The 144,179-nt window shown below is 37.6% G+C and overlaps 8 protein-coding genes, 6 non-coding genes and 1 pseudogene across 14 annotated transcripts; 5 read left to right on the plus strand and 10 right to left on the minus strand.

Annotated features, from left to right (window-relative positions):
- The first annotated feature begins 432 nt into the window (after nucleotides 1–432).
- On the plus strand, nucleotides 433–1,457 carry LOC149010798 (protein SRC2 homolog). The gene has a single exon (XM_089163109.1). It carries the CDS (start codon nucleotides 577–579, stop codon nucleotides 1,255–1,257), a length of 681 nt encoding a protein of 226 aa, XP_089019235.1. The 5' UTR covers nucleotides 433–576; the 3' UTR covers nucleotides 1,258–1,457.
- A 2,527-nt stretch (nucleotides 1,458–3,984) lies between these two features.
- Nucleotides 3,985–4,066, plus strand: TRNAS-UGA (transfer RNA serine (anticodon UGA)). The gene has a single exon. It is a non-coding gene; the product is annotated as a tRNA-Ser (tRNA).
- Nucleotides 4,067–5,753: 1,687 nt separating this feature from the next.
- LOC149010800 (autophagy-related protein 18a-like) lies at nucleotides 5,754–13,350 on the minus strand. The gene is made up of 4 exons (XM_089162931.1): nucleotides 11,911–13,350; nucleotides 7,083–7,290; nucleotides 6,692–6,818; nucleotides 5,754–6,046 (listed from the first exon to the last, which is right to left on the minus strand). Exons 1-4 carry the CDS (start codon nucleotides 13,159–13,161, stop codon nucleotides 5,956–5,958), a joined length of 1,677 nt encoding a protein of 558 aa, XP_089019057.1. The 5' UTR covers nucleotides 13,162–13,350; the 3' UTR covers nucleotides 5,754–5,955.
- Nucleotides 13,351–24,706: 11,356 nt separating this feature from the next.
- On the minus strand, nucleotides 24,707–26,068 carry LOC149010801 (protein SRC2 homolog; annotated as a pseudogene).
- A 6,432-nt stretch (nucleotides 26,069–32,500) lies between these two features.
- LOC149010802 (uncharacterized) lies at nucleotides 32,501–37,594 on the minus strand. Its single transcript, XM_089162479.1, has 2 exons — nucleotides 36,666–37,594; nucleotides 32,501–33,465 (listed from the first exon to the last, which is right to left on the minus strand). Exons 1-2 carry the CDS (start codon nucleotides 37,525–37,527, stop codon nucleotides 32,501–32,503), a joined length of 1,827 nt encoding a protein of 608 aa, XP_089018605.1. The 5' UTR covers nucleotides 37,528–37,594.
- Nucleotides 37,595–43,103: 5,509 nt separating this feature from the next.
- Nucleotides 43,104–55,902, minus strand: LOC149010803 (PWWP domain-containing protein 1-like). The gene is made up of 2 exons (XM_089161210.1): nucleotides 54,308–55,902; nucleotides 43,104–46,097 (listed from the first exon to the last, which is right to left on the minus strand). Exons 1-2 carry the CDS (start codon nucleotides 55,602–55,604, stop codon nucleotides 43,510–43,512), a joined length of 3,885 nt encoding a protein of 1,294 aa, XP_089017336.1. The 5' UTR covers nucleotides 55,605–55,902; the 3' UTR covers nucleotides 43,104–43,509.
- Nucleotides 55,903–63,424: 7,522 nt separating this feature from the next.
- On the minus strand, nucleotides 63,425–90,247 carry LOC149010804 (acyl-CoA-binding domain-containing protein 4-like). The gene is made up of 18 exons (XM_089160355.1): nucleotides 89,883–90,247; nucleotides 89,334–89,404; nucleotides 87,149–87,212; nucleotides 86,980–87,051; nucleotides 85,113–85,301; nucleotides 84,942–85,019; nucleotides 75,688–75,798; nucleotides 75,484–75,550; nucleotides 75,335–75,396; nucleotides 74,908–75,047; nucleotides 73,640–73,766; nucleotides 73,445–73,559; nucleotides 67,212–67,300; nucleotides 66,561–66,644; nucleotides 66,227–66,415; nucleotides 65,831–65,986; nucleotides 65,541–65,600; nucleotides 63,425–64,078 (listed from the first exon to the last, which is right to left on the minus strand). Exons 1-18 carry the CDS (start codon nucleotides 90,033–90,035, stop codon nucleotides 63,884–63,886), a joined length of 2,022 nt encoding a protein of 673 aa, XP_089016481.1. The 5' UTR covers nucleotides 90,036–90,247; the 3' UTR covers nucleotides 63,425–63,883.
- A 7,346-nt stretch (nucleotides 90,248–97,593) lies between these two features.
- On the plus strand, nucleotides 97,594–116,735 carry LOC149010805 (homeobox protein LUMINIDEPENDENS-like). The gene is made up of 13 exons (XM_089160667.1): nucleotides 97,594–97,865; nucleotides 105,595–105,622; nucleotides 106,045–106,175; nucleotides 106,648–106,997; nucleotides 107,086–107,179; nucleotides 107,269–107,362; nucleotides 108,544–108,673; nucleotides 108,749–108,800; nucleotides 108,882–108,925; nucleotides 109,046–109,134; nucleotides 111,699–112,136; nucleotides 114,373–115,004; nucleotides 115,611–116,735. Exons 1-13 carry the CDS (start codon nucleotides 97,683–97,685, stop codon nucleotides 116,463–116,465), a joined length of 3,120 nt encoding a protein of 1,039 aa, XP_089016793.1. The 5' UTR covers nucleotides 97,594–97,682; the 3' UTR covers nucleotides 116,466–116,735.
- A 126-nt stretch (nucleotides 116,736–116,861) lies between these two features.
- TRNAA-UGC (transfer RNA alanine (anticodon UGC)) lies at nucleotides 116,862–116,934 on the minus strand. Its single transcript has one exon. It is a non-coding gene; the product is annotated as a tRNA-Ala (tRNA).
- A 1,059-nt stretch (nucleotides 116,935–117,993) lies between these two features.
- LOC149010807 (Photosystem II reaction center PsbP family protein) lies at nucleotides 117,994–120,029 on the minus strand. The gene is made up of 3 exons (XM_089161450.1): nucleotides 119,389–120,029; nucleotides 119,040–119,274; nucleotides 117,994–118,952 (listed from the first exon to the last, which is right to left on the minus strand). Exons 1-3 carry the CDS (start codon nucleotides 119,741–119,743, stop codon nucleotides 118,643–118,645), a joined length of 900 nt encoding a protein of 299 aa, XP_089017576.1. The 5' UTR covers nucleotides 119,744–120,029; the 3' UTR covers nucleotides 117,994–118,642.
- A 105-nt stretch (nucleotides 120,030–120,134) lies between these two features.
- On the minus strand, nucleotides 120,135–132,177 carry LOC149010808 (dynein beta chain, ciliary protein). Its single transcript, XM_089161451.1, has 3 exons — nucleotides 131,750–132,177; nucleotides 124,416–124,537; nucleotides 120,135–120,690 (listed from the first exon to the last, which is right to left on the minus strand). Exons 1-3 carry the CDS (start codon nucleotides 131,919–131,921, stop codon nucleotides 120,406–120,408), a joined length of 579 nt encoding a protein of 192 aa, XP_089017577.1. The 5' UTR covers nucleotides 131,922–132,177; the 3' UTR covers nucleotides 120,135–120,405.
- A 5,151-nt stretch (nucleotides 132,178–137,328) lies between these two features.
- Nucleotides 137,329–137,546, plus strand: LOC149010809 (small nucleolar RNA U3). The gene has a single exon (XR_016174937.1). It is a non-coding gene; the product is annotated as a small nucleolar RNA U3 (small nucleolar RNA).
- Nucleotides 137,547–139,006: 1,460 nt separating this feature from the next.
- Nucleotides 139,007–139,079, minus strand: TRNAK-UUU (transfer RNA lysine (anticodon UUU)). Its single transcript has one exon. It is a non-coding gene; the product is annotated as a tRNA-Lys (tRNA).
- Nucleotides 139,080–139,099: 20 nt separating this feature from the next.
- On the minus strand, nucleotides 139,100–139,171 carry TRNAC-GCA (transfer RNA cysteine (anticodon GCA)). The gene has a single exon. It is a non-coding gene; the product is annotated as a tRNA-Cys (tRNA).
- Nucleotides 139,172–143,766: 4,595 nt separating this feature from the next.
- On the plus strand, nucleotides 143,767–143,985 carry LOC149010812 (small nucleolar RNA U3). The gene has a single exon (XR_016174930.1). It is a non-coding gene; the product is annotated as a small nucleolar RNA U3 (small nucleolar RNA).
- Nucleotides 143,986–144,179: the final 194 nt, after the last annotated feature.

Here is a 144,179-nt window from a genome sequence, read left to right on the forward strand (position 1 = left end):
CACTCACACCTTGGCGTCCTAGCCATAGCCATCGAGGTGAAGATGCCGTCGCCGCCTTCATCACCAGAGGTCGCGCTCATCGCAATACCTTCGTCTTCTTCAATAAAACCCTGGCTTATTGGAATCCTCCTCCCAAATAGCCTCGGCGTCGGTGTGAAAAGGAAAATGAGAAAGAGAGTTTTGGGTGTCAGGGTAACTGAGGGATTTGAAGTTGTAAATTGATAAAATTAAGTACTAAAATGTAAACATAAGAAATCAATATTTACAGGTAAACCCTCCTCATCTGAATCTCAACCGTTGGATCAAATTTTGTTGATGTGGCACAATCGAGACCGTCGGCAAATAAAAATCCGATTAGTCTAGTCGAATCTCAGATGGGTTGTCTCGACTCTTGTAGGAATGTAAATTTTAAATCTTGACTGTTCACTGCTTGGAGCAAGCAGTGCCACAAGCAAAATCCCTTATCTCCTCTTATTTTCTCTTCTTTTCTTTTCTTTTCTTTTTCTCTTATATAATTCCAGGTCTTTAGATGTTCTTTGTCTCTTCTCTCTGCTAGATTTTTTCTTTCTCTGAAACATGGAGTATCGTCCGTTAGAACTCACTGTAATCTCTGCTACAGATATCAAAGATTTTAAGTTGATAGGAAAGATGGATGCGTTCGTCGTTGTTACTCTTGGTGGTGATTTGAAGACAAAGCAGAAGACAACCATCGATAGAGATGGTGGGACGAACCCTAATTGGAATTACCAGATGAAATTCAACATCGATGAAGTTGCGGCTCAGAAGGGTGGTCTTGCTCTTGTTTTCAAACTCTTCAGGGAGCATACCCTTGGTGGCGAGAAAGAAATCGGCTACGTACATGTTCCGGTGAAGGAGCTTCTTGAAAGCGCCGGAAAAGAGAATGCCGCCCAATTCGTCTATTATCAGGTGAGGAAACCTAGTGGAAAAGCGAAAGGACAATTGAATTTCTTGTATAAATTCGGCGAGAAAATTTCTGCTCCGATGCCGGCAGCACATCCACCGCCGGTAGCAGGTTATGGAGGCTATGCACCAGCAGCCCCACCAGGGGGCTACCCATATCCTCCACCACAACCAGCTTATGGGTATCCACCGCAGCAGGGTTACCCAAAACAGCCTGTGCAGCAACCGCAGAAGAAGAAGAATAACTTTGGATTGGGATTGGGAGTTGGGTTGCGTTTTGTGGGAGATTTGATTGGTGATGCGATTGGTTTTGGTGGTAGTGGTGCTGAGGAATGAATAATCCAACGATCTTTCTTCTTCTTCTTCTTCTTCTTTTTTTTTCATTTTCTCTACACATTTTCTAGTAGTAGATCCACATTTTCTACTCTTTTGAATCTTTAGAAGCTTCTTCTTCTCTTTCTTTCTTTTTAATATTATTTTATTTTTGTGTGTATAAATAAATACATGATCTTGCGGTAGATCCACATTTTCTACTCTTTTGAATCTTTAGAAGCTTTTCACTATTTGAAATTCTTCAAACTCAAATATTGTGTGTGGAAACAAATTCAAACCTAATTGCTTATGTGGCTACGCGACCCAATAAATTATTTATAATATCATTTCTGCACGTGCAGTGCACCTCACCTGGCCCAGCAAGTCTAACTTATCAACCTCAGGTAGTAGAGAAGTTCCAGGTTCGTTCCTCCTTGGATGAGGTCGATGTGTTTTTTTTTTGTCAACCCAAAAGCACAAAACAGAAATAGGGTTTCATGCAATAATGTCCAATGGGGGTTTCAATCAATTCAATCAGATTGGAATGAGTATCAGATCGGATCAAGAATTCAAGCTCCCATACAAGAAACTTAATTTATTCTAGATATACATATTGTATATTATGACTTGTTTGGTAACAGAGATAATGTCAAAAACACCGAAGACTGGCGAGGGCATCTCACGGTTCTTAGCATCACAGAGCATCTCTCATGGAGGGGGTCAGTCAGCAGCACTTCGTGTTCGGTAAGGTTATCACTCGCTGAGCAAGATGTTGCTCTAGCATTTCCATGACTTTTGGGGCTGCATTATATCGTTTTCACATCCCAGTTTCCACCTATACTTGACTCTCCATCTAGACTTTTCTTCATGCATGGGTATGCTTTGACTGTTCAGTATATAACTATCCTGCAGTATTTCCATGACTTTTGGGTCATTTCATCGTTTTTACATCCCAGATTCACAGTTTCCAACTTTACTTTTCTTCATGTTCTGCTTAAGTTATTAGGTTTAGCTGGCCCCAGTTACAATTAATTGATTTTAACAATTTCTAGAGCCAGATAGATCAGATCTGTATCAGTTCACTAGTAGATAATCTTAACTGTGATTTATGATTTCTTACCAGGGCAATAACAATGGGACCCAAAAGAGAGAGACCTCTAGAATCATAGAGTTTATCTTCTGAAGAGCTTCTGTGGAGGATAATACTCCATCCAAGCATGATAAGCATGTTTGAAGACTTCTCAGCTTAACAGGACAAAATTCTCACTACTAAAACTGAAGCATGTCGTTATCCGAGATCTTCGAGCCGATGGCTTGTTTTCTATCAAAGGCTTGTAAAAGTAATATTGAGATCAAGTTTGTATTGGGATATAAAAAATCAATATTTTTTACCGAATATAAAATACAACAAGAGTGAGATATTATTATCTGTTGGGGTAATTGTATTACAAATTCTTCAAACATACAAAGATGAAATCGCAATATAATTGAGAGATGAAGATCGTCTTTAGCAAATTTGAAGAGCTTGAAGTAGCAACCGAACGAACCACTAATTGATGAGGTTGAGTTACACCTTGATGCTGTCTTTAAGGTAATTGATGCACCCTACTACCAAGGGTTCTTCGCACCACCACCTCCAAGATAAAGCAACCTCCAACTAGAAGATGAGGTAGTTCTTCTAGTCCCTTAAAGGAGCCAAAAGCTAGAGCACAACACTTAGACAACTCAAGAAAGAAATGAACTTTGTAAAACAAATAATGTGAGTGAGGAGAGTCACAATAGCACACAATATGCAAGGAAGGGTTGGGTTTATATAGGCCCAAACCACACCTCCCCACAAGGGGAGAATCAATTCTCCACTAATGGAGAATCAATGGTTTGTCCCTCCTCCACTAATGTGAATAAACCCCCTTGACCTAACCTCCCCACTACTTGGGGAAGTAACTCTCATATTCACTTCTTTGGAATGAATAGGCTTTAACCCATTCAAAGACCTTAACCCCCACTCATGGTAATGGCCATGAATGGTCATGAAGTTGATTATAAATGAATTTTAATCATTTGATTTACTGTTGAAACATATGTCACACATCTACAAGAAAATGGATGGTTCATTTCTTTGTCAGAAATGGACATGATATTTCTCATGTATAAATTGACCTTGTATGGACTGATCCTTGGGTCCATGGTTAATTACAAGGCTACCTGATCCTCTCCCCTAAGCCTCCACACTGTGCCTTCGAGTGGGTATTTGACCTGCTTGATATTGATTGGAAATGGAAAAAAGATATCATGCATGGCCTATTCTCCCCTTAGGAAGTGGTGGAAATCCTAAAATTCTGACCGTCATTTTGTGCCCAACAAGACATAAATGGCAAATATTTATGGAATTCTGCTGTGGCTAAATTAAATTAAAATTTTTTTTATATGACTCGTAAATAAACCTAAACCTTTTAATGTAACGTTAGAACACATGTGACACATCTACAAAGAAATAAACGGTCTATTTCTGTTAGAAATTAAAAACACCGTTTACCATTTATCCGACCTCAAGCACCAAGACACTTGGAACCGCAGTGACCCATTAGGCCATAAGCAACCTCCCATGAATATCCCGCAAGCAAAACATGCGATTTACGAGACTTCCTATTAGCTATCATTTAATGTCCCAAAAAAAATTAGTTATCATTGAAAGAGTAACTTTTGTCTTTTTTATCTATAAATTTAGAGACCTACTCAGTTTGCAACACAGTCGATATGTCCGAGTGGTTAAGGAGACAGACTTGAAATCTGTTGGGCTTCGCCCGCGCAGGTTCGAACCCTGCTGTCGACGATTTTTTATCACATGTAATCTGCTCTTATTCTTACATTTTAATACTTCTGGAAAAACACAAACCTAATCACTTACGTAGCAAAATCCTGAAATGTAGTTGACATTTCGGCTGCATTTTCCGGGTTAGTTTCAATGATTCGGTTGTTCAGTCATCTCTTCCGATCTTCCCTGCTAATTTCATTATCTTTCAAGTTTTCGGTTTTGGTCTTCCTTGCTAATTTTGTGTTTCTGGTGTTTCCTACTAATTTAACGGTCTATCTCTTCTGGTCTTCAGTATTTCGGTCATCTCTTCCTCTCATTTTGTCATTTTGATTGTCATTGATTGGGCTAATGCTAATGCCGCTTTGATTGTCATTTATTGGGCTAGATCACATCAGGTTAGCCCTATCTTTGTCCCTGTTGCTATCCCTTTCCATGATTGCTGATGACCTTGCTATTATCCCTATTCCTGATCGGCCATGTCTTTATTACTATCCTAGTCCTTGATTAGTCATGTCCTTGTTACAATCAATATAATAGATTGATAATATCCCTGTTCCTAATTTGCCCTGATTAAATTTGAATCATCAAGACCAGTAAGGCTAAACTTGAACCCCTATACAAAAAGCAAGAAGACTAATTTACTAATGTCTTACCTAGTTTCCCCTTGACTTCTCTTGCTTTTATTCGGATGTGTGTTGACTGTTACTCTAAGATTCTTTTAAGTTAGAGTGATGTGCAAGCCCTGACTATTCTAGTTTTGAAATTTAAGTTTTAAAGCTCTATAGGGACTAGGTTTAGCAGACTCCATTACACTAAAGTTGACTAACAGTTGCTTGTTCACCATTCAAAGTTCAAACCATGGTGAATGTGTTTGAAGACCTGTCAAGTTACACAACTCAATCTTGCAAGAACTAGCGTACTGACAATTGACCATCAGAAAATTGCACAGGATTCTTTCCAACCACCTGGGTAGAGGACAAGATCTTTTTTGTTACCGGAAAAAATGGAAACCTTACTTCACCATCTCAGACAACAGTTATGCAACCACCAATAATCCCCCTTTCGAAAACAATACGGAAACTCACTCAGAATCCATCCAACACACTAAAAATTTTCCAACGTGAACAATGGACTTATAACTAGAGCCAAAAATCCCCAGCATCGCATTGCCCCCTATGCAGATCCACGACCATTGAGACTAATTACCACATTCTGCTGTGATGTCCTTTACCCAAACTATTGGGGGAAAAAATTGAAAGTCTGTCCACCTTTCCCACCAGTGTAAAAGATGAAGTAGAGCATCAATATTTAAAGTTATCCGTTTTGAGGTGCCGGAGGGAGGAAACCAGAAGTCACTGTGTAAGAACTGAACGTACCTGCCTGTTTCAACAGACACTAACCAAGGCCTTCAACAGCTTCATTCCTCTTCTGCAGCAGGCCCAATGCAATATATTTGAGTTCTGCTGATCACAAAAGCTGGACTAAACTTGAAATTTACCAGCACAAATTTCTTAAATGAGTCCAACGAATCAAGAGGCCGAACAGAATGGCATTTGAAAGCTAAGGTAATTAATCACAGGAAACACTGTTTCTTTTGAATGGTTACCAGGGTATAAACCAACCAGTCATGCCAAATACAATCATGTCCTCTATAAACTGAAAATGCTAATCCACATACCTTCCTCTCTTTTTCTTTTTTTTCCTCCCTCTTTTTTTCTTTTTTTTCTCCTCTCTTTTTTCTCTGATGATGTTGAAAATATTCGTGGTGCTATCTACAGCCTACAGGCACCAATCTCTACTAAATATTTACAATTTATTCAGTACCAAAAAAGAGATTTCGAAAGACAAGTCTCAGTTAACACTAAAGAAGCCAAAATTAAAGATGAAAAAATGACTTCAGCTCCAGTCTAAGAAGCCCCATCTGGTTTCAGGAAGTTGTAATATTCCAGTTGGGTCATCTCACCACCATTCACGGGATCAAACTGACACCGATAGAAGCTGCACGTGCAACACATGTCAAAAATTATTTTCTTTCTCACTGCCAGGTTAAATATACAACTTCAAAGCACAACAGTAACATTCAATGTCTTAACTTTCTTTTCCCATTATTTGCCCCATAATTATTTTCTATTCTGATGTTTGTGGCTTTAATATCCTTGAACACAATTCAACCTGTTTACCTGGAAAAACAAAGTGTGTGCGTGTGTGTTGGGGGGGGGGGGGGGGGGGGGGCTAAAACTTTGGACACTCTGTATTAGGGATTGGGTTGGTTCTCGCTGCTACAAATCAGGTCTGGTCCTGATCAGATTGACCATTCAGAACATGACAACAGAGGGCTGCTAACAACCTGTTCGGAAAAATATGCTACTCATTGATGGCAATATATGGATAGACAGGACAATAACCTCTGAAGCCTGTCTCAATATATACTAAGTTTAGAGTGCCATCTCTCAAAAGGATCACCACATTTTGGATTTCCCCAAGCATTTTGAAACATCCAATTAATTCTCAAAATAATTAATCCAACAATTCCCACGTGCGCCAAGACTTGACAGAATTAGTTTCAGGGGCCCATAAAGGTTAAATCTGAAATGGCCATTTGACAATATTTTGCTATAGAATATTGAAAATTTGAAGCCTCACCTTCCATCCATGCCAAGAATCAAAATCGTATTCTTCTGATGGCCAAATGCAACAATATACTGAGAATCTTCATGGAGACGAAATTGCGCAACTGACCATTCTGAGCTAAAGTACTTTGGCAACACCCCTGCACACAAAACCAAAACTGGTTTTAGTAAAACTTTCAGCATCTTGTTTCATTTTCTCACCAAGATTCTTGGGTTTGATGTGTGTGCAATTTTTTTGGGAGGTGGATTTTGGGGTTGCCAGACTTCATTCTTCTGTGCTCACTCAAGTAACAATCGATTCAAAAAAATTATACATTACAGATTATATGCAAATCCCCCCCCCTTCGAATAAAAAAAAAAAAAGGTTCATTAAAATGGATCGAGTAAAACTAAAGGGATGATACCTTTAATGAAAGAGAGCGAAGACGCAGATGATGGGGCAGTACTATTGGGACCAGATACATTTGTCACATTATCATTTCTTGGAGAGCCTGAATTAACCTTGAGGCTGAAGACATGAACTGTGCCCTTGTCACTTGACACAGCTAACCACTGTGCAGTAGATGAGAAAGCCAGGCTGTAGATCTCTGCTCTATCAGCACCCCTACGTACCTGCATCATATATCCCTGATTATGAACTTTCGGGATTATCTAATATTTGGGGTTGCATTCTATGAATTTTTGAGATTATAAAAATTAACCCATTTGGAATCATGTTCTGAAAACACTTAGATAAGGCTGTCAACAACTGAGGATTAACCAACGGTATCGTACTGGCCAATACGACAACAACAACAATAACAACAACAAGAAGAAGCCTTCTCCCAACTAAATGGGGTCAACCACATGGATTCTTGCCTTCCAATCAGCACAGTTTGAGGCCATACTAGATACAGTACTAAGCAATACAATCTAAAATTTAATGTTTACAGCAGTACAAGGCTTATGATTTCAGTAGTTTATGCAGAAAAAAACCAGAAGTAAGCTTACTTTTAAGACAAACGTTTGATTGGGTTATGCATATGTTGGGCCTTTGCTTCATTGAGTTTTCTTTATAATAAGCCATTTCAATGGACCTAAAATAAGTAAAGGAAGTAGGAATACGAGATTTACATTATGAATACAAGATACAGTTGATTAGTAAGACTAGGTACACAATCTATTTATTAATCTAAAATGGCAATAAAGCATTTAGTTACAGAAGAAAAGCTTATCATGAGCATCTAATAGAGTCGGCCACTTCCAAGCTAATTCAGGTCCTTTCTTATGTAGTAGAAACACCTCACAATCTGCAATTTTACACTCAGGGAAGAAATGTTCTTGGTCAATGCAGGACCCAGGAAACCCCCAAATAGGGCATTCACACCTTAGAAGATTGACATGCTACAAAATCAGATTGCTTGCCAAGGTATTCCCATTGCCAAGCTGCAGAAACAGATTGCTTTCCAAATAATCTCAAGCAGATGAACCAGCAACGGTGATGCATTTCAAAGAAAATTCAAGGAATGACAGTTCGCATCATTGTGGTGTGGAGCCATTAGAGTTGTTCGAGGTAGGAACCAAACCCAGTTCAGCTGTCTTTATATGCTATTCCTCATCAAAAACCAAAATCACCAAGACAGATACCATAAGACAAATCAAAAAAGGCTGTCCACAATCCCATTTGACCTCATGGGACCCTGTTCTAAGGGGATTGTTTACACTGTTATTTGGGGGATGTACTCCTAGATTGATAGGAGATCAACTAGGATACAATTATGAACAGGCAATTCAAATGGGAAAATAAAGGTTTTTGGTTAATTCTAGGGTTTTAGGTCAAAATCAAGGCTAGGGTTTGCATGAACTAGGGTTTGGAGGTATGGTTAGTCAAGCAAGTGTAGGGGAGTTTATCAGTAAAGGTTTGGGGCTTCAGTAGATACTCAAATACCGTTAAAAACTGGCTTTGTTCCTAGGTTTATGAAAAACGAATCTGAAGGGAATCTATGGTTTCTAATGGTCAAATGAAGCTCCAAGCAAAATCAACTTTCCAAAAGGATGGAAAAGATTCGATCCAAATACGGAAGCAAACTTATGGTTGGTATGAACTTTGAACTGGGTGAAAGTAAAGAGTTTCCCTAAGAAACTGAAATAGAGTTTTTAGTACTTTGATGCATGGAAGGGGCTGAACATGCGATCAAGTTAACCTCTAAGGGAGAGGATGATGTGGTCAAAGTTTCAGGTTGTATGGCTTACTGGATGTGAAGTTATGAAAAGTTTCATACAAATAGAAAGTAATAGATGGAATTAGAACTTCAGGATTTTTGCTCAACAGAGTTGGACCAGCTTTGAATTGAATTTCAAGGGGATGGAAAGGGATCTTTGAATTTGTTTGGGGCTGTTTTAATGGTATAAATGGTCAGGAGGGATTTTGGGATCGGGAACAGTGAGGAAGATGAGTGAAGAAGCCTTGGAATGACTATAACAGGATCTCAAATAGAGCCAGCTCAGGGTTGGGAAAATACAGTTAGGGCAAGTTTTGATTTTGAACAGCGATGATAAAAAGTTTGCTTGTGGAATAGGATGGTTAAGATGTTCAGTACTTCTGGTGGGACCTTTATAAATTTTGCTGAGATGAGATGGCTAGTCTTTTGAGAAGGGGTATCTTATAGGATCTTGGGATATCAGATCAACTCAGGATTGCAGTGTGTACGGAAAAAGTAGACTACCAGATCTGCATTCAATTAGTTTCAGAAGGATTCAGATTCTACTAAAGGGATGCAAATGTGGATTCTAAAACAGATTTCAACCATCCATTTACATCCCTACGGTATGTGATTTGACAAACTGTTAATGACTGACAAAACAGGCAGCAGACTGACAAACTGTTAGTGACCGACAGATGGGAGAGTGATCAACAAAAGGTCAAAAAAGGGTTATAACCAACCTTTGAAGTGGGTAGTCACAAAAACACTTTGTAACTACCAGAAATTCCAGAAATGCTTACAAGAGAAATTCAGCAACACAGAGAGGGGGCCTGAATTAATGAAACAAGCTTATCTTTTAACTTTGTGTTTTTATTTTAGGAGTAGGAGAGAATATCGACTTTCAGATCTTTCTTGATGAAAAACTCCAACAATTTCTTTCTAAAAGAAATCTATCAACATCAAGCTGTAAGCTTCAACAGATACATTTCTGCAAGTAAGCAATTAAATTTTAAAGCTGTTCTCCTTGGCATTGCATTTTATATTTAAAGTCCTTAGAACAACTAAGGCACTTGAAGGACCATCGTTTCCAGGTTAAGCCACTTTATCTTGTGGCAAGCTTGCACATCTTCATCTCAATCCATCAATGAGTGAACATTTTTCATCAAGAACGTGAATTGACGATGCATATGCTTGCCATAGAATGAATTTGAATCTAGCTTCTAGTCAAGAAGAGTGAGACTTTCCAATGCCTTGGTTGCTCCAAGGACATTTAAATGTAAAGATTTGCAACAAAAAGAAAAAAGAACCAAGTAATTGACATAAAAGGAAAAATAGCATTCCATTTCTGGCCTGCTGATGTTACTAATACAATGCCTAAATTTCCAGCTTACTGATGTCAATAACACGCTGCCGATGGCTTGCTGGTGCTAATAACATGATCCCTTATTTACAACCAGCTCAACATGATGTCAAATGGCCAGCTGATGCTGATAACATGATGCCCCTCCAGGCTTCAGAATTTTAAGGTGGTATACCTCTAAAATGACTACAGCCTAACCAATAAAAAGTAAAACACAAAGGATAGTCCCTAGATTTGTTGTCTTGATCCAGATTTCTTTCCTTTGTTGCTGAATTTCTCTTTTACAAGCACTCTTGATAGTTCTGGAAGTTTCCATTTACCAAGTAATTACTGAAATACCAAATTCCTAAAAGATTGGTTGTAACTCCCCTACAAACCATTCATCGGTCATTCATCAGTCAATGACCATTTTTATCACTAACAATTTTGCCAGTCATTGGAAATAGGACAATCTTGATTGACAAAAAGTTTGGTCTATTGACCTATTTGCTGAAATAGGGTTTGAGCAAGATGGTTCAGGCTAGACTCTACAGCCCAATATATTTTAGCTCAAGTTTCAGACTTTCATTTACTAAAGTAAAAATGGGTCAAGAGTCATTAATACAAGTCTGCTGGGAAAAGAAAAAAAGACCAATCAATTCCAAGATTTGATCAAGGTGAAGTTTTATGGCCGCCATATTGCCAAATCTCTTAGGAAGAGCCTTAAACACCATGGTTGCCATGACACCTTGAAGACATTACAGTAAATATGTATCACCCAAATGTATTATCCCTTTACATGAATTCACCATAACATTTATAGCCTCAAAACTCAGAAAGAGAGCATACACAAACAAAGAGGGAAATGGAAATTACACGACCAAAATATATGAAAACGGGCAAACAAAATTTAAGGTTTAAAATGGAACTATAATTAACCCACAGACTTATTACCCAAGGCAACGGATTGTTGATTCTCCTCAAGGCCAAGAAAGTTGCAGCAAATAAAGCGAAAAGCCAGGCATGTATGCAACAGCAGTCACAGTTGATTACACAGATATTTGAAGTAGTACCTAAATGTAAGTCTAGAGAAACACAATGACCTTAGGTACAGGATCCACCTGCCAGTAAGAATGCTACTGATAGGTATTTTATAGATGCTTAGCATTCAAACAGCAGTTCAAAAAATAATTAAAAGAAAATAAGGGATTTGCTCAAGCCAGCAAATGTCAATTCCGTTTCATCATGTCAATCAGCTGGAGACTGCCCATTCATTTCGTTCTCCTGTTGAGCCTGGTTAAGTTGTCGTCTTCTCTCCCTACACCTCTCATTAAAATCCTTTCCCCAACTCAAACCCCTCTCCCCTCGCCCCCTCCCAAAAAAAAAAAAGTTAAATATAAAATAGCAAAATTAAGTAAATAACGAAGGACTGCCGTTGGCATCCAAAATTTTCTTCAAATTCATACACAGCAAATCGTTTCCCAGTATTGCAACTAGATTTAAAGCTTGTATAAGAAATTGGGCTCTCTTTATGAAAATAGCGCATGTAAACTCAACATGATTCATGGCAGAACCCTAAATAAATAGTGGAAACAAAACGACTTCTGGGAAAAGAAAGAAGTAACACCACATTTGAATGATTCTCTACAGCAATCAGAATATAAATTGGGTAAACCAATGATTGAAAGAAACAGCAGAAGTTCCAAATACCTCTTGAATAAGAGTCCCATCGAAAGTATCGTATATCCGAACTAACGTGCCCTTGGTGCTTGCAGTAGCGAGCAATCTGCCATCCTGGGTAAGTGCGAAACACGCAATCCTCGAGTCATGAGCCATTATAAACTTTGTTCGCTTTGACTCATAATGCTCAACCCTAATCTGACCCTTCAGCAACCCTGGACAAACCAAAACAAGCGAACCCGGCACCTGTGACACGGCACAAAGCCCCTTGGGATTGGCAATCGTCTCAATTTGGTGCAACAGCTTCAAGTTCGCAAAATTATACACAGATATCTTCTGCTCCAACACCACAACGATACGATCACGCCGAAGACGGACAGCGCGGACCTCGGATCTATATGACAACTCACCGATGAAGCGGCTCTGATGATCGTCCCAAATCATGACCTTGTTGATCGGATACTGTGGATCAGGTCCGCCACCAACAAGTGCAAGAATATTGCACCTAAACAGCATTTCCACAACACCGAAGCCACCGATACCACCTCCATGATCAAAGTCCCTCCGGAAAATTTCACGAAAGGGATCGCAGTTATAGACGCGGAAACCATCATGTGTTCCAGCTGCAAAGCAGCCATGGTCCTGATTGAAGGAGAGTTGAAGAAGCGTAGGGACGGAAGGTAGCGAACGAGACGGATTTGGGTTCGCGTCAGGAAATTGAACGATAGAATAAGTGGGAGAAGGAGTATTGACATTGGAAGCAGCTTCTGAATCTCCATCTCCGCTGGAGCTTCCAGGAAGAGAATAGATAGGGTTGGTGCCTGGGTCTTGAAGAAAAGAATAAGAGTGTGAAGGGATATCCAAATTGGATGGAGCTTCTGAGTTACCAGTTCCGCTAGGGTCGTCAAGGAAAGCATAGTTGGGATTGGCACTTTGATTCTGAACGAAATGATAGGTGGGAGAAGCGGCATTGAAAATGAAAGGAGCTTCAGAGTCTCCATCTCCACTAAGCTCGTCAAGTAAAGCACTGGTGAGAGAAGAAACATTAAAGGAACTTTCTTGATCTTGATGTTTGATGTTGTTGATGTTCTTGTCAGCTTCAGTTCCTGGTTGTTGCAGAACTGGAAAAGGCTCTACTCCTGCAATCTGAGATTGGTCAGAGACAGTTGCAGGTTCATCTGTAGAAACAGTTGGGAAATTGGAATTAGGGTTCGAAGAAACAGGATTTGTCTCGGGAAGCGGCGGCCATGGAGGAGAAGAAAAGGCGGAGAGAGCCTCCATGGAGTAAGCGCTTATGAAATGTGAGATTTAACTCCAAATCATGGAACAAAAATGCAGGGTTAGGGAGGAACAATGGCTTCAGAGATCAGATTTCTTGAACATGACAAAACCGTTGCATCGTCTTTGCTTTGCTGACGAAGAAGAATGTGCCAGCGTTCATTCGTTTCACAGCTTAGTCTTATTAAGGCTCTTTTTGGGATCAATTATCCTTGTCAATTTTGAGAAATGCCCTTTCATCGGCTATTTGGGTAGAAATATAATATGCGTTTGGTAACGTTTCTAGTGTACGACCCGTTCTTACGTAAAATCATTTTTACATGTTTTTATGCTTAAAGAACATTTTCTGTTTGACAAACCTGTTCTAAAAGTATTTCTAGAATAATTTGATGTTTGATTAACTCGTTCCAGGAATGGAAAAAAAACGTTTATTATGAGAATTGTTTTTCCACCGTCCAGCTGCACCAGGGTGAGATCAGAACCGTGAAAATAAGAAGCAACCTTGGCTCGGATGGTCCAAGTTCGTCATGATCTGCTCTACCCAAACAGGTCTTGGAAATCTTAGCTGTGCAGATTAGATTTTCTAACTCCGAGTTCAACCAGACTCAGGGTTGAAGCTTTAGGCTAAACTCAACTCGTTCGGTCTTCTCATCTTTCCTTCTTGTTAGATTAAAGCGATGAATCAATCATACACAATCAAATAAAAAACAATAGAGAATGAGAAATATGAGGCTACGTACCATATTAGGTTTTTTACTATATTTTTCTCAAAAACAAAAACTTACAATGTTCTGTTACAAGAATATATATATATAAACCCTAACCCATTGCTATTCATGGGCCCAAGCCCAAATTATAAAGAAATATTGAGGCCCACATAAACATGGACCTTCGTATCCGTCGACAACACAATGATAAGCATGAGCCATACTCAACACTTCTTCTTCATTTTTTCTCATAATTTTTTCCCATCACTTCTTTTTTCCTTTTTCGGTATCAATATCAATAGAGATAGATTTTTTTTTCTTCTAAAGGAATAAAACTGTTATTTCATAATAGGTATAATTTTGTATAAATAACTAGCACATAAGTTTTTGATTTTTTTCTTCACTAATTAACACATAAACAATCCCTCGCTCCACCCACTCTCATGCATTGAACATTTCACATCTAAGGCTCTTTTTAAGTATCAATTCTCATTCTCTATTATATCTATTTAAAAAAAAATACAATAATTCATTACAATGAAAAATAGTTTGGTGAATTTTGTTGAAAATAAAAAAAATGTTAGAAAATAATTGTGAACAAGTGAGAAAAGAAGGAAAAAGTTTGATTTTTATAAAATAATGTGTATTGACTATTTTATTCTTATTTTAATTGTCAAATTTTAAGTAAACTTGCATATAAATGAAGAGAATGAAATTCTTACCATTTTGGAGGTTTTTCTATTATTTTAAATAAAAATAAAACTGATAATAGATGTCAAACAATTTAAAATAGTGAAAAATTATCATAATTGAGGATGATAACTATACCAAAAAGATATAAGTCATAAGCTTATTTATGAGAGAATTTTCTATAAATCTCATTTTCTTTCTTTTGTGAAAAAATAATTTATTTAAACTTAAAATTCAGAGGAAATATACAACCTTGGAATATGCTCGTTGAGCATGAGTGAATGTGAATGAAAATTATTCATATGGAGAGTTTGTGAAAATAAATGAATTTGTGGAAATACGTACATGAAATACCAATGGATTATTTGATGATTCATTGCACTAAGAGAATTCATGAATGGAGGTTATGGGATCTTTTATTTCCTAACAACAAACTTCTCATTTCCCTAAGATAATTATGGAGGGTTTTGGGGACTCTTGATTTTCAAGAAACTTCTCGTTTCTAGCTTGGTTATTAATAAAGCTTTTCATTTCCATAACTTAATTCATTAAGTTTGGGGAATAATGACTATGGCTTTTCATCTTTTAAGCTAGTTAAAGAGACATAGAATTCCTCCATAAATAAGGATCCCCCTTGGTGAAGATAGGTAGTTGTGGTGTGTTTTCAAAGAAGAATGTTAAGTGTGATTTAAGAGTCTTCTTAAAACGTTTGTGAGTTTTGTTTTGAGTTTGGCTTTGAGTTTAGTGTCATGTTTGAATCGTGTGGTGATAGAAGGAACGGCATATAATGAAGAGAATGCAATACTTATCATTTTGCGAGGTTGTTCTATCGTGGTAGATCCACGTCAAACTCATCGTCGATCGTCAAACAATCCTTAGCATCGGGGCGAATCATCATAATTGAGGATGATAACGCCACCGCCACGCTACCAGTTTTCCTTTACTCTTCTTTTTCGGTTCAAGTTTTGTCTTTCCAGATCTTCTCTTAATTCTTTGATTCCCCTTATTATATTATCAATTTTGGCTAACACAACCTACACTATTTAAAAGAATATGATAACAATGGAGGGGAAGAGTCAAAGAAAACATTACAAGATTACCCTGAGGCATAATTCCATGGTTTTAGTATTTTCTTCTCTTTTTCGTTTTTTCTAGAAAGTCCATAGTCTTAGTTACTAATAACTATTGTTGGCCATCTAAATAATGATATATCACGGCACCCAAACAAGATGAAAGAAATAAAAACTCGGGAAAAGATGATCAAACCATAGAAGTTGGCTTATTTGATAAAGATAAACAATTTATAATTATGAGGTCAAGAGTTCAAATCTCTTTAAGATTACGACAATCCTCATATATATAAAATAATTAACTCTCACCACTTTCCCCCACTTGTGGTTGTGTATCCCCTCCCACATTTTCCCTCTCCTTCTTGAAGTCTCAGTAATTACTGCTATGAAACCTAAAAATCTATTGCTTCTTAGAGGTCTTAACACACTATTTTTTTTTTTACAGTAAGAAGGATCGATATTTCGCTCAGTTTGCTGGGTAGTGCCCCCACCCCAGTTCCCTATGCAATTGGGACCTACTTGAAATAAATAATGTGTATTAAATGCATGTAGGACCTACTTGAAATAAACTTGAAATAAATAATGTGTATTAAATGCATGTGAGATAGGCTGGAGTTGTGGAACGTGGGAACTCGGCCACGAAAAAATGTGTATTAAATGCATGTGGGAGCTACTTGAAATAAATAATGCATTTATTTTATTTTTTAAATTAAAGTTTAAGTTGTAAAACACTTTTTTTTTTTTTGAAGTTGTAATATATATAGCTAGTTTGGTGAGAAACTCCTGCAAATCTTGTTTCGGGGGCGATTTCAGTTCTCTGGGGCAGATATCACACCGAAATTGGGTGATAAGTTGTACCTTGAGAAAGAGAATCACATGTCTAACCAATATAACTAAAACTCCGAATGAGTGGACTTGGCGACCGGGCTGAGCCCACAAACAAGAATCCTCACCTGCATAATTGTTATGGATTGTAAGCTTCATAATATAATATATAACGATATCGATTCTTCATAAAATTGAGAAAAAATTTGTTAATCAAATAATCATACAAAGAAAAATCAGTAACAACCATAGGATTCACAAACTTATACTGGATTTTAGTCTGTTTTCCGAAATATCCTCCTAATTATATGTATGTGAAGCTCTACAAATGATAGATTCTCATTTACAAAAACTCATTAATTTCAAGTAAGTTGCAAGAGAAAGGGTCTAAAAATCAGATGGAACTAAGATTCCTACTGCGGACTTGAATTGACTGGTTGATTCACTACTTCCAATTCCGATTCCCCCCTTTCTTTTCTTTTCTTTTTTTTTTTTTTTTTCTTCGGATATGTGCCTCCGCGTTGTAACAAAGGCTAGTTTGTTTCAACAATATTGAAATTTGATTTTTATTTATATGCCTAATTCTTTATTCTTTGAAATTACTTATATGATTTTTTTATTTATTTTTATTTTTTAATTTTGAGAACTAAGTTAGCCCGAAATAGTTTATGTGCACCTTGATTAATTTTACTAAATTTAGATCCATGGAGATATCATATGCACCTGCTTAAGAGATGGTAGAAGTAAGGAACCACATTTCGCGAAATTCACCCAGTTCGCCAGTGGGCGAAATAAATATCTCATCGAAATCGAGATTTCATTTTTTCGCCGGAAAATCGAATGAAACTACGATTTTCTAGCGAAACTTTAAAATTTTTCCGGAAATCGACGATTTTCCGGTTCAAAACTGTTTTTTGGGTTGATGATCGTGAAATTGATAGCAGCGGCGACATCTCCGGAGGAGAAGAAGAAGAAAGAAAAAGAGAAAAATAAATAAACGGGGAGAGGAGGAATGGCTCGTATAGACTCTGCAACAATGCCGGAGGAGGAGAAGAAGAAAGAAAGAGAGAAAGAAAGAAAACGGAAGAGAGAGGTGGATTGGTTGGGGCGACATCGCCAGAGAAGAAGAAGAAGAAAGAAAGAGAGAAAGAGAAAGGAATAGCAGCAGCCAGCAGCGATATCACTGGCTACGGCGTCAGCGAAATCTCGTTGGTTTGCCTGGTTCGCCGGGTGGCGAACCAACGAATCCCAGCGAGATATCGTTCCTTGGGTAGAAGGACCATCATGTTCCTTGTGAATGGCGTAAACTTGGCGTAAAAGCCCACCTATGACCCGTCTATGGTGCATGGTATTAAAGATCACAATAAGTATTTATCTCTTGCCGTGGAGAAGGAAACTTACAATGAAGTCCATAACCATCAGCCTCTAAAATTCACCTTCTTAATGTCAGTGTTGGGATCTGCTTTACTTTACATCACTGACGTGCTCAATTAACCCAAGAGGGAATGAGTCTCGATCAACTCCCCTTACGAGGATTTCGACGGCTATTGACCACAAATTACAGAGGGTCCTCCAGGATTAGGGTGATGGGTTTTTTTTTTTTTTTTTAAATATTTTATTATTTTTTACTTATAGGCTCCACATAACTTGTGGTTGTAAAACTGTCGAGAGAGCACTCTGTGCTTTCCATCAAAGGAAATGATCCACACTCGAAAAACTAATACGAGCCTTTGAAAACAGATTTTCATCAACAAAAGAGAAATTATTCTTGACTGCCTATTTAAGTGGCAAAATGTTAAGTTACCTACAGTTTTTTTCCTTTTTTATGTTATCTTTGAAATCGGAATTGAAATGATCATTTTGTCATAAGTTGAAGAAAAATCTAAACTTTTTTATAACCATTAGATAAATGACAAGTGTATAATTCTAATCTAACGGTACATAATTTCTCTCATCCAACTCATTTTTTCCTTTGAAAACCGGTGACCACTGCTCCTCCCATGCCGTTGTCATTCCCGTCTTCACGGGTAGTGCCGCTTCTCCAATCCCTAGATTCTTTATTCATTTCTTCTTTTGCAAATTCTTCAAATTTTCTCTTCTATTTTCTTCTGTGATCCAATTGGATCACCGAGCTTTGCAAGTCTTACCACTTTTGATTTTAGAAGATCTCAAAGAGGAAAAACTTGAGAATTTCTTGAAATTTTTTCTCCTTATCTGCTGTTGTTGCTGTTTATCAATCTTAATGGTTGGTTCAGAAGTTTCCATCCCAAACAAATATGAGTTAACAAGTGGTTTGGTTTGCTTAGATACCATTGAAGATCGTTTTCAAGCCGTTAGAATTTGAATTTGAATCTGAAACAGGGATTCTTAATTTCTTCCATTTTGGGTTAATAGTTGCCTATAACACAAGGAAGAGAAAGATGAAGTTTTAAGGAAGTAAATGATAACAAAAGTTTCTACCCAAAAAAAAATGATAACAAAAGTACTAGTATGTACTTGGTTGAGGTCAAAAAATCTCTCAAACCTGTTGCTTCAAAATCCAGAAGCCGTAGCTATGCAGCTTGAACCAGCACCAGAGCTTCCTCCTCACAAACCAGTCGCTAGAGCTAGGGTTCATTTCACCAACCCTGGTGGTGGGTATTTTCAAGTTAGGGAGGTTTTTCGTAAATTTAAAAAGTTAAAGTGGATCAAAGTGTGTAACTTTCTTTGGTCCCCAGCTCCTGCAAGGCTGCAAGCCTACAACTAGGGCTGCAACTGGGCCGGGCTTTTGCAATCTCAATGATTATTGTCCCTGGCCTTAAGCCCTCTGGGGCCAAGCTGCCCATTCCACGCCCTAATTGGCCCTAAGTGGGTTGGGTCGGGATGGGTTTGCCCCGATTGCCCGATTAGCCACGATTGGCCTTTGGCATCCTGGCCCCTAATTGGCCATGTCCTGACCGATTGCCTGATTAGGGCCCTAATTGGCATTATCCCTAGCTTTAATTGGCCATATCTTTGGTCGTAAATATCAAATGTAAGATAGGTAGTAATTAAAATACATATTAAAGTAATTAAATTCTTAAATTCCAAACTCAATTCTAGAAAATAAAATAGTAAAGATGTCAACAACTAATAAAAAACTTATATTCAATATGTATTTAATTATTTATATACATTTAGATTTTAGAGAAATAGAGAAATCCAAATTTTTAGAGTTTTTTAATTTGCTATTCGATGAAAATTATGGTTATTATATGTAAGCTTGAAGGGAAAAAGAAAAAGATTTATCTCAATTCTCAATTAATTTCTAACTTCTAAGACAATTGTCAAACTTCATTCCAAATTTCCAATTTGTCTTTCCCCCAAGTTTCTCTCTCTCTCTCTCTCTCTCTTTTATTCTGTGTTTTCCTTTGGTTTTTCTCCAATAGTAAAGAGTTAAAATTATTCATGAAATAGAATAAGTATAGAGAAAAATTGTAATTAAATTTAGGCATATTTGAAAGTCAAGTCAATTACAGAAAATGTCACACAAACCCTTTTTGTAAACTTAGAAACATCAGAGATTCAAAATTCAAAAGAAATCTTATGAATGAAAATTTTATCTTCAAAGTCAATAACTTACGCCGTAGGTAGGTATGTTTTCATTCACAACTATTCAATAGATTGATATCTTTATTCAATACAAAAAAATTCATATTCAAAACCTTGTTAACAAGTAAATCGACGATAATTTAGTATTCAACAAAAAAAAATGTATTTTTTTCATAGTTAAAGAAAATGATGTTTTAGTTACAAACATAACTATATGTTTTAAATAAATTTTTTTGAAATATCACAGTAGATTTGTTAGATATTCATGATGAAAAGTTGGGGTATAGGTTTGTTAGATAGTAATTCTTTATGTAATAGTTTTTATTATTTATAATATATTATCTCGCCTTAGTCAAAAATCAAAATCAATATTTTATTGAACTAAAAATGACCGTTGGAAAAATAAAAATTACCTTAAAAATAATATAAAAAATGAATTTATAGTCTAATATGATCAAAGTGACTAAATGTCAAAATCAATAATCATATCAATGTTAGTATGAAGATCAGGGTAAAAATCTAGTACTGTAGTACATGATCATTGTCAAATTAATATTAAGATTAGAGCCAAAATTAGGGTCAGGATCAGAGCCAAAATCAAATAGATGCTTATTACATTGGTAATGAGGTTATAATTTATTTTTATTAAATTTCTACAAAACATGATCATGTTTCTAAAATTGGACACGTGTCAAGTATCCACCCATATGTATTACAATTAATTCATCTCCATGTGGGTGGAGGGTCCAGAGTCTTTAGACTCAAATCAGGGTCAGGATCAGGACTAATATCAGGGCCAAGATCAGGGCCAAAATCAGGGCTAGGATCAGGGCCAAAATCAAGGCCAAGATCGGGGCCAAAATCGGGGCCCGAGTCGGGACCAAGATCGGGAGCCAAAATCGGGGTGCAGGTCGGGGCCAAGATCGGGGCCAAAATCGGGGGGCTTGGGTCGGGGCCAAAAATCAAGGCGGGTGACGGCGGGGGCGAGAGTAATCCCAGGCCTGCCCTTGGCCCTAGTTCAGGGCCAGAATATTTTGGCCCTAATCCGCCCTTAGGGCCAAAATCTTTAGCCCAAGCCCTATTCGGGCTCAGGGCGGGCTCAGGGCCGCCAAGGCCAAACTTGCCCCCTACCTGCAACCCCACTCTTAGTTCCGCGATTGATGATGCCCGGCCCTCACCTTTCTTCTATCAACCTTGTCTTCTTCAGTTCACACTGTCTAGTGGCCAAATGGGAAGCCATGAAGAATCCATCAACCAAACTAGTTTTGACTCCTAAAAAGTGAGGGGTGTGGGGTGGTGGGGATGATGGTAAGAGTTTTTTTTTTTTTTTTTTCATCAAAAAATAAAGAAGATGGGAATAAGATTGTTGGGATTAGAGCGATCAACCACACACAATCCAATAGTGTTAAGTTTTTTTTTATTAAAATCTATATTAAGTTTCAAAATTAGTTTTTGCATTTTTTTTTTATTCTAATTGTATTATTATTGTGTGGGACCTATGAAGTAAGGGTGGTACTGAGGCACCCATGAGTAAAGGAGGACCTTCATAACATTGATTATGGGGTGTAGGGTGATTATGATATCAATTGCAATTGATATGAGAATCTTAAATGTCTTGATCATGGTGATGAGGTGGGCATACTTGTAGGGTATAATTTATTCTAATCTAACTATTGACTCAATTCTTATTGCAACTTCATGACCATTTATGAATAAGTGGAGTTACAGTTATTGAATGGATTAAATCCAATTCATACAAAAGAGGTGACTATGAGAATTAATTCTCCATTTAGTGGGGAGGTTAGATCAAGGTGGTTTATTCTCATTAGTGAGAAGGGACAAGTCTATTGATTATCCATTAGTAGGGAATTAATTCTTCTCCTTTGGAGGAGGTGAGTCATTGTGATTCAATGACCCAATTCATTGTTTTGAGAATCTCAAGGGGGTATAAGGCATGGTTTGGGCCTATATATACCCAACCCCTTCATTGCATGTGGTGTGTAATAGAGACACTCCTCACATTTGCATTGTTTGTGTTTATTGTTTTAAAAGTCTCATCTTTTGAATTTGTTTTAGTGCTATACTATAACTTTTGGTTCCTTAAAGGGACTAGAAGAACTACATCATTTTCTAGTTGAAAGTTGTTTTATATTGGAGATGATGGTGCGAAGAACCTTTGGTAGTTCGGTACATCAATTACCTTAAAGACAACATTTAAGGTGTAACTCAACCTCCTTCGTTGGTGGTTTGTTCGATTGCAACATCAAGCTGTTCTCTATATTGTCTAAGGATCTTTATCTTTTTCAATTGTATTGCAATTCTATATATATACATACACGCACGTGCTTCGAAACCCTAAGTCACTACTATTCTTGGGTCTAAATCCAAACTGTAAAAAAACTTCAAGGCTCAAAGAAATGTGGATCCTCTATAGGCTTCGGGGGTGTTACTCCTTGTCCGTATACAACATAATGTGAAGCATGAGTCAAACTCAACAAACAATCATACACAAGCTACCTTGAAGATTAACTGAGACGTATGAGAATTGACAGACACGTCTCATGTTCCCAAAAAATAATAACCATGAAAAATGAATCCATGTGGTGTGGTAAAAACCGTAAAATCATACATCAAGAAAGAAAAAAGCAAAAGGGATTACGTAGGGGAACTTGAAAGAGATGGTAGTGGATGGCAGAGGAAAGTGGGTATAAGTGGGGGAAATGGAAAGCGCTAAGGAATAGGGTAGGTGATAGTGGAAAGGTAGGGGCAAAGTAAAGGTGGGAGGGAATGATGATAAGAGGTTCTTTTAAGAATATAAAAGAAAATGGGTATGAGGTGACCATTGCTGAATGCGCAATTAGTAAAACAAACATCTCTTAGTAAAAAAATCATAGAATTCGACTCTTGTTTATGAATATATATATATATATATATATATATATATATATATATATATATATATATATATATATATATATATATATATATATATATATATAACATCTACATCCCTTATATGGATTAAAAGCGCCTTATACACTCCCACAAAAAACCAATAGGTATGAGGTAGTCCAATTCACACATGGAGTAGGATAATTTATAATATTCAAAAATTTTTTTGGCTTATAATACATAACTCTTTTTTTTTTTTTTCAATAAAAATAATCTTTACTAGTTTACGTCGGATAGTTTGTTTTACATAAGACAATGATAATTTTGATAATGTTATACTATAAGTATAGAATAATTCTATTAAGAAAAAAATTATTTTAACCTTAACTAAGGCTCTTTTTGGTATCAATTCTCATTATCTATTATGCCTATTTAAAATAAATAAGTACAAGAATTCATTATTGGTCAAGAATGAAAAATGGTTTGGTGAATTTTATTGAAAATAAATTATGAAATGGAAAATAAGTTTGGTGTCAAGATAAAAAATTATTAAAAATGATAGTAAACAAGTGAGAAAAGAAGGACAAAGTATGGTTGTTATAAAAGAATGTGTATTGACTATTTTACCCTCATCTTACTTATAGAACTTTAAGTAAACTTACACAAATGAAGATAATGAAATTCTCATCATAATCCATAATGGATAAAAAGTTCATTATGGATTTTGGAGGTTTTTCTATTATTTTAAATAAAAATAAAATTCAGGATAGATGCCAAACAATTTAAAATAATGAAAATTTCTCATAATTGACAATGATAATTGATACCAAAAAGAGCCTAAAAGCACTGGATTTACCAAAAACTAAAACTAAAAGCACTGGCAATGGGAAGGCATTCAGATTATTTATCATTTTTTTATTAAACCAATTTTAAGTGATTATTTTGATATTCACAAGCAATAGGAATAGGTTATCGGTGATGCTAGTATTTTTTTTTTTTGACAATTTTTTTTCTTGATGCCAGTGTAAGAACGTGATCATCAATAAATAGTTGTTTGAAAATCAATGTTATTTATATAAAGTCAAAATCGAAGAAATAAATAGTAATACATAACTTCTTTCTAAAAGTTGTTTGGGTATTACGCAATTAATATGCAGCACCAAAGATCAAGATTTTGATCTTGATAGTCTATTTTTAAAAAGTGTATTTTCATGTATTTGAAAAATAAACGGTATTTTCCCAAGTTTGAAAAAACGAACGGTTGAGATCGAAATCTCTATAGTTCGCAGCACTAAAGTCGAACCCCCTCTTTTTTAAATGCTCTTCAATACTTTTGATAAAAATTAAATTATTTCTTATATACTTGATCCAATCCATAAAATCAATATGAACATGCAAGGATAATCAAATCAAATTCGTCAATGGTTAACAGCCCAAACTCGCATGGGAGGTCTTGAGTTTAGATTCACACCCTTCTGATGACACCTATATTAGTAATATTCCCTCACCTAACTGCCCTGCTATAAAAAATAATAATAATAATAATAATAATCAAATTGTGCTTAAAATATTAGGAAAAAAAATCTCGGTCGTGCACACAATTATTAATCACTTGATTTTAAATTAAAAAATAATATCAATAGTTTTTTTACGCCGTGCACAGCATGTTTTCCCAAAAGCTTAGACCCGGAGTTAATAATTATGATTGTTCCTCCTATGTTTTTTCTTTTGGAAAAAAGAAAAGGAATAAAAAAGAATCATTGAATTTTTTATTTAATTTTATCGGATTCTGGGTTTTTTAATTTTTTTAATTTTTTTTAGATTGATAGACATTGCTCTTGGAATCATACATAATTACGATCCAGAATTTCCAGCTGATTCCGGCAGAATTCAGGATCAGTGGCAGTTTCTTCCGCTGACATGATGCTTGCTGACAAGACTGTCAGTGACAGTCAGCAAATAAGAATAGTTGGAGCAAGAAGAAGGATTCGAAGAAATTAAGAAAATTCTGTTAAGCAGATCAAGCACATTCTATAAACGAAATGTAAAGATACACAAAATCCAAACCAGTTACAAGTGGAAAACAGAAATCAGAAATCAAGAACCACCACAACCCCCACCGCCGCAACCACCACCACCACAACCGCCGCCACCGCCACCACAACCACCACCACCACCACAACCACTTGCATCCACCAATCATATCTCCCACTAAAAGACCTCCCAGCAACCCAGCTCCCAATCCCAATCCAAAGTTATTCTTCTTCTTCTGCGGCTGCTGCACAGGCTGGTTTGGGTAACCCTGCTGCGGTGCATACCCATAAGCTGGTTGTGGTGGTGGATATGGGTATCCACCTGGTGGTGGTGCTGGTGGATAGCCGCCATAACCTGCAACTGGCTGCGGATATCCCGCCGGCGGTGGATAAGCTCCTTGCTGCTGCGGTGGCGGTGGATAAGCTGCATAAGCACTGCTAGAACCAGCTGCTGCTGCGTACGCAGCACCAGTCCCTACGGCTGCCGGATAAGCTGTAACAGGCTCACCTGCTTTCGAAGCTGCCGGCATCGGAGCAGAAACTTTCTCGCCGAATTTATACGAGAAATTCAATTGTCCTTTCGCTTTACCACTCGGCTTCCTCACCTGATAACTGACGAATTGGGCGGCATTCCCTTTTCCGGCGCCTTCAAGAAGCTCCTTCACCGGAACATGTACGTCGCCGATTTCTTTCTCGCCACCAAGGGTACGTTCGCTCAAGAGTTTGAAAACAAGAACAAGACCACCTTTCTGAGCCGCAGCTTCATCGATGTTGAATTTCATCTGGTAATTCCAATTAGGGTTCGTCCCACCATCTCTATCGATTGGTGTCTTCTGCTTCGTTTTGGAATCACCACCAAGAGTAACAACGACGAACACATCCATCTTTCCTATCAACTTAACATCTTTGATATCTTTAGCAGAGATTACAGTGAGTTCTAACGGTCGATACTCCATGTTTCAAAGAAAAAAAGTCTGGGCAGAGAGAAGAAAGAATCCTAGAAGAGATAAGAACAAGTGAACCTCGAAGACCTCAATGGGTGGATTTATATAAGAAAAGAAGAAGAGAGACCCTGAAACTTCTTGTGTTCTCCCGTCGTGGAGACCAAATGCCTTAAGGAAACGGCGACGCGTCAGCTGACTTTCAAGATAGAAAGCTAACCCCATTTAAATACACCGCGTTTTCTAGAAAATTACACATGAAATACTTTTATTTTATCCTTCCTATCTTGAATCGGCTTTCGATTTGTCCGAGTCTAATCCGATTCTTGAATGGGTTTTGATCGAGACCGATCCGGATCCCGGTTCGAGTTTCTGATAAACTTGTAAATTACAATTCAACGGTGGTAGAATGTTGTAGATGCGAAGTCCGTTATGTGACGGCGTGAGCTTCTAAAAACTCGTCAACGCCTGTTAGTTGAACTATATGATTAAGTATGAACTAACCATGTTAGCCGGCTGGACGTTTATACTTAAATCACTTTGTGGGTCAGTAGTCAGGCTTCAGAATGGGAGGGAGTTCATAAATAATTGCAATTGTACAGTTTCACTTTAGTATCGTGCATTTCGAGTCCGGATCCTCACCCCGTCGGGGGAGCACAGACTGCTCCCCGACGGCTTCCCAACCACACAAACACATGGGGCTCAAAGGTGAAAATTTGAAGTTTTTTTTTTCAAAAAATATTTTTCACCTGTGGGCCCCACGTATGTGTGGTTGGGAAGCCGTTGGGGAGCAGTCTGTGCTCCCCTGACGGGATGAGGATTCGGACTTGTGCATTTCGATGCTGGCTACCCAAGGGTTTAATTTTGATCATTCGTCTCGCTTTTTACCCACTCGTAAAACGTACGATTAAGATCAAACTTTTGATCCATAAACAGCAAGTGTTGCACATTTACGATGCAAAATTCAAGTTCATCACCCTATAAACCCTTGACCAATGTCGCCCAGATCTTGGACTCTTTATATGATATGATATTTCCTTTTCAAAAAAAAAAAAAACCCTATAAACCCTATTCTTTTTAATTATAAAAAATCAATTCACGTAAAAGCATGTTTTCTTTGGATCTTGGAAGAAAATAAATGTCAGAGTTATTGTAACTGAACTTATTCTTCTTTATACTGAATGTATTGTTTATATACCAATTCCATACCTCTGATGTGGCAAAGATACATCGTAGCTCTTTAATCTTTTAGATCAAGATGAATGGTTGAGATTACGCACAATGGATTACTTAATCACCAAGTTAAGAACTCAATCTTCCTGGAGAAACTTCAAGCCAATTGCACCTTATCCCAAACTCAAGAAAATGTTATACACTACCCTAGAGAGGAACAAAATCGAACTCAAGAAAGAGAATCACATGTCTAATTAATATAACTGATAAAGAGAAAATAAAACTAGCCTAAACCAAGTTCTGATCTATACCAAGTTAGTCGAATCTAACCCGAACTTGTTAAGTTAGAATTAACTCATCGACCACCTCATGGTCGGTCAGCAAATAGGGAGACCGAATACAATTAGACACTGATCAAGGAAGACGTATTTGAAAAGGACTCATGAACTAGAATCCGTATTAGAGTCTAAGGTAAAATATGATTCTTGGGTAAATTCAAACACCAGAAAACCTATAAAAAGGTTAGAAGACACAAGAGAAAGGTACACCGAATAGAGCGCTCACTATTCTAAATTTTATTGTTCATTTTGCTTTCTTGTCTTCCTTAATCGGAGATATTCCTAACTAGATCGTCGGAGGTGACACTCGACCTCCCCGGTCGAGCTTATTCTTGCAGGTTCATCCGGTTGAGGAGACGAACATGATTGTGCAGCAACAATAACTAATACTTCGAATGAGTGGGCTTGGCAACGGGGCTGAACAGCCGACAAACAAGAATTCTCATCTGCATAATTGTTATGGATTATAAGCTTCATAATATGTAACGATATGGACTATTCATAAAATTGAGAAAATTTGTGTTCATCATACAAAGAAAATCCAGTAAAAACCATAGGATTTCACAAGCTTTATACTGGATTTCAGTATGTTTTCCGAAATATCCTCTTAATTATATGTATGTGAAACTCTACAAAGAATAGATTCTCATTTACGAAAACTCATTAATTTCATATAAGTTGCAAGAGAAAGGTTCTAAAGTATCAAATGGAACTAAGATTCCTTCTGCGGATTTGAATTGACTGGCTGATTCACCTCTTCTGAAACAGGGGTTATTAAATTCTTCCATTTTGGGTTAATAATTGCCTGTAACACAAACAAGAAAGAGAAAGATGAAGTATGTGCTTGGTCAAGGTCAAAAAATCTCTCAAACCTGTTGCTTTAAAATCTGGAGCGACACAGCTTGAAACAACACCAGAGCTTCCTCCTCACAAACTAGTTGCTACAGCTAGGGTTCATTTCACCAACCTTGATGGAAATAATAGATCCAACGGAAATAAACACCGCTTCAAACACAGTGGTGGGTAGTTTTCTTCGTAAACTTAAAAGGTTAAGGGAGGCTCGGTAAAATAAAAATTTATATTTTTCTTGATTCCATAGATAAAATGATCATTTCAATTTCAAAGTTAACAGAAAAGAAATTGTAGGTACTTGTAATTTCTTAAGGTCCTGTTTGATTACATGACTCCAAATTCATAAAAGCTAGATTTATACCAATTTGGTTGCGAAAATCCTTGAATTCATTAAATCTAGAATTTTATCTTTTTATACTAAAAATGTAAATTTGAAGATTTCACCTTTATTATAAAAAGCATTAAACATTTGTGCATTTACAAAAATCACTTTGACCAAATAATTTTTTATACTGAAAATTTCTACAAATTCAGGTTAATAGTTAATTTTATGAATTATGACTCCATAGGTTTGAAATCTCCAGACTCATGTAACCAACCAGACCATCATATATTTTTGTCATTTAAGTTAGCTATCAAGACTTATGGCCCAACTTAAGTGAGGAAAAAAAAAAAAAACAACCAACCTTTGAGAGAGTAAAAGAAAATGTAAGGAAGCAATTGCTGATCTACATCAACTCAATCGGTTTGCCCAAAATCATCTATTGACACGTGCGCCAACTCCTGCACCATCAGGGAATATACATAGTGAGAACAGGAAAAACGTCAGTTAGTGTAACGAAGTGGGTCAAAGTGTGTAACTCTCTCTGGTCCCCAGCTCCTGCAAGGCTGCAACCCCACTCTTAGTTCTGTGATTGTTGCCCGGCCCTCACCTTTCTTCTTCAGTCCACACTGTCTGGTGGCCAAATGGGAAGCAATGTGAAAGAGAAGCCATGAAGATTCCATCAACGGAACTAATTTCGACTCTTAAAAAGTGAGGGGTCAAAATCAAAATTCAAGAAAGGAAGAGAATGAGGGTTTTATGTGTTGGGGAAACTTGACAAGGATGGTAGTGGGTGGTAGGGAGAAGTGGGTGTCAGTGGGAGGAATGCAAAGGGTAGAAGGCAGGAAGATGGTGTGCCAGTGGGTTGGTATGGGCAAAGTGGGGATGGGAGGGAAATGGAATGATGGTTAGAGTTGTTTTTTTCTTTCATCAAAAAATAAAGAAGACTGGTATAAGATCAATTATCTATAAGCTATCTTGAGGATTAATCGAGATGTGTGAAGAAGACATGTAGGTATAAGATTGTTAAGATTAGAGCTATCAATCACACACAATCAAATAGAAAACAAGAAAGAATGAAACACAAATTTTACCTTGGTTCACTTCAATGTGAGGTTACGTTCAGCATTAGGTTGTTACTATATTCTTCTCAAACAATTATTCCAGATGTTCTGTTCAATGTGTGTGTATGTGGTCCAGCATTAGGTTTTTCACTATATCCTTCTCAAACAACTATTACAGATGTTCTGTTCTCTGTGTGTGTGTGTGTGTGCATGCTTAGAAATCCTAAGCCACATCTATTTACGAGCCTAAGCTGAAACTGTAAAGAAATTTCAAGACACAAAGAAATATGGATCCTCTACAGGCTCTAGGGACGTTGTTCCGTTTCCATCGACAACACAATGTAAAGCATGAGCCATACTCAACAAAGATCAATCATACACAAGCTACCTTGAAGATTAACTGAGGTGTGTGAAAATTGACCAACACGTCTCACGCTCCCAAAAAGTAATAACCATGAAGAATGAATTCATGTAGTAGCAAGTAAAATCAAACATAAAGAAAAAAGAACAAGGGATTACATAGGGGAACTTGAAAGAGATGGTAGAGGAAGGCAAAGGAAAGTGGGTATGAGTGGGGGAAATGCAGGGCTAAGGATTACGGTAGGTGATGTGGAAAGGTAGGGGCAAAGTGAAGATGGGAGGGAATGATGATAAGATGTTCTCCCCGGGGGGTTTAAAGCACAAAAAAAAAAGTGATGGGAGGGTTTTTTGATGGTTTTTTTTTTTTTTTTTTTTTTTTTTTACCATTTGCAGAGTGGGCCCACAATTAGTGGAAAACCCGCGGGATCAATACCCTCGTCGGGGGTGATGATCCGGATTCAAGTGAAGATGGAGGCATGATGATTTGAGCTCTTGTTTAAAATAAATATAACATTTAAATCCCCTGATATGCAATTAGTAAAACCAACACCTCTTAATGAAAAAATCATATGATTCGACTCTTGTTTATATATATAACGTTTACATCCCTATATGCATTAAAAGCGCCGTTCACCCAAAAAACATGGGCACGAGGTAGTCCAATTCACACATGGTGTAGTTTAATTTACAACTTCAATTTTTTTGCTTATAGTACATAACTCTTTATTTTCTTGTCAGTAAAAATAATTTTTACTAGTTTACGTCGGATAGTTTAGTTTTACATAAGATTATACCATAAGTTCAGAATTATTCTTTTACCCTCGACTAAAAGCACTGGAAATGAAATGGCATTCAGATTATTTATTATTTTTTTATTAAACCAATTTTAAGTGATTATTTTGATATTCACAAGTAATAGGAGTAGGTTCTCCTTGATGCTAATATAAGAATTTGATCATCCACAAATAATTATTTTTATTCTTTTTTTCTGGACAAACTTATTTTCCTTGATGCTAGTGTAAGAATGTGATCATCAACAAATAGTTGTTTGAAAATCAGTGTCATTTATAAGAGCGGACCCAGGATTCAATATTAGGGTCGAAGAATGAAAGCCAGATAACCTTTATATGACATATTGAGGATCCCACCTCTAAATTATTTTTATTATATTAGGGAATAACCCACATATATTTTGTGGGGCCTACACATATTTGAAAAAAAGGGCAAATTATTGATAATGACATTTTTCTCCCACAAAATATTGGTAAAAACAACAATACAATATATATATATATATATATATATATATATATATATATATATATATATATATATATATATATATATATATATAGACTTAAATATTTTACCCCCCCTAAAAAGTTAGATGCAAGCCAAAATTTTCCTTGGTAGAGCTGAAAACCGCAAACCAATGGTAATTATCTTACTAAATATCACAATACAAAATCAAATAACAAAAATTGCAGAATAAATAAAGAAACATCAAAAATATAAAATTAAATAAAAAGAATAACAAAAAAAAAAAAGAAAGAAAATGATAAATAAATTGAGAGAGAGAAAAAGAACCTAATTGTGGAATATAATTTTTTTCCAAATTTTCTTAATCCATGCTTATAGAAAGGGAAAAGAATAAATAGGAGGAAAGGAAGGAGAGAGGGAGAGAATAAATAGGGAGTGATGAGTTATTTTTTAATTAAGAATGAAATTTTGAATATCTAATAAGATTTTTTTTTCCTAAAAATTTTCTTAACCCACATTTATAGAATGAGAAGAGAATAAATAGGAAAGAAAAGATGAGAGAATAACTAGAAATTGAAGAGTTAGTTTTTAATTAAGAATGAAATTTTGAATACCTAATAAGATTTTTTTTCAAAATTTTTTTTAACCCACATTTATAGAAAAAAAAAAAGAGAATAAATAAGAAGAAAATATGAGAGAGAAGATAGGAAAGAATAAATAGGGATTGAGGAGTTAGTTTTTAATTAGGAATGACATTTATATCCATTATTTTACGTGAAATCGAGATTTCGATCTTGATCGTCCATTTCAAAAAGTGTATTTTCACACTACTAAAACGGACAATTGTGATCGAAATCTCCACAATTCGCCGCACTAAAGTCGAGCCCCCTGTTTTTTGAATGCTCTACAATGCTTTTGATAAAAATTAAATCATTTCTTATAAATTTGATCCAATCCATAAAATCAATATGAATATGCAAGAATAATCAAATCAGATTGTCACTAATTAAAAGCTTAAACCAAACTCCCATGGAGAGGTCTTGAATTCGTATCCAAGCACCTATATTAGTAATATTTTCCCTAATACAAACTCGCCGGCTACTAAAAAAAAAAACTAATTAAATCGCGCACAGCATGTTTTCCCCAAAGCTTAGACCCAGAGTTAACAATTATGCTTCAAGCACATTCTGTAAACGAAATGTACCATAAACAAAATCCAAACCAGTCACAAGTGGAAAACAGAAATCAAAAACCACCTCCACAACCCCCACCGCCACAACCACCACCGCCACCACAACCACCACCGCCACAACCACTTGCATCACCAATCATGTCTCCCACTAAAAGACCTCCCAGCAACCCAGCTCCCAAACCCAATCCAAAGTTGTTCTTCTTCTTCTGCGGCTGCTGCACAGGCGGGTTTGGGTAACCCTGCTGCGGTGGATACCCATAAGCTGGTTGTGGTGGAGGATATGAGTATCCCCCTAGTGGTGGTGCTGATGGATAGCCGCCATAACCTGCAACTGGCTGCGGATATCCCGCCGGCGGTGGATACGCTCCTTGCTGAGGCAGCGGCGGTGGATAAGCTGGATAAGAACTGCTAGACCCAGCTGCTGCTGCGTACGCAGCACCAGTTCCTACGGCCGCCGGATAAGCTGTAAGAGGCTTACCTGCTTTTGAAGCTGCCGGCATCGGAGCAGAAACTTTCTCGCCTAATTTATACGAGAAATTCAATTGTCCTTTCGCTTTACCACTAGGTTTCCTCACCTGATAACTGACGAATGGGGCGGCATTCCCTTTTCCGGCGCTTTCAAGAAGCTCCTTCACCGGAACATGTACGTCGCCGATTTCTTTCTTGCCACCAAGGGTACGCTTGCTGAAGAGTTTGAAAACAAGAACAAGACCACCCTTCTGAGCCTCACCTTCATCGACGTTGAATTTCATCTGGTAATTCCAATTAGGGTTCGTCCCACCATTTCTATCGATGGGTGTCTTCTGCTTCGTCTTGGAATCACCACCAAGAGTAACAACGACGAACACATCCATCTTTCCTATCAACTTAACATCTTTGATATCTTTAGCAGAGATTACAGTGAGTTCTAACGGTCGATACTCCATGTTTCGGAGAAAAATTCTAGCAGAGAGAAGAAAAAATCCCAGAAGAGATAAAGAACAAGCGAACCTCGAAAACCTCAATGGTGTTGGTGGAATGATTCAAAGTAAGAAAACGGTTATACATATATAAAGAGTCCTTGCTGATTGCTGATTTTTAGGAGTTGCAAAGTGTAGAATTGGTTGCTATTTTGTAGGAGATTGAATACTTCACGTTTTGAAGAGTTATTGAGTTTTAGTTTTTATAGGACTGTTTGTTATGGTTTTCAAAGTTATATAGTAGTCTGAGTCTATGGTGGAGTCTACATAAGAAAAAGCATTGAAGCTACTCAATAGCTATCGTTTTTAGGTAAAAAAAATTATATGTTTTCTGATTGCTGAGAGAGAATAAGAAAAAGGATGCAAAGGCTTTGTTTTTCATTCAATAAGGTCTTCATGAAACCATCTTTTCTAGAATTTCAGCAGCTGAGAGTGCGAAGAAGGCTTGGAATATACTGCAGAATGAGTTCCAAGGATCATCATTGTAAAACTTCAGTATTTGAGAAGAGATTTTGAAACCTTGTTTATGCAAAAAAATGAAACGGTCCAAGATTTCTTATCTAGAACAAAGACAATAGTTAATCTTATGAAGTCTTATGGAGAAACCATCTCTGATGAGACTGTTGTAGCTAAAGAAGTTTGAATTCAAGATTTGATCATGTAGTTGCTGCCACTGAAGAGTCAAAAAATTTGTCAACTCTTACTGTTGATGACTTGATGGAATCCCTACAAGCTCATGAGGATAGATTAAATAGATCATTGGAGAAGGATGAAGAAAGAGCCTTCTTACAGGTCAAAGATCCAAATCAAGAAAGAGGAGGAAGTAGTAGAGGAAGGGCACGTGGAGGATATAGAGGCAGAGGTCAAAACAGAGGTTGGGTAGAGCAAAGAAGATGTTATGTCTGTAGCAAACCAAGACATCTAGGAAGGGATTGTAGGAGCAATCAAGCGGAATTTGCTGAAAATACAAAGGAAGAAGAGGAGGATTTTCTATTCATGGCTGGAGTGGAACATAACAGAGAAGAGGAGACTGTTTGGTTTATAGATAGTGGCTACTCAAACCATATGACAGGATCAAAAGCCATATTCAAGAATCTTGATGAAACACAAAGAAGGGTGATAAGACTTGGAAATAACAAGCTGATCCAAGTCGAAGGAAGAGGTACGATTGAGGTAAGAACTGATTCTGGCAAAAAGAAATTTATTTCTAATATTCTATATGCACCAGAATTAGCACATAACCTGTTAAGTGTAGGGCAACTAACGGTCAGTAGTTTTTCTGTATTTTTTAATGAAACAATGTGTACAATAGTGAGAAAAACACCAACCACATACTAGTTAGGGTTAGTATGGCAAAAAATCATATGTTTCCACTTGTTTTTAACAACTGGAGGGGCAAGCTCTTGCTACAATGTTAAAGATACATCACAATTATAGCATCTTAGATGTGGTCATTTGTATTCTAAGGGTTTAAAGTTGCTAAACCAGAAAGATATGGTGAGTGGTTTGCCACAGATTGAAGAACCAACTGAAGTGTGTGAAGGTTGTGCATGTGGCAAACATAGTTGGAGGTCATTTCCTATTGGGCAGTCATGGAGAGCTTCAACACCTTTAGAGCTAGTGTAGAAGTAAGTATTTTTTACTTTTTGTTGATGATTATAGTAGGATGATATGGGTATATTTTCTGAGGTTGAAGTCAGAAGCATTTGAGAAGTTTGTCAAATTTAAAGCTCTGGTGGAGAAGCAGAGTGGCAGCAATTTGAAGAAACTTTAAACAGACAGAGGAGGAGAATTCTTATCCCCATAGTTCATCAGTTACTGTGAGAAACATGGAATTCATAGAGAACTGTCAACTCCTTATATGTCAGCGCAGAATGGTATTGTAGAGAGAAAAAATAGAACAATTGTTGAAATGGCAAGAAGCATGATGAAAACAAGGGATTTACCTAATAAGTCCATTGCAACAACTGGCTGTCAACATGAGGTGCTCTTCTCAGCAAGTATTATATCGACAAGTGCCATACAACTTTGTTGTATTGGGCTTGAGCCAAATTTTCTTGGTTTGTGCAATTTATTCCGATTCAATGGTTTGAACCATCACACTCATAACATTATTTTCACAATCAGTATCAGTGGCGCTTATTCCGCTTACACGATGCTTGCTGACAGTAAGCTAATGAAAAATAGTTGGGACCAAGACGAAGAAGAAGAAATTAACAAAATCTGTGAAGCAGATCAAACAAATTCTATTAAACGATTTGTAAGATACACAAAATCCAAACCAGTCACAAGTGGAAAACAGAAATCACAAATCACAAATCACAAATCAAAAGCCACCTTGTCAACGCCTGTGAGTTAAACTATGATTTAAGTATGAACTAACCACGGTTAGCCAGCCAGATGTCTATATTTAAATCACTTTGTAGGTCAGTAGTCAAGACTTCAGAATGCGTATAAGACTGTTTCACGGTGCTGCGCATTAAATGTAGTTCATTGCTGACTATAGTCGAGATCGAAATATCAATACCCGTTCCGTTTTGTCTTTATGCTACGTTCATTGATGACTATAGTCGAGATCGAAATATCAATACCCGTTTTGTCTTTATGCGCAGCATTCAAGTTCAACGCCCTATAAGAACTCTAGCTTTTTTTTTTTTTTTTTTTTTGGTTGCCAACTCCGATTTTCAAGGCTTTGTCCTGACTAATCCGGTGTTCGACCCAAATCGCACACCTGGCTGTGGTGGGTGAGTCTCCCAGCCAGAATTTTTTGAGTCCACAAGGTTTTGATACCAGAACCTTGCTTAAGGGTTTGTTTAGAAACATTAATACCATTCCCTTCCCAAAATCATTTTCAAATGTTCCAACTTGCAATGCAAAAAGGTCGGACCTGAAATTAATATATGGTATAGTGTGTGGTGATGCATTTTTTTTAGATGTCATATTCAGTATAATATACTTGATATGTATTTGGATATATGTTGAATTCAATTCAAATTGCTATCGATTTAGAACTAACAATCATTGTTCTTCAAATACTACTCCTCGATTACGAAAAACGCTCAATATTTTTCACAATTAGCATCAGCGGTGCCTAACAATTAGAATAGTTGGGAGCAAGAAGAAGGAGGAGGAGAAATTAACAAAATCTGTGAAGCAGATCAAGAAAATTCTATTAAATACATTGTAAGATGCACAAAATCCAAAACAGTCACAAGTGTAAAACAGAAAACAGAAATCAGAAATCAAAAGCCACCTCAGCCACCACCGCCGCAACCACCACCGCCGCAACCACCACCACCACCAAAACCACTTGCTGCACCAATCATATCTCCGACTAAAAGACCTCCCAACAACCCAGCTCCCAATCCCAGTCCAAAGTTGTTCTTCTTCTTCTGCGGCTGCTGCACAGGCTGATTTGGGTAACCCTGCTGCGGTGGATACCCATAACCTGGTTGTGGTGGAGGGTATGGATATCCACCTGGTGGTGGTGCTGGTGGATAACCGCCATAACCTGCAACCGGCTGAGGATATCCCGCCGGAGGTGGATACGCTCCTTGCGGCGGCGGTGGGTAAGGTGGATAACCCGCCGCCCCTGCCGGAGGATAACCACCGCTAGATCCAGCATACGCAGCACCAGTTCCCACCGCAGCTGGATAAGCTGTCACAGGTTCACTTCCTTTCGAAGCTGCCGCCATCGGAGCAGAAACGCTCTCGCCGAACTTATATGAGAAATTCAACTGTCCTTTCGCTTTACCACAAGGTTTCCTCACCTGATAACTGACGAATTGGGCGGAATTTCCTTTGCCGGTGCTTTCAAGAAGCTCCTTCACCGGAACATGTACGTCGCCGATTTCTTTATCGACACCAAGAGTTCGCTCGGCTAAGATTTTAAAAACAAGAACAAGACCGCCCTTGTGAGCTGCGGTTTCATCGATGTTGAATCTCATCTGGTGATTCCAATTAGGGTTCTTCCCACCATCTTTATCGACGAAAGTCTTCTGTTTCGTCCTCGAATCACCACCAAGAGTAACGACGACGTACACATCCATCTTTCCGATCAGATTAACATCTTTGAGATCTTTAGCAGAGATTACTGTGAGTTCTAACGGCCTATACTCCATGTTTCAGAGAAAAACTGTAACAGAAAAGAAAGAAGAAAGAATCCGAGAAGAGATAAGAACAAGCAAATCCTCAATGACTGTATTTATAAATAAAAAAATTTTAAAAATAAAAACCCTGAAACTTCTTGTGTCGTGGGAGACCAACTGCCTTGAAGGAACGGCTACGCGTTAGCCAACTTCAGAAGAAACCTAACGCCTGTTTAAATAGACTTATATAGGCTTCGTTTTCGAGAAAATTACACATGATGCCATTCTTGATCCTTCTGTTCACTTTCTTTTTCTTTTTCTTTTTTCGTGGGTCATGACTATAAAATAACAATAAATAATTTGCCACATCAGAACCTTAGCTATTTCTAATTAAAAAAATAAATAAATATGGTTTGTGTACAAGCTTTATCATTTCGAAAACCTTTTTATAAGGTTTGTAACTTGGAAAGCAATTGTCTTTGACTTGAAAATGGTATATTCTTATTGTGGGTGTTGATTTATTCTTGTATGGAGAGTTGACTTGAAGGTCTTATATTGGGTAATTGAAATTAAAAAATATCATCGGCTATGTAAAATAATACATATATACACTTAAATAAGTGGCTGAAAAAACAAATTATTTTGAACTTTTTAAATTTAAAATTAAGTTTTTAATCTCAAATTTTATTTTTTACTAAGGTGAGATTGATATAAATATAATAATCAAGGAATTACAATATTAGTAGCGGAAGAACCGTTTGCTTTACACCTCTTAACAAACCAATTTGTGAAGCTTGTAAGGCAAACCGTTCATATCCAATCAAATCTCCATAGGCACTTAAATCAAGCTTGGCAAAAGGTCAATGCACCGATTTGTTTCACGGACTTGGTGAATCATGCGAAATTGAACCAATGAATCATTCAACTCCCAAATATCCTCAACAACACCCATAAAATACTATAGAATCTTGAGGTCACCATTCATAATCTGGACAACATTGAGAGAGTCAGATTGAACCTCCACACTATGGAACCCACTTCGTATTGCTTCTTGATGCATAAGCAACTCACAAAGAAGAATATTCTCCTCCAAAGAACCAACAGCAATAGTATAAAAAATAATCTCAAACTTTTAATTTAGTATAAAAAATACACTATTGTCCACAGTAGAAGATTTTTTCTAACTTAAACTAGAGATAAATGCATGAAATGTTTGATCCTAGCATATAATTGATCTCCTATTAATTAGTTGATTCCAATTCTAGTTTCTGTCACTTTCAAATGATCAATTTGGCTGAGTTCTTAACGTATTGATTTTACAAATTTGAATTGTATAGATTTCTGCATAAATACAAAAGACTCACATGACTTAATAGAGAAGAAACGGAAAAGAAGAAAAAAAAAAAATTCATAAATCATCATTTTATTATGACCTTTAGTGCAGAAAACGAGTTTTGGAAGAATCAAAGAAAAGGACTCTTTGGGACAAGTTTGAGCAAGTCAAAGGAAAGAATTCAATTAAAAACCAAATACAGAAAGAGACATCAATGTAAAATGGATAATTGGCTTTAGAGGCTTCATCTGAGATTATGGTGATTAAAAATTCCTTTAATTTGTCAATTCATTTATGCTGACAACTTAGAAAAAGTGGCATAAATCTGTTAATTTGGATCTTATATCCATCACACTAGTGGTTCATTGGTTTGTGCTTACATACATTTTCATATATTTTTTCATCCCATATTTTATATGATTAATTTTATCAGAAATCAAAGATAAGTCCCTCCTAATATGAGATGGAGAGATATAAAGGGAGCATAAAGCTCTTAACAGGTAGGGAATCCGAATAATGGGGGAAACTACTTCATTGCCCAGGGGCAATGCCTCCCCCCAAAAAAAAAATTTCCAACAAAAAAAATTAAATTTCAACAAAATTTTTTTTTTTCATTTTCTTTCTGCAATTTTGAAAATTTCTTTTCTAACTCTCTTTTGACATGTGAAATATCGGTACTTGAGTCTAGACCTGTAAACGGACCGGATTCAGCTCGGATACACCAGTATCTGAATCCTAATCCAATTAGCAAATTCACTATCCGAATCCGAATCCGATTAGTAAATATACTATCCGAATCTGAATCCGGAAAAAAATTTAGAGAAGGCATCCGAATTCGAATCCGAAACTTTATTGGATATCTGATAATAATCCGCTCCGATAAAATATCCAATTATTGATTGATAATTGTCACTTTTTTACATTTTTTATTATAAATTTCTAATTTCCAATTACCGAATACGGCTATCGAATCCGATTATCATCTATTTTAAAAGAAAAAATGTTAAATACTTTACTCTATCCGGATAAAAATTTATTCGGATATTATCCGATCCGATAAGTAATTATCCGAATCCGAATCCGGTTGCTTAGCAGACGGATACGGATATTTTTCGGTAAGAAAATTTTCGGATACGGATACCCTTAAACGAATACGATTGCAAATTTGGAGGCGGATTTCGACTATCCATTTACAGGTCTACTTGAATCATCAATTGGAGAAAATTCTTAACAGTAAATATAATAGATAGAAAATTTATTGTGTTCGGAACAAAATATAGATAATTGGTCTCTCCCGATGTTGAATCCTGATCCTAATCCTAAATCTTTATCCAAAAAAAGGTGACAAATCATAAATTGAATCTAGTACCCACCAAGTTCATATTGGGTGCTCACATGAATATGATTTGGATGGATCACCTTTCATGAGATATCATATCTACTTCAAATGTGTTGAACCATACCCACCTACAGTTACTTAGAATATTAATTTTTTTTCCTAATTGTCTCACATAAGACAATGACTCTCTGTAGCATCAAGCATGGTTGGAGGAATCGGTACCGATCTGTTGAATCAGTCAAATTGTACAATTGAATCAGTCAATTCTACATATATAACTCCTTGGTCGATTTCCTATCCATGGATCTAAGTCATGGAATTTTAAATTATTAAAAAGATTAAATTTTTAACATACAAATTAATACGACCCTGTTAGGGATAAAGTATAAAGACAGTTTTATCCTTTTATATGACTAATGTATTCTGTTTATCTATAAATATAAGTTTGTTTCTTTATATCAAGACACGTTTTTACTTGCAGTATATGGGTTTAACATGGTATCAGAGCAAAACCATATATTAACTAGGAAGAAAGAGATAAAATAGCCACATAGAACATATATCAACCCTCTTCATGCTTAATCTTTTCTTTAGGAAAAAATTTCCCAAGTTTGTATTTTGGAAATATTTATGTAATATGAAAACAAATAGATCTCTCCCATCTTCTCATAAGAATAGCTGAAAAAGGGGTCAATTCTGGGGGAGTATACATATAATAACAGTGATGTCTTTGACTGGTTCTTCTTTTTGGGATTAGATCATTCAGGATTCCTGACTGGTGTGCGAAGGTATTATATACCAAAGTCTTCAACTGTTGATTGGTTGGATTTCTTGAAAAGAGAGTGTAAATTTAATATGAATTCAGAACCAAGTCAATTCTTGAAAATGGATCTCAATCGGAATCTGTTTGATTCGATTTACAGTTTTCAATTCATATTACACTGTAGATTAGTTATCCCACCCGCCATTTATCCAAAAGAACCAAAAATATTAAAAGAAGACAATTCCATAACATTATTAAAAATGGAGTTGAATACCATGATTTATATTTATTCTCCAAATAAAATAATAACAAAACTATACATTTTTTTTGTGATCTGCTTCTACCTCAGGTAGCAGCCTCTTGTGTACATTGGCGGAGCTCCATGAGGCCATGGGGCATTGCAATCCACCCCACCCCACCCCACCTTCATTTATTTAAAATTATCCTTTGTTCTTGTAATTTTTTTAAAATTTTTCTAGAAGGATCTCTTTGACCTTCTTTTCATATGGGAAATATTAGCACTTACCAATAATGAAGACAATTGATAGAAAAATCATTGTATTTTGTTAGCTTTTCACGCTGGTTTTTATAAGAACTAAAAATGATTTTTAATTAATGCCCATATTCTTTTTCAAAACATTAGTTGTAAAAAAAAAATTTATAACCAAACATTTCCTTTGTTTTTTTTATATTTTATTTTAAAGATAGCTTGTTTCTATGGAGTGGGAACTAAATCACTAATATACGCGGCCGAATGGGACTTCTTAGTTTTATTATCTCTATATAAAATATTGCCACCAATATTCCACAAAGGAGGTGTTTGATAGTCTTTTCAGTTTTTCATTGGAAAGTGGAAACTCCTCCAACTCTACGGTCTCATATAGTCATATTCCATCACTTTGGGGACAAAAACAAACAAAACAAAAACTCAAATTCTATTAACATGCAACCATTACTCTCTTTTAAAGAAACACTGCTACTCTCTTATTCATTTGTTTTTTTTTTTTTTTTTTTTTTTTTTTTTTTTTTGGTTTGCCAACACCGGTTTATAAACCGGTGGTTCGACCCGCGCCCCACACCTGGCTGTGGTAAGTGAGTCTCCCAGGGGTGTAAATCCTCTGCGGCAAGTAAAGCAGCGGCCATCTAGCGGCTTGCTACCAGACAATGCCACGTGTATCACATTAAATCCTAACCGTTTAAAAGTTTTAACCCTTCAAACTACTATTAAACCAAAACGAATTCATCAGGTTCATTAATCAAACCAAACCGTCCAACCCAATCACTAATCTCCGCTAACCCTTGATTCACAAAGTCGCCATCGTTGGTAGTGTGGTTGCATTCAGTTGCTGCTCCTCTAGTGAACGAATCCTCAAGGGCTCTATGCATATTCTTCAATTTTTCATATTGTTTTAATTGATGGCTGAATGAATCAAACAGTTTTGAATTCGCATTACACAGGACGAACACGGTTAATGCCATAAAATGAGGAAGAGAGGGCAAATTGCAGAGAAATGCTTCTATTTGCATCATTCGCCTCACAGTACCATTTCAAGAAGCTCTAAGCATGAGTTGCTTCCCTGTTACCTCTGCATTTTAAGAAAGACTCTTCTCCTTCTTCTCCTCAGATTCCGGCAATGGAGTCTATTTGAATTTATCATAATTAAATTTCTATTTCATTAATCCATGGAGATTTTAATCAATGATCTATTTGCTTTTATTGGGAAATTCGTCTTGAATTTTCCTTTGTTGTCCTTCAATATTTCATTATTGCAAATTTGCAATTATAGAGTCTTCGCCGGAGTCTTCGTCGAGTTCGGCCTGCGACTTCGTGGAAGAGGGTGGTGATGAGATCTTTGGTTTTTTGACTTAAACCGGGTTTATTAAAAGTGGTTTATCCAAAAACAGGCGTGTAATGAACATGCTGAATTCGATTTACTCTTCAACGGTTAGGATTTACTGTGATACACGTGGCACTGTCTGGTAGCAAGCCGCTAGATGGCCGCTACTTTACTCGCCGTAGAGGATTTAAACCCATCTCCCAGCGAGGATTTTTGCATCCACAAGGATTCAATACCGGAACCTTGCTTAAGCGAACCAAGCTTACCACTTGGACCAACCCCATTGGTTTTGTAATATTTTTTTTTGGATGGATAATTCTTCTCATCATATTATGATTTTTAAATTGATAAACTCTATGCATTTATTCAGTAAAACAAAAAAATATCTAACAAAATATGACTTACTTTGAAAATGTTTGACAAGCCAAGTAACCAAAGTTTTCGGAAATATTAGTCTTTTCGAGTTCAAATAAAAATACATTAAAGTGAAATATTTCTAATGCTCTCACTTTCGCAACATTTTTTACCCGACAAAATACTACCCTAACAACACGATTTTTCTTTTGTCTTTGTTGGCAGAACTCTTAACAACACGATCAGTGAATTGAACAGATCCACAGGAGGAACAAACACAGTCAATTTACGGAACCCATCCCTACTTATATGATACAACCTACAACCCGTGTCACACACACACCCAAGCTTTTGCCATTGCAGGCGCCCAAAATGGCACCAGTTGCCATCAAAGAGGGCGGTAAGGAGCATATCCTAATGAGGACTTCATGTCAGTTACTATGTCGCTGCACCTCATCAGAAGACTTAACATCTGATGGGAGATGTCAATGTTGTTTGAGGAAATTGTAATGGTTGTTGTGGTAGGAGCGGTAGCGTTGACAAAGTTGTGGAAGTGGTGGTTCCTCGTCTCTACTTCGCTATGGTGCAGATGATGATGGTATTTGGGTATTTGACCAACCATGCTACTTTCATGCACATCCAGAACACTACGAGGGGGAAGAGGAAGGAGTGGAGGCAGAGGAGCAATGACCTTTTGAAAGTTGTTCTTACTATTAACACCCATTGCAAGAGATGCACCACCATCTGCATAACTACCATTACTGTTGACGCTACTACTAACCACCACCACCTGCTCTGCCCTACTGCTTTCATCTCCTCCCAACATGAATTTTACACGTGGGCTCTCCCTAGGAACACTCACGGGTGGCCCTGCCTCCTCCCCATTTGGCTTCTTCAGACATGATTTCAGCTGGACTGAGGGTTGAGATGGCCGTGGCGGAAACGCCGCTTGCCTGGGCTCTCCAACAGAATTATTCGTGGATGGGATTCTCAACTGTGCAGTCTCATCGGGAGTATCATCTCGCCGCCTAACTGAATCAAACGACTCCTGCGCTGGTACTTCCAGATCACGCAAGAAGTACCTGACCTTCACACTCCCAAACAGGGAACTATTCCGGACGGCATGGTCATAGGCTGCATGTGCATGAGACTTGTGTCTGAACACAACACGGCACGTCGAGGACTTCCAAAGCACACGCATGGCTGAGTAATCAAGCGGCCCAAAGCGTGCAAACCGCGCCTTCAATGCTGGAATCGATGGTAGTGTTGTGTTAGGGGGGAATTTAATAACCAGCATTGTAGGCTCTGCCATCCTAACAGGCGGCTCCTGCTTCTTTGCACCAAATGGTTTGATTGGCTTTGCTACACCAGTATCATTCGTATCTTTCATATCTTTCCAGTCTCGTTGCATTTCAGAAATGTTCGAGTTGCCAGCCTTCTTTTCTGTCATTGCCTTCACTTCCTTCAACTTCTTCAACCTCTTCGCAGAAATCTCTTCCTGGCGATCAGAAGTGCTACGCTTACGACCAACTTTTGTGGGATCATCTGATCTAAACAGTTGTTTGGGTGGCCTTGACTCAGAAGGCTGGTTACCCTCGTGACCAGGAGGAATATCGAAAGCGCCAGTAACAGCTGAAGATTTATTGCCTTGATCAGATGTTTCAGCTACAGTTGAGGGCAACAGAACCAAACTTTTCTGATAGACTATGGATCGAAACCGCAGGAAAGCTTGTCGTACTATAGAAGGGCTGTTCCGTTCTATACCATTAAACGGATTGAGAGCAAGAGCCAACAAATCGTCCACTAATTGAGGGAGATCAACTTTCGTGTTTCCCATATCAACCACTGATGGAGCCTTTGCTGAGCTGGAAGGAAAGTTACCATCGGCTCCATCAACTCTCCTCTGTGAAACCATACCAAAGCCAAGGGATTTTCCTGCCGATTTTCTCACCGATTCTCCATCTTTCCCACTTTTCATATGTTTTGGTTTATAATCCAGGCTTGCCTCTGAACCTGGTTCTTTCTTCCTTTTCTTCTTCTTTCCTTCCCCCATACTTGATTTCTCCAAGTCCAGCTCAACTCCTGGGCGCTTGTGGACATTTTTGGCCTTCATCCCTGTAGCATTGACAATATTTACGACCTTGCTCGTGGGGTGTTTCACATCAGTGGCTAATGAAGGTGTAGCACTAGCATCTTCCCATACTTGATTGAGTCCATTGTGATCTTCAGAGGGCTTTGTGATTCTCAGCTTTCCTTGTTCAATTACTTCAACTGTACTGCCAACTTTTAATTGCTCCTCACCTTTCAAATCAACCATGGCTTCACCTCCCAGCCAAAGTTCATGGTGTGCATTACCACAATGTTCTGACATCCCCACTGTATTAGGTAAATGAATACCAGCAGTTACATGACCTCTCAGCACATCTACATTCACTCTTCCTTTCACCTCCTCTTCCAAGCCAGACGTATCTTCATCCAAAGGATGCTTTCCGTATTCTTGACCCTCCCGTGCAGCAGGAGTGTAAATTCCAGCCGCAGATGAAAACAACTGAGAACCAGCTAATTCAGGAACCCAACTAGTGTTCAAGGGTGAATTGAGCGGGATTACGGAAGCAACTACTGGTTTCTTGGCCGCTGCCTGAATCCCCTCTTGCTCAGCTGCTCCTTGATTTGGAACTGACACAACCCCACTTATCACTGCCACTCCTATTTTTTGCATAGCATGAGGCTTCACTGATTCTCTTTTCTGCAATACAAAGTCCCCACCTGTTGACGCTGCCACTCCCTCATTCAAACTCAATGGTACTGAAATACCTACAGGTACTTGGACAAAGTGATGTGACTCGGAATCATATGGTCCTCTTCGTTTCAACAAGTATTTGTCCTTCTTTGATTGATCTTTTCCTTTTAGAATTTTCGTTGAGCTCTTCTTCTCACCAAGAGCTTCAGCAATCACCAGAGGGCCACTCAAAGGAGCTGAAACAGTGTTCAAAACCAGATTCATATGCCAATGAAATTGCAAAAAGATCATATTAACAAGAAACATACAGTGCCAGGTTGCAAAGAGAGAATAGATTGAACCCACTATAAACTCCCTTACAACTTATTAATCAGAAGATTGGGAAACGAAGGGAAAAGGGAAATTAATAATAGTGAGGCTATTGATTCCTATTAGCATTTATTTAACATCCTCCTTTTCATCCAAATCAAGATAGAAGCAGAGAATAGTGATTACTTATTAATCCAAAACCAAGCCAGTGACCAAAATCAGTTTATATTCATTGACCTAGATAAATCACATTTAACATAGGTTTCTGTCTACCATGAATGAAGCAGGCAATTTCATAGGAAACCAGCTAAGTTGTATACAAACACCAACCAATATCTTCGTTGTCTTATCCAGAGACCTTTTTTTCTTCTTTTTTTTTTTTTTTTTTTTTTTGGGGGGGGGGGGGGGGGGACAGATTCGTTGTATTGGTATATCATGTACGTGGAGATTTCTAACAGTTATTTCAGCAAAATTTAGGTTTGCGTGTGCCATCGGAGGGGTGGCAGGGTATGATGTGAAGAAATTCGAATAAGGTGCTAGGGTTAGCACATGGATGATATGGTCCAAAGGGGATGATCTGTGGTTAGATTGGGCTGGCAAGAAAACACCCTACTTGTATTTCTAGAAGATTTTGTTGTGTAGTTGTAGACTTGTAGCCGCTTTTAAGTCTGAAACTTGAGCATAACCTTAATGGGGAAGATGAGTCTTCAATTTTGTTGAAGGACAGGTTAAATAGAACATCCCAAGCTTCTCACCGGCAAGGAGTCGACTGGTCCAACCAGTCCCAACAGCAGCTTGGACTTTAAATAACAAGCAGCCAACAGCTTAGACTAGAAACAATAAGATAAAAGATGCTCTCATGCAGGAGAGAAGAAGGCAACAGCAATGGCAAAACTTTTATTAAACTGATCAAATTTTGTTCTCCCACGGGGCTATGGATTGATCTGAAAACCCAGTTACAAAGTCCTAGCTTAAAAAGTAAACATAAAATGGCCTCCTGTCCACTTTGTGGTGAGCAGTGGGAGTCCTAAATACATGATATTAACTCATGTGACAACAGTTACTCAACAACTTAAAATTGAACCAACTGCTAACACAAATGAATCAAATGAACCATGGTTGGTTGAATATAATTAACTAAAAAACCATAAAAAATCTATTTAAAGAAAAACACGAATCAAAACCAAACCAAGTACGGAAATTTCCCTACTCGCCTTTGGTACCCACTACTTTAGGCCCTTAAATGTGTTGTAGTATAGGAAACCCATGGGATCAAGGACCCAACACATGCATGGTTCAACCCTAGACTAATTCCTAACAAAAGAAGCTCAGTTGGGTGATGAATCAGCATCACTTACCTTCAAATATTCAGTTTAGTAATCCATTCCAAATGTATCCCAGTGAATATAAAGTTTTTGACGCTATTAGTTGCAAGCTTTATCTACTCAAGACATTATCTAATGAATTTAATGCGTTTGAAGAATTACCAGAAAATTACACGAGAGACCAATATTAGGAAACATTTGAGAAGAATGCCACCAAAATGTAAAGATAACATTTTCCTAATAATAGATCATAGATGAGTACTAATTCAAAAGAAATCAACTTTAACTGCTCGAGTGGACCGTAAGACTTTCAGTCATCTCCAAAATACATCACAGAAGCTTAACACAGACCAAGAACTCTCATGATCCAAGATCTCACAAGATACCTTGCTATATTGCAAAAGGGATATGAGAAATGGCAAAATATAAATATATTAAAAAAAAAATCAACTTGCAGAATTTCTTGATCAGTTCAAGATCACAAGTCAATTCTCGACATGTAAAAGCACTAAGAACCTGACCGAGTCAAGATATCTAGCCCCAACTCAATCAGGTACCTCTAATTTGTTGCTGGAAGCTGAGTTCTCCAAGTTTTAGGTGCATACATGGAATTTTTTGTTTCAAAATGGAGTTTGATGTACATAGTATTAGTACCTAGTACTACCTACAACCATGTACTAAATTTCACGGAATTTTGAGCTAGCCGAAACAAAATGCCAGTCAAAATCGAAAGTTGCAATATTTCGCCAAAATTTGTCAGGGCTTACAGCTATAGATATGGTGGAGTATATGGTGGTTCATCTCCTAATTCCAATAGCATGTCTGCATATGGGTAAGGGGATGGATCAGGCGCATCACTTGACTCCATCTTTGTATATCCATCAGGACCAGCACAGCTAATAATGCCAATTCCGCGAACGGGTTACAGTCCATGGCCATATGACACATTTCCTAGGCTAGGATATATACTTTATGTTGATGATACTACCTACAGAAGGACAATGATGAACTACATGGATAACTTTATCCGTACCATGCCAAGGCTTGCTTATATCCAATATTCTAAATACTCCTCCATGACTTAGGGGATGGATCCAGCCCACATACAGCCACTTTTATTAGATTAGATTAGATTAGATTAGGTCTCATTCATTGTGTACATTTTTCACTCTAGATTTTTGACATCTTGTATGATGTATAATAGTATTCATTCATTCATTCATTGTAATTTTTATCCAAGTACTAAGATCTGCTGATATGAACCAGGGTCCACCCTTAGCTGAAACCCTGGAGTGGACTCCAAAGTGGCACACCTAGGGCTGGCCAAACCCTCAAAAGAGGATATTTTGGTCACTTTAAGCCCTAATTAGTGTTGGAATCTAATTTCAGAAGTTTAATCTTAATTTTCAGTCCACTTTTGTTTTTGAAAGTCTTAGCCTGAGTTGTTAATTGAGTTCTTGAGTCCTTAGGAGTCATTCTTTAAAGTAGGACTCTTTAGATAATTAGGTCTTTTATTTCAAGAAGAGTTTTTTGGTTCATGTGGTTGTTATTTAGTTGAAAAAGGGTATCCTAACTTATCAAGGAAACCCCAGTTAAGATGGCTCTAGTTGTGTCCAAATAGAGTCTCCCAGTTTGAGTTAGGTTCTTCTTCTTTGATGTAAGGCTATAAATAAGCCAGTCTATCATTCTAAGAGTTAGTCTGCATTGAATAAAGATTGAAGAGAACTTGTGGGAAAGAGGCCGTGCTTCTCTTGGGAGGGCCACAGTGGATTTAAGAGTCTTGGTTCAATTTGCAGCATCCATTCGTAACCAAAATCCGCAAACCTCTAACCCCCATCGCAGCCCCTCCCCACCCCTTTCTCCCTCTTGCACACCCCTCTGCATCGCAGCCTCTAATCCCCTTTCCTCCACCCCTGCCAGCACCCAAGATCCCCTGCCCTGCGACACACACCAGCTCCTCCTCTCTACACTACAGCTCTCTCATTCCCTCTCTCCTCTCTCGCCCCCCCCTCCTCTTTTCTGACTTGCAGCAGATCAGAAAAACAACAAAGAAAGGAAGGAAGAAAGAAAGAAAGAGAAGATTGAAAGATTTGCCCAAGATCCACCCAATAAATACAAGAAACCTCCCAACTTTTATCCAACCTTTCCTTCATTCCCTAATCCCTCCCATACTCAACTGAAGGTTCCTTAAGGATCCTTAACACACCCTATCTCTCTTTGTTACATTTCGCATTAATTTTAGCTATCCCATTACCAAGTAAACCATCCCATCTTAGGATTTTATCAAAACCTAATTTCTCCTCTTTACCAGAAATCTCCCACAAATTTCTTAGAAGTCCACAAACATCCCAAACTTTTCCTATGTCAACCAGAACCCAATTCCAGCTTCCCAATGATTTTTAGGTATCTCAAGTTACACCCATTGGAGCCTCAGATTACATTTATCATAAATCATTCCCAAGAACCCTCCTTAAATCCCTTTTTCTTTCCCTGCTGATTATATTATTTTCTCATTCAAAAGAAGATTATCCTGGGTGAACCCTTAATTCTAGGGAATCCATTCAAGAAACGCTTACCCTAAAATCCAATTCACATCATCTACACTTCTTGTATATTGAATTCTACGTGTTTCTTGTATGTGTTGTTGCATTTTAATGAAAATTTAGCGATCTCTTGCATAATATTCATATTTATATTTGTGAAAATGCATGTTCCATACTTCTAGTTTTATTATTGTTTTTAATTTTGGCTGATTATGTGTATGTTTCATGTTTTTTATTGTAGATATTTACTAGTTATTTACAATGACCTCAAGGCCCTCAACTGATACTCCAACGGCTGCTTCTAGTCAGCCTATTCCTAGTGGGGGTGAAGCCTATGATCCCTCAAAAGACCCAAAGAGAAAGGCCAAGTCAAATGACACAAGGTGGAAATATGGGTATTGCTCAGATGTTGCTGATAGGAATACAATCAGGTGCACTTTGTGCAACAGAAACTTTAAAGGAGGAATTAGAAGATTGAAGCAACATCTAGCGGGTGGATATGGGGATGTTGAGAAGTGCACTAAGACCACTGAAGAAATTGCCCAAGAGATGAATGCAGTGTTGGTGAAAAATAAAAAGAGGGCAATTGTTACTAATTTGGATAATGAGTATGATGACATTCAAATTGGAGAAGAACATCCTATTCCTGCCCTCTCTGGAGGAGGTACATTACCTAGTGTAGGGTCTGAGGTTGAGGTGTGCTCCAAGATACCAAGCTCTGGGACTGCATCAAAGAGACTAAAAAGTGCCCTTAATAAGGCACCAGTAAGGGGTCCCATGGATATGCATGTTAGATGCACTCCCGAAGAAGTTGTTGAAGAAAGGAAGGCTAAGGGTGCTACTCAAACAACAATCTTGAATAGAATGAGATCCGCCGAAGAAAAGAAGCGAGTGGATAACCACATTGCTGATTGGATGTATCAGTGTGGCATTCCATTCAATGCAGTTAAAGCTAAAAGCTTTGAGGTGATGGTCGAGTCTATTACACAATATGGTTCTGGGTATAAGCCCCCAAGTTACCATGAAGTTAAGGTGCCTTTGTTGAAGAGTGCAAAAGAAAGAACGATGGAGATGAGGAAAAATTATAAAAAGTTTGGAAGATGTATGGATGGACACTCATGTCTGATGGGTGGAGTGACAAACAATGTATGCATCTCATCAATTTTCTAGTCAATTGTCCAGAGGGAACATTCTTCCTTGGTTCTGTGGATTCATCTAGCCAGGTGCAAGATGCAAACATGCTCTTTCAGTTATTGGATAACAAAGTTGAAGAAATTGGGGAAGAGCATGTAATTCAAGTGGTAACTGATAATGCCTCAAATTACAAAGTAGCAGGGGCATTATTAATGGAGAAAAGGACTACATTATATTGGACTCCCTGTGCAGCCCACTGTCTTGATTTGATGCTAGAGGACATTGGGAATTTGAAACAACATAAGAAAGTGATAATTCAAGGGAAGAGAATAACCACTTTCATTTATATGCACACAATATTGCTGGAGGCCTTGAGACACAAGACAAATGGCATGGGATCTTGTGAGGGCTGCAATGACTAGGTTTGCCACTTCATTCTTAACATTGCAAAGCTTATTGAAACACAAGGATGACTTAAGGCACTTATTCATTTATGAGGAGTGGACAAAATCCAATTTGTCCAAGATAGAAGCAAGGAAGAAAATAACTTAAACAACTTTGTCTACTGCATTTTGGCATGGTGTGGAGGATTGTATTAGAGCATCACAACCTCTTATGATTGTATTGAGGATTGTGGATGCTGATGAAAGACCCGCATTGCCTGAAGTGTTTGTAGCCATGCAGGAGGCTAAAAGAAGAATAAAGGACAATTTTGGAGGCAAAGAACGACTCTGGAAGAAAGTCATACAAATAATTGATAGGCGATGGGAGTGTCAGATGGAGAGACCTCTATATGGTGCAGCCTATTTTTTGAATCCTGGGAAGTTCTACAACTTAGATGTTGCAGATGATCACTTCTCTCCAAACTTCTTTCAATGAAGTTGTTGGAAGACTAGTGCTTGATGCACATCTGCACATCTACAAGATAAGATATTGCCCTGGGCAAGTGAATACAAGCAAGATAGAGGTCCTTTCTCCACAGCTATGGCTATCAGACAACATACAATTATGAGTCCTCGTAAGTTTTCACTTGTATGTTTTTTATTTTTAGTAATACTTATTTGGTTTGTAACTCTACCTATTATGTTAATCTAATTTTTTTCTACTATAGTTATATGGTGGGATACACATGGAGAAATTGCTTTTGAGCTTACAAGGATTGCACGGAGGATACTAGGGCTTTGTTGTTCTTCCTCTGGTTGTGAACGGAATTGGAGCACATTTGAGTTTGTAAGTATTAAGTGATTCAAGTATTTAAAACACTTTTAAATTTAAATTTAGAAGAATGACTTGGAATTCTTTTCAATTGCTCATGAATTCAGATTCACACCAAGAAGAAGAATAGGCTGGAACATAAAAGGTTGAATGATCTAACTTTTGTTCAATACAATCGCCGTCTTCAAAAAAGGTTCAATGAAAGGCGATTAAAGAATAGAAATTATGATCCACTACTCCTTAATGAGCTTGACTGGAGCAATGAGTGGATGGTTAATCAGCCTGATGATTTAGTCCATCCTGAGGGTGATCTTACTTGGAGCACTGTTGATAGAGCTATAAGGGCATCTCCATCACTTGAGGGCCAGAACAGACCGAGGAGATGTCAACTAAGTGAATCAACATCTGCTGGAGTTAATATATGTTAATCATGTCGCAGGTCTTTGAGAGGGTGGTTAAGGAACATGACTGAGTCTGATGGAGAAATGGTAGAAGTGGAAGATTTGCATGATGATGAGAACATTGTAGATGATTTTGGTTTGAGGTCTACCTCTTTGGACCAACAACTTCGAGAAGATCTCCCACTTGCTACCAATTTGCTTGATGATGATTATAACTAGCTGACTTATACTTTTCTATTCGGAATTTTGGATATGGATTGTGATTTTTATTGGGAATTTTGGATATGGTTGTGTTGGTATATTTGGGATTTGGACTTTAGATTTTGGATATAAGTGGGATTGTTTGCTTAAATATTTAAAACTTTCTATTTAGATATTTGGCTATATGCTTTGTTTCATTTTCTTCTTTTACTTGTGAGGATATTTGGCTACAGCTCAACAATGTAGAAGAGGTGGAGTTGTAGGTGTTGGTGGAGGTGGAGCCGTGGAATTGTAGGTGGTGCTAGTGTTGGTGACATTTAATGAAGGTATGTTGTCTAGTGTCTATTTGTTTTGCCCATGCATCTATGTGTTTACTATTTAGTTACATTTTATCATATCTTAATTCTTGTTAATGATAGTATGATACTTGGAATTTTTTTAGGACCTACTATGTGTGGTTGGTAGTATGTTGGATGACTTGAGGTAGGTTAAATGGCTAATATTAGTTTTTTTTATTACATAAGATATGATAGGTTGGTTTATAATGAATTAGTGTATGAGATGTACACTAAAAAGTAAAAATTTCACTTAAAACACCTCAACCGCCTCAAAAGCGCCTCGAAGGGAGCCTCATCGACTCATCGCCTCAACTAGCTAAAACCGTATAGCATCGCATCGTATCTGTGACAACTATGGTTCAAAATATAATTCAAGAGACTATTGAAGAATCATAACTCATGGAAGTGAACACCAAACATGGAAATAGAAATAAACTTGATAGGTTATAACAAGGGAAACAAAACCACCTGGCCATCTTACATGACGTATGAAGCTATCGAACATGGTAATAATTTTGAAATTTTCAGACATAGAGTCAACTCACAGAGGAAATTTGTTACAATGGTTGTTGACGTTCATAAATATACATAGAGAAGATATTTCTGAACTGAATGTGTTACTCTACTAATGACAATTTGGTTGAGACAACTAAGTCTAATCCAGTACATTGGACATGTTTGAACATCAAACATCCACAACATAAAAATATTTTAAACTTTCATCCGATGTTAAAAGAAGATAGCATGTCATGTCCTAAAAGGTGGTAGATGTACCGATGTTCCATTTGTATTCTGATAAAGTACCAACATACATTCGAACATAAGCGGTCAACTGAAAACAACGCTAACTATAAGAGTGTAAAATGATTAAGTTCAGGTCATAAGTTGAAGTTCTTTGATAAAAACAAATTTGAATAAAAAAGAATAGATATTGAAGCACAAAAAAATAGTAAATACTAATAATTTTTGCAAGCTAATACCTCGAGATGGAATTTTCTCAGGTTGATAAAACAAACCCGTGGACTCACGAGACCGTGTTGTTTGTACTCCAAAAGCCTGAGCATAAGTTTCATCGTACTCCTCAAACACTGCCTTCCGATAAGCTAGAACTGTCGCCTTATCCTTGATCCAATCAATGCCCTTCTGTTCATCACTCCAAGGTCTCAGTGCCATTTGTAGGACAAACGAAAGCATCTCAGCTGGCTGGAAATTATTTCTCGCCATTTCAATTTGCTTCGCTGAATAGACTCCACCAAACTCATACCCGCCTAACTCAACAGAAAAATACCCCTGAACACTTGCAGGCCTGAAGTTAAATGGGTTCCGACACAGACATGACAAACCAAGAACCCGTCTCCTGCTGGCCTCATCAACGGCCTCTTCAACGGCTTTCAAGAAATTCCGAGAGTTTGTCTGCCGTGATTTCTCTGCATAATGATGATCAAAAGGAATGAGCTCTGCTGGATCGAACCAACCATAACTGCTGTCACCAAAGAAAGCAACCAAAACATGACCCTCCCTCTTCGTCCGCCGAACAGAATGGGAAGCGAATGCCACACTAAAAATTTGCCCAGGCCACCACGGATGAGACTTGACCTTTCCCCACACCATGTCCCCCATTTTGAATCCAAATTTCAAGGCACTAGCTGCTTCTGCGCGCAGTGCCTCCGGCAACTCATGGACGGCATTTTCATCTTGCTTCGAGTGTAAAGAATCAAAATCAGAGCTAGCCCTTTTGGAGGCAGCTTCTACATCTCTCCTCGTCACTCCGTGAGGACTACCAAGTATCACTTCGTGGCTCATTGTCGCATGCTCCGTTCCTGCGTCTTGGCCGCGGCCGACAAGAGCAGGGCCTTCCCTGCTCGACGACAAGTCATCAGTTTGAACAACATATGCCCTAGACTCCGAATCGACATCCGGCGATTGAACAACTTCTTCGCATCTCACCTTCTCAGTCTCTGCATATTCACCTTCAGAAAAAATATTTGTATAACTTGAATTTAAATCCCCAACTTCCCTCCCATCTGTAAACCTGACTACAGAATTGAAGTTCATTTCTCGACCAACGAGCTCAGGGAGAACCCTAAAATGCTCAGACCCAACAGCCGTCCTCGTCAAACATTCGGTTACATCAGTTCGAGAAGCATAGCAATGCTCACCAGAAGTAGCTTCAGAAACCCTAATTACATCTTGATGTTTCACCCCATAGCAAGGCAAATCAGCAGAGATATCAGACTTTCCATCTAATTCGCACTCCCCGTTCAACACAGAAGTCATGATAAGCGAGCATGCGAAATGAAACCCAAAACTATTCCGTAGCTTCAGTTACGAATCCGAAAGAGTTGCAGAGTAAAGTCATACCTCCTAAACTGGTCCCCAAATGAAATGCAGTAGAGAAAAACAACTCATATCCGCCATTCCAAGGCGGAAAACAACTACCATTTGAAAACGAAAAACAAATCTTACGGATTTGATTATCCAATTTCTAAACCCTAAAAGGACACAGGAGAAGAGAGCGTGAGTGTGTAATGTGTACGAGTGAGACAGAGAGAGCGTGAGCAGCGAGAGAGTTGGGTTTTCTTTTCAGCGCCTACCTACTACTTTCCCCCATCATTTAATTAGCCGCGTGGTTTGAGGCTTCGCGGGCGGTTTTGCCGCTCTCACTCAAATGTAAAGAAGAAATTACAGTTTGGCTTTACTGTCTGATAAATTTACATTTCCTTTCAAATAAATGGAAATTTTCAGATTTCACCCAAAAAAAAAAAAAAAAAAAAACTTTTGAGAGAACTTTTTCATTACCATATCAGCAGATAAATTCTTTAACCTGTAGACATTTATCTCTTAATTTTCCGTGCGATTAAATTCATATATTAATATTTTGTAAATAGTATAATCTTTTGCCTTTGTTCTTTGTTTTTTTTTTTTTTTTTTTATTTTTTTTATTATCTTCAAACTAGTGCAACTAAGCCCACAGGCATAGGAGATGGAAAGGGTAGAGGGATGGAGTTTCAAGTTTCTAACTCTAACATTTTTTTTGGCTAATTGCTTCTACCCATGAAGTTGTCACTATTGTGCTAAAAATACATCTACAGTATAGTCTTTTTTGAATAAATATCACTTGCACCCCTTCTTAGTTGGACAAATAGCATTTGCACCCTTTCTTAGTTGGATAATATCACTTATCTCACCTTTTACCTAGCAAATATATCAAACACCTCCCCTTTGTTAACTTTTTTTGTTAAATTTAATTTTTACCGTCAAATAATTTTCTAAAACCCCAAACTACCATTGGTAAAAATATTTTTTATTTTAAACCTTAAATTACTATAATCACTCTAACAAATAAAATACTAAATTACCCTTAATTAAAATAATTATTAAAAACCAAAACACCATCATTAAAATCAAAATTATCTTTAATTATTAAAAGCCCAACATACCCTTTTTTTTTAATTTTACCAAATAATTAAAAAGACATGTAGTACTATCAAGTAAAATAAAAAATGCAATTAAGAAAAAAGGGTAAGTTGATAAAATTAAACACGTACTACTATTTTGGGTTTTTTTAATTGTTTGATAAATTTTTTTTTTTAAAAACAAAAAAGGTATGTTGAACTTTTAATAATTAAAGATAACTTGGGTTTTAACTATAATATTTTTGTTTTTAATAATTATTTTAATTGAGGGTAATTTAATATTTTAACTGGTAGGGTGATTAGGTAATTTTGGGTTTAAAATTAAAAAAAAAAATTAGCCAAGGGTAGTTTAGGGTTTTAAAACAAATTTAACGGTAAAAGTTAAATTTAACCAAGAAAGTTAACAGAGGGGAGGTGTTTGATGTATTTGCTAGGTAAGAGGGGAAGTAAGTGATATTATCCAATTAAGAGGAGGTGTAAGTGCTATTTGTCCAACTAAGATAGGAAGTAAATGATATTTACCCTCTTTTTTTTAACCAAAATAGCTTTATTAGAAAACTAGAACAAAAACCGTGCTATCAACGATAATGTTTTTCTTATTGGCATCATTCCTAACAAGTCTAGAAATGCCAAAGACAGACTTAAGTTGAACAAGCTGAAAGTGAAATTCACGTGCCTTGGATAACCCTAATTTTAACTGGCACGGAAAGAGAGAGATTTCTTAGTTTAAGTAAGTTTATATACTTAATTTATTATGTTGATGAACCAAACAAAGTGAGTTTAAAAAAAAATATTAAACACTACTCTTTCCTTTTTTTTTTTGGTAATAACACTACAGTCTTTCCACCTCTCTTCTTCTTTTTTTAGAGTACAAAATGGGGCAAGTGCCCAATAAAAGAAAACTTAAAGAAATCTCTAAATCTACTTTAAGCAGATCTTCCAATTCCAGTGGGAAAACTTGATAAAATGCTCACAGTTGAGATGAAGACATCTTGATCTTAGCCATAGAATCAACAACTCCATTGGCTTCCCTTGCAACATGTTGGAACCGAACCTTACTATTTCCACCTACGAGAGCCCGGATCTCAACATATCACATGAAACGACCCACTTCTACGCAGCAAGTAGGACTCAGAAGGTCAATGGCCTTTTTTGAGTCTAATTCTATGAGAACCTGCTGGTATCCCAAGTTTGCGGCCAGCTTTACACCTTCAAGAATCGCTGCAAGATCCGCTTCCATCTTTAGTCATTCCATTTCATTCAAGCAAATCAACCGTGTATATTAATAAAATGAAGGATTGTGAAGAAACATTGAAAATGTGGGTCTCATATTATGTAACATAATGTTTTTTTCCATCTCTCTTCTTTTCACACAAGGTTTTACCAAAAAACATATAAATTGTAGAAATTTTACAAGAAATGTTGTGAAAAAGTTGTTTTGCTATATAAACAGACATTTCCCATAAATCATGAAAAATTGTCTCTCCATTTTCTTATTTCATTTAAACAAACAAACCCAATGGGATTTTAATAAAAAAAACTTAGTTTTTCCAACTTTTTTTCTTTCTTTCCTTCCACCCCACTATATTCCATCTTACACACGACGATCATTTATCATATTGCATTTTATGCCAACTAGTTGTATATATATTATTGTGCTTTTAACTATAGATTGATAGATAATATATCCAAAAATAGACTATTTAGATAAGTAGATAGATATTACCTTGTGCGGTAGATTCTCACTAAGAAAGAACCAAAAGAAAGTGACTCCTATCTCCATCCATAAATCCTAAACAAATTTTCTGGCTAGAAATGTATGAACGGTCTCTTTCTCTCCTCGCTTTTTTTTTGGGGGGGAGGTAGAGCTTTTTCTCCTAACATTGTTCTACATATTATTTTTTACAAACATATGACACTCCTTGTAGGTAGATTGAAGCATCAATTACGTCAGCATACTAGAGCTGATCAAAAACTCACTTTGACTCCAACTTCAACTTTTATTTTATCTTACCAAAATAAAGTTTTTATTTTATTTTTGTTGATAGAAATTGGGAAATTCAACAATTAAAATTACAAATGTCCTCCTGGGTTAGAGTGATCCAGTCTCATCATTTTTTAGGGACATAATTGTTTTGAGCCAAATTGAGGAGCCATGATTGAGTGGTGATACTCTTAAAGTCATTATTTGGATGTGCTCAATTTGTGTAGCAAGTTGGAGTAATTCGGATGTGGCTGACACTGGCCAAGCTTTCCTAGTAATTGGAAACCAATCTTCCAAAGGGGGCAGTTACTCCAAATAGTTGTAATTTTCATGCCTTTATTTTGTATAGACCTTAGTCCTTGGATTAACCCTGCCAGTATTCCTCTAGTCACATCCTGTTCATTGTAGAAAATTCCTACCGCTCCCAACCATTGTGTGTTTGCTTTATCAAACCTCAACAACATCTCATTTGTCGTTGTACGGGATTATAGGATCCAACACACATTAAAAGACTGTCACTACTAAGTGGCAACTCACTAGATACTCTGCAAATACAAGGAGTGTTAAAACATAGGCGATCCTCATAAATTGGGTCTCCTCTACATTGTGGAGGAGAGATGCTAAAATCCTGTGTCCATTTATTAATGTAACCCATGGCAGCAAAAGGGTTAGGTTGTGTGTTTTGAAATACTTTTGAAATACTACCTCATTCCTGACCTTTCAAATATTGTAGCAAGTGGTTATGAAAATTGACATAAACCAACTTAACAAAGGTTTGTCCAACTGTGATTGAAATTAAAGACAAAGATCAATAAGCTTCATTTTGGGGATCTCTTACATTTGTAACCCTAATGGTCCTGCAACCCAATCTCATCAAGACCAAGGACAATTAGCAAAAAGATGCCAAGTTGATTCACTGCCATTGCCATATAGTGCAGTTATAGAATTAACCTTGGTACACTTAGCCGACTACTCCTTAACAGATATCACTGCATTGACAAGTCGCCAAAAAAACAATTTAAATTTCGGATGAATTTTAAGCTTTCAAAAGAATCTCACCATGCAACTAACAAATTATTTGAAGGGGCAGAGGTCATGCTAGTTATCTATCTGTAGACCAATTTAGTAGTAAACTGTCCAGATGTAGATAATCTAGATACTCAAACATCATGACTCTCACGAAGCTGCAAGGTTTGAATCACAAAGACAATATCATTAGGGATCAAATCCTTTAAAGAAGATTCAAGCATAGACCAGTTTTCAACTACGTCAGCAAATGTTAGGTCTATGTGGATATAATTGGGGCCAATGTTTCCTAACCTATTCCAAAGAGTCGTAGAGGACCATGGGTCAAACCAAAAGGAAGTTGTGCAACCATTACCAACTCTTTGAGACACCATCTTCTTGAGAGTGGGCAAGACTGTCCTAAGGCTATTCCATGCAATAAAACCAAATCTCTTGTGAACTTTAGGGTAAAAAACAATGGTCTTTGGAAAATATTTGGCTTTAAGGCATTTAACCCAGATGGAATCATGCTCGTTTAATAACTTCCAGCCCTGCTTGAGAAACAACGCCTTATTTTGCCACTCTTTGTTCTTCCCCCTCCCGCGCTTTTTGGGGTGAAACACTCTTTTCTTCTTGACCACACTAGTTGGGAGGAAATTGACAAGAATCAAGAAATTTACTAGTTATTGTGCAACAACAAGTTGATGTTGCAGAGCTACCGCAGAAGTTGCAAACAATGGAGACCTTAAAAAAGGAACTTGAGCTGCTTTAAAGACAAAAAGCTGCCTTTGAACAGGCTTCAATGGATGCAAAGCAGAAGCAAAGCTCAGGTGGTGTTTGGGGTTGGCTGGCTGGGACCCCTGGAAGCCAGAAAACTGACGAAGTTTCAGAGTAGCGTATATTTTTCTCCTTTCTTTCAATGAAGCTTCAGATTAACATGTAATTTTTTTCTCATTCGCTCTTATTTTTCTGACACCCCCTATTAAAAGAAGCAAAAAAAAAATCCCATTCTTAATTTTTTATTGTGTTTTGTTTTATTCTTTTTTGGTTATGCTGTGGAAATAAGATGTTTTTGTTTTTTCTGATTAGTATGAAAGCCTAGAGCTTCTACTAACCATTTGTTGTAACTCCACGTTTAGTTATTCGCAGCTTTGTTCAGTATTTTGTTTTGATTCATCTATTCTGAAGAAAGATTGTGTATTTGTTTGGCGCTATTAGTTGCGGTGTGAATTTTTTTTCTTCTAAGTACTGATGGAATCATTACTTCAGAAAATTGGTTAAGAGGCACATGAAATTTTGTTGTTTAGAATGATATAGATTAGGGTAAATATCACTTGTCTCCTCTCTTAATTGATTAAATAGCACATACACTCCTTCTTAATTGAATAATATCAGTTAACTCCTTTTTTACTTGACAAAGGTATAGAACTTTTCCCTTTTATTAACTTTTTTAGTTAGATTTTATTTTTAGTGTTAAAAATATTTTTAATTAGGAAGATGTTCTAGCATAAATCTTAAATTACCTTTAATTAAAACTTTAAATTATCTTCAATTAATTTTATTGTTAAAACTTTAACATACCCTTTTGTTTTTTTTTTTTATATTTTTAATGAAACGTTGAAAACATGTAGTAATAAGTGATACATACCCCCATTTTTTTGTACAAGATAAAATATCCCCTTTTATTTCTTCATGTGTGATTTTACAAGATCTTCAAAGTATCTATAGCTTGTTTTTTAAGCAATCAACATGCTGGCTCGACCCAATCTGCCCTGTCGTTGGGCTTGGGTTTTAATTTTAGTCTTCAGGGTAGGGTTATGATTCAATGCTGGCTCGACCCAATCTGCCCCGTTGACACCTCTATTTACTTGTACAAAGGTTTTCCTATCTAATTTTTTCCATGTTCTTTCTAATGAGATTGACATAAAATCAGAATAAATAGTTATTATTTTGGGTAACATCCTCTATCATTCTTTAATCCTTACATTGCAAAAGGTTGAAGCGTGGGCTTCATGGTGACAGATCCAAGCATCTATACTGGAAAGAGACATCTGAAAGTAGATTAAGGTAGCACCATGAGAGTCCGGATCAGCTCTCCCGACGGAGAGCACAAAGTGCTCCCCCTACGCTTCCTGACCACAAATATCAGTGGGGCCCATGGTAAAAAACACTTTTTGGAAAAAAAAAAATAAAATATTTTTTTCCCCCGGTGAGACCCACTGTTTTTGTGGTTTGTAAGCCATGGGGGACGGGAAGAAGATCCGAATTCGCACCATGATAGCCCCAAGTAGAGATCAGACAATCGACCAAAAAGTCAGCATGGAGTTTTGGAAATCCCATTGCAAATCCGAAGCGAGCGGTGGGTTGTTCTTGTTAGGCAGAAGTCTTGTGATCTATCCTTCAATCTATTTTGAACTTGCACTGGTGACATGCCACATTGCAGCGTCTCTACAATGTCCCTCATCACTGGTTTGGGATCGAGAGACAAAGGGAGAATGACCAAGAAGCCCTAATTGAGAAGCATTTTTGGTGGGAGGAGCATGCACGCAGGGAAAGGAACCTGGGCAACCTACTCTTGAAACAACACATTGTGTAGAAAAGTAGAGAGAAACGAGAAGAAGAAGCAAAGAAGAACATTAGTGAGAGCTGTAGCGAGAGGCCAGATGTAGCGTGGAGGGGGAAAAAAGGCTTCAGAGAGAGAGAAGACTAAAAGAAGTAGAAAGGAAGAAAGAGACAAGTGCTAAGACATGGAAATATCCAGATGGAGAAAGCAACATGGCTCTGTAAAAATAAGGGTACAGGGAGTGTTGAATTTAATTTCACCCAGGGAGTGCTTCAACCTTTTGCAATTTAAGGATTAAAGAATGATAGAGGATGCTACCCAAAATAATAACTGTTTATTCTGATTTTGTGTCAATCTCATTAAAAAAGAACATGGAAAAAATTAGAAAGGAAAACCTTTGTACAAGTAAATAGAGGTGACTTACCAAAAAATTAAAAAAAAAAAGTAAATAGAGGTGTCAACGGGCCAGATTGGGTAAAGCCAGCATTGAATCATAACGCTACCTTGAAGACTAAAATTAAAACCCAAGCCCAACGACAGGGTTAACCATGTTGATTGCTTAAGAAACAAGCTATAGATACTTTGAAGTTCTTAAGCTATACATAAATTGAAGTTCTTGTAAAATCACACATGAAGAAATAAAAGGGGATATTAAAATGGGGGTATATATCACTTATTACTACATGTTTTCAACGTTTCATTAAAAATAAAAAAAAAAACAAAAGGGTATGTTAAAGTAATAAAAATAAAATTAATTGAAGATAATTTAAAGTTTTAATTAAAGATAATTTAAGATTTATGCTAGAACATCTTCCTAATTAAACATATTTTTAACACTGAAAATAAAATCTAACTAAAAAGGTTAATAAAAGGAAAAAGTTCTATACCTTTGTCAAGTAAAAAAAGAGTTAACTGATATTATTCAATTAAGAAGGAATGTATATGCTATTTAATCAATTAAGAGAGGAGACAAGTGATATCGAGTCCGAATCAGCGACCCCTTTGTGCTCCCCGACGCTGCCTGACCACAAGAACCAGTGGGGCCCACGGTGAAAAAAACATTTTGGAAAAAAAAAACTTTTTCACCAGTGGGACCCGCTGGTTTTTGTGGTCAAGAAGCCATGGGGGAGAAGATCCGGATTCAGTGATATTTACCCTAATCTATATCCTTCTAAACAACAAATTTCATGTGTCTTTTAACCAATTTTATGAAGTAATGATTCCATCAGTACTTAGAAGAAGAAAAATTCACACCGCAACAGATAGCGCCAAACAAATACACAATCTTCCTTTAGAATAGATGAGTCAAAACAAAATACTGAACAAAGCTGGGAATGACTAAACGTGGAGTTACAACAAATGGTTAGTAGAAGCTCTAGGCTTTCATACTAATCAGAAAAAACAAAAACATCTTATTTCCACAACATAACCCAAAAAAGAATAAAACAAAACACAATAAAAAATTAAGAATGGGATTTTTTTTTTTTTTTTTTGCTTCTTTTAATAAGAGGTGTCAGAAAAATAAGAGCGAATGAGAAAAAATTACATGTTAATCTGAAGCTTCATTGAAAGAAAGGAGGAAACTACACTACTCTGAAACTTCGTCAGTTTTCTGGCTTCCAGGGGTCCCAGCCAGCCAACCCCAAACACCACCTGAGCTCTGCTTCTGCTTTGCATCCATTGAAGCCTGTTCAGAGGCAGCTTTTTGTCTCTGAAGCAGCTCAAGTTCCTTTTTTAAGGTCTCCATTGTTTGCAACTTCTGCCGTAGCTCTGCAACATCAACCTGTTGTTGCACAATAACTAGTAAATTTCTTGATTCTTGTCAGCTTCCTCCCAACTAGTGTGGTCAAGAAGAAAAGAGTGTTTCACCCCAAAAAGCGCGGGGAGGGGGAAGAACAAAGAGTGGCAAAATATTAGCACAATTCTTGCTTTGGAGGAGGGAGGGAGAGGAGGAAAGTTTAACAAGTTGTTCTTTCTTGATCTAAATGATAACTTCTACAGTGATCATTATTCTCCAATACACCTATGTATCCTTTCCCATCTCATCCAGATGGCTCCTTCAATATTCCTTTACAAGAGTCGCAAGCATTAGAAGACTAACAACAGGTTTATTAGTCATTTAAAATCATGAGTGAAGGGTTGCTATGATTCCCAAGTGTGGATACTGTTTGTCACATACGTTAACACAATAGCTTTTGTAAGGTAACCTCTTATGTCCCCTATTTCCTCTCATGCATGGATTTACAGACCTTGACCTACCACAATCCAGATAAAGTAGCAATAGATACTGTAAGATACTCTTTTCCCTAACCATATCATCCTTCTAATTAAATAGTCTAAGATTTTGAATATAAATCATCAGTAGTAGCTTTGCTAAGGCACACTTCCTTACTAAACATTTCTCAGATATTCAGGTTCTACTTCATAGTGCACTAGAATTCAAGAAATATTTGGGTTAAGATACCATCTGAGTCAGTCTTCATTTTATGAGCTGATATACACCAGAGCTCTCATTAGCTAGAGGACCAAACACTAGAAGCTATTATTATCACCACAGTAGATAGTGCAGAACTTGCTGGCTATCCCATTACAGAATCCTCATATTCAGTCTGACACTCCCCCTGATGTCAAGTAATAAAGTTTTTAGGGTTGAGTAACGTTTTAGACATTTTTTATCTTGGTACAGTAAATAAATTAACAGCAGGACACAGGTTTTTTTTTTTTTTTTTTTTTTTTGGGGGGGGGTAAACCTAGCACCCTAACCCAACCCTCGGGGGGGTGTTCAGTTCTTGGGTTTGTTGGTGGGAAGGGGTAGGGAACAGTCATTAACACCTAAAGGGAACTTTAGCCAGGTGGTTCAGCGAAAAGTTGGGTCTAGCTACGTTCATACCCAACAAACTAAGAGAGCTCTTATTTGTTTGTTTGTTTGTTTATTTATTTATTGTTTTGGATGGGGAAAGGGGATTGATCCAGTGGAATAACTTTTCAACAAAGACCATAACACTCTTGGTTTAGGGCATTGTAACAGAATAGCACGGCCTTGGTAGTTCTCTTATGAAGAATCTCCTCTCCTCTTACCCTCCACAACAAAAACCTTAAAGAGTATCAGTGTACAACTGGCAGACATTCACTGGCCATGGAATTACCGAATTAAACACAGTAAGCGTATTTACCCATGATAGTGGAAGAAAGCACCAGCCTAAAAGAGAAGCTCACAAAGAATAAAAGTTCAGATAAGAAATTACCTCCAGTTTAAAACATCTTGACTGCTCAGAAGCAAGCTGACCACGGACAGATTGAAGCTCCTGCAAAGTCACATATAGAATGAAATTCAAAATGATAGTATTTACCTGATAGCATCTAATAGCTATCTAAAAGTTACTTTGACAAGTGTTTTGTAGACTTCCTGACACATGGATGAATGATGTGGCAATCTGATCATTAGATACATGGGAAATCCACTGGATAGGCAACGTATAAAATTTGGTCACCCATAGAGAGAAAAAGAACCATAGATAAAAGATAAAGATGTAACCTTTGTAATGTCTGCATTCCGTGTCTCAGCTTCTGCTAACTCTTGCTTCAGCTTGAGGGACATCCCCTGCTCCTTAGAAAGTGATGCTTCTAACTCTTCTTTTTCTGCCTTCAGTGCCATTAAAAGCTGTTCACTGTTTTCCTTACGTTTTGCATTCTGTACCAGAATTTGTATAACTCAAATAAGGGTGATGATTTGACAGAAGAAAAATATTGCAACTACAATAATCTGAGGAGGTATATTACTACGGACTATACGTCATGAGATTCTGCACCTGCTTGAATATATACAAAGACACAAGCACACACGCACACACACACAAAAAGATATATAGAAAGACTAAAACAGACTTTGAACAAACAGATATTTATACACTAGAAAGTCATAGCACATTACCAACAACTCTGAACCAACATTATCCACAATAATTTCCCTTATTTTTCCTTCTTGGCTTGCTTCCACTTCAGAGACCACATCTCTGGTAGTGTTTGTTGTATTGTGTAGAGTGCTAACACTGTCAGGCACAGCCATCTCCATCATATTTGAATGCAATGCTGCTTTTTGGCTTGGTTTGAGAACATAAACCTAAACAGCAGATGAAAATTTTGAGTGAAAGAAATGGAGGCTAGAACAAATAGTCTCCTTACATGCCCAACCGTAGCCCACCCCCACCCCCCACAATACAAAGACATCCATGCACCAAAGAGGGGGAAAAGAAAAAGCCCTTAACCTCGTTACTGTACTGCCCATTGTATCCTCCAAAAGCCAGCAAAATATCTTCACCATTATATGAGTTCACGACCAGACTCAAGCCCTGAGAGAAGAGACAGAGACAATAAGAAATAACCATTTTCATACTTCCACTAAGAATCACAGAAGCTCAACTAGTGAGATGAGGCCCTTCAGGGGCAATAGGAAATAACCATTTCACTACTTCAGCCAAGGCATTTTGGTGAAAGGGGGAAGCCATGGTACTCTTTATCTTTTCTTGCCCTTGAAGAAGTAACCATCATATACATGACAAAGCAATTGCAGCATTCAAATATCTTGTTCAATGGTAATGTAACTAACCCTATCATGGAGATATCTGTCATTTATCATTAACTATTTCTCATTAATCTACAATAAACTAAAATCATCTAACACAATTATTGAGAAGGGGAAATCAAAGGGATTATGCTGATAGACCAACTAGCATTTGTGCCACAAGGTGCTTGGAAAAGGATTCCATAACATTTTTCAAGTTTAAAGAGGTTTACCAGAGTACCCGAAATTTAATTTTGTATCTTAAGCAACAATATGCCATTTGTAAGCAAACTCCAGTAATGTGTAGACCCTTTAAATAACCTGATGAAGGAACGTTTCAAGAAACCAGTCATACCTCACTTGCAAGAGGTACACGTCCTTGAACAGTGGTTACAACTGACCAAACAAGAGTCGACATATTAAGAACAACAGTTTCCGAGACCCCTGTGACAAGAAACAGAAAAGAAGAAATCAGGCATTAATGTTAAGAGTAATGTGGACAAAAGATCCAGTTTAGTTCCTACAATCCAAATAAACTTCAAATCTTGAGCCCCACTGTTTTCCTTTAGATTAAAATGGGTCTGAGTTTGAATCATTTTTATTATTGTTTTTTTTTTAGTTTATTAAATCAGATGCACAGGGGACTTATTGGAATTGAAACCCCAAAGAAACTTGGATGCCTATTACTTGGACTATATTTGCAATTTATTTACATGCTTTTCACAAATAAAAATCTGCAAGGTGTAATATTTCTTTTTTCTTTTTCTTTTTCCTCTTTTTTTTTTTGGGGGGGGGGGTGAATAAGGTTTAATCTTTCTTCTTCCAACTCAAAACATCAATGCTCATAATTACTATTGTTATTCACCAATCATTATTTCCACAACTTGAAGGAAATGAAGAATCATAAACGAAAAGTGAAAGACTTTTGACTCAGACCCGTGAATACATATATTTGTTCATAAAAAATTAAATAGAGCAGAAGGCATCTCTAATCTCACATAAAGGATAAGACTTGGAAAGCTTCCCATGCCTTAAAGCTGATGATAGACATCCATGAAGAAACTACATCAGAGGTTTGTATCAGCAAACTGGGATTAGAAAATCAAGTTTCTGATTCCTCCTATCTCTCAGAGATCACCGTAGCTCAACATGGTGGAGATATAGTTAAAATAAATCCAACAAATTCTAAACATTCAAAAAGTGGTCGTGCCACCTCAAATGACTTTCTCGTAGCTTATCACTTATGGGAGCCACTCGCAGACCAACTCTAATATAATCATTCCTTATCCCATCCTTCCTAGTTTTGCCACTCATCCATCTTAGCATCCTCATTCTGCTACACTGAGTTTATTTATATGATTCATTTTAATAGCCCAACACTTTGCACAGTACATCATAATTGGTCGAACGACGGTCCTATAGAATTTTCCTTTAAGCTTTAATGGAATACGTTGATCACACAAGACCCCGGACACACCTCTCCACTTCATCCACCCTATTTTGATTCTTTGGGAAACATCATCCTCTATATCACCTCCTTTATTATAATTGAACCAAGGTACCTAAAATAATCACTCTGAGGAATCTCCTTATCGTCAAGTTTCACCACCTCATTGTCTACCAAATCATGACTAAAGTTACAAACTAAAATTTGTCTTTGTTCTACTTAGTTTAAAGCCTCTGGATTCCAAAGCTGCTCTTCATGATTCTAACTTATTATTAATCCCTACTTTAGTCTCATCTATCAACACAATATCATTAGCAAAAAACACACACCAAGGAACCTTGTCTTGAATGTCTTTGGTTAATTCATCCATTATAAGTGCAAATACATATGGGCTTAAAGTTGAACCTTGATGTAGCCCAACTGTAATTGGGAATTCATTACTTTATCCCCCCCCACTGTTCTTACACATGTCAATGAACCATATATATATATCCTTAATTATGTCAATGTATTTACTATTTACTTATGACCCTTCTTTTCTCTAGGACTTACCAAATTAACGTTCTAGGAACTATATCGTAAGCTTTTTTTCTAGGTTAATAAATACCATATGAAGGTCTTTCTTACACTCTCTATACCTTTCCAAAAGTCTCCTAATTAGGTAATAGCCTTTGTCGTAGATCTTCACAGTATAAACCCAAATTAGTTCTCTGTGATTGAGATTAAGTGTCTCAAACAAGTTTCAATTACTTCCTCCCATAATTTCATAATTTCATGGTATGGCTCATCAATTTAATGCCTCTATAGCTATTACAGCTTTGAATATCTCCTTTATTTTTGTAAATTGGAACCACAATGCTTCTCCTCCATTCATCTGGCATTTTGTCTTGTGCTCATAATCTTATTAAACAATTTAGTCAACCAAGCTAGCCCGTGGGTTCTTAAGCTCCTCTATACTTCTATTGGGATTTCATCAGGACCTTGTGTCTTGCTTAGTTTCATCCTCCTTAGTGCTTCTTTTACTTCGGACATCAAAATTCTCTGTATATATGTTCAAAAATTGGTGTCTTGGTGGATGGTGTAATTGTATGAATCACAGATACTTGAAGTGTACTCGTTTAGTAAACTAGAGAAATGGATTTTCCATATCTTTTTAATGTCCTCATCACATACTAATACTTTGCCATCTCCACCTTTAATACATCTAACATATTCAAGATCTCTACTCTTCCTATCCCTCATATTAGCTATCTTATAAATAGATTTTTCCCCTTCCCTAGTGCACAACTTATTATATAACTCTTCATACTTCTTCTCCCTTGCTTTTCCCTTAATATTCTTAGGTTCATTTCTAGCCAACCTATACCTTCGACGATCCTCAACATCCTTAGTCATTTGCCATGTCTTAAAACTAGTTTTCTTATTCCTAATGGCAACTTGAACCTCACTTTCCCACCGCGAGTCTTTCTATAAGAATTGAGCTTTCCTTTTGATTCACCTAAGACATCTTTAGCCACCTTCTTGATACACGTAGGCCGTAGCCATCTCATTCCACATCGCATTAATGTCCCCCTCAAAATCTCACTTTCCTTGTTTGACTATTTCATTAGGGAAGGATTTCAAGCACTCTCCTTTAAGCCTCCACCATCTTATCCTAGGATAGTCAACATTGCACCTTTTATGAGTTTTTGGGATTAGGCACATGTCCAAGACCACAAGTCTATGTTATACAATTAAGCTTTCCCTTAATATCACCTTGCAATCATTGCACAACAATCTATTAGTTCTTCTAGTTAGAAAGAAATCTATTTGGCTTCTATGATGTCCACTTTTGAAGGTAATTAAATGTTCCTCTCTTTTTCAAATAGGTATTTACAATAGATAAAGCAAAAGCAACAGCAAAATCTAAAATTGAGATCCTTTTTTCATTCCTCTCTCCCAAACCATAACCTTTATATACACTCTCATAGCCTCTTTGATATTTTTCCAATATGTCCATTTAGATCACATCCCCCCCCCCCCCCCTATGATAATCTTTTCTCCTTGATGAATTCCTTGCATTAATCCATCCATATTTTACCAAAATTCTAACTTCAAACTTTCATCCAATCCTACTTGAGGTGCATATGCACAAATTACAATCTCTTTCTCCATTACAAGCTTGATAGTAATAATCATATCATCTACTCTTTTAACATCCACCACATTCTTAAAAACTTTATCTACTATTATACAACAACAACAACAACAACAACAACAACAATAAGCCTTGTCCCATCTAAATGGGGTCAACTACATGGATTCTTGCCATCAAATTAGTTTTGTTTAAGGCAATGCTAGACATAATGCCTAAGCTACGTATATCCTTTCTCATCACTTCTCTTAAGGTTATCTTAAGTCTGCCCCTAGCTCTTCTAGTTCCTTCAATTTGGATTATATCACTTCTCTGTACTGAGGCATTTATAAGTCTCCGTTGTACGTGGTCATGACACCTCAAAGAACTTTCTCAAAGCTTATCACTTATGGGAGCAACTCCCAAACCAACTCTAATATGGTCATTCCTAATCTTATCCTTCCTAGTTTTGCCACTCATCTATTTTAGCACCCTCATTTCTATTGCAACAAGTTTATCTGCATGATTCTTTTTAACAACCCAACACTTTGCGTTGTACATCATAGCTGGCCGAATAACGGTCCTATAGAATTTTCCTTTAAGCTTCAATGGTATATGTCGATTACACAAGACCCCCGGACGCACCTCTCCACTTCATCCACCCTATCTTAATTATTTGGGAAACATCATCTTCTATATCACCTCTTTTATTTATGATTAAACCTAGGTACCTAAAACAATCACTCTGAGGAATCTCCTAATTGTCAAGTTTCACCACCTTATCATCTGCCCGATCATGACTAAAGTTACAAACTAGATATTCTATTTCCGTTCTACTTAGTTTAAAGCCTCTTGATTCCAAAGTTGTTCTCCATGATTCTAACTTGGTTTTAATCCTCACTTGAGTCCGATCATATACGAACACAATATCATCAGCAAAAGCCATAACAAGTGCAAATAAATATGGGCTTAAAGTTGATCCTTGATGTAGTCTAACTATAACTGAGAATTCATTACTTTGCCACCTCACTGTTCTTACACTTGTGACTAAACCATCATACATATCCTTAACTGTGTCCACATATTTACTCACAACACTTCTTTTCTCTAGTGCTTGCCAAATTAATGTTCTAAGAACTCTATCATAAACTTTTTTCATGTCAATAAATGCCATATGAAGGTCTTTCCTACACTCTATATACCTTTCCATAAGTCTCCTAATTAGGTAAATAACCTCTATTGTAGATCTTATTGGCATAAACCAAAATTGACTCTTCGTAATTGTGGTTAAGTGTCTCAAATAGGTTTCAATTACTCTCTCCTATAGTCTCATAGTATGGATCATCAATTTAATGCCCCTACAATTATTACAACTTTGAATATCTCCATTATTTTTGTAAATTGAAACCATAATGCTTCTCTCCATTCATATGGCAATTTCCCTATGCTTATAATCTTATTAAACAACTTAGTCAACCAAACTAACGGCCCCCCCTGAAAAAAAGAAAAAGGAGGGTGAAGTAGAGGTAAGAGAGAAAATATTTTGTAAAATTAAAGGAAGAGGATTAAGAATTGGTTCTTCAACTCTTCCATACTTCTATTGGGATTTCATCAGAACCTTGTGTCTTGCCTAGTTTCATCCTCGTTATTGCTTCTTTTACTTTGGACATCAAAATTCTTCGTATATATGTTCAAAAATTGGTGCCTTGGTGAGTGGTGTAAACGTTCAAATCACAAGTGCTTGAAGTATGCACGTTTAGTAGATTTTCCATCTTTTCTTAATGTCCTCATCACATACTAGTACTTTACCATCTCCATTTTTAATGCATCTAACATGGTCAAGATCTCTACTTGACCTATCTCTTATTTTAGCTATCTTATAAATAGATTTTTTTCCCCTTCCTTCATGCTTAACTTTGTATAACTCTTTATACTTCTTCTCCCTTGCTTTTCCTGCCATTTTCTTAGCTTCATTTCTAGCCAACCTATACATTTGAAGATCCTTAACATCCTTAGTTCTTTGCCATGTCTTAAAACTAGCTTTTTTATTCTTAATGGCAACTTGAACTTCACTATCCCACCACCAAGTCTCTCTATAAGAATGAAGCTTTCCTTTTGATTCACCTAGGACATCTTTAGCCACCTTTTTTTATACACATAGCCATCTCATTCCACATTGCATTAATGTTCCCCTTAAATTCCCACTTTCCTTGTTTGACTACTTCATTAGCGAAGGATTTCAAACACTCTCCTTTCAAGTTCCACCAGCAAAGTTTACACATACTCCAATTTTATTAGTTTCATCCCCAGTATACCAAAGTTTAAAGGATTAATGCAAGGATTAATCTTTATCTACTATTATACGTATACCTACTCCATTTTTATTAGTTTTATCCCCAATATAACAAAGTTTAAAGCCCCAGCAAGTATACCAAACTTAGAACATGATTTGATCCGCAAAAAAGCCCCAGCAAGGATCTTGCAAAACCAACAGCATTAAGTAGTTCTCTCCGCCATCCCATCATAATCCAAGAGAAGGTGATTGTGAGTCTTGGTTCATGTAAGGGAGGAAGAACCTCAGTCTCATCAGCACATACAATTTTATTATGTTGATGTGGAACAACTTTTCATTGGTTCAAGGTTGCAGGTTCAACATGGAAGTCTGGATCAGTCCCACTGAGTTTCAACCTAAACCATCTGATCTTTCTTATTAAGAAACCCAAGCTTCAGTCATTCAAAGAATGGGATTATTCTACTAAGGCACCAATTGATATATTTTAAAACCTGTTCTGTACTTTTGTCGATGTCAATACATCTGATACCTTACTCAGCTCATCAATGATATAGATGTACAAGACTAATTAAATATAAAATGGTCATGGCACAAGCTAAAGTCTACAGTTATAATTGGGCACTTCTATTGTTGGTTGACAAGTAGCATGTAACAACTGTATGTTCCCATTATGATGTAAAATTAAGAGCCTTTCCAGACACAGAAAACTGAAGCTTCGAAAATCAAATCATATACCACTCTTATTATTCCCTCCACCAACAATAAACCAGTTCTCGCCTACTGTTACACCAGCATGTCCAGCCCTTGGGCTTGGTATATCGCCCTGCTGTATTGGTTGTGACCATTCCATCTGCAATATTGATGACAAATGTCAAAGGTATAACCCTTTACATAAATTACTAAACCTCGTTAAAAAAGCAGTATTCTTACAGCTTCCAAGTCAAGGACATGGAGATCATTGAAACATGTGGCATGCGACCCCCCACCAAAGATAAGAAGGTACCTCTCAGCATGCACTGCAGCAGCATGGCCAGACCTTGGAGATGGAGGCACACCTCTGCAAAATAATCAAGGCATTCAGATTTGAACATGTTGAAATTTCAGAAAAAATTCTCCAAAACTACTGAGATAACTCTGGTTTCCAAGAAAACAAGAATAAAATGAATATCAAAATTTACCAAAAGATTTTAATTTTGGGTACAATTTTGAAATTTGGCAGGGGTTCAGAAAGCCTAAGGCAGGAATTCAATGTTCATTACCATTCCCTTGAGACAAGTTCAGGTCAGAAGAAAGGATGGCTTTTATCAAAAGGTTTCAGTTACCCAACTGCCTATATTTTTATTCCCTCTATTATTTTATTTTTCATTTTTAACTTTTCCCACAACATCTATTAAGAGAATCTACCCACCAACACTGTTTTGATCCATGCTTCAAGTAAGCATGTACATGGTAAATCTTAGTGCTTGACTTCCTATTTAACAAGAAATTACAGATCCCCAAGAAGACTTCTTATCCTAAGGTTTCACCTAAAAGCTCAAATTTTTAGCGAGTGAGGACATCAATGTACACATCAACGCTCCCCCGAAAATGCAGGACAAGATCCATGGTCCTACACATGGATCTCATGCCAAGAAGGAATGACATGAAAAATTTTCAAATGGCTTATCAGGAGGCTAACACTTGCACATCCTTGCTATGAAACCATGTTCACTATTGTTTCACATAAAAGCTCAAATTTTTAGGGCATCGCAGCACCATAACAATTCAGTACCAATCCTAGTGCTTTGTTCACAAAATACTTTATTTTGGCCCAAAAAAATACTTAATATAAAGTCGAACACATTTAAGTTCACAACCAATTTTCAAGGCAATAAAATGATTAATGCAACACATTAATCAAAAAATTAAAAAAGCTGAGTAATTTCCACATCTTTTGACACGGAAATCATTTTTTGGGGTTCTTTGAGACAACCTCTTGTGTATGTTCTCTCATTAATGCAAAAATTACTTATCCCCCCACCCAAAAAAAAAAAAAAAAAAAAAAGGAGAAGAGAGAGAGAACATGGAAGACCATTACTCCTATTTACTTCTCGCATCCAATGACTTCCATTCATCCTACAATATTAATTACCTATTGAATTACCCATCCAAACACCCAAAAGGAAGGGGGGTGATTGTTATTCCAGAAAATATCTTACCCAGCCTCAATTTCATCCCATGTCATGGTTTCAAGATCAAGAATGTGAAAATCATTAAGAAGAGTTCGATTTGCATCTTCACCACCAAACATGACTAAAGTTGAGCCAGCAACGGTCACTGACTGACCTCCCCGTGAGACCTGCAAAAATAAAAACCAACCATAGAGCATTTCCAGTCCATGGAGAAGCAACAAAATTCAAGTCAGTCCTCGTAAGGTAGGAAAGGCAAGATGCCCAGTCAGGGACTTTATAAACAATGAGATCCTTAGGACAATGTTAGGACTTCAATTTCTAGTAAAGTTCCAATGTTGAAAGTTGGTCCAAGTAGAATCCAGAAATCTAGATGGCAAAAGGATATATTGCAGTTTTACAGTTCACGAAATATGGGAAGATTCATCACAAATAGAGCAAAATTAACATAACATACCGGTGGTTTCCCATAAGTCTTTAATGTTGACCAATGACATGTTTGCAAATCAAATGCCTTCACTGTAAATGAAAATGTCATAAAAAGAAAGAAATTTGAGAATCAAATTAAAGGTAAGGACAAATTATAAAAAATAAAACATGACAAACCTGAGACACTCTCTGAAGGATCTTTTGTGTGTCCAGCAATGTAAATAAGCTTATTTTCCCATGGTATCTAAATAAGGAAGAATAGATCAAACAATGTCACTGAACAAAGGATATTTTGCATGTGGACATGGAACAGATATAGCATAAATGAATTCTACTTTGCAGAAACCAGAGATCAAAATGAGAAACACATTCCATACTAACCAAGGAATGACCAGCACATGGAGCTTGGGGTACTGAAGACGATGATTCTAGAGACTTGGTGCTAGCCTTGACCTCCACCCTTGACCATGTCAAATTTCTTAAATCTAGAACCTGCATATTCCAAAATCGGTGAGAATTTCTATGAGCCACTAGAAACATAGTTTAAATAGATCATTACCAGTAATAAGACAGATTTAAATAGATCTAAAAGTTAGCAGAGAATCCACATATGCATAATTAATGCAGAATCTATCATTTGGCATCCTCCAAAAAAAAATTTATTTATGCTCGTTGCACTTTGATGAAACTACTGTTTCTTCCCCAGTACTATTCTGAATTACTAAATGAAGCCCTCCAGTGTACATATTCTTCAGTTATATTCCAGCCGTTAGCTTCCATCTGTTAAGTGGTGATGTGGCTAAGGGGAAATATATCAAATCCCCAGCCTATCCCTGGGTCATCTAAGATGACCCTTTTACCCTCTTCTTCTTCTTCCTTTTGCAACCCCTTTCCTCCACTGCCGAACCACCATCCTGCAACACCTTTCCTCCACCATTAAGGTTTTCTTTGAACAAAATGGATCTTGTTGTGCCCTATAATATCCATAGTAATAAGTATTCTTTCTTATATCCTGTTCTCCCCTGCAATTAAGGCAATGTTTTTTGAATCTCCATCAGCTGAGCTCGTTCTGTTTTGATTTGAGTAAACCATCATTCATCAATCTATTGTTATTCCTATTAACATATTCTTATTGATTCACATCTTATAAGGCCTTATCAGAACCTGCGGAAGCTCTGTTTTAAGAGCTTGTTTCAGTTTGAATTGATATCCCACCTGAGCTTGATCTGGCCATCAGACCAGGGTAAGGTTTCAGGGCATTCAAGGCCTCATTAATAGACCTTCAACCAGAGGCTGGTGAAGATTAGAACTCGTGAGCTGCTGATATCAATTGTCTCCTCAATCTAAGCTGTTTTCTTGTCAGACCTGAAGCTTCTCTGATTATTTCTGAGCATCAACTCTGTGATGTCTGATTTCATTTAACATTGGGTTTCTAGATCCACACCATAATCCCCTTCAGTTCCTCTTTCTGGTCTTTATTTTTAACTTTATCTGTATTCTGTAGTACCCACACCTTAAAATACCAGCACTAGTTTGAACTTTTGGAAATTCCATCATCTGCTAAGTTCTTATTCAAGAGTGATTCTGACTGGGTCAGAGACTGGACAGAAAGGTTGGTTCAAGGCTTTGAGGTTGTGATCAAGCTTTTCAGAGCTTTGGAATCATATTTTGGAGGTTTTTGTGCTGAGGTTGACTTCTCCAGTGTTTTGTATCTCTTTGATTCTCTGGCACATGTCTCCCTAATGTCTGTTGAAAGGACTGATCCACGAGGCTGTTATGAGTGAGGTCATATCCTCTCGATCTAATTGTATTACCAAGAAGCTTGAAGGAATCTCCATCTTCCAACAATTGAAGAAGTTTGTTAGGTTGTGGCTAATGGGTTGTCATCAGTAGGATAACTTGACCAAGGCTAAGCCTACCACCAATGCTATTTGGGATGCCTTGATGCATGTATTCTTGGGCAACTACCAAACTCTATTGATATCCAAACTGTTGATCTAGTGCTCCACACTGATACTATCAAGGAGTAGTGGCATTATCTGAATGCTATGAAATCTGGGCAGAGCAACTTGTCTTGTATGTATGGGCTATCCCAGTTTTACAGAGCTAATAAAGAGGGTTGCTCCTTGACCCAATACTTGGCATTATTTTAAGTGGATGTATGAGAAGCTGAATTCTCTGCTTCCTGTCCCAACCAATGTGCAACAGATGCAGAACCAGAGAGAGCAACACGCAGCTACAGGATTTCTTGGAGGACTTGGAAGGAGTTTGATCCTGTTCATCCAAAGATACTTGGTGGTGAAAAGATAGCCACTTTCTGACCTTTTTCTTGTCTCTATGTGCATCTTGTGAGAGTTATCATAATTCCATCTTGGTAGATACTTCTATTTTGGGAGAGGGGCTGGTGGTTAGTGCAGCCATGGAGCTGGTCTTTCACAGAGAGAAGGTGACAGATAGTGGAGATTAGATTTAACTGATATCATCCCATATTCCCATCAACTGGAATCAGAAGAACCCTCTTTCAAGCCCACGGCCAGTGGTACACACGAAATGGAAAAGTGAAAAATCTAAGCTCATTGCCCTGAGCTAACCATGTAAGCGCTTCTTCTCCAGCCATCTTTTCTTTCCAGCTCCCTGCCCACAGCCTTACCGTGACGTCAAATGGAAGAAGAAGAAGAGGAAGTGTGAAGGACACACAAGACAAAAAACAGGTACATCACCTTCCCTTTCTCCGACTTCTCTCCTTTTCTGGAATCTTCTCCTCCAAGCAACAGCTACCCTGTAGCTTCAGCCTCTTGCAGAAATACAAGCAAAATGTCTCGAGTTGTGTCGAGCAGAACTGGTTGGTGCAATCCGATGCATTTTTTTCTTTTTCTATCATTGCTGTCACATTAGCTCAACATCCTCAACATTTGTTTGGTGGACAGAATGTCTGAATCCCAAAATAAACTGCATCTTGAACAACTTAATCAGAGATTCACATCAATAGTTTAGTGGAAATAGTTGATTGAATGATGTATTTTGGTAGCCCAACCAACGTAAACAGGGTTGACCCCTACTATAATTGGGCCCAAAACCCAGACCCAAAAGGCCCAATCCAAAGCTGGCTAGAACCCCCTCGTTCAAGGTTCATGGATCTATCTTCAGTTTTTTATTTGGGTTGGTATATTGGAAGATATGTGAGAGTCCTTGTGTAGGGTGAGATTCCCAGTTAGGTTGGGATCCCACAACTTGAGTCCACTTTGATCTCCTAATTGTTAGGACTCCATATCTGCTCTTTGGATTGGAATTCTCTAGGGTTAGTTATCGACTTTTGGGGGGATCAAAATACTTGGTCAAAATTAGAGAGTCCTAACTGGAATCTATTTTAAATTAAGATTCCTTTTGGATTACCAGGTATGATTTTCCAAGATGATTTCTTTTATTTGTGGTTGAGTCATGAGTGTAAGGGGATCAGAATCTATAAAGGAAACCCACTTACGGTGGTGGAGTCTTTTAATAGGCTATAAATAAGCCTATTCTTTCTTTATAATATTCTTAAGTCTGATTATTTAATTCAGTTTGACGATCGTGGTTCCTGTTGAGGGGGCCATGATTGAGGCAAGCGTTGAGATTCTTCTTCAAAGATCAGCACCAATATTCTATCTAACACTCTTCTTCCAGTCTCTGCCTTCTTCCAGAAACACAGCAGCTCTACACGTAAACAGCCCCCAAACCCCTTCTCCTCTCTCTACTACCATCGCAGCACCTCCACTGTCCACTCCCCTTACCCTTCACTCAAAGCAACCCCAGTACCCTGCCCCACCAACCCAGCGCATCGCAAGACCCACCCCTGTTTTGCGCAACCCTAGGGTCTCCTCCCCTTGCTGCTGCACCATTGGCAGCACCTCCCCAGACCCCTACAACACCCTAAACCCCTTCCCCCAACCCCTATGACTCTACCTAACCCCTCCCCCACCTCTCCCCTGTGCTACAGCCCCTTCCTTCCACTTTCTATCCACTCGGTCCACTCTCACTCCCCCACTGACTTGCAGCAAGTCTGAAAACAGAAAAAGAAAAGAAAAAAGAAAAAATTAGAAGAAGAAAAAGAAGAGAAAGAAAAGAAAGTGGAAGATCCAAGAAAGATTGCTCAGATCCATTCTCAAATCCAATTCTATTTTGCAACCCTAAAATTTCCCACCATCCTTTCATTTTCTTTTACCCATAACCATCCCAAATTTCATCCCTAAACCTCCCCATACCCAACTGCATATTCCCTAGGAATCCCTTTGTTACATCCATAGTTTAAAATTTCGTGAAATTTCGGAGTTTCAGTCTCTACCAAAATGATATCTGGCCCAAGTTAACATAGTATAAATTTCGGTCAAAATTTGTTGGTGGAAATCTCCGAGATTTCATGGAAGTTTTCAGTCTATAAAAGGGGCAAAATGGTTGAAATTTCGATCTTGGTTCCTCGAAGTTGTTTCTTCATTCCTAATATGATTTTTGTCTTGTTTGAGTCGGTCTTCATCATATTCCATGTGTTCTTGCATGCTTCATGCAAGCAAACGCGTGCATCATGTAGATCCAGTGGCGTTTTAGTCAAATCTTGAACTTTTTCATCTCAAAGGTAATCATTCTTCTCCAAACTAGATTTTCTCAAAATGCATGTTAGAATGTTGTCGGATGGGTATGAAATTAATATATGTTGAACACCGTGAGCCAACCTACAAGCTCCGATGTCAAAAAAAATAAAATTATTTATAATATATATATATATATATATATATATATATATATATATATATATATATATATATATATATATATATTTGTGAAGTGGATTTTTTATTTATTTTTGGGAGTCAAAAAATCCATTTTCCTGCACATAAAATGCAAAAAATATACATGATATATGCCTTGTATGGTGATGGAATAAATAAATATTGAACTCCATCGGCCGATCTACAATCTCCACGAGCCAAAATATTTTTCCACCCAATAAATAATTATTTTATATTTTTGAAAGTTATTAAAATATCTATAATCATATAAATAATTATGTGAAAAAGGAAAAATAGGGAAAAGGTTTGAAAAATATGGAATGGCTCTCTACGTGTTTTAAGTATTGTCCATATGGTTTCATCATCAGTTTTCCTATGGGCAGCCAATTTTCTTGCCAGAAAAGTTTTACAAATTCATTTTCTATATAAAAAAATACACGGGCGAGGAAAAATTACTAGCTAGGTACATAATTGCTTCTTTGTCTAGAAAAAATTATTTTAATGTTGTTCAGTGACTTGTGCAATCTTTTTGTATGCAACATTGACTATGTCTAGGAGTCATAGGCGATCATAATCATAGAGGCAAAGGGAGGCTGGTTCACAACCACAGAGGTAGGGGGAGACTAGTTCACAACCACAGAGGCAGGGGGAGGGTGGAGACCATGTCAAAGATGAGGCACAGACTACTAGTCGGTGTTGTCATAGAGGAGTGAGGGTTGCCCCTGCATGGCCATTGACAGTAATAGAGCGAGGACACAATGTAATTTATGTGGCAAAAGGTTTTTGGAAGGTGGCATTAGTAAATTCAGGGCACACCTCACCAGTAGTTCTTCAGGCATTATAACGTGCACCAGTGTGTAGGCGGAGGCAGTGAAAGCAATGAGATAGTTAGAGAAGGGGTCAAGGAAGAGGAAAGCAAAGAAGCAAAGAGTGGCTAGAGTATTGGATGAGGCGATCAGGGGGTCTTCTACTACCCCGTTGATTCCAATGGCGATAAGGATGTTAATCCCGTCGATGTACATAGAAAGGAGGCCAAGGAGTTGATGCGAGCGATGGCAAAGAGTAGGGCATTGCACCAGCAAGGCAAGAGAGGTCCAAAGCTAAAGCTATAGAAGCTGGTCCCTCTAGAGGTGCATAGGCTAGACCACCTAGTTTTGGGTTAGGGGGTGGTGTTTTTGGCGTGTTTAAGTGGTCACAAAGTCAAACGGGTGCCTCTTCTCCCTCAGTAGGTTTTCCAAAGTGACAGGATCCAATACTAAAGGCTGATCCTGATGTTTTCAAAAAGAAGGGGGCAAAGAATATTAGGTGCTTATAAGAATATAAAGGGGAAGGTCAAGGAAGCAATAGCGAATAGATGCTTTATCACACCATTCCAGCGAACACAACACAAGGGACCTATTACAAGAACATGATAGACACAATCGCAGAGGCAGACCTGATACCATAGCCCCATCCCCTTGTGAGATCATGAACACATACCTCACACAACAAAAGCACGAGTTTGAGGATTACATTGGGCAGACGAGGCCCTTACTGGGATACCTACGAAGTCACCATTATGTCTAGTGGATGGACCTAGTCCGAAAAAGAAAGAAAAAAATCCATCATCAACTTCATGGTTTATTGCAATAGGAGGACTATCTTCCTAAGATTTGTGGATGCATCTAGTGAGTAGAGAAACCACAAGTACATCTTTGGACTTCTTCAAGATTTGGTGGAGGAGATGGGGCAGAGAAATTTTGTACAGATTGTGACTAACAACGGCTTCAACTTCAAAAAGGCTGGTGAGGCAATGATGAGGTCATTAGAATAGAATCAATTATGGACACCCTAGCTGCGCACTGTACCCAATTCATGATGAAAGATATTGGGAAGATCCGGATTGTGGAGAGAATAGTGGGCAGGGCTCGAATTTCATATATAATCATGGCTACGCTCTTGATATGATGAGTCAGGCATATGGGGGTGACTTAGTGTAACCTAGTGTAACCTAGTGTCACGAGGTTCACCAAAAACTAAGCCACACTAAAGAGTATCATGGAGAAGGATGGGCTTGAGATCCATGTTTGCATCCCACCGTGATTTGATTGGAGAGGATCCAAGTTGGATCAATGAATTTTACACAATTATTACATTTTACAAATTATTAGCTTATCTATTAAGTACTAACTTAATGTTTTTGTCCATTAATTCAGTAAAGGATTATACAACCGGCAGCATACAAAACATAAGCGTAGAGAATGTTATTTGTATCATCCAAGTGATCAAACAAGGTAGGCGTCGGAGATCAAGTGGGGATAATATTGCAAACCATGGAGATTATTATAAAGGTCCCACCATGGTGGACTCCTCCATGAAAGGGCCCACTATGCCCCACCTATATGCAGCCATTTAGGCCATGAAGTTGGCCACACAACACCCAAATCCAAGACACTGCAAGAGTTTTCTGGACATCACCGATGCTCGATGGACCGCACATCTTATGCATCCATTGCATAAGGCAGGTAAGTAAATATCTTGGGTTGCTAGACATCATTGATGCTCGATGAAAATCTTAAATCTAATTGTGACTTTGTAAATTGTGCAGCCTACTATCTTAACCTCAAGTATCAGCATACGACAATTGTTTGGGGTTAAACACAAAGCTGCCTGAGGCTATGATGGTGGTGATTGTGAAGTTGGAGCCGGACTCGATGCTCCAGTCCTTATGTAACAATGAGGTGAGAATTAAACTTAGGACTTGCAATTGATTTTTGAAAAAAAATTCACTAACCATCATTACAAATGAATGTGGATCAAGATTTTTAGGGATGGATTTGGGTCCTTTGGAGTAAATGTTGTTGTGAAGGGACGGGATAACACTGATCCAGGTTAGATGGATAACTCGTATATAATTATTACATTTTACAAATTACTAGATTATCTATTAAGTATTAACATAATGTTTTTGTCATAATGCAGCTAAGTGGCGGGTTTTATCTCTGGCTCAAGCACAGAGAACCTCAGGAGAGTGGCGATCAGGGTCCTCTCCCAGACTTGGTCCGCCTCTGAATGCGAAAGGAAATTAGAGCACATTTAACTTGATCCACTTGAAGAGGCGGAACATATTAAGAAGTCAACACCTAAATGATCTTATGTTCACCCACTATAACCTCATATTGAAGATGCAGCATAGAAAAAGCCAAGTGGAGAGTCTAGGGATGCACGAGACCATCAACCTCGCGGATATCTTTCAGGTGGACTCAAATGATGAGGACCCCTTGTTGACTGGGTGAGGGACAAGGGTGAGCCAACGTTGGACTAGCCTGGGGGGAGGCCTAACCCAAAGATTGCTCGTCATGTGGGGGTTGATGTCGATGCATTCATGGACGAGGGTTGGGTATATGCACATGAAGCAATTAGTATTCCGGATGAGGATTAGATAATGGCCCCGCACAACGATGATTTTGTGCCTTCCACAAACACCAAGATCTGGATGAGACTCTGGCTCCTAGTCAAACTCAACACGAGGATGATGATGATGGTTATGGTGATGATGATGATGGTTATGGTGATGATGATGAGGCTATAGGCCTGTAGATGATGATGACAATAAGGGTGATGATGATGATAATGGTCATGGTGGGGGAGGAGAAGGACTTCCATAGCTTATGGTGGTTCCAATACTAGAGTCATAGCCGTCCCCCCTAAGATTAACCACCAAGTCACACTTCACCCATGTCATCCAGGATAAGCACCATGGTGGCATACCTCATCACAAGGACAAGGCTCCACATCTATGGGTTATGCCAGACGACACCATAAAAAGTTCCACCGACTGAGCCAAAGAAACGGTGACATGGCTAGCTTGGCAGCCTCAATGGGATTGATGTGCTTAGATGACAAGGAGAGTGTGGGGTTTGCACCATACAGGGCTTATAAGCGTGGCAACAAATATGGATATCCAGGATATGGATATGAAGGAGCCTATGGTGAAGCATGTAGTGCGGCATATGTTGAGTCATCCGTTGATTCGAGTACATATGGTGGGGCATATGGTGGCTCATCTGCTGATTTGAGCAGTATATCTGCATTTGGATATTGGGATGGATCAAGCAGATCATTTGGGGATTCCATCTTTGGATATCCATTAGAGCCAACAATAGTACCAGTAGCATATGTGGTACTAGTTGCGATGCCACATAGAGATTCAGGTGATCAGGAAATTAGTCCGAGTGTTGGTTGGCCACGCAGCATTGGATTTCCTTATAACACTTTCTTTAAGATGAGTTGGCTGTTTTATGAGAAAGATGCTCCTTACAGAAGAGCAATGTCCAACTATACAGAGCACCATAGAGGTTCAATGATATGGGTTGAGTATGTCCAGTGTTCGTAAAGGTAGGCCTATGGGGTTGAGTTGATGGAGCCACCATGACACAGCAGCTATTATTAGGTTATTTACAGGTGTGATGTGTATTGTAAATTGTATTGGAAATCATTCATATGCTGTTATATCATGCACTTACACTGTTTTAACCGTGTACTACTGACTATTAACTTATGCACTTGTAGGTGACTACTTGTATAATAAATTTTAGTTGTTGTCTTTTTGTTGCATTTTAGAAATCAACACTAATGAAAAGCCTGATTTCCAAAACAAAAAACATAAAAGCAAAAAAAAAACCACTTTCTACGAATCATAAAACCATGGTTCTACACTGATTGAGTAGATTCCATCATCAAGGCAGACAATCCCTACAACTTAATTCCCATTTAAAGAGAAAAGCCTCAGACGCACATAAAAAATCCTATTGCTTTTGAATAAATTGATAATCCTTTCTACACAAATATGATGTCAGAATACCTAAGACCAAAGTAGTCTCAACAGCATACCTGAAGATCATTAAGATAACGACCATTATGGTTTCCACCGAAAATATACATTTTATCTTGAACCACAGCAGCTCCATGCTACAAACATTAAAAAATACAAAGAAGGGAACTTCAACTTATTAAAATTAGCATCAAACTGATTAGTGTAAGTCCAGAGGGTAGAAATGACACCTCATATCGGGCTTTTGGGCGTTGACCAGATATTGAAGGTTGAACCCATTGGCCATAAACATCTATCAAAGAAAGGCCTCCCAATACAACATCTTTTTCCTGAGTCTCCATGCTCCCATTTTCAGCGGAGATGGTCTTTGGCTCCAGAAAGGAGTTCCCATTTTGAGTGACTGATTCAGACTTTAGGTTCTGCAGTGAACAAGAAATAAAAGAAAGTGGAAAGGAAATTCAATCTATATAGCATGCTGAAGTGAATGTTTACACATCCTCGTACAAGATGAATTTAAGAAAGTGCCACAGGGGCAAAGAATATAAATGAAACAAGTGGTCAAACCCAGTTCACTGCAACTTGCACCTCAGTGGCAACTACAGACACATGTGGTGGTAACAAAAACAGAAGAATAAAAAGCACCTCATAGTTTTTCTCCAATGAAAAATAAATGAATCTTCAGAAAAATTTGAGTTTTCTAAGCTCAATTGGTCAGGCTGGTCTGCATCCAAAATCAAGAGTTAAATTGATCAGATTTTGGACCTTTAAAAACAAGTTCTTGCTTTGCAACAATCTGAACATTTTCCCATAGTTTCTGAAATGGAATTCAAGTCATTCTCAACTTGAATCAGAAGCACGTTCAAGTTGTTCTATGACTTTATCTAATCTTGAGACATGGAATGCATTCTTACCATGAGCAATTAATGTAGAACCAGTTCCCAACTAGACAATTAGGAACAACTTCCACAGTAGGATCGTATGATGCTAACAAAAGCACCTAATAACCCCCCCCCCCAATTTCCCAGAAATATAAATGCAATTACCCTTACAAGTAAATAAGCTATAAAACAGAGAAGAGCAGAAAAAATGGTTTGAGCCAGTCCCCTCCCCCCAGGCCTCTCACCTCACACCGCACATCTCACAACACCATGGCTCACAACCAACCTTTTCTTTCACTATTAATTAATCTGCGGAGGACTTTTAAGGCCTCATTACAGACGTATATAGTGACAGTTGCCATTACAAGAAAGGAAATAAGAAAAACAGAAAGCTCTTATAAGACAATTGTACAGCAAGTAATGAAAATCCTCGCCATCAAATCAACCAAGAGACTAATAACTAATGATTTCTTTTTTTTCTTTTTTTTGGTAAAGAATAACTAATGATTTCACAGGAATAGAAACTATCAAAGCAGAAATTAAACTAAATAGAGCAACTAAAATCTCTGTATGGGCCCACGCCATTGTTAATGTGAACAGTACACAGTAACAGTAATACAAATGCTATTTTGGTCCTTTTCTACATGCATCGACCTATATCAGCAAGCATACTCAATTACTCCATGAATCAACCAAAGAGCCTGACCATAAGTTTTGCAATACACCTCCACCAAGTGACTCTGACTTAAACCATTGGTACAAATGATTACTTTTTTCCACTGAGGAGCAGTCTTCTGGGGTGGTTTTACATAAGGGAAAATCTCTTGCTTCTCTTTGTAAGAATTTCTTCTCCATTCTTTTATGGGTTTAATTCAGTAACTAGGTAACAGCCATTTACCATGAAATCAACAGTAAGAATAAAAGAAGTGCTTCATAGAAGAACCATCGTAGCAAATTAGGTCTGTTACCAATGCCAAAACAAATAGCTTAAAATATGGGTTTATATAAACTTTCCTTCCTCAAAGACATGCAATTTTGTCATCATATACTACTTACTTCCTATGCTAGAGGAAGTAAAAAGTGAAAAACGTAAACAAATATATAAAGACAACCAAAAGTAAAGCCAATTGTATACTAATACGAGACATGCCAAAGAGAGACAAAGAGAGAGAGTTTGGTGATGGGGGAGCCAAGTTTTTATAAATTTTGAAGAACTCACATTCATCTGCACATCCGCAACAGGCTCAACAACAAATTCAGGAACCCTTGAATACCACTCTGGTTCTTCTTCCTACTCAAACAAATCAAATAGGAAATAATAGCTCACCAAAGCTTTAAGCATTTCATAACAAAATGAGAGGAAAAAAAATCTAAAACTTTGCAAGCACCTCCAGGATTTTCACAAAAAGCCGCATTGCTTCTGTTGAGGCCATGTTTCCAAGCCCATGCCAGCTGTAGAAATGGAAACGGTTTTTAGAAGAATACAAGGTAATGATTGATGTATAATTAATAACCATAGCAAAATGCATAAAATTCAAATAACCAACATTGGATAAAAGATGTAACACAACTACATCCTACATTTCTCTTTATGTTAGAAACTAAATCACAAATTCTAGGATCAAGCCTGGTTAAGATGAAGAAGAGGTGACCTCAAAGAAATGTGTATACACTGACAAAATGAGTTAGTTTTTTTTTTTCCTCTTTTCTCCTCTCTGTTTAATTTTTATTTTTTTTTTTTGGTGGGAGGGAGAGTGCAGTGGGGGAGAGAAAAAGGCAATCCATGTGGAAACTTGGAAGCAATAAGAGCAAGTCCTTAAGAATGACATTACTCAAAAGTTTCTGCAAATCATAGTGATTAAAGAGAATAAGATGCTAAAAAGCCAAAAAACATATGGAGTAAAATGTCTACAAAACTGCTAGTTCAAATACAAAGGAGAAAATTAGGGCACAATTTGGAAATGCTCCTGTTCTGAAGCACTCATTTTCCACTAAAAGGTTACTCTCTGTTTCTATGCCCAAAAAAAAACGTTTTTAAAACAATGAAATGTTGTTTGGTAAGTCAGTTTCAAAACTACTTTCATAGGCGAAGGCCAAGGTGGAAGACAATGAAGAGTTGCAGGTGTTCATTCTTCTCTCTTCTTCATTTGAGCCTTTGATAGATATTTTTGGGAACAAGAGTTTTATTTGGAGTCAGCTTTTACAAACAAAAAAACCATGTTGAAAATCAATGAAACAAGGTTTTTGGTGTTTCCAATTTCTGGCACAAAAAAGAAACCAACATGCTTCATTGGCACATAAAAACAGACCGGTATTTACCCAAATCAAAGATTCTGTTTTTCTGTTCCATCAGCAAAGAGAAACATGAGAAACAAGGAACAGAAGCAATACCAAACATGAAATTAATGATATGAAATGCATCAATGGTTCTCCATAGACAACTTGTTTACGGTTGAGTCAAATATTCATAGAAAATTATAATTTGTCTGAAGAGACCAAAAGTATGAAATGATGGTTGATTTTTCAAGGTTCCAAGTGATACAGCACTAAATGCTTTTCAGATCACTTAAAGCATTCCATATCTAGAGGAGACCAATTGGAAGACAAAAGCACAATTGTTTGAACTAGATTATGGAAGTTATGGGGTTTCATGGGTTTTATTGCATTGTGGTGGCAGGAATAAGTTTTAGTCATACTACTGAATTTTGATTATTCTAAACTAGAAGTTGGGAATTGCAATCACTGAAAAAGGTAGCACTTTGTGTAACATATGTGAGTGTTGGAATATTCCTTCACAGATTCATAGCCATGAGGACCAAAAAATTTATAGTTTAACCAAAATAAGAAATTGTCGAGTCATTGACTAAATCATTTACCCTAATCTGTTGATTTCATTGTGAAAAGTCATCAACAAATCCAATTACTTGTGGGAGACCAACAATCTTGATTCAGCATTTCTTTTTAACCTAAAATGCCATTTATTAGATCTTCTTTTGACTCGGAAGAAAATGTTCATCAAAAGAAACTATCATCAGATTCTGGTTCAAGGTAATACAATAAAATTTCAACGATTGAAGGAAAGTTAAGTGTCTAATTCTTACAGATATTTTCCTTCAAAAACTTTCTGGAATAGAATTTTGAGTAATGAAATTAAATTTTAGTCCATAGACCTAGCCTTTTAGTTCATCAATGTCTATATCAGTTTGTAATTTTCTGAAAACCATGCAAGTCTCATTTGAATTATTATGCTTTTTTAGGTGAAATTGCACCAAACCTCTTTTGGTACTGTTCTGATTGTGGTGAGGGAAAAAAATTTGATATGGCTAGAATTTATGCTTATAAATGGCTGGCCATTATGCCATTTTTAGAATAAGAGAATCTCATAGCTAATGAAAATAAACAAAACACAACATTAAGAAGTAACTGAAAGTCCCACATATATAAATTAAACATTATTATCATGACTTTTGCCTTCTCGTGTGCATAGCCATTTCTCCACTTAAAACTTCAAACTGATGATCAAACAATTAAACTGATGGAGTTGCTAGATGCTACTCCGTTTACGTACTTTACCTTGTCCATTTGCTTTGTTCCGTAGGATTCCAAGCTCGAGGTTTGGGAACATTACAAGGCCCGACTGTTGCCTGCAATAACATTCCAATTTCAACTTTTTCCCTCTAAAGGTATTATAACTATTACACTAAATTAGATGTTCACTATATAGTAACTCTTCATGATTTAAACGTCTCAAACCATACAAAGAAAACCATTCGTGACAAAACTCAACAACAAATATAGCACAATTACAATTGCTTCAATAAAAAATCAACCCATAGCTACATGAATACTGGACTTGAGAGTGTTCCATAAATGGATCTCGTCCAAACACAAATATCTTTTATTGTTCCGAACTCAACGATGTCGGAACAACACTTTGTATTCTGTGATCTCAATTCTGAGATCCCGGATCTACCAGGATGGTCTAGAATTCCACACGAGATGTACATTAATCGGAACAGTTGACAGAATGTAACTTCTTCAGCCTCGTAAGAATTAGACCAGGACTGCCAGAAATTCACAAAAGCAAATATCAGATCCAATCTATAGAAAATGCAAGCTTACTTGTTGATACAATCCGTAGAGCAACAAAGCAACATCGTTCTTGAACTTTGAAATCACATCTTTAGAAGAGTCTTGAGATCCACTAAAACCAGCAAATGCAGCAGCGGCATAGAATCTCTCTGGGTAAGCAATGCCAGAGCTCACCCTCGCCATCGGCACTTGAATGAAACAACGAATCTAGTACTGAGTTGAAAACCAAACTCCTCTGTGCGAGCTTCGAAATTTTAATGGTAAATTGACTTACGAAAGCATCCGGGAAAGCTTCTCTCTATTTCTTTCCCGGGCATCCGCTGTCTAAATTGTTTTGATATTTCTCTCGCCGTTAGGTAATTTTTCTCGCGGTTGGTCCATACCGGGAACTCGGTCCTCATGTATCCGAAACTAAAATTGAAATGTAACATTTTGTTTGCAGTGGGGATGAGGAAAAAAAGAAAAAACATTTGGGTCCTATGTGTGGTTGGTAATGCTGCGTTTATTTGCAAAAGGTGGGATAGGAAAGAAAAAAAAAAGATGTGGGTCATGTGTAGGGGTGGACATCCTCTGCGGCCATCAAAGGAGCGGCCATCCAGCGGCCGCTCCAGATGGCCGCCACATGTCCTCTAAACAAATCAGAACGGTTAAAAATTTCTGAAATTTCCCCTCTGTTTTTCTATTAAACTGGTTACAAAGAATTCGGTTCAAATAAATGAACCGGTAAATTAACCAAACCGGATTAGTAATTAAAAAAAAAAAAAACTCAAAACCTATCCTGCATTGTCTTCTTTCTGTAATCTTCCTATCTTCACCTCACCTACATGCATCAGACCAATTTGCAGAAAATCTTTGAACACAGAACCTAAGGCCATCTTCAGAGCTATGGTAGCTATTCCTTGACCCTAGCACTTAAAAGCTAAAGCATACCCAATATCAGCTCTGCACCTATCTTAGCCGGAAGCCGGAAAAACTTAAATAAATCCGATGGAACAGTCATCTGAACATATAGATCGATGCCCTGGGTGAGGGATGCAAACATTTCTGATGAAATCCAAAGCCTCCTCCTTAGATTTGAAGGTCTTCCATCTAATAAATTGAGTCACCCGATCATCTTCTGCCCATTCCATGAAATCATCAACATTTGAAAGTCTAAACGGCCGGAGAGAGATTCTTGATGGATCCATCTTTTGACTATTACAATTGTGAGAACAAGGAATTATATAACTTGAAGTGGTAAATAATAATACTGTATTCGTGAAAGAACGACGCCTATTGCAATTAAGACGAATTCTTGTTAATTTCTGCAAATTGGTCTGATGCAAGTGAGGTGAAGATAGGAAGAATACAGAAAGAAGACGATGTAGGGTTGGTTTTTAGTTTTTAGTTTTTTTTTTAATTACTAATCCGGTTTGGTTAATTTACAGGTTCATTTATTTGAACCGGATTCTTTGTGACCAGTTTAATGGAAAAACAGATGGAAAATGCCAGAAATTTTCAACCGTTTGGATTTGTTTAGAGGACATGTGTTAATCTGGGGCTGGATGGCTCTCTTGGGGCAGAGGATGTCACCCACCCCTGTAGTGAAATGTGGGAGAACGAAAGGAAAATAAAGTGTTTTGTAGAAAAGTAATAGTGTGGGTCTTACTTTTGACTTTTTCCTAACTTTCCCACAAAGTCCTACCAAATATATTAAATTTTAAAATGGGGTCGGGTGAAAAAGTTGGGTTACCACATCCCCAGATAAGGAGTCTCATTTTCCCACTCCAAGCAACCAAACAATCTATCATTTTGGGATTTAAAGGAAAAATAAGAAATTTACATTTTTTCCAATAATTTTCCCACCCTTTTTTCCCACCCCACCTTTATTCCCAGCAAACAAACGCAGCCTAAAGGAAAAATAAATAAAATGAACTAATTTTGTGAAAAATTGTTAATTGTGTGTCTCATTTTTTCTTCACATTTTGTGGAATTTTAAAAATGTTTGGGGTGAAAAAATTAATGCCATCACACCAAATAAGTTTCCTATTTGTCTCTAACTTTCTCACTTCAAGCGACCAAACAAAATACACTTTTAAAATTTAAAGGAAATTTTTGTTTTTTTAATAATTTTCCCACCCCCACCTTTATTCCAACAAACAAACACAGCCTAACTTTTCTTTTTCGATTGTCTTCGAAAATTTTACTCATGCCCTGTCAGCTGAAAGCTAAAGTCGGGTTGGGCCTCCTTGATGGGAAAATTTGCATCTGGGTCCAAGAGTCTTTTTTCTTTTTCTTTCCCCCCCCCCCCCTTCTACAGGTTTTGCACACAACCTAAATGTTATCTTATGGAGCATTTGTCGACTGGGTTGTAGCTTCTAACCAAAGAGTGGAGCCATACATATGTAATCTATATTAGGGAAAGTAGATATATTTACATTAGCAAGATCGGTGTATAACTGAACAAACATATGAAATAGATAGCAATGCCATGGATCATGTGATGGATTAGTAGCATTGTCACCAGGTTTGAGGAGTTGATCCAAAGATGGTTAATTGGATATGATTCCGCCTTAGCTTGATTAATACCAGCTACAATGCCTTTTAGGATCACTTATTCTTTATTAACAAGAATGAAGGAGTCCACCCTGTTAGATACAAGCTCATTTTCACAATCCAAAACATGCCCCCATCTCCGGCCTTTTAACCCATGTGGTTTAACCCCTCTAGTGAAATGAAAACGATGAAGAAGATGTAGAGCAGCTTGTCATGTAGAGAATTTGGAATTCAAAGTAAGGTAGCAATGCCATTATCATCTTCATTAGATATCCTGCATACGATAGCGTATTTGCTTTCCAACTACTTAGTCAGTAAATCATTATGTCAATCGATAAATCTCTAAAGTGGGATCAAGAATTGAGCAAATAAGTTCACAAGTATTTGGATGACAATTCCTATTCAGAGATCCAGACTACTTGAGACAAAGCATCACCCATTTGGGAAGAAACATTAGCACTTAAGAAAATGTCACTTTTAGAGTAATTAATGCTTTGACTTGATTGGGAGGAAAACAATTCAAGTGCTCCTTTAATAGTATGCAAATCATTATTGGTGGCTCGATAGAAAAGAAATATATCATCAACAACAAAAATATGAGTTATCTCATAAGATTGTATTCTTTTTAATTATTTTAAACAAATTAGGTTATACATATATGAGGCAAGAATACAAGAAAGGCCTTCATGACACAAATAAATAAATATGAGCCAAGAGACATTCTCCCTCAAGCCTCTGGAAGGATTGAATAGATCAAATGGAGACTCATTGAGAAAGAATAAGTAGAGATGAGGGCTTGAAAAAAAGAGACAAAGTGAGAATCGAAACCCAATCATTTGAGAGTTTGGATCACAAGGCCTCATTTTATTCTACTCCATCATAAGCTTTAAAGGATCAGGCTTAGAAAAAAAAAAATCAAGCTTTCTCTCTTTTTTTTTGGGTAATAAAATAGATCAAGCTCAATGTCTACAAATCCTTCCTTTCCTACCTTTCTTTTGTCTTTAGAAAATGGAAAACTTCACAAGCAACATTGATGTAGTCATAAATTTGTCTCCTATGTACAAATGCTATTTGAAGAGGAGAGATAAATTTTGCAATAAGAGGCTTAAGATAGTTTTTGTCAAGATTTTGACAATAATTTTGTAACTTATATTACACATAAGCTTATTGGTCAAAATTGGCTAAGGGCTTGTTTGGTTACATGAGTCTGGAGATTTCAAATATCTAGAGATTTCAAGTCTATAGGGTTATAATTTATAAAATTAGATGTTTGGTTGTGGAATGAAATATGTGGATTCATCCTAAAAAACTATTTGACTGATGTGATTTTGTGAATGTGTAAATGTATATTTTTTTTGAAATCTCTGGATTTCACCCCTTACCCATAAATCTGCAGATTCACGTTTTTAGTGTAAAAAGGTGAATCTCTAGATTTCATGAATCTATAAATTTTTACAACCAAACGGGTATAATTATCAGATTCATGTAACCAAACATGCCCTAAAAGAGTATTGGGTTCTTTAGGAATTAAGGCCATCAAAGTATGATTAAGGCTATAATGCAAATTACCAGCAGTAAATAATTGAGTAATCATCTGACTAATATCTGATTTTATAAGATCCCAATATGTTTTATAGAAACATACCTAGTATCCATTGACTTTGGTACCTTATAAGAAGAGATTTGGAATTTTACATGTCAAATCTCATCTATTGTTGGGGTGAGACTTATAGTGTTGGAGTCATCCTATAACACTATCGAGTCAAAAAGAATTCCCACAAATTCGGGATCAAAAGGGTTAGATATCCTGAAGAGAGATTAAAAGAAATTTGAGAATTGAAAAGCTATAACAAATCTTACCTTCGCCACTGGATGGAAAAATTTAGTATTTCGATCCCCAGATTGAATGAAATCCTATATAGATTTATGTATCCAAAAGATTCTTCAATGTCTAAATCCATTTAATATTGAAATTCAAGTGCCAATAGTAGGTTAGTAAAGCGGTTAAAGGCCAACCTCCCCAAATCAAAGTTTTACTTATTTTTTTCTTGTAAGTGTTGAGTTAAAAGTGTGTTTTTAAAAGAATCTTGAAGGAATATCAAGTAATCCGTTCGAGCTAATAAAGGAATTAAAATGTTTTTGAAGACTGGCATAAAGGTGCTCCCCTTTGTTTATCAGATTCATATAAGAGTTCATCAAAATCTTCTATAATTGCTGTCTATCTTTTCCTTTAGGTGGCTCATGAACATGGATAATCTAGCCCTTACAATTAATGTCTAGGTTTGCTTATCTTTGGATTTTTCATTGTAGCTTATTTGAAATTGCCTTAATCAAGGATAAACACTAATCTTAAACACAGGATTAGTTTGAGTTAAATTTTGCACACCCCCTCGACTAAACTTCAAGTCAGGACTTGCAATTTCCAATATTATCTTGGATAGAGACCAACCAAGCTTTGTTTTGGCTCTATGTTAACCAAGTTGGCACCCCCAATGGCAGCCTTATACATTTAGACATATAAATTTGTCTAACCAGCCCAATGACTATTGATTGGTTCCACAATAATTATAGTTTCCAACAGGTCAACAGTAAATTTGGATAATAACCTTACAAATGTTATATTTTTCTTCTTCTCCTTAAGAACGTAAATATGTTTAAAACTTTATATAAATATTTTATTTATTTTAATTGTGTCTTTTATCCATGGTTTTATTTAGTCCCACATCGGGTGGAGAGGATCTGATTATATGGTTTTTATATAGTAAGAGCCCAGGTATTATTAATTTACTTGATACCCTATAGTGACCCTCCCATGATTATATAGATAGATAGATAGATAGATAGATAGATAGATTAATATATCTATATAACTTGGGACTTGGGACTTGATCCGAAGGCCCGGTTGCATGGGCCCTATTCGGAAAGCCACTCGGGTGAATACGTGGAGATGCCATTGAGTGGCACTCTCCTAGGGAGGTCCCAAGGTACCGAAGAGAGTTGAGCCGAAGGTACTCTCAGCCTTACCCTTAACCCACACCTTTGGGGCTCTATATAAACTCCATTTCGGCTCATTCTTGCAATCCTCCTCCTCTTTCTCTCTCTCTCTCCCCGTGGTGAACATAACCGATTATACCTTGAGTAAACCTTTGGGGTGCAACCTTAAAGGAGGTCGATCTTGGGGTGAAGACACTTAGAACCCGATTGCACAATGGGGTGTCTAAATACCTAAAGAAAGTATTTCATGACGTTTAGCTCTAAAGAAGTCGGATTACAACAACGGGGGGGCGATCCTCGGACATGGGGTGCAACCTAAGGTTTGGGACCGATCTTGGGGTGAAGACACTTTAGAACCAGACAATTCGGTGTCTAAATACCTAAAGAAAGTATTTCATGTACGTTTCGCTCTAAAGAAGTCCGTGATTACAACAACTGGGGACCCCGCGAAGGGGAACAAGGGAAGGAAGAAAAACCGGAAAGGGGAAATAAAAGAAAGATAGACGAAAAAGGGGGGTGGAGAAACAAGAACGAGTAACTTTAGATTTCAACTCTTGATCTTATCATATGAAACCTTGATTTTTGTAACTTTACCAACAAAGTAAAGTTAAAAAAAAAAAATCATTAAAAATCATTAAAGGCTGGGTTTGTTTGCAAAGGTGGGGTGGGAAAAAATAACATGTGGGCCCATATGTGATGGGGTGAGGGAGAAGGAAAAGAAAAGAAGAGATTTTGTGGAAATTTTAGTTGTGGATCTCACTTTTTATTTTCCCACATTTTTCATAAAGTCTCACACATTTTGTAGAGTTTGAAAAGATTTGGGATGAGAAAATTGGCTTGCCACCTCACAAACAAGTTTCCTTAGGCTGCATTTGTTTGCAAATGTGGGGTGGAAAAAAAAGGGGTGAGAAAAAAATATGTAGGCCTTATGTGCAGTGGGGGTGAGGGAGAAGGAAATAAAATGAAAGGATTTTATGGAAAAGTGATAGTGTTAGGTCCTACTTTTTACTTTTCCAAATGTTTTCACAAAGTCTCACCAAATTTGTAGAATTTTGAAAAGATTTGGGGTGAGAAAGTTGGGTTGTCACCTCACTAAACAAGTTTATTTGAATTGTCTCACTTCCCTACCTCAAAGGAACCGAACAATTTACACTTTTGGAATTTAAAGGGAAAGTAAGAAAAGTTTATATTTTTAAAGAATTTTCCCACCCACCTTTATTCCAGCAAACAAAAGCAGTCTTAGAGTTTAGTGGGGGTGAGGGAGAAGGAAAATAAAGAAGAGATTTTGTGAAAAAAATGTTAATATTGTGGGTTTCACTTTTTATTTTTCTACACTTTTTTCACAAAGTCCCACATAATTTGTCGGGTTTTAAAAAGACTTGGAGTCGGAAAATTGGATTGTCATCTCACCAGACAAGTTTCATTAATTTTATAACTTTTCCACCAAAGCAACCAAACAATGTACACTTTTAGGATTTAAAGAAAAAATACAAAAATAGCAAAAATTTACTTTTTAAAATAATTTTCCTATCCCTTTTTTCCCACCCCAGCTTTATTCAAGTAAACAACGTATTTTGTGGAGTTTTGAGAACGCATGGGGTAGAAAAGTTTGATTGCCACCTCATCAGACATATTTAATTAAATTATTAAGGAAATTTGTCTATAATTTTCTCACTCCAAACGACAAAACAAAAAATATTATTAGGATTTAAAGGAAAAGTTTGTTTTTTCAAGAATTTTCTCACTCCACCTTCATTCCAGCAAACAAACGCAACTAATGACCTCCAACCCAGAAGAAAGAAAAAATTCACTGGAATATTTCGGAAAAAAAAATCACCAAGATCAGATCCGTGTCTCATTAGGTGGATCGACGGCGATTTCTCGTGGGACGGTTCGCTCCCATTGCTGGTTTGGTCCAAAAGTTTCCATCCCGGCATCCCGTACTAACAGACATTGGTAGGTAGGACCGTAGGGATGCCGCAAATGTTTACAGCCAATAGGCCAATAGCTGACAAGGCCGCGTGGGAAATAGGGGCATTTTGGTAAATCGACAATGAATAAATAAGTTACCGCGTCAGGATTTTCCGGGGGATGGATTGGGCGTTACCTGCCCCGAGACTCTACTCTCTTCATGTGAGGGAGCGGGTTTGCAAGCTGTGCTAGGAAACCCTAAGCGTTTGAAGTTTGGCATTGAAGTTTTGATCCAGTTTCAATATACCATTCGGAAACTAATGCTTGGGATATTTTCTTATTTCTCTCGATCGTTGGTATTGAACAGCGAAAAGTCTACAGCTCCGGTCGATGATGGAGGTGTCGAAGGGGAATCCGGCGGATACTTTCGTAGACATTGGGAGTTCTGTGGTGTCTTTTCAGAAATTGTTAGCGTCTCAGAAAGACCTCCTTCACAGTCAGGTCAACCAACTTCAGAAAATTGTTGTAACGCAATGCAGCCTCACTGGTGCAAATCCCCTGTCTCAAGAGATGGTACTACTGTTTGTTATTTCTCTATTTGTTAGGGGTTGTTCTTTCTAAAATAGGAGAAGAAGGAATATGTGCCATCTTGTGAATTTATCTGTATTTTGTATGGTACTTATGCTGGGTAGGTATCTTATCCATGGCCACGGTTTTGCAGTCTGATTTTGATCTCAATTGAAGAATATCTGATCAATTAGTTTTGTTGAATGTTCTCATTGTAGCTAATTATCTGTTCGGCGAGGTCATAACATCTATTATAGCTGAATTTGAAAAATTACTAGCTTTGATTGAAAAAGACAAAGCACTGATATGGGCATGTGCTTGATCTTTTGATTGCGGTCTCATGGAGTCTATAGTCTTATGCTAGGGCATCTTTCAGAAGCGATGAGACACACTTTGTGTAATGAATAGTGAGCAAGGGTTAGCTAGGGTGTCTCTTATTGCTAACAGATTGGTTTGATGCCAAATGCGGTGATTACCAAGTAATGTTTCTTGTATCATGGATGAGCATGAGCTAAGGATACAGTCCAAAATTGTAGGATTGGATTGGCTTATTGGAATATAGGATCCATAAATGGTAAGAGTATAGAAATGTTAGATGTTCAAGAGGGAAGAAGGATCATCATATTTTTTATTCAAGAGACTACTAGAGTGAAAGGTTTAAAAATCTGAGGAGACGAGTTTGAATATTCGTTTACAGAAGTAAAAGTAATAGAAGTGGAGTGGGCATAATGGTGGATAAAGATTTAAAACAATGATGTTATGGATGTTAGGATTTAGTGATAGGATTATTTCTATCAAGCTTATGCTAGAGCAAAGTTTGTCAATATAATAAGGCCCTGCTACGTGGATTGGGGTGAAAATAGCAAGAAGCAGTTTGGGAACACATGAATGGATTAGATCAATGTTTCAATTAGGAGAGAAGAAAATTATTACAGGGAGATCTGAATGGATATGTCAAAAGCGATCATAGAAGCCATGAAAGAGTACATGGAAGATATGGTTTTGGAGATTTTGATCTTTCCATGGTAAAGACATTCTCTAAAAACAAAAGGATTATCTATTAGCTTCACAGTAGGGAACAATAGCCAGATAGATTTCTATATAACCAGAAAGACCAGAAGGTTGTTGGGTAAAGATTTTAAGATTATGCTAGGGGAGAACTCAACCACATAACATGACTTGTGTCCCATAATGCTGAATTGTTAGAAAGTTGAGACTGCTCTGGATAAGGTGGTGCAGCTTAAAAACAGAAAAGTGAAATTCATTGACTGACAAATTTCTCAAACATAGAAGCTGCTGATTTGATGGAAGCATTGATCCAATTTGGAATGAGATGTCTGCTTCTATTATGGAAGTTGTTGCAGATGTAATATGTAAATCTAAAGTAGAAGTGTTATCTAGGGAGGTTCAGTGATTAGTTGGTGATGTTCAAGTGGCCATTAAGGCTTTGCAAGCTATTTTAAGATATGGCAAAGGCCTAAAGTAGTATGGATTTTAATAAGGTATAATTTTGCTAGAAATGAAGATATGAAGATGGTGGGAAAAGCAAGGTGAAGAATTCTGAGGATCTTTACAACAATTTGAGCACTGAAGAAGAAGAAAGGCTTATCTATAAGAGAACCAAAATGGGGTGGAAAAGTAGAAAGGTTAACCATGTTAAGTATGTTAAAAATGAAAAATTGCAGATGATAAATTCTAGTAAGGGATGAGGACATCATGGAGAGGTGGAAAAACTATTTTTCTATTTTATAAATGAAAATTTGTTGAGTAATTGTGTTCTGGAAGGTTGCATCACCCATCAAGAAGACAGTTGTCTTTATATATATGTATGAGGATGCCTGAAGTATCACGAGCTTTAAGAAGAATAAAGTAGTCAAGGAGCCAAATCTAGATGGTGTTGTAGTAGAATTGTGGAAGGACTCTTTGGTTTATCGTATCTAACCAAGTTGCTCAATAAGATTTTTAGGATAATGAAAATGCTAGATGAATGGAGGAAACAAATTGTGGTTTGAATTTATATAAAAATGTAGAGTTATAATAACAATAGAGGCATAAACCTAACGAGTTATACTAGGAAGTTATGGGAGATAATTATTGGAACTTGCTTCTGCCAAGAATCTATATTTCCAGATAATCAATTTGGTATTATGTCATGAACATCAGTGAAAAAATGAATCTCTTTAGGGAACTCATGGAAAGAGATAGGGAGAATGCTAGAAGGATCCTTATATGGTCATTATTGACCTGGTAAAATCTTATGATATAGTCCCTACAAAGATAATTTGACTACGCATTGGAGAAGAGAAGAGAAGTGTTTCAGATAAATATGTAGAAATAGTCAGAAGTTAGGATAATGGCGTGGTGACTGGTGATGACTAGTGTAACTGTGTAATGATTGTGGGTGGACACGGACTACGATAGTAATATTTCAGTTTACATCAAGGATGAAGTTTAAGCTTTTATATGTTTGAGCTTGTCCAGATTGAAGTAACTAGAAGAGTAGGGAAAGACCTAAAATAACCTTAGAAGAAGTGGTGAGAAAGGATATGGATGGCTCAGGTGTTTGTATCTAGTATGGCCTCAACTAGAGCTAATTGAAGGCAAGGATCCGTGTAGCCAACCCCATTTAGTTGGGATAAGGCTTGCTGTTGTTGTTGTATTTGTTTGCGCTTATCATGGAAGATAAGATCCTTTGGTCATGTTTATGTGTCTCTTTTTCTAATTTTTATTAACAAAATTGGGATTAGTGCCAAGTTGGAATTATAGAAATTAACCTTGGAATCAAATAGGTTTTAAGATAAGTAGAAGAAAAATGGTGGGTATGGTGTGCAACTTTAGTTACTATAATATGGATATGAGGTGCAAATTGTTGAGGAAACTTCTTTAAGTGATTATTTCAGGTATATGGACTCTATTATAAATAAAGGAGGAGGAAAAGACTATGACTTCAATTAAAATAGGATGGAAAAAGTGGATAGGCATGTCTAGAGTGTTATGTGATCAGCACATTTCTTTTTTATAACTTAAAAGGATTAAAAAGATAGTTTTTTAGGACAGTCATGTGACGAACAATGATTTATGGTGGATGTTGGGCAGCTGAGAAACAGAATAGCAAAGATAAGGATGTTGAAATTGATGTATGACTGTTGTTGTAAAACTACGAAAGTAGGAAGGATAGAATAAGGAATGAACCAACTAGAGCTAAGTTGGAAGTAACTTTGATATATGATAAGCTGCAAGAGAGTCGTTTGAGGTGGCATAACCACATACAACAAAGGTGATGTAGCCTCAATTTAGTGAGCTAGTTCTTCCAAGATCTTTAAAGAGAACCAACTCATATGAGACCAAGAAAGCTTTTGTTGAAATTCTAGTTACGGGCTATGGGCGATTTTTGTAATATGAGCTGTAATGGGAGGGTTTTGTTGGTATGATCAATATACATGTGCTTAATATAGAATGGCTTAGGGCACGCTTGGTAACGGGCCATGGATCAGTTTTTGGCTTTTTCCCCCCTCCCTCAGAACGCTGAAAAATGGCAGAAAGCGTTTGGTAAAATCGGTCGATCTATCGTTTTTAGGAAACGAGCCGGTTCAATTTTCGTGTTTGAGAAGGCTTTTCACGAAATAACTTTGAATTGTTTCGTTGTTCTCAAAAACAAAAAATACGTCTCAAAATTACGCACGAAGAGGGAACTCAACCCAAATTCTAACTCCTATAAGAAAAATTAAAAAAAGAAAAAGAAAAAGTCTCTACTGTCTCTTGTGAGAAGCCTTTTAAAACGATGTATCCACCTCTATATCTCTCTCTTATCTCTGCGACCTATGAGCTAAAGTTTTTCTCCACTGTTAGCCCTCTTGTGGTAAGTTTCTGTGTGTGTGTGTGTGTGTTATCTTTTACATTTTCATGTTCTGTGCAATTTTTACTACAAACAAGGTATTGATTTGAATCTTCTATTTATTGATTCTACCATGTATGGATGGAATGCTAGTGGCAGACTTTGGTAAAACAGCCTAATCACAAAAATAATTTCTGAAAGTTGAGCACAACCACCAGGCACCAGTGACAAATGTAAATTTCCAGGAACTTTACCATTTCCAAAATTATTTAAGAAACAGTGATATTGCTCTCCTCACATGCAGAAACACTGATTGCCACATGATAGAGAGAGAGAGACGAGAACAAAAGGATGAGAGACTAGGAAGTGCTAAACTCATATTTTAGCCGGTGGGAAAGGATGGGGGCAGGAGAGGGAAGGAGGCAAACGCCACGTGCCTCACACTCATCATTTTCCTTCTGTTGTTTTAAGAAGTTATCAGCACTGATTGGATTAGTTAACAATAATCTTTCACTTTGAAGACAAATTTGAGTCATAGCATCACCTGCAAGCAATAAGTATGAAAGCTACCCAAAATTTTCAATCCCGTTCTTTTTGTAGATGGTCATTACTTCTGTATTGTGGTGGGAGTCGACAGGAGGAAGCCTTCCACTGGGCTTTTCGACAATGCGGGGACAAGGGCTGTACTCATCACATTTTGAGACTCACTTCCAAGTGCTAACAATGCTGACTCAACACCGATCTTATGGCTTGAAAACTTCAAATTGTTTCTTTCAGATTCTTTATTGTATTGTCTCTGTTTTTTTTCATCTACAATACAGAAGTAATGACCATCTACAAAAAGAATGGGATTGAAAAATTAGTGATGTTATTGTTCTTTTGGTCACTGTTTTTCCACCATCTCTTTCAGTGTTGTCCAAGATTTTCTCCTTTGTTTACTTGAGCCACTAACCGGGCCCTCCATATCAGCAATTACAGAATTGCATTTAGAACCTGACCTGTTCTTTCTTTTCTTCCCTTTTCCCTCCGCTAGGGAAAGACTTTTCACCAATGGCATAAGTGGGATATCATCCTGAGCAATCTGTCCACCTGTTGCCAGATCAGTCACTGAACCACCTGGTTTTGATTTTGGTATGGATGTCTTTTCTAATGATGAGATCTCTACATCGTCATTACCCTGTTTCCTCTCCACACCTTTCTCCGGAATGGTAGATTCCTGTGGAGTGAACACGTTCCAATTTGGCAGCTGGTTTAGGTCTGGAGACATAGATCTCCTTCATGTAACCTTTTGCTGTCCCCTTTTTCAGATTCCTAGATGAACAGAAGTGACATCACATGTAAACCACATTGTTTTGAGTAGGATTGTTGAGTTTCTTACAATGTCTCGGTTCCTTGCCATTATCTTTTACAATTCGAATAGTGCAGTTGTGGCCAGGCTGAAGAATAGTCTCACATCTGTAAATAGGTGAATTACAGTCAGGAAAACCATTCATGACCTTCAACAAGGGAAGCAATCTATGCCATCAAATTCTTCCAACAAGTCATTTGTGCCTTAAATTTCACATGAAAAAACGAGAGGGAAATATCAGTCAAGATTGCCGACAGAAATAGTAGAATGGTGAAGAATTTTGATCTAACAGAAAAAAAATGATGTATTAGTTATTTTACATTAAGTATAACTAGACAATCCCTGGTTATTTTAAATATTAATTAAAATATGGTGCTTTTAGGGTTTTTTTTTTTGGGGGGGGGTTATTTCATATATGTAGCCATCACTTTTTTTGTCAAAAAATCATTCTTAAGAACAAAACTTACTGTTCCACAGGTGTTCTCAAATGTTTTCAGCACAAATTTTACCAAACGGTCAAAATTGTGCTTAGACCTCCGTTCTTTAATTAAAAAAGCTAGAAGAAAATGATTATCGGAAAGAATGCCGTTCTCAAAAAAGATCGGTACTGAATGCGCACCTAGTAATCGCACATGAGATGTTAAGGTTTGATTTCAGGGGAAAAGGGGTTTCCAACGTATTGAGGATCTTAGCCCATTACTTAGTAGATATGGGATAAATTCCTTGAGATGGGAAAGTGGAGAAATAGGCCTCAAAATAGGTTGAAATTTGGAGGTAATAATATGGTGATATCATCCTCCAGTTTGGTGGAATTTGGATTGTTAAATTGTAAGATATGAGGGTTCTTGTTTTGGGTGTCTTGGGAAGTCTGAAAATTCAAGAAAATTCAAGGAAAAAAAAAAAAAAAAAGGGATATGAGAAGCAACATGGAGTGTAGGCTGCCAGATACCTAATGGGGAGAGCCTTGTAGAGCTTTGGAATGAACGAAATATCTTCTTGAAGGTTGTCTATGCAACCATAGCAATGATCTAGGCTTGACCTCACCTTTGAACTTTAAGAGCCACGTCAATCTTGGATCTTCACTGACCAAATTGCACAAAACCAGAGAATTACTTGATCCTGAGGGATTTTATTAATCATATCAAAGTTGGATGCCTTCCATTTGAGTGGAAATGCTTACTTATACATAATAAGCTGGAGTGCTATTCTACTTTTAATGCCTAAGTGAACTCTAACTCAAAATCGAGAACATTGACTTATATTAGGGCGCACTTAAAACTTAAAAAAAAGAAGAAAAAAGAAGAGAAAAAGACTATTCTGACCTCGTAACTTAAGTTGGGCAGAATTTACATAATTAAATCAATTAAATTAATTAACTCATCTATTTTCATACTTAGCCTAGATCTTTTGGGCTCATTGAATAGGCGCATGACTGCATAAACCTATTTAAAAAAGCCGAACACCCATACGTGTCAACTCAGGTTGATTCCAAAGGAAAACAGTCCAATTCGATGCTGGATCTGCATCAAAGGCCCTCAGATGCTCTAGTATGGAGGAGTGATTTGATTTAGACTTTAGGAGCTACAAGAGCTGGGGGTAGACTTAAAATAGTTCTAGGAGAAGTTATGAGGAGAGACATGCATAATTTATGACTTACAACAGTAATGGCTTTAAATAAAGCCTGATTGGAGGGTAGGAATCTATGTGGTCAATCCCATTTAATTCAGACGAACTCTGCTTCTGTTGGGGAGGGTGAGGAACGAAATGCTGGGGTTTGATGCAGCATATCTGCTTATCTACGTTATGTATTAGGTTTAAAAAAGTACTTGGTTAAGAGGGGGACTTAAGTTTTAGTAAATCCTAATTTTGTCCAATTTGTTTGATTATTCTAATTGCAAGTAAAACATTACTCATAATCAATGGCCTTGCCTGCAACTTTCCACGCTAAAGTTGAGAAGACCTAAAATATTATTGCTCTGATGCCCTATAAAACCTTAATACTAATTTCCTGTTTGAAAATTTGTCATTTATGGAAGGCTGCAAGTCTTTATTGTTTAACAAAGTGAAATTACAGTTCAGGATGGAAGGTGGCAGATCTTAAGGAACTTGTAGGAATTTTGTATGCTGGGAGGCTGAAGTAAGTTAGAAACATAATGAGGTTTTTTAAGGCCTTGAGGTTCTAAAGAAGTACATGTGCAGAGGCTTGGGGTTCTCTTCAAGGACAAAGGGACTTTTAGGGTTTTGATGTCTCAAGTATATTGAGGAAAAAGCAACAGTCCTGTTGGTGGGTACTCGCACATCAAGAGTGAGAAACCTGATGCTGAAGGGCTAAACAGACTATACCTGCAGAATTTACTGTATTTCTTGAATTACTGAATAGGTTTCTCTTTTTTCTAATATTAAAAGGTTAAAAACCTTCCAACAATTCCCCCTGTCTCCTCTTTATTCACAATGAAATTCTTGTGGTTTATTAGGTTGTACTTGCATTTTATCTTATGGTTTTCTTTCCCTTTCATGCTGAATCTGATTCATATTTTTTATTGAAATTGCAGGCAGCTGGTTCACTATCAATTAAAATTGGTAAGTTATGGAGCATATCTGGTTCTTGTTTAAAGCAATACCATGTAATTTTTTTGGTTTGGTCTTCTTTCTAGTTCTTGATGTGTCTCATGTGCTGATTTGGTGTAAATAACTTAACCTAGTAAGTCTTGGTTCACTCCTAATTAGGGAAGTTAAATATTCTTTGGGGATTGGCTGGGCTGATTTAATTGTCTGTGCAATGACATTACCTTTTGTATCTTGGTTAATTGCCTCACCAGATGTCCTTTTTAGGACAGCAATTGGTGAAACATCCATGTTTTCCAACAATGCAGTTATGCACTTGCTTTAGGGACTACCTTTGTATGTATCGTGCATCAACTAGCTGGTGTCATATTAATAATCCGATTCTGCAATCCATGTGCTGGATTCACCATTTAATGATAATATTACTTTCTTTGTAGGGAAAAGACCAAGGGATTTGCTAAATCCTAAAGCAGTAAAATATATGCAATCGGTCTTCTCCATTAAAGATGTGATTAGCAAGAAGGAGTCTCGTGAGATCAGTGCTCTTTGTGGTGTTACTATTACACAGGTTGTCACTTTCTCATATTGAGTTCTATCTAGTGCATGACTTCTAAACTCTTTTTATCTTTATGGTAGTGATTGTCTGATAAAGTGATCTTCTGTGTCTGATTTAGCCTTCAATGCAAACTGATAATCAACTCTAGGTCGACTCTGAGCTTGTTAATTTTATTTGCACCATAATTAGTGTCTCTTAGTTCAATCCCCCCACCTCCACCCTCATGAAAAAAATGAAGCTGCCATTGACCACTCCATCATCCATTTAATGTTACACGATCTCTTCCTCTGATCTGCTTATTCCTTATTGATATACTAAACTAGACTTCGTATTTGAGTTCAAGACACCTTGTAGACAACAAGTATTTAAAATTAGCAAATGTAAACAAAGAGATTACTTCTGAAATTCTTTCTTTTTAGGGGTTGGAAATGGGAAGTGAGTTTTTGATTACTTCAAGCTAAAGATGTGTTGTGTTGGCTAGCAGGTTCGAGAATTTTTTGCTGGTCAGCGTTCTAGAGTAAGAAAGTTTGTCCGATTCTCAAAGGAGAAGGTGGTTAGGTCTAATGCATCCAGGGCTTCCTTGGATGGGTGCTCAGTTGGCTCTGATTCTGCCATGTGTATTGATCAAGATCTTGTAAATTCTAAGGACTCTAAGGCTGTCGGAGAAGTCCCTTCTTGCTTATCCCAGGAGGAAGCTCTACCTGTCATAGACAATTCAGATAAAAATTTTCTTGAGAATATTTTTAATTTGATGAGGAAAGAGGAAACATTCATTGGGCAGGTGAGGCTGATAGAGTGGATCCTGCAGATAGAAAATTCTTCAGTTTTATATTGGTAGGCTTCAGTCACCATTGAACTTTATTTGACCAGGAAAAATAATAATATATTGCAAGATCACAGTGTTTCTATTTTCTATTTCTAGGTTTTTAACTAAAGGTGGTCTGATGATTTTAACAACATGGTTGAGCCAAGCAGCTTTGGAGGAACAGACTACTGTTCTCCGTATCATATTTAAGGTCTTTAACGATACTTATTCTGCATGCTATCAGTTCTGTAATTTCTAACTAATATATCCTCATACTGTTTTGAATGGTTATTTTTGTAGGTCCTTTGTCACCTGCCACTACATAAAACTTTGCCTGTTCACATGTCTGCTGTGTTGCAAAGTGTTAACAGATTGCGGTTTTATAGGATACCAGGTGTGAGCTGCAATCTTTATCTTCTCTCTGTTTTTTTCTCCCTCTCCCTCTCTTCGTATGTGTGGATATGCATGTATCATCTTTTTATCTGTCTTTTCTTGAGGTTGCAATTGATCCCTCTTAATTTTCATCCCTAAATATGTCTAAATGTGAACTATTGACCTTATTGTTTGGATGGTTATTTCGTTGGCTTGAACTGATACTATTTGACATTATCAACTTATGTTCATTTATCTTGTTGTCTTCAAAAAGCTAATGCTATTTGTGAATTTGGGTTGTAATATGGTTGTAAATTTTATTCTTTTGGTTTTTTTTTTTTTTGGGGGGGGGGGGGGGGGGTTCTTACTCTGTGGTACTTTATTTTAGCATTTTTCTACATAGATTATTAATATCTCATTTTTTGTCTGAAAAATGTCAACTATACTTTGTGTTGAGCTATATAGTTAAAGCTATACCTTTTTGCCGCTTTGGCATGCCTTGACAACCAATTCAACATGCCTTATTTTTCAAGGCTCCTAGACCTATATATTGAGTCTTGGGCCTTCCATTTGTTATAAATAAAACACATTCTTTTTGGTGGTGTCAATCTTAAACCCCCTTAGCCCCTTATTTATTTATAACTTAATAATCCAACAGCATATGCTTATTTTCATTTATGAGTAGACATATAAGTGGAATATGGAATGGCCTATGAAGCCTTCATGCCGTGACAACCTTGCAAGCAATTAACTTAACCACTTCAGGTGAGCAACCTTCTGTTAGCTATGAAGCTTCAAGAAGGGATATGGTTTCTTGTTCATTCCCTCTTTATTTGTGAATAGTAGGGTGAAAGATTTTGGTGAGGGAAAAATAAAAGCATATGACACTTGAAACATCGTTTAGCTGATGAGTTTGGATATCATGTGTGGAAACTGGAATGGACTACTCAAGTCTCACAGTGAAATAATGATTTAGACAGTCTTTTTGGAGTGGATTATGTCATGATTTATTTAAAAGGAAAAGAAAATAAATTGGCCTTGGTTTGAAAATACCAGTTTAATTCATTATGTGTTGCAACTTCCTATTTGGTGTACATGTGAAAAATATCTAACATAAAGCAAAAACTTCCTTTCCGTGCTTGTTATATTACATTTTTTCCTGCCCTTGACCTTAGAAACTCATTTATCTGATTTGGAGATCAGACGTATCAAACAGAGCAAGAGAACTGTTAGCAAAATGGAGCAAACTATTTGCTAGAAGCCAAGCTTTGAAGAAACCCACATCTATGAAATTGCCCAATGCTGCACAGAAAGAGATTATCCAGAAGCAGAGGCATGCTTTTATCCTTTGTACTTGAAGTTTTATTTTCTTATCGAACTTTAATAATCGAACTTATGTCATCTGCAGGAAGGGTGAAATTCTCTGTGATGAATCTTGGCAGTCAAAAGCTGATATTCCTGTAAGGCTTTGTTCCAATCAAATGGTTCTTTCAGGTTACTCACTTAAATATCTTGAAAACTTATAATCTTGTCTTTTGCAGGCGGAGATCCTTTCTCTCACTTTTGATGGTTCAGAGAATTCCAGGTAAGAACCTTGAAATCGCATTATTGCCACTAAGATCGAATTCTGGTTAGATCTGTGCCTACTGCCTGCCTGGGAGTATGATCATCATTGTTGAGGCATTTAATTTGGTTTCTTCTGCAGGAAATCAGAACCTCCACGTACGCTGAAACTGCTCACTGCATCTGCCGATGCTACAAACAGAGGACACATTCGAAGTGTATCTTCACACAGTATCCTCAAACTTTTGCTTTTCTCACCACCCCTTCATTTTAACAAATTCCATTGGTTCCCGCCTAAAAACAATATAAAGGAAAAATTTCAAGTAAAATCCTGTTTTCTACACATGATTGTCCTATATTATTTTTACTAGGGAACAGGTAAAATTGTAGTACCCTGTTTAATAGTGCAGAAGTAGCAACATGGCTGATCAATGTTTTTTTAGGGTCAGGGGTTAGCAACTTTTTCATCTCTGCCTTGGTGTGTGTTTTTTTGCGGTGGGGGGGGGGGCGGTATGGGGGGAATAACTAACAAGTCATGTTGTTCCTGCGACTGGCAGCCTAGACACAAATCAGTGTCTTAGTGCTTGAAAAGACCAGTCAGCCCCCTGAAATTGAAAATTGCATCCACACCAGTGCCTCTGTACACATTCATGGGTCATCTCACTGGTGTTAGGGCTTCACAACTGGTTAGTATTTGCTTTCCCTTTTTCCTCTGATAGCCTAGATTGTAGCATTTCTTATGACATACTTAAAAACTACTATACCAAACATTACAAAGCCTATGGATTCTTTCTAATCTATTGGTGAGCCATTATGGAACTCATACATCTGGAAGCTCAATGTAATGAGGTATTCTTCTATATCTGGGTTGTTGATCTCCCAAAACTAATTCAAGGGTTTCTGTTTTGGTTCTACCTGTCTACTGGCATCAAATTATCGTCAAAGTTCATCATCCTCAATAACAGCAACTACGACTTAGCCTTAGCCCAACTGAATGGGGTTGGGTACATGGATTCTTGCGTTCCAATCAGCTCTTTTCAAGGTCATTATTCTGAGTACGAATAAATTTAGAAATCATAAGTTGATAGTGGTGACTGGCTTTTAGGCAGTTTCAATAAATTAAAATTGTAGTTTTGGTAAAGTAATCTTTATATATTCTCCCCAGGGTTGACAAAGATCAGGTACGCATCACTTCTGTGAGATTGCAACAAAATGTACCCAGATACTTCTGTAAAACCACTGCTTATATCATGGGCAAATATTACTTTTTTGATTAGTTAGAGATCAAATTCTTTTTTGGGTGGCAAAGGAGATCAAATTTTGATATAAGATTTTGTAAGTCATTTGAGGTTACTAAGATCTAAATGTGCCAATAAACCCCTAACCCCCCCCCCCCAAAAAAAAAAAAAAAAAAAAAAAGCCCACCCACACACACAAATCACCACTTAATTATACTTAGCGGGTTACTTCTGAAGAAACCAGTTTCCGAGATAAGGATTGGTGGTAAAATAAGAAGACTTATATACATTTTCTTGTCTTCCGAGCATCAAAATTAGACAGCTGGCAATGGCATGCATGTGATAACACCTTATGCTGCTGCAACAATTCTCTGCCTTACTAATACCTTTTGCAACCATGGATGATTGTCAAAAAGTACATGTGGTTGCTGCTATTGACTGTATTATGTTTACTGCAATATGTTGTTTGTCTTATGCCCCTTGGTCCTTACATTCAGCTTTGCCTTGTGAACTTTTATTGTTATCTCAAGTCTTAACAAAGAAGCCAAACAAAAACAATATAAACTTTGTTCCTATAACTAAAAACCAACTCTGTATATTTCCCATGGTTATTCTTATCTTGTTTAAAACTGAAGCTAATGGAATGCACTATCACATGATTATACTGCATTTTTCCCCAAAATTCTCTCTTATACAAAGGGGTGTGTTGCTGCAACTCTATCACTTTTTGTCTTTTCTTGTGAAGTTGAGTTACAAGTTCAGAAAGATGTAGGTGCATTTAGGGCCTGTTTGGTCACGTGAGTCTGGAATTTCAAATATCTAGAGATTTCAAATCTATGGAGTCATAATTCATAAAATTTACTGTTTTGTTAACCTGAGTCTGTGGATTCATCCTGAAAAACTGTTTGGTCAACGTGATTTTTGTGAATGCGCAAATGTTTAGCGCTTTTATAGTAGGGGTGAAATCTAGACCCATAAATCTACAGATTCACGTTTTTAGTGTAAAAAGAAGAATCTCTAGATTTCATGAATCTAGGGATTTCCACAACCAAACGGGTATAAATCTCGAAATCTCTGGATTAATGTAACCAAACAGACCCTTAAACAACTCATGCTAAATAGTGGAACAAGGTACTATGGTTGAATGAAAACATGCATTTTGGGTAAAAATATTTTGTGGCTTTCACTATTGTTGTGTGAAAAATGGACTAGGTAACTTCACACAGCAATTGATAGGAAAAGTTACAAGTGAAGGGTGGGGAGCTTAAAGTGTTTTAGCAGTTTGTATTGGCTGATATATCTCGATATCAGGGCAGAGGATATATGGTATAGATGTGGGATTTTTAGTGACTAAATGATTAAAGTATTGGATTGATATGGATTTTGCCGGTAATCTGAGTCACTGTTAATTTTGCTGGTAACTGTTACCGTGAATTAAGTCTGTGGCTGCAAGGACATGCACTGGTGTACCGGTTTTAGAAAAAAAATTATGCTTACGTTGTGTCAATCTCCATTTTTTCTAAAATTTTTTATATTAATTTCCTTGACTGGTTCCAGAAACCAGGGAACGTAGAAAAATTCTGCTTGTTGAACAACCAGGGCAGAAAACAAGTAGCAGAAACCCACAGGTTGGAAGGGCATTGCCTTTGATGCAAGGGCGTCCAATTTCATCTGATGATATACAGAAAGCCAAGATGCGCGCACAGTTCATGCAGAGCAAGTATGGCAAGATTGAATCATCTTCAAATGATGACCATAAACGACAGAAGTTGGAAGATCCAATGAAGCTTCATGAATCTGGGAGAAGCAATATGCCTTCGTCATCGAAAACTCCTGTTCAGCTGAATGAAGAAAATGCTATCCCAGCTGTACTCCCTTCAACAATTCCTCCCAGCAAATCAGTAGCAACTATTGCACCAAAGTCAACCTTGGACCACCAGGAATACTCTCAGGAGAGGTTTAGAAGGGAACAAACCTCATGGCTGACCCCACCAGGTACTTTCCTTTACATGTCAATTAATTTATGCTGTTGGATGGTGATGATTTTTCAGTTTTGAAAAGTCTTCAGTACTGGAGAAAAACCATTTCAGGTGCTATAATTGTAGTTGCTTGTACACCTTTTAAGGGGACTACAAAGATGGGCTATTGCAATAAACAATTCAATAGCATGCTTTATTTTATGGATCTTCAAAGAACAACACCTTCCACTCATGAAACACCCTCCGGGACCCCAAAAAAGAAAGAAGAACCTTTATTCTTAGCCCCTTTATTTATTTTTATTTTTTTTTGGGGGGGGGGGGTTTGTTGCAGGTGGGGTGCGCTTTTGAAACATTAATATCTCATCCCCTGATGCTTCTGTGGATGCTCCCATTGCATAGGGCACACTCCCCCATGGAGAAAAGATCCTCCGTATTTTACTTCTACAATTTTTTTTTTGGTGGGCGGTGGGTGGTTCTTTTTTCTGGGGGGGGGGGGGGGGGAGTTGTTTCTTTAACTGGTTAGTCAAGTTGATTTCTCTCAAAACATACTGGTCAGGTGTTTTAAACCTGGTGCTGCTGAATAGTGACTATGGAGTTCAAGACATGGTCTTGATTGTGCCACTTCCTGTACAGCTGTACTATGTTGTTTAACATTCAATGAAAACAATGACCATCCTTTGAGTTCCAATTTTAAGTTTGAAAACAACTTAATTGTCTTAGTCTGGTCAATACTTTGTTGTTGAATGTCAAAAGACAGCAATGATTAGCTTTGGTTGTGAATTCTATTTTTAAGCACACCTACTTGGCACTCTCATATGGTCAGTTTATGCCACCAAGATTCTTGTTATGGCAGAGATATTTTATGTGGCTACTAGGCTCTTTTAATATGCAACGTATAAGTGGTCTTTGGATAGCAAATGAAGTATGATTTTTGCCTCTAGCCTGATCTGTGTTAATAATCAGAAGACTAAAGATTGGAATACTATCCATGAAGAAAGTGTTCTGTTACCTTCTGTTTAGACAGTAAAAATTGAGACTTGTGTTAGTTTATGGTTATCAATTTAAGAACAAAACTATGAGTTGTCTGTTTGGATTCCCACTATGCGAATGAATCCCAGTTCTTGATTAGAATTCTAATTCATGTTTTGTGTGGAGATCTGAATTCATTTGGTCCTGGGAATTAAACTGGAAAGATTGGAAAACTAACCCTGGATGATTCGTGATTTCCTCATTCCCAACCTTTTGTAAATGAATTATGTTTGCAGTTGTGGCATTATAAGATATAAATCGTTGGCATTATAAACTAATTTTCGTCGTTTCAGATAAGAATTGGAGAATATTTGCTTAGAGGTCATTAGTTGAAATCCAGATCATCATCTGATGGGTTAATCAAGGATTTAAGAATCTTGTTGCAAAGGCCGTTGGCAATGAAATGCTTTACTAGTACTCTATTTTTTTCAGTACCCTTCAAACACCCCTTTACAAGAATATGCACATTGTATTTGACGTGTACTTTTGTGTCCTGATTCCTGCCATTGTTTATTCATCATCCGCTGAATACAGATTGGAGGAGCCTGGTTGCTCCTTGACTGCTTGATGAGAACTGGTGACTAGGTCGTCTCCTTCTATCAATGGTGCAGCTCCCACAATTTTTGATTCCATGAGTCAAGGAACTTAATTACCAGAATTTTTTGCTGATGGATAAATGGGACATACCCGAGAAGCAGTTATATCATCATTAAGTGGGAGTACAAGTTGTTTGTGCAAGCATTTCGTTTGGTGTGGCTGGATCCTTAACTTAAATGAGATATATTCTATAATAAATCTTGTGAATGATATAAGAGGGATATGGGTTCCAAACCTGGATTCACACCTAACATACCAGCACTGAGAATCATCATTTGTTGAAAGCTTAAAGAAGAAAATAAATAGAAGATAAAGTCTGTTCAAGTTTGTTGAGTTCAGTTGGTGTACAGTGCACTTCTGTTTTGTTTTGACTTGACCTATTGACCTATTTAGATCCATTTAGACCCCCCCTTGGAGTTGGATATGCAACTAAAGCAAATAAGTTAATGGGATCTATGTGAAATGAGTCCAATTTTCTTAAGTTGAATGTGTTAATCAGCTGTACTTGCAAGTTGCAATTGGCTTCCCGTCTTGGTGTTTTCATTTTTCTTTCTTTCCAGTTTTTTAATTTTAGGTTATACTTATTACAATATCAGTCACCTGTATCTATATTTGTCTTTCTGCAGAGGTTAGGATCAACAGCCTTTGGAGGATTGGCACAGGAGAAAGCAGCAAAGAAATTGAAGTTCAGATTGAGAGGATAAGACGGGAAAAGGGAACCATTTACCATAGTAATCAGGAAATTCCACCAAATCCCAAGGAACCGTGGGACATAGAGATCGACTATGATGACAGCTTGACGCCGGAAATTCCAATTGAACAGCCGTTAGATGCAGACGTTACAGAGTCCGTGTCCTCTGCTATTGATAAAGGAAAAACCCCAGATGCTTCTGCAGCCAGTGTGGCTGCAACCAGTAAGGAATATTGCTCGCCAGTGGCTACAAGCAGTCCAGAATATTACCCCACTGTAGCGACGACAATCGGTAAACAATCTTGCCCGCCTGTGGCTTCAACATGTAATGGGAGTGCTCCTGAGCCAGATCTTGAGTTGCTTGCCGTGCTACTGAATAACCCACAACTGGTTTTTGCCTTAACTTCTGGCCAAGGTGGTAGCGTACCTGATGCAGAGACTGTCAGGCTTCTTGATATGATCAAGGCTAGCGGGATTGGTTTACCCGGGATGGTTGGCGGAAAGGCTGAGGAGAAGGTGGAAGTGACTTCTCTTCCATCACCGACTCCTGGATCAGATCACAGTATGGTGTGTAACATGGTTCCTACATTTGTATTCTGTTATGTTCCAAGTACATATTGGTTAACCCTATACTGCCACACTTGCAAAGGATTGAATCCACAATCTCCTCATTTTGTTTGGAAAATCCCCCCAATCTGGTGTGTTTTTTCTCTTCACTTTAGCTGACGCATGAGGTAGATTTTTATGTTGCAGAGTGTTTTTTCGGGGGCGTGAAAAATGAAAGTGGCCCCCGTTTGGATTTCTGCAACCAGAATCCTGTTCCCTGTGCTCAGAAGTACAATGGATCCTGCGTTTTAACTAATTGCAACCCAACAGCAAATGGGTTTCTCGTGGTGGATCTTCCATGTTGGTAAAACGTAACTTTATCAGTCCTAGTGTTAAAATCATAGGACTGGATTTCAGGAACTTTCTCGTGGCGGTTCAAAATAATAAAAAACAAATGGCGGGTTGTAAGATGGCTGTGCTCAGTTTTTGAATGTCTGTTAATAACTAGTAACTGTGGCAAATCTAATGCAGAAATCTTGTCAACGCTAACTTTGGTGTTTTCACGGTAATCCTTTGTTTCAATCTGGTGTTTGCCCCCTTTTGATCGAAATTTCTTCATTTTTGCAGGGTGGGTGGAGATCTGAAGTTGGTAAAGATCGTTTTCCACAGCCAGTTTCAGCACCTGTTAACGACTCGGTGGTGACTTCCTCCATTCCCTCCTCTGGGAAACATTTCCCTGGCGGTTCAGTGCAGCATCAAATTCCATACCAAAACTTTTTCCCACCCCAAATATCAAATGTTGTGCCCCAGCAGCATCAAAATGCTTTTGGAGCTGTTTTGCCCGAGAGACAGCATCCATCATCAACACCCTTTTTAAGCCAACAATCTTCCAATCCCACAATTCATCCCTTTCAACTGAATCCAATCAGTGAAACTGTCTTACCTGCGAAACAGTCATCATATACCAGTTCAGCCCCATTACAGGCAGAATGTAGAGGGTTTGGGCAATTGTACAACCCGAATCCTGCAACTGTGCTTATCGAAAGGCCCCCCACTGCCTTGCAACCTCTGCCAGCTTCATTGAGGCATCAACCAACGCCATACCAGCCTCTGTTAGCAGAAGCTCCGCCAATTCAGTCACTGCACAACACATGGCAACCCAATGCAACTGGCTCTGGGAGACGGGCTTTTGTGTCTGCTCCCCAGAACGTTAGACAGTTTGCTGTATCAAGTAACCATTACCAAGCTAACCAAAATAATCACAATGTACATTCGCATGGAAATGTGGGTGAACCAGAGCTAGAGACTTGGAGTCCGGAGGGGAGCCCAGTGAGGCCACCATCGTATCAATCTGGACGGAACTTTCATCAACCCAGAAGTGATTATGGCTGGAATTCCAGAAGGGATCATCAGTCAAGGCAGAATAACCCTGGGTATAGAGAGCGTAGACATGATAGAAGATGGCGAGAACGAAGGCACTGAATCTTTGTATATCACAATTAACCAGTATCAGTCATGGCTGCTGCCGATTGGATCATGTAATGGCAACCACTGATCTGTTTATAGGTCCAAATTTGATTCAGATGGGCTGTTAAGGGTAATAATAACTATAATTCAAAATTGAATTCTTTGATTCAAATCCATATTTAAGTGGTGGACTTGCCATTCAAGGAGCAAAAAGGCCTTTTGATTCTGCCATTGGAATAGCAAATGTATAAAATAAACAAATTTGTTGATGAGCATAATAAAATCATGTTTCAGGCTCTCTCCGTCTTTCTCTTTCTTCTCCTCTTCCTCTTTTTGTTTTTTCTCAAAGAATAAAAATATCAAAGAAGTTGGCTAACTACTAAAGCAGGTTTATTAAATAAAAGTAATGCGTGGAGATGCAGGGGATCGAACCCTGTACCTCTCGCATGCAAAGCGAGCGCTCTACCATTTGAGCTACATCCCCAGAAATCGCACCGCGATTTGGCTACCTCCCCTGGAGTGAACAGTCTCCCTTACTTTCAGACTATTCTCAAGAAAGTTGTATATACAATCTTACCACTTTGGGGTACTTTTTCAACTTTAATCACCACCACTAGGTTGCAATAGCATAATTCTACTGTTGCATTAAAACATGTAGGAATCACAATCATAGGAGTGCTGTTAAGGTTGACTATAAATAGGGAAGGAAGGACTTAAATCGTCAACATTACTTAATCAACCTATGTTATGTTACGTTGGATATTTTTCATTTAAAATTTTTAATGATTTCTTATTATGGAGTTTGGATACTACGAAATGAAGTATTTTTCCGACAGATTGACTCTGACCCCTCCAGGGTTATGGTATTTGCCAAGACCTGATCAAAGGACCTTAACCTCAGAACCCCAGGTGGGAGTGAAGAGGAAAGAAGATATAGGAATTGATACAAGGCTTAATAGCAGTATGATTGATCTGCTATTTGCCCAAAGAGTGATGATACAAGGCTTAATAGCAGGAACACTTAGATACTAGTGAAATTGGATCGTGTCTTGTCCATGACGTCCAAAGCCCTGTAAGGGTTCATCACTTGAAATCCATCATGCAACCTACAGCAGAGTAAATCAGCAGTACCAACATTACACAATGGTTCTACATAACATGACACCCGACTTCTCCTGCTGGTATGGTAACAAACATGGCCATTTCTGGGCTAGTGTGTGGGCAACAAACAACATTCGCCTCCTTAGGAATAAAAGAAAACTTAATGATCAATAAAGAAAAGAAGATAGAACACCAACAATCATGATTCACATCCTCCATTGCATTCCTTAATTGGCCTTCCCCGTTCAAAATCTCCACCAAGCCCAAATTCTCACATTGGATGATTGGATCAATGACTAGCAAATGTTATTCTCACATTGGATGATTGGATCCAATACCTCTTCCTTAACTAGCAAAGTTGGACGATGATCCAGTGTACAAGACATAGACTCTACAGGTGGTAATCACCCAGTACTGGTGACGAGCCACCAATCTCAACTTGATCTCATAGGTCATTCTTCAAGAATCTGTAGGTTGAACGAATTTTGGACGCATCACTATCCAAACAATGGTGGAACGATTTTCTAGATCCCCTAATACAAGAACAATAAAATTCACTAATTCCAACCCCCAACAAAATACACAACGGAAAAGTGTAAATATATATATTTTTAAGATACATAAACAAGGTGGGAGACCCAAAGGAAAAGAAAAAACCAAGCAATAGCAAAGTATGGATAATTCGCTTGAAGGATCTCTTATAAGGGTTCACATCCTCTGAATTCTGTGGGATCCAAAAAACAAAATGTCAAGGAATCCCGCATTGTTGGTTTTGACACCAAAAAAAAAAAAACCTAAGTTTTGACCTAGAAATGTATCGGTGGCGTATGGGCAAGATACCTACATTCATGCAGAGCACACTCAGCAGAAGCCCTGCATTAAAGCAAAATGTTGGGAGGAATGCTTCACCTGGAATTCTCCACTGAAGCAAAATGCAGTAAGATAAGATTGCTTTAGGAAACAAGAGACCTGCAAGGACCGTTGATGACAACCATGATCTGATGCTACTACTGTGGCTGAATCAGAAGCTCTCTCAGCGAGTCAAACTAGATGAGTTCCACGTTCCACAGCGAGGCATTCATTGAAGGTCTCTAAGAGATAATGGTGAAAGAGTCAGCAATTGTGTAGAAGACTGGTTTGATGTCCGGCCAAGCAGATTCAGGCGTCTGAGCATTTAGAGAGAACAACCGTCCACCACGAGCGCAGCAAACCGCCACGTTGTGACGGCGGAAGGAGGGACCTTCCACCCTATAATCCAGTTTGTAGTAATTCAATTTCTTCGAGGGATCCTCTCTCACCGTTGATTCCATTAGAATTGCTTTAACATCTGCAACTCCTCGTCCTGCAATTGTCCTCATCACTGCTTCACCAACTTCTTTTGGTCCCCCAAAAGCTTCAATTCTGGGTTCAAACGATGGTTTTCCAATGTCAGAAAATCAAAATTCACATTTTTATATTTATATTGTAAACATGAATCTAGAGCCTTACGAGAAATCAAGGGGAACAGGAGAAACAATGACGCTAACGTTGAGCTCTCCGTTGGAGCCTGGAGGGCCAAATGCTACCACTGGCTCGCTATAATCCTGACGACGACGGCGTAAGGGAGATGTTGCTTGGTTGTTGACTAAGGGAGGAGGGTCCAGAGATCTCTCTGATTCTGCTTTCCCGATTGCTCTGTACAGCAGTGTCTGATCTCCCACCCATTTCGCTGGATAGATGAATTCTGTTTGACCCAGAAGGAATAACCAAAGATAATATTAGTTGACTCATCAAACCCATATGGGTAAGAGCTAGAGAATCTGATCTCAGAATAGGAATCGTTCATATCTGTACTTACCGAAACCTTGAGAGGTGTCGAAACAACGACTGTAACCATCGATGGGGTAAATGACGTCGAGCTTCAGATTTCTCCCGGTCTGTGGAGAGAGGCCAAGAAGAAAGCTTGTGATGCCAGTGAAGTTAGCACCCAGAGCAACGACGGAAGCAGAGCCAACGCCGGTGAGAAGCCGGCGCCTAAAGACAGAAGCTAAGGGTGCGAACTCTTCCGCTGGAGATTTCCCAAGTTGGGGTGTTACTTCAGAGGAGGTGCTCTCTCTCCGATCACCGGAATATGATATCTGATAAATCCGGCGTAGGTGAGGCTTTGTTCTCTTGGTGGTAACAGTAAAGCAAGGTTGCAATTGTAAAGCCATTACACGCTCCACATCAGCTGCATTCCATTCTGGGTTTGGGGTTGATAAATTATCCTGGAGACACCTACAGCTCTAACACACTGTGACTCTCTTATCCAAATTTGCGGTCAATATGCACCGGTAATTTTCCTTCTAAATTTCTCGCATTCCAAACATTGTTAAAACGAAGGAAAAAGTAAGAGACCCCCTTCAGGGGAAGATAAACACATTGGGAATCATACAGTAATAGTTTGTCACAGTCATTATTGAAGTACCATACAGGATCCCAAAAAAGAGTACTACAGCACAAAGTAAGCTTCTCGTTCCCTCCTACCATTATTCAGTTACAAACAAATGAACTCCATTTATTGATTATTTGTGAATAAAATAAACATCTCCTGATTTGTATCTGTTGTGTTTTTTTTTTTTTTTTTTTGGGCTGTTGAATTGTCGCTCAAATATCAAGGTACAGCCCAGAACACAAGCTAACAATAACATACAAAACTTCCTATTCATGAAGAAGAGTAGCTCCATATCTTTCTCTCCCACCAACAGGAGCATTAACCATTCTAGCAAATTTGAAAACATGACTCCAAATTCTTTGGTCCTTCAACTCTACCAGGCAAGAGCTTCCCATGATTCAGTCTCTTGAGAGAGTGGAAGTAAATTAAGGCCATGTATCATCAGGGTCTGTCCTTCTGTTTGCTGTGGTCTTCAGGAGGTAGTGATACGAATTGCAGTATCCTTTGAACCTGCACTGTATCAATCCTGAACTTCTTTGCAATCTGTTGGATATCCATAGGACCATCATGCTCATCAGACTTGCCTTTATGCAGCAGTATTATTTGCCGCAGCTGGGCCACATTCAAAGTTCCTTGGGGAACAGGCGTTTCTTCATACTGTCCTGATCCTGGTTTCTTACCCCGCAGCTTAGGCATTGGGCGTTTATACTTCTCCACAACAAATGCCTGCACCAAAAGCCTGAAATTAACCATCGAGAACTCTGGAGGGAAATACAGCTACTAGAGAAGGACACGTTTTAAGGAAAAAAACACATTTTTTAAAATTAAATATTTTCTTTAATCTGATTATTGTCCCTTCACTGGGTTTTCCATGGAAACAAACCCTAAGGGGGTTCTATTTTGAAGGAAACAACTAGATTTTGACACTTTAAAGCAAGATGATGAGAAGAGTCCACACATCATACAACAGTAAAATGGGCAAAATGAGGGATAGAACCTATCAACATCACAGCACTAAATGTTTATTTTTGGCATCACACTTGGTGCATTGACAGTATCATGGACATAAAGTAATAGAACACCAGAAATCTTCATTCATGAATCATATATCAGAAATACATGGTAGTATATCTAGACTGTTGAATCCTACTCCCCACCTGCACCAACCCAACCCCCCCCCCCCCCACCCCACCCAAAAAAGAAAGAAAAAAGAGAGCCTTAAAGACAGACACAAGGAAAAAATTGTACACCAAGAAGAAGAAACAGAAACAATGCAAAGGAGCCAAATTTAAAAATGCACAAATAACATCTCACTAGGACATGAAAATAGTTGTCGAAGGGGAACAAACATAGTCCAAGAGAAATCTCGAAATAAACAAAGAATCAGAAGAGGAATTCTGGGAGAAGTTCAAATTCTTAGATATACAAATGTGATAATTACATACAGTGTGACCATTATTTCAGCAGCATATATGGTCCCAAAACTGCTAAAACCAGCATACAACAGTTTTCTGGCCACCCTTTTTTCTTAGCAAGCACAATGTCACAATGTCAAGAACAACCACTCAATGGCTGTGCAGCAGCTTAATTTTGAATCCCAATAACTCCAATGGGCCTATGACCAAGGTTCGAAATCTCGGTTTCTCGAAACCAAGATGGTACTGAAATTTCAGAAATCTAGGTCGAAACCTGGGAATTTTCCCAAGTAGTTTCAACACCAGGTTTTGGGTTTTTTTGGTGTGATTTCTTGCATACTACCCATTTAAAGCATATAGAAAACACAATGGTACAGGTATTTTGCTAAAAAAAAAACTAATCAAGAGTTATCCTTCAAGTATTAGTATACATGACAGATTTTGAGAATACAAACTTCGTAAGATTAAACAAATTGTTTTGAATACATTAAATGTTTGATACAAAATTACAAATACAATAACCAAAAGAAACTCCCAGGCTTTAGTTCCAAGTTGAATGCCTAAGTGGATCCATCCCTTGACACATGTACTCTGAATAAAGTTTTTGAGTACTTCATATACAGCAATTCCTCCTTATGGAGTTGCTGTATATGAAACTCCCAGGCTTTAGTTCCAAGTTGAATGCCTAAGTGGATCCATCCCTTGAGACATGTACTCTGAATAAAGTTTTCAGAGTACTTCATATATAGCAACTCCTCCATATAATCCATAAGGACTATAACCATGGAGCAAGCAATAAACAAGGTGAAGGAAGACAAAGGAGTGATATTTTTTAGTGAAAAAGAAGTTGACAGGGGCAAAAATGGCAAGAAATGAGGGAAATCCCTGAAATTTCAACTAGTGGCACCTACGAGGTCTGCAAAATTTTGTAGATCTCGACCGAGATTTGGGGCTATAGAATAGAGTTTTGCAGATTTCATCTCAGTCGAAATTTTGGAATAAAGTTTTGCCCATAGGATTTCATCTCAGTTTTGGAAAAAAAATGAGATTTTAACCTAAGTTTTGGTTTTCTTGGCTGAAATTTGGACAATGGCTACGAGAAGGGGGGGGGGGGGGACAAAAACAAAACAACATGATACAACAGTGGTGGTGCAACAGTACTAACAGTGCCACCAGGAAATACAAGAAGCAAGAGTGCATTTTCACAAATGATCATAAAACAACAGTAAAGAATATGTAATATCATTTACAGTTAAACTCAATTGGATTCTACCTCAACCAATTTGAATTGGACACCAGCTCGTTATTCATCTTATTTACGATGACGCCATTTGTTACATTTTAATATTTTTGGAAAACAAAGGTAATAATAGTAAAATAAAAGTGTCTAAAAGATTCTGAGATCAGATTTACCACAACAGGAAAAGAAGCATGGTGGGAGATCTCGCTCTCGAGCGAGATCTCGCTACCATGAAAAACCGAGATCTCGACCATCTCGGCGAGATCTCGGTCGAGATATGCCATTTTTTGGGCGTCAACTCGGTAGCCCATCTCGGTGGGTTTTAGGGTCCTAGTTAGGCTAAAACTTGGTATTTAACCTATTTGATGCCTTTTGAACACACTAGTGGCCTTGGATTTGTGAGAAAACAGCCCTAAGTATGATTTCTAAGTCTACCCATATTGTGAAACCGAAATGCTGTAGGATTAGAGAATGCAAGGTTATATAACATATAATATAAAACCATTAATGTTGTAGGATTAGAGAATGCAAGGTTATATAACATGTAATATAAAACCTTAAGGCATATAAATGAAAATCATGTGTATCAAATAACTTAAATGTCATCAAGATAACATTCATATGAGTATTACAATCTTAACTTTCAAGAATAGAATGATAAAAGTATACAACCATTAGAAGTTTTATATAAGTCATTAACGCATAAGTTCATAAGACAAGTAAAGGATGATTGAGCTTTATTTGATGTTGTAGATGTGCTAAGAGTAGTTGCAAGTGAAACTTTGGCTGAAATCTACAAAAAATTTGGTAAAAATTAAGAGTTCCAGCGAGATATGGCGAGATTTGGGGCGAGATATGACGAGATCTCGAGCGAGATATCCCATCTCGCAGATCTCACCCTTGATCTCGTCTCGGTTTATGAAAAAACCGAGATATCTCGCGAGATCTCGCCGAGATCTCCCACCATGAAAAGAAGTATTACAAGTACCAATTGTAGATAATATCTAATATGATGACGTGAACAAGTCCCAAGTGCATTTAGTAGCTTGTGGTGCCCTAAAAAGGCAATTTCCACTAAAAGGTCTTTTGGGTTCAAGCCTCCTAGTTCACATCTTCCCCCTCTCCTAGGTAAGGGGGAATATATATATATTAAAATGAACCAAATGAGACAAATTACATTCCCATATAAGAAAATTTTCCCTAGTGCAATCAATTTAAGGTTTCACATTTTGGGTTCCAACAAGATTCAATAGAGACCTGAATTTTTCATAGCCTAATTGAAATCTAGGATTCAAGGTCCAAAAGGCTTTTTGGAGTACTAACACACCTATTCCATGAATCAATCTAACACCAAACAAATTTTTTTTTTTTTTGAGGGGGGGGGGGAGGAACCATAATTGCTAAGTTTACCAAAGATTACAATGACTGCTACCATATAACACAAATTATTACCCTTCAACCTCCAATCAAGCAAATCCAAGCTGTAGAAGGGTTAAATTAGTAGATAAATGCTAAAAAGGGGGGATTGAATCAAGTGATCTTGTAAAAAATCATGAACCATTTGCAGAATCCTAAGAAGCAGTGTTGAAACCAATTTCAGCCCTTGATTTCATCTTGGTTAGTGTTCAAACCATGCCATTAGATATAACCATCATATGCATAGGTTGGGAAGTTAATAAAATGAAAGGAAAACCCTACACCTAAAGCAGTTGCGTAATCTGATAATAATAATAACTAGAACAAGTTAAACAACATATCTTGATGGAAGACTGAAAACAAAAAGGTAATAGACTCACCTCACCCATTTCAAGTTTCCCTCCAGGTATTGTTGTAATTCTACCCGTCATCTGACTAAGCATAGCATCATACCCAGGGTCTCGCTCTTCAAGGACAGTTTTTGTGTTCACACTTGAAACATCTATTAGAACAAAGAGAGAAGGAAAGCATCACCCCAAGATTTGAAACTTAAGATTTTGAAGAATAATATCAAGAACCCAAACCACCCCTACCCCCCCCCCCGGTCAAACCCAAGAGAAAAATATACACAAAAAATGTAGCAATTTTCAAGGGAGTTCAAAGATTAATGTGTTGAATTGTTGCACATTCAGTAAATGACACTCACAAACAACAGGAAAGGCTATGAATTTTTGTCTTCAGTCATGGTTTCGGTTGTTAGTCAACAATGAAAAGGAGTTGGTAAAACAGAAAATAAAATACTGATAAAAAATAGGAGGAATAAAATGCTATATTTGTTTTTATTCCCAGAATTTTCCTCCTTGGTTTTGCTAACGTGGTCACACTTACCTGGCCTGCAGAGGAGTAAAAAGCAATGCATCACAAAATTAACTTGTCAAGCTAGTTTCCATTGTCTATGAATATTAACTTAGAAGAGGTCGGTCTAACATTTTTTGGGGGACTGAAGGAAGACAAAATAGAAGTGATTGCAACAAGTCCAGATTCCTCTGAAGGCAAAGTGGACTTCAACTTCATCATCATAATCATAAGAGGTGCTCATCAAGAGGGTAAGAGCGTTAGGCACCTTCATCATCTTATTCTATTGGCTGCTTCCCATTGACATTGATGGAGTGAGATTTACTGAGGCATTTATGAACAACTATCACAGACAATGTTTTTCAGGTTCAACAGTGATAGGCCCCTGGTTACCATAACCTACAGACCTTGGTGGGGGATAAAAGGGGGTAAAATGTCAGAAAAGGTATCAATTGATTCGGGAGTTTTTTGGCAGCCTTTGACTGAGGGTAGCGAGTCCTGTAAGGGGTGACTTGCACCATTGTAACCAAGTTATCTTTCATTTTTTTCCCCCTTGTTCTTTCATATTTTGCTAGTCCAGATAGGTCTTCCCTATAAATTTTTCATCAGTACCATTTCAGTCTGAGGAAGAAAAATGTAGACCAGACTGTCCATGTTTTCCGGTAAAAGAAGAGTGAATGGATGGCTTGGGGAGGTTACACTTTTATGTAAGAAACATTAGATTGAGTATGAAAATCAGTTAGGTGCGGCTCCTACACACAGAAGGGGAAGTCTTGGAGTGCATCTACCAGAAAAGTTGGCCAAAATTTAACTGGTCAAGCTTCAAGGAAGCTCTTAAACTTGACTTTGAGGTTGAACAAGTTGCTATAGTACCAGGAGAGACTACAATGATGACAGCTTCGTTGGACGAAGAAAGAGCAAAGAAAGTTCTTCGCCAGGTAGAAATTTGCTTTAGTGATAGCAAACAACCGAGATATAAATTCTTGAGGAAATCAGTCAGTGAGAGTGAAGATGGAATGGTTAGCTTGGTGTTAATACTAGATATAAATTCTTGAGGAAATCAGTCAGTGAGAGTGAAGATGGAATGGTTAGCTTAGTGTTAATATGCTCATTCTCCCAAATGAAATCTAACCTCGGCCCTGGGTGATACAAAACTGGAAGACATGTCCAAGTGAAGTTTGTGCAAGGGCAACCAGGATTTAACATTGGGAAGGGCCAAGTACTGAGAGTTCACATTGAACACAATGAATTTTCTACCCATTATCTTTATTTTAAGAATTTTCTCCAATCGGGGGCCCAAAAACTGATATTTTACACCTGGAAAGGGGATCAGAGGGGAATTTTCAAAATTTCGGGAAGGGAATGGAAGAATTTTCAAAAAGGTGGGGGTGGGGTTTGCTAATATTTCACAAATGAAAAAGAACTATAGGGAAATTTTCAAAAAATTGGAAAGGGTAACGGAAATTTCAAAAAATTGGAAATGTAGATCCGCACATGAGTCTGTGGCTGAAATCATGAGTAAATCCACTTCTTTTAAAGTTTCCAAAAATGGCAAGAAGATTGGAAGGGATACTGAACTTGTAAAACCAAAAGAGGCTATGGAGTAAGTAGATATAAGAAGAATTGTGGTAGACCTCTTGCATATGATATGAAGCTTGATGATGTGGAATCCTTCTTTGGTCAATGCTGGATTAAAGGCAACCTCATATGAACCAATGCATGACAACATATTAGATGGTAGGAACTCTTCCCCTCGCACAAAATAAAGTTCTCTTCTGAGGATTCATTTGATGCAGGTCAAGTGAGTGGGGAGGATAACCAAAAAGGTCCTAGAGACGAGCCACCAATTACAAGTGGAGGCTTCGACGACTCTGCTCGATATACATCAAGTCTAGAAAATCATAATCATGTAGTCCTGACATTTCAAATAAAGGTATAAGTTCTTTGAAGTTATTGATGGCCTATGGTTCACTTGACTTAAATAGGAATATAAAAAAGATATTTGGAAAACTTGTCAACATATATCGAGCCTTAGGCAAACAAAGAGGTACTTTTGTTGTAAAACTTTGGTTGAGTTCTCCACAAAGAAAGAAGAGGAGGTCATTGGAGTTAGAGAGTTGGAGAAGCAACACTGGATCAGAGAGAAGGTCGGTTGGGCAATGAGATCTCCAGCAAAACCACCTTGGATGAAGGCAAAGGCGATAAAAATAGGTTGTGTTTGGTCACACCACCCAAAGTGGAGAAATCTTGTTGCGACGGGGGGACAGTTACGAATAGAGCCCCTGATTTGTGTAGCCAACATTCATTAGACCAAGACTCAAGATGAGTTGGGCGGTTTAGGATCGGTCGCAAAGATTTGGAGACGGTTAGGTCTGGCTCACAGGGGTGAAACTTATTGAAGAAGATAAGGAAAGGCTAGGTTGGACCAGACAACAGTTGGACCTCTAACCCTAGGCCGACCAATGCAGTTGGTCTAGCAAGTAAAACAAGGAACTGAGCCTTAAGAAGCCAAATTTCTTGGGTTATGAACTAAAGAATAAAAATATAAGACAAGGGCCCATTAAGGGTTATAACCTTAAACCTAGCCCAATAAATAAGAAACACGTAGCCAGCCCAAGACCTTTAGGAGGGGGTCATGACGAAGGGCAATTTGGAGAAAATACTATTCCCTCATCCCCTACCTACATCCTCTCATCCAGACTTGTGCACTAGAGAACACAGCCAACAGAAGACAGTGTCGGTGTCAAGAGGAAGACACGCATGAAGAAAGGGAGTGCAACTTACAAGATCTACATCTTCAAGGTTGACCTTTGTTTAGACATCGAGTCAACAACAGTTACATGCTGAAGAGTATCTAAAATAATTTCCCTCTCCTATTGTTTCCATTATAGCTATCTCTTTTGCGGCCGGCAGGTTTGCCACTATTTTGATTATAATTGCATTTCTAGAAGAATCTCTTCTAGAGGGCCAGATACATGTTTGCAACTTGTTCCGGTATGCTACTATTTTTGGAATCAACTGCTGATTTAACTTCAAGTGATGTTAAAAACCGGCACTGCACCTTAGGATGCATATGACGGCCCGGGCTGGGTGGAAAATGGTAACTCCCATTAGCCGAGCTAGGGGGACCAATGAACTTCAGGTCCTTGATCCATAGAGGGCTATGTCTTTGGTAGTCCAACATACACATTACATGCCCACAAGATGCAGGGGGAAAGAAAATATCCATATAGTCTGGATGGAGTTTGAACCCTTATTTGAGTATACTGGAATGATATTTTTTGAGGAGATGGCCTCTATTTCTCTGACTCCATAGTTGCTTCAATTTGTTGTTCCTAATTGTGTGGATGACATTTTGCAGTTCATTTCTAAATCTATAGTGTATGTTGAAGGTGAAGGACGTGGCTATAGTGTCTTTGGCTTTGAAGTACACGGAAATAGTAATTATGGCTCACCAGGAATCTCTCAACCAAATGTTCTTCATCATTTGAAGTTTGAACATGGAGAAGTTTGGGAGGGGAAACTGCCCGAGAAGTTTGTTTTTGAGGACACACAATTGGCATAGATGTGTGGCAAGCATGTGAAGACTAAGCTTTTGACCTATCTCACATTGAGGACAAGATGAATTTCAAAGGGGGTGGTAAATGGTAATGATAAGCCCCTGGGAGCAGGACACGTGGAGGAAAGAAAGGATTGGTTACCATAATCGACAGCACTTGTTTGGGGGATAAAGGGGGTAAAATGTGAGGAAAGGCATGGGTTAATTTGTGAGTTTTTGGGCAGCCTATGGCTGCAGGCAGCATATGCTGTAGGGGGTGACTGACACCATTTTAACCAGGTTATCCTTCACATTTTTCTTGACATATCATAATTTGCTAGTGCAGCTGGGAGGTTCCTACCAAACACTATCGCCATTATTTTCTAACTTACTTTCTTCCACTCCACGGGGTTCAGGCTTCGCATCTTTGATCTGTTGTGGTGGTCTAGAAGGTGTCTTGGTCATTGTCTTTTTAGATTTCTATTTCTCTTCAGTTGTCTTCATATATGCTACTTCCACATCAACAGAACTGAAATCAGTGTTTACCCAACTCTAAGAGAATTCTGCATTCATCCTATTGATATATCCATCACCAATTGTATGTCTATTTCCTTGAGTTGGCACCTTGAGGACATTCTCTAGAACTTCAGTTATTGGTGGCCACATCCTTGTTGCCTTGTTGTACATTATTCAGCTTGCCAAACAATTCATTCTCATAATAGGAGGAATGAATATATCATTTAGAATCTATTTCATGACATCACAATTGGTAACAGTCAAAGTTGCCTAATTAACCTGAACTGCAATAATCATCCCACTCGAAACATGCAAACTCAGCAAATTTGACAGCAGGAGTTCACACTTTCCATTCAAAAAAGATCCTTTCAACCTCAAAGCCAGCCAAGGAATTGTTCCAGCCCTTCACCAGGAAGCTCTGGAATCTTTAAGCACATAGTTTCTATCAAAGAATTGTTGTGGGATTTCCTGAGGTATAATTTGAGCAAATGAAACCCTTTGTGGAATGTCTTCAACCTGCAGAATTTGAGGAGCTGAGTTTAAAGCTCTTGCCACAACTTAGGCTTCAAATGTCTTCATGATTCCAAGAATTTCAGTGAAAATGTTTTAAGTCTTTTGGGCAAACTTGTTAAATTTTGCTTCATTCATCTCAGTCGGAACCTCAAGCCTTTAAAATCTACTCCCAGACTTCAGACCATTCTTCTTTTAAGTCGCAGCCAATTCCCTGTATAGCTTATGTAAGTTTTGGTGACTGCCATGGTTATTACAACCCAAATTTGAGAACGTTAAGGAATAAGATCTGAAAGAGATGGAATCTTGTCCCAATCCAGCTCTAATATCACTTGATGTGATCCTAGATTAATAAAATCAACTAAAAGCCAACTAACTAACATATGAACCTACCAGGTATGAGTATATTAGAATAAAGTGTAGCGTCCACTAAAGGTTAGGGTCAATGGTTAGGTCTAGTCAAGTTAATCTACACTTAGAAGTAGGTCGAAAAAGCTCCTTGTCTGCCCTGGAGGTGGGCACCGTTGGGCCCTCTTTTTTGACCCACTCCAGCGCAATGCTTGCCTTGCCACCTTGATAACTAGCGCAAGGCTCTAAAAAGACCAAGGACTGTATAAATGGATTGACATAGCCAATAATTAGTAGGATGGTGTTTAACAACAAACAGGTCAGTTGGGTTAATGCAAGTTTGATCTAAACCAGGGAAACAGAAGGAGATCGACTGCAGCGAGATGAATACAATAAAAGGAACTATTAAATAACTGAAGCACCTTTTCTTTTATTGATGACTTTCTATTACATACGCAGGAGAACATAACGGATTTGGAAAAAGAAGAAGAACAAAGGGGTATAGAAGGAGGATAGGATAGCTCTCCCAGGCCATGACCTTCTCACCTACAGTCTCTTGCTCTTGCCAAGTCTCACAGCTTCAAGATATCTCTTTTCCATTCAATCTTTATTGTTTTTCTTCTCAGCCTCAAACTCTTATTTGTAATAACCCAATCACAAACCAATTCAATCCCAATCTAATCTAATTAAGAAAATATAGAATCACAAATAAGGAAACCACCAATTCACTTTTCATAAAATCCATAAAATAGAAATTTAAGAAATAAGCAAAAAAAATGCTGGGGTAAGGTTGCATAGGAAAATTGCCCGCCCACCCTAGGACTCTACTTGTGTGGAATCCTTCAGCACCAAGTTTGCCCTTAAAAAAAATAATAAAATAAAAAAGAAGTAAAGTTGGGTGACTAAAATAGAAAATCTAAATTCAACAAGGTTTTGAAAATGAGATCCTAGTCTAGGAGGAGGCTTTGGTCCTCAATCTTCTAGAAGCCATCCATTGACTATTGAGTGTCTTAATATCCATCACTTCTGGGACAGAACAGCCTAAGTAGGGACGCAATACAGTTTCTGTGAATAGTAACTTTGTTTTTGAAAACTCTTTTGCGCTGTCCTTCATGCTTTGATCTGTATCATGTGATAATAGATTGCATAGTCTGTGTAAAGCAGGCTCAGCTGTCCTAGGTCATTTTCTTCTACTCTTTTGAAAACTTAATAAGGTGCATTTCCATGACTAATACATTCCAACATTAAGTGTTCTGTGCATATAGTGCTTGAAAAACTACAGGTGACATCATTAGGATGATATAACATGTATCCATGCTTATTTGCCACTTTGTTCCACTCTGGTACTATTCTATATGGCATTGTACACATGCCTCACTTGAGAATAATATTTTAAAATATTTTCCTCCATATTTCTATTATCAAGCTGTTTTAAGCTTGCTTATTATTATCCTGAGTCAAGTTTATAGCTATAAAACAAAGGCTGGTGAATTTAACTGGAGCATTTACTGAAACATCGAACAAAAGAAGGCAATTCAAGAAGGATTTGAATAAATCCATGGCTTTCTTGACTAATAAGAAATCTTATACATTTGTTATGCAAGACAAACAACACAGTTTTCAGTGTTTTATGAGAGGTTAAGGACTGCATGTATTTCCCAGAAGCAAAAACAGCACGATGAGTCAGAGAAAAAAGAAAGAAAAATATCTGCTAGTATCTGATTACATGATCGCCGGAAATGGGTCTAGCTATGAAAAATAATTAAGCGTAGAATCAATCAGATGAGAACCTGGACTCAACCCAAAGTGGAGAAATTTTGCCATTTTGATAGTGCCCGGCTCAGATTTAAGAGTTCAACGGAATTTTGAATTTCGATGATTAAATAATGTACTGAGAGAAGGGTATTAAATTGTCCAAACATCATAATACACAGTGGAATAAACTACCTGAATCGGAAACTCCAGCAGCTCCACCTTCGCTGCTCTTCGTTGTATCAACTGGAACCGCCGGTGCCCGCTGCTCCTCGACATTCTTCTTCATATGCGAAGCCGATGAAGGCGCTGCAACGGGACTCGAACTCCGGACACGGCCAGATGCCCGGCGCAATGCCTGGCCCATCCCTAGTTCCTCTGGTCTTCGGAGGTTTGCTTAAGGGGCTTCAACTATATGTAAACTTTGCTGCCACAGAGCTGCGAACTGGATAGGGTTTCGCCTTTATAGACTATATGATGATCTATGACCGCTCATACGGAACGGAGAACGGAGAGCAAGTGTCACTCTGTAGGCGCTGAAAGCCTTTCAAGCGAAAAATGGACAAACAGGAGAGGAAACACGAAGGTGGAAAATTTTCCTTCAACCGTCCGCCTTAAATTCCCAATAGTCGCAACCGTCCGCCTTAAATTCCCTATAGTCGCAACTCCTTGATGCGTTTTTGAGCTGTTAAACTCCTCATACCCAAATGGCCAAATGCCCATGTCGTGTGGATTCACTTGTAAAGGTTATCTCATGACTCATGAGAATGTGTTTTTCTCCAAGTATTCTCCTCTCTGATGCATGATTTTCTTCCTTAAAGTGGCATTGTGACTCTTCTTTTTGCAAGGTCTTACACAAAATTAGTGATGATTTGAACAACATGAGCTTCATCTAGTCCTTTCATAGACTGCTTTGTTGCACTTTTTCAGTAACTTCATAACTTGTTGGGGTCAAGCCCAATGACGCGAGAAGAAATGTGCCACAAGGGATTACTCTAATGATAAATGCAACAGAATGGTTTACTGGATGGGCAAACGAACTACTTGTTAATTTAAGTGAATTAGCCTTTGGATGGATACTATTTTCTAATATGTTGTGTTGTAATGCTAGTATTCATGGTGTTTAAAGTCTGATGCTCTAATTCTATAATTTCTAATTCTATTAGGTGTTGTTATAGAATATACCTAACTTGAATTTTACATCCATTCACATTTACATTCTATGTATATTTGTTTAGTTTTTATTATTTTTCCATTTTGTATTTGATTTAGATCATTATCATTTAACACTGTAGATTTGTATTGTAGTTTTACTTTTTTTCCAACCTTTTAACATGTCATTATGTAAATAGTGGATATCTTAGCACTCTCTATGTTCCTACACTACATGAATGCATGCAAAAATATATATATGAATATGAAGAATATTAATAGGTAATAATAGTCAATCAGTATATTAAATACATTATATATTGTAGAAATAGAAGTGAAGTTTAACCAACAGGGGTTGGTCCAAGTGGTAAGCAACTTGGTTACCTTAAGCAAGGTTCCGGTATCGAATCCTTGTGGATGAAAAAAATCCCCGCTGGGAGACTCACCCACCACAGCCAGGTGTGCGACGCAGGTCGAACCATCGGTTTATAAACCCGGGGTTGGCAAACCAAAAAGATGTAAAAAACATAAAGAGAACAACATAGTCGTCCAACTAAAATTATTTGGGAAATGATGCACCCTGCGTCAAGCAAGCGCCTGGTCCCTTGGTTAGGTAGCTGACCAATGAAACTTGTCGAACAATCAGGCTGGAAATGGTGGGGGGCAGGGAAACCAACCGAACCCGCCCGCCTTTATGGAACAATAACCCTATGTACCAACCACCTCCACCTGGATTGGAGGCAAGTGACCAGAGACCCAACTTGGGCCTAGGAGCACAGTCTGTTCGACCGAATAAGGTTGTGTTGAACCGAGCTCAACTCTATAGCGTTAAGTAGTATGAGGCACCACCGGGGGTGGTGGTCTAGTGGTCTCAAGGTCACTCCCAAGTGGTTTGGTAAACCTCATGTCCCAGGTTCGAATCCCCTCTGCTCCTTTGTTTCTTGCATTGGATAGGGCCAGTGCTGCATAGCATGGGGGGCATCCCCTCTTTTTATTTACCAAAAAAGAAAATTTGTATGAGGCATAGAGCTTCACAACATCAACCCCTGCTAACTATTAGAAAATTTGAATTAAAATTGAAATAATCAACGAGGGATATCCACTTAGCTCTGTCAAGTCATTCTCTCGGCTACTTTCTTGCACTTCTTCAGTAGCTTCATAACTTGTTGGGGTCAAAGCGGATGACGTGAAAAGAAATGTGCTACAAGGGATTACTCTAATTTTATTTCATTTTCACTATACTTGATTTATTTATATGATATTTCTTAATAGCTCAACACCCTGCAGTATCATAGGTAATCATATGACAATAATCCTATAATATTGACCTTTGAATTGTAAAGAAAATGCATGAACCAAAGTGATCTTTAATGATATCAATAGGTGTTCAATTAGTTTATATAAATTCGTTAGAACTTTTTAATTGCAGCCCTTGAAAAGATAGTAGGGTATTTCACCCCACCCAAAAAAAAGAAAGAAAGAAAAAGTGTGATATTGAATTAAAGGTGCTAAAAACTTAACTTTGAATAACCTTATTAGGAAAGTAAGGCGAAGCTACCCAGGGCCATGGCACCTTTTGTTGCCCATTTTTTGAAATTTCTCCTCTGGTGTTATGCACTTAGCCCCCTCCAATCTGTTGAAATGTCACTTCCCTCCTTTCAAATTTTTGGAATTTTCCTTAGCTCTCTTTTGTATGTATTTGACTGAAGAAAATTTATAATAGTAGCAAAATACAAGGTTGTTCGATTGGAAAACCAACACCTATTATTGTAGAGTTTGCGGGTTTGGCTCTTGCAGATGGCATATGTAATACTCACATCTCTTATGTTAAAAAAATCGCCCTTGTATAAAATAAAATACAATCGCGGGGTAACTTGGAATATTTGACATTAAGCAAGGAGGTGTCGTAGAATTTAGACCATATAAAGAGGCAATCACGAATTTGAGCCCCACCTTAAGGGGCGCAATGCAAAAAACTCATTAGTTTATGTTTTGGTTTTTTAATTTATTTTTTCTAATTATTGCTTCAATTCTGATTTTTAAAAAGTATTTTTTCTAGAATTTAATTTCACTTTCAATACATTAAATTTATTTATATTATATTTCTAATAGCTCAACACCCTACAACGGATTTTTATTTGCGGCAGCAGCTGCCTGCTGCTGCCGACGGCCCAGATTTTGCCATATCAGCAGAGTTTGATCGTGTGGCTGAGATTCAAGTGAGGAGGATTAAGATGTAAATATTGATTTTTACTTTTACATTTTAAAGAATCAAATTTTATTAATTTACAAATCAAGTCCTTCATTTTACCCGATACCAAAAACCCTCTCTCATCACCATGGCTGTGCTTTCTTCTTCTTCTTCGTCTTTTTCTTTGAAAACTTCTCATTCGCCTCCTCCAGCTCCTCTTCACTCTCCTCTCTGTTCTCCTGCAAGTATACAGTCGTTATCAAGATATATGTATTTTCTGATTTTATATAAATTATTTTCTGGCTTCTTGAGTTCTTATGGCTGGAGGAGCGATGAGATGCGTTCGTAGGCCTTGACGCCCTTCTGTCTCAACTGGAGTGACAGGGATTGGCTCAAAACTCGGACAGAAGTTCTTGCTTCAGCGACTGAGCCAAGGAACGATTCGACGATCTTGTGTTGGTGTTCGATTCCTTTGAGATCCACCATTGTTCCTGGGCTGAAACCGATGTCTTAGGATGTTTTGAGTGGGGAATTTGTGCATACCTCGAGTTTTTTCTCCAATTCTGCCATGGATTGTTTGATCTTGGATGCTTCAAGAACGGCTTCATCTCTGTTTCGTGTGGTTTGGATGAGTTTGTGAGAGAGTTCAAAGGAAGTGGAAGGTCGAGAGGGTGGCACAAGCTTACGGACCTGATTCCCGGAGTCGACACCACTACGCCATCTTCTAAGACCACCTTCTTTAACACGCCGGCGTCGAAATCAAGCTACATAATAAAATAGAAACGAAGGATAAAATTTGAGAAATCAAGAACAAGAAGATCGAATGATTGGAAGTTCAGGCCAATCAGAGATTGCAAACAGATAAAATGGTCGATGCACCCGTGGTTTACAAAATGGCGAGGAAGAAGTGAAACAAACCATGATATTTAGGCAAAAACGAGATGTGATAATCGGTCATGACTCGCAATTCCATTGAGGGGTTCTCACACCATGCTTGGTTAAAAGTTACCAATCTGAACCTTATTTTAAAACAATTCCAAGCGTTTTAACACCATTTTTATGGCATTAAACAGATCTCTGTAAAGTGTTCCTAGTTTCACCGTGAATTCTTGAACCCATCTTTTATTTTATTTTTCTCTGGTTTTACTTGCCATGATGTCATTCAATTCATGAGATTTAGCTTGATGCGCGTAAAGCTTATATTGTAGGTCCGTCCAACCTCAATCACTGCTTGTACCACCACAGGTTGCTGGATTTGGTGGGATTTGGTGTTCTGACGGAAACACCGGAAAATAATTTATATAAAATCAGAAAATACATATATCTTGATAACGACTGTATACTTGCAGGAGAACAGAGAGGAGAGTGAAGAGGAGCTGGAGGAGGCGAATGAGAAGTTTTCAAAGAAAAAGACGAAGAAGAAGAAGAAAGCACAGCCATGGTGATGAGAGAGGGTTTTTGGTATCGGGTAAAATGAAGGACTTGATTTGTAAATTAATAAATTTTGATTCTTTAAAATGTAAAAGTAAAAATCAATATTTACATCTTAACCCACTTCACTTGAATCTCAGCCACACGATCAAACTCTGCTAATATGGCAAAATCTGGGCCGTCGGCAGCAGCAGGCAGCTGCTGCCGCAAATAAAAATCCCCCTACAACATACTTTTTTTATTTTTTATTTTTTATCTGAGGTTCATTTGGGCCAGCTTTGCGCACACCTCAACTACATCCTCAATGTAGCTTTATAATTAATATAGACGGGATTTCGCCCCTAGCACCAAGGGGATTCAAACTCTAACCTCCTATGTGGAAGCGTTGATTTTTTACTAACTGAGTCACCCCTTGGATTACCCTGCAGCACACATCATAGGTAATCATATGACCGACAGTTCTATGATAATCCTATAAAATTGACCTTTAAATTGTAAAAAAAATGCATGGCCAAAGTGGTCTTTAATGATATCAATAGTCACTCAATTAGTTTATTCAAATTCATTATTAATTTTTCAATTCAGCCCTTAAAGAAACATGAGGGTAGTTCACGCCCCCTTCATTATATTTTATATGAAATTTCAGTAAATGGCCATCTGATGTTAAATCGTACTCTACCCATGACTAATATCATACTATCCTCAATCCTTACAAGGAAAAGATGATAGTTGTTGGTTTTAATCCTCTATCAATCCATCTACCACTTGATCAATGGCTAACCCCTACTCGATTTTGTAAAAGGTAAAAAGCCCAAACATCACATGAAAACCAATAAATTAAACACGGATGGAACAAAAAGGGAAACCCTTTGGAGAGGCGGGCCCCACTTATATTCTTTATTATCTTTTTGTGATCAATAATATTCTTTCTTATAGTCCCACATCGGCTAAAGAAGATGTACTTCGCAATTTATTAAATACCTGTGGAAGAAAGAATGATACGACCTTACTTGAACAGGATCTGTTCTATAGGCTCGTACCTCTGTATCCTTGAGTTATAAGGAGACAGGAACCTAAGTCTGGTGGATGAATCAAGGCCGTGCGATCAGAGCGTGATTAACGGTTCTGTTGAGTTTGTCTCAAACCCAACAAACTGTAGAGGATCGTTCTCATGGTTGATTCCAATCGTGGGGTGGTTGCACTGCTGTCTGACAGACTCTCAAATCTTTTTGTCAATTTTGCCCTTAGTTAGAATTACTTATATCTTATATCTTATTGTACTATATATAAAGTTCGTGATTAATGGTTCTGTTGAGTTTGTCTCAAACCCAACAACTGTAGAGGATCGTTCTCACGGCTCAATCGTGGGGTGGTTGCACCGCTGTCTGACAGACTCTCAAATCTTTTTGTCAATTTTGCCCTTAGTTAGAATTACTTATATCTTATTGTACTATATATAAAGTTCGTGATTAATGGTTCTGTTGAGTTTGTCTCAAACCCAACAACTGTAGAGGATCGTTCTCACGGTTGATTCCAATCGTGGGGTGGTTGCACCGCTGTCTGACAGACTCTCAAATCTTTTTGTCAATTTTGCCCTTAGTTAGAATTACTAATATCTTATTGTATTATATACAAAGTTCGAAATATCGGTTGGCGACTTTTTGAGGGGATTTGAGGCAAGAATGCTCGACTAGGAGAATAGGAAAGATTTGGTCTATAATCCGTGTCCTCGTTCCGTCTATAGTCCATTCATTAGCAAGCCATCTTCTACGTAACAAGATGGTACCACTTGCTTCCATCTAGCTCTTTAATAAGATTCGATTGCCTTTGAATTCTATGATTCCCCTCATCCTTCAACAGGAAATGTGGAATGCTCACTACCTGGAATTCTCCCGCCTATCACTATCATTATTGCGCTTCCTAGGAAGAGACTACTCGATGGGGGCTAAAGCCAATACCTCACTATTTGTTATGTACGTGAAACAACCATCAAATAATAGAGGCCGTCAACCAATGCTTTCGGGGCTTTCTTCTCATTCAAAAGAGTGAGATTCTTCTTCGAGATGGGGATTGGAAATGCTTCTATGCGAGATTGCCCTCCACTCATTGCGGGTTTCTAGCATAAGGAGGTGCATTATTTGGAAATTGGCGATTAGCATGTTGTGGTTGAGGTGGGTTTAGCCCAACCATCGGCTTCAGGTTGAGGAGAATGAATATTAAAATCCGGCCGCCATCGCTGAAGACGAAATATATTGCTTACCCACATTCCAGAATCCTCTACACCACACCTCGGTCATATCTGGCTCACTATTGAACTGAAAGATGATAAACCCTTTCTCCAATGAATGCAAGATCACCCCCTTAGACATCTTCCAAGCGCCCGCATATCTCCCAATTCACCATGGTTGTGATGCGAAATTTGCTCGTCAATATTCGAAAATCCTGGAATTGATTTTGTTGTCATTCATCCATGGTTGTGATGCGAAAATCTGCTCTCACTATTAGAAAACGAATTGATTTTGTTGTAAACCCTTGGGTCTCATCCCACGACACTTTCCGTTAAGAGAAGGGATATTCCCCCCCACTACTCTTGCATATTCCCCAGGTTCGCTCTCCCATCTTTCACATCTCTACTCTCCTACATCTCCAAAAGATAATATCTTATCAAAAATATGAAACGCCGTCTGTGGGAATCGAACCCACGACCACGTGGTTAAAAGCCACGCGCTCTACCAGCTGAGCTAAGACGGCCAACTAAACCTCCTAAAATCAGGGCCCAACCGGGTTCGAACCAGTGACCTCTTGATCTGCAGTCAAATGCTCTACCACTGAACTATGGACCCCAAGTTATACCAATGTTCCATGGCTTGGTTCCTGATTATAGACTTTGCAACATCCATCCATCTTCAACCTACTCTAGTGTCCTTCATTGAGCTCTTTCGTTTGCTGATCAGTCACAGGTCATTGTTAAACTCATCCTCTGATTCTCTTCAGCTTACCACAGCTAATATTGTGACTTCTTAATCTGGTCATCGAACATCTAACTCTCTACTGCTCTCCGACTTCTCTCAACACAACTCCCCATATCGTTCCAATGATGGCTGTTTTAATCACAACCGTTGTTCTGTTGTTGTTCTGTTCGTAATCATTCTAAGTAGTCAGTATCCTCTGATTCACGATACTCTTGTCAACAATATCCTGATCAGAATCAATCATGTCAGTCCTCTGAGAAATCTAATCCTCGATTTCTCGTCATGCACATAACTTCTCTTCACAAATCCTTCATTCGATCTCTGATCCAACATCCTGTTATTCGGATCATCAAGGGTCATCTTGTCAGATTTGTTCTCAAGGTGACTATAATGCTTCTCATCACCCATGATGGTTCAACAACGCATTTCTTGGCACAATTTTTTCTCTCTGGCCTGTCTTTTTGAGTCTTGGTACTTCTTACTGAATCTTAGACACTAATTCTAATAATCATCTGTTTGCAGATGTGTGTAATCTAGTAGTGGGTTTCACCTTATTTTGGTTCTGACCAGATTGTTATCAATGGCCTTCCTCGTTCTAATTCTGCTATGGGTTCCTTTACTTATACTTGTAATGGTTGTGATATTACTCTTGTACAATGTTCTCTGCCAATAATAATGTTTCGTTTCAGTTCTACTTAGGGGCGGACCCACTAAGGGGCCGGGGGGCCATGGCCCCCCTCCAGATTTTTAATTTTTTTTATTATTTGCTTAGTTTTTCATTTTTTATATTAATTTCCTTCATTTTTTTCAGTTTTTTTCTCTTCTCACATGTGAAATATCACTATTTGCCCCCCCCCCCAATTAGAAAACAAATTTTAAAGGTAAAATAATGGTTATAAATGTCATCCCTATTTAAAAAATAAATCCTTAATCCTCTATTTATTCTCCCCTCTCTTCTCTCTCACATCTTTTCTTCCTATTTATTCTCCTTCTATAAACATGGGTTAAGAGAAATTTTTGAAAAAAAATTATTATTAAATATTCAAAATTTTGATTTCTAATGGAAACTAACTCATCAATTCCGATTAATTCTCCCGTTTGTTCTCTCTCACATCTTTTCTTCCTATATATTCTCATTCTATAAACGTGGGTTAAGGAAAATATTTGAAAAAAATATATTATTAAATATTCAAAATGTCATTTCTAATGGAAATTAACTCCTCAATCCCTATTTACTCTTTCATTCTCTTCTTTTCTTCTTACTTTTCAGTTTCTTTCTTTTTATTTATTCTATAAATGCGGATTAAGGAAAACTTGGGAAAAAATCTTCTGCACAATTAGGTTCTCTTTCTTTTTTTCAATTTATATATTTTTTCTCTTTTACTTAATTTTATGTTATTCTTTATTTGATTTTATATTCTTTATTTTTGTATTTCTTTTGCAATTTTTATTATTTGATTTGATATTGTAAATAAAATGTCTATAATTGTAAGGTAACTAACTACTATTGGTTTGCATCTCTTACTTAATTTTGTTTTTTTTTTTTTTTGTTTTTTTTTTGTTTTTTTTTGTTTTTTTTTTTTTTTTTTGCAATTTTTTTAGGGTTAAAGTCACCTGTATTTTTTTTAACTGATGCTTTAATTTACCTATATCTTGTTGAAAAAAAAAAACCATTATTAATAATTTGTCTATTTTTGTCAAATATATGTAGGGGTGCTCCCCCAATCTGAATTTTTATTATTCGCCCCCCTCCCCACTATTGAATCCTGGTTCCGCCCCTGACTTGAGGTGCACTGTTCCGCAACTCTTTCAACTGAGAGGCTTGGAGAGAATTATAGATACTCGACAAATTGAAAAGAAGAAAGCCCTATCTTGTGGAGTGGAATCTCAATACCTGCAACGAAGAAGAATCTAAAGAAATTGGATGTCGGAGAACCCGATATATACAGTAAACCCAAAGCTGACTGCACACGAGGGATCCCACCAATTGCAGTAGCCTTCATCTCCGAATTTGAATTTCCATCAATCTATGTTTACCGGAGCTTACAGAGACGGCCATCTTGTGGATCCCTAAGCGATAGAGGCTTTGTTTTCATTCTTGGAGAGGTATGTAGATCCAATTTTTTGTTTTTGGTAAAATCTACACCATGAAAATTTCGATTTTCCGTATATTTAAGATCATGATGCTCTTTGTAAGGTGTAATGCCGCTCTATTTTGCGTGGGCCTTTTTACAAGGTTGCAGGGGTGCGTTGCATGGCGAAGAGTTGTGTAGGTCTGTAGAATGGGTCTTTTGGACACGGGCGGTTGGGTTTCAGCGTGAAAGCCGCAATGGGGTATATTGGTAGCTCATGGATTTTGGACAGGGGTACGTGTCTATTGGGGAGGGGTATTTTGGTTGGGGTCTATTGGTAGCTCATGGATTTTTGAAAGGGGCACGTGTTGTTATAAATATGTTTAAACTTATTAATGTTATTTTATATAAATTTTTGTTTTAATCGTGTCTTTTATCCATGGTTTTATTTAGTCCCACATCGGGTTGAGAGGATCTGATTATATGGTTTATATATAGTAAGGGCCCATGTATTATTAATTTGTGCGACACAAACCGAGCCTGAATCCTATTGTGACTCGGCCCAGCAAACGGAAGCCCACGGGGAACGGGGAGCCATTAGAGATTGTGACTCAACTGGATAGATACCTTCCTGAAGGGAGTGAGCTGAAAGGTACCCCCAAGAGGGACCACCCTTGCCTCTCTCTTCCTCTCCCGTTGTGTAGTACCTTCGGTGCCCAAAGGGGGCTGGGGTGAGAGGACCCATATGACAAGCTCAGGGCAACCTAAAGTGATGATCTGGGGTGAAGAACGGACCCTATTGCCAAATCGGTGTCTAAATACCTAAGAAGTACTCGTGCACGTGTCCTCAAAAGAAGTATTGTGAGAACAAGCGTTCAAATGTTTTTGCAGATTCCTCAACAACGTTTCAACACGTGTCTATTCAGGAGGGTATTTTGATCAACCAAATACACACCACAATTGTTTCAAATTTTCGTTTTATAATAGTAGTATGATTGTATGATTTATAATAGTAGTATAATAGTATGATTGCTGCAATTCTGATTTTTAAAATGTATTTTTATAAAATTTTATTTCACTTTCACTACATTAAATTTATTTATATAATATTTCTTAATGGCTCAACACCCTACAACATACATCATAGGTAATCATATGACAGTCCTATGATAATCCTATAAATTGACCATTGAATTGTAAAGAAAATGCATGTACCAAAGTGGTCTTTAATGACATCAATAGTCGCTCAATTAATTTATGCAAATTCATTAGAACTTTTCACGGTCCTTAAAAAAACAGTAGGGTGTTTCAACCCCCGACCCGCCCAAAAAAAGAAAAGAAAAAAAAATGTGATATTGAATTAAAAGGGCAAAAAACTTATGTAAAACCAGTTCTTATGTAATATTTCCGTTCCAGGGGACCAGTTCTTATGTAAAACCATTTTTACATGTTTTTATGCTTAAAGAACATTTTCTGTTTGAAAATGGGCGTTTGATAAAAGGTTTATCAAACGCTTCTAACTCCTTCTTCCGTTCTTAAAGACTAAAAGAACACAAAAAACGTTCTTTTAGAGTGTTATCAAACGCGCTCTTAATTTTGAATAACCTTGTCTGGAAAGTAAGGGTGAAGCTATCTTAGGGCCAAAGGGCCATGACACGATTTGTCTCCCTAATTTTTGAATTTCTCCTCTAGTTTTTTGCATTTGTTTCCTTCTAAATTTTCAAAATTTTACTTCTCTCTTTTCCAAATTTTGAAATTTCTCTTTGCTCTTTTTTTTATATCCTACTAAATAAAATTTGTTATAGTAGCAAAATATAGGGTTGTTCGTTAGTAAAATCAACACCTCTTAGTGAAGAGGTCGCGAATTTGACTCTTGCAGATGACATATGTAATGCTCCCATCTTGAACCACCTTTGTAAAAAAAAAAAAGAATAAAATTTTGTAATGCTAAAGAGTAAAGACCATCGGTATTATTTTTTTTAATGTTATAAAAAATCAATATGTTTATATGAAATCTCAGTAAATGCCATCTGATGTTAAATCGTAACTCTTCCCCTGACTAATAATATATTACCCACAATCCTTAAGGAAAATATGATAGGTGTTGGTTTTAATCCTCTATCAATCCATCTATCACCAGACCAATGACTAACCACAGCTCGATTTTTTAAAAGGGAAAATGTTCAAGGAGCGCATGAGAACCAATAAATTAAACACGGATGGAACCTTCGCTTGATATTGGAGAGGCGGGCCCTACTTATATTATTATTATTTTTTCCGGTCAATAATATTCTTTCATATAGTTCGTTGCCTTCTATGTCAATATTTAGTCCCACATCGGCTAAAGAAAGTGTGCCTTGCACTTTATTAAATACCTGTGGAAGAAAGAATGATACGACCTTACTTGAACAGGATCTGTTCTATAGGCTCGTACCTCTGTATCCTTGAGTTCTAAGGAGACAGGAACCTAAGTCTGGTGGATGAATCAAGGCCGTGCGGTCAGAGCGTGATTAACGGTTCTGTTGAGTTTGTCTCAAACCCAATGGAACTGTAGAGGATCGTTCTCACGGTTGATTCCAATCGTGGGGTGGTTGCACGGCTGTCTGACAGACTCTCAAATCTTTTTGTCAATTTTGCCCTTAGTTAGAATTACTAATATCTTATTGTATTATATACGAATTTCGAAATATCGGTTGGCGACTTTTTTAGGGGATTCTATGAAAAACCAACCCTCGTTCCGAAGGACATTTGGGGTTATTTTGGCCTAAATTTTGACATGTAATCTAATTTGATGTCAATAACCATAT

The sequence above is a fragment of the Hakea prostrata genome, chromosome 7 (assembly GCF_041222555.1).
Source record: "Hakea prostrata isolate BN-2017 chromosome 7, UWA_Hpros_2, whole genome shotgun sequence".
NCBI classification, from domain to species: Eukaryota; Viridiplantae; Streptophyta; class Magnoliopsida; order Proteales; family Proteaceae; genus Hakea; species Hakea prostrata.

Bases quoted from the DNA above. Each gene is read 5' to 3' on its own strand.
- LOC149010803 (XM_089161210.1), bottom strand. From the start codon at position 55,604: ATGACTTCTGTGTTGAACGGGGAGTGCGAATTAGATGGAAAGTCTGAT. The intron at 46,098-54,307 runs GTATTAGCTTGC...ACACTGTTTCAG, and splicing joins TGAGAAAATTCCATCTCGAG to CTCCTTTGAGTGGCCCTCTG.
- LOC149010805 (XM_089160667.1), top strand. From the start codon at position 97,683: ATGATGGAGGTGTCGAAGGGGAATCCGGCGGATACTTTCGTAGACATT. The intron at 97,866-105,594 runs GTACTACTGTTT...TTGAAATTGCAG, and splicing joins ATCCCCTGTCTCAAGAGATG to GCAGCTGGTTCACTATCAAT. The intron at 108,801-108,881 runs GTAAGGCTTTGT...TGTCTTTTGCAG, and splicing joins AGTCAAAAGCTGATATTCCT to GCGGAGATCCTTTCTCTCAC.
- LOC149010807 (XM_089161450.1), bottom strand. From the start codon at position 119,743: ATGGCTTTACAATTGCAACCTTGCTTTACTGTTACCACCAAGAGAACA. The intron at 119,275-119,388 runs GTAAGTACAGAT...TGGGTCAAACAG, and splicing joins CGACACCTCTCAAGGTTTCG to AATTCATCTATCCAGCGAAA. The intron at 118,953-119,039 runs GTAAGGCTCTAG...GTTTGAACCCAG, and splicing joins CCTGTTCCCCTTGATTTCTC to AATTGAAGCTTTTGGGGGAC.
- LOC149010798 (XM_089163109.1), top strand. From the start codon at position 577: ATGGAGTATCGTCCGTTAGAACTCACTGTAATCTCTGCTACAGATATC.
- LOC149010804 (XM_089160355.1), bottom strand. From the start codon at position 90,035: ATGGCGAGGGTGAGCTCTGGCATTGCTTACCCAGAGAGATTCTATGCC. The intron at 75,799-84,941 runs GTATGCTGTTGA...TGGAATATGCAG, and splicing joins GTTATCTTAATGATCTTCAG to GTTCTAGATTTAAGAAATTT. The intron at 75,397-75,483 runs GTTTGTCATGTT...TTTCATTTACAG, and splicing joins TCCTTCAGAGAGTGTCTCAG to TGAAGGCATTTGATTTGCAA.
- LOC149010802 (XM_089162479.1), bottom strand. From the start codon at position 37,527: ATGGAGTATAGGCCGTTAGAACTCACAGTAATCTCTGCTAAAGATCTC. The intron at 33,466-36,665 runs GCTGAGGTGGCT...TACTTTGAATCA, and splicing joins TGGTGGTTGCGGCGGTGGTG to TTCCACCAACACCATTGAGG.
- LOC149010800 (XM_089162931.1), bottom strand. From the start codon at position 13,161: ATGGAGGCTCTCTCCGCCTTTTCTTCTCCTCCATGGCCGCCGCTTCCC. The intron at 7,291-11,910 runs GTATTTGGAACT...TATATGATGCAG, and splicing joins ATGGGACTCTTATTCAAGAG to GTACGTAGGGGTGCTGATAG. The intron at 6,047-6,691 runs GTGAGGCTTCAA...TTGCACGTGCAG, and splicing joins ATTCTTGGCATGGATGGAAG to CTTCTATCGGTGTCAGTTTG.
- LOC149010808 (XM_089161451.1), bottom strand. From the start codon at position 131,921: ATGGGCCAGGCATTGCGCCGGGCATCTGGCCGTGTCCGGAGTTCGAGT. The intron at 124,538-131,749 runs GTAGTTTATTCC...TTGTTCTAATAG, and splicing joins TGCTGGAGTTTCCGATTCAG to ATGTTTCAAGTGTGAACACA. The intron at 120,691-124,415 runs GTGAGTCTATTA...CTTTTGGTGCAG, and splicing joins GGAAACTTGAAATGGGTGAG to GCATTTGTTGTGGAGAAGTA.